Here is a 135,258-nt window from a genome sequence, read left to right on the forward strand (position 1 = left end):
CATTTTATTCCCAAAAACTGAATCCCCTGTGCAGGTCCCTTGACTTTGTTTTATGGCAAAACTGGATTTCAGAAGGATTTGGACTATTTACTCACTTTCTCAAAAAATTCTTCACCTGTATTGCCCCATACAATGATATCATCAATGTATTGCAGGTGTTCTCGAGCTCCACCCTGTTCTAGTGCAGCCTGGATCAGTCCATGGCACATGGTAGGGCTGTGTTTCCACCCCTGGGGCAGTCGATTCCAAGCGTATTGGACACCTCTCCAAGTGAAGGCAAACTGTGGCCTGCAGTCCGCAGCCAAAGGGGTTGAGAAAAACGCATTTGCAATATCAATAGTGGCATACCACTTGGCTGCCTTTGGTTCCAATTCATATTGAAGTTCTAGCATGTCTGGTACAGCAGCACTCAGTGGTGGTGTGATTTCATTCAGGGCATGATAGTCCACTGTTAGTCTCCATTCTCCATTAGACATTCGCATTGGCCATGTGGGGCTATTAAAGGGTGAATGGGTTCTGCTGATCACTCCTTGGCTCTCTAGTTAGCGAATAAGCTTATGGATGGGAATCAGGGTGTCTCGGTTGGTGCAGTATTGCTGCCGGTGCACCATGGTAGCAGCAATAGGCACCTACTATTCCTTGACTTTCAGTAACCCCACCAAATAAGGGTCTTCTAAAAGGCCAGGGAAAGTAGACAGCTGCTTAATTTCCTCTGTTTCCAAGGCAGCTATACCAAAAGCCCACCAATACCCTTTCGGATTCTTGAAATACCGTCTCCTAAGATAGTCTATGCCAAGGATACATGGAGCTTCTGGGCCAGTCACAATGGGATGCTTTTGCCACTCATTCCCAGTCAAGCTTATTTCAGCCTCCAATACAGTTAGCTGTTGTGATCCTCCCTGTTTCTCCAGAAATACTAATTGGTACTGCCCCTTCATAGCTTGATGGCATTAAAGTACACTGTGCACCTGCATCTACTAGAGCTTTATATTCCTGTGGGTCCAGTGTACCAGGCCATCAGATCCACATAGTCCAATATACCTGGTTATCCCTGTCCTCCACCTGGCTGGAGACAGGGTCCCTCTAATCCTGGTCTAGGGACTCCCCACTAGGATGGGTAGTGGTGTGAAGCGGATATAGCGTGGAGTGGTTCCGCTCACTCATGCCTTGCTAGAATAGGTTAGAATTCCTTTTCACAGGATCAAGAGTAAAGTCAGCCCTATCACTCTGTATGGGAAACTGTCCTCTGGAGAGTGGAGCAACAACCTTCCTGGAAGACTCCTTACTTGTGATTGTTTTTCCTTGTAGTTCACGCACTCGTGTCTCCAGAACTGAGGTAGGTTTTCAATCCCACCTCCTCATGTCCTCTCCGTGGTCTTGCAGGTAAAACCACAGAGTACCTCGTGGTGTGTATTTTCTGTATTCTCCCCTCCAAACAGAAGGGTGTCTACAGTTGATAGCTGAGATACAATCTGTATTGGTGGAGAGTAGGACATATTCTTGTTAAGCTGGTGGACCAGTTTCTCTACAGCTGAGATGATGGAGGTAGAGACAATATTTTCATATTCTCGGAGCTGATGAACCACTTCATCCACTGTTGGTGGTGCAGTATCTGACCAACCCATTACTGCCAATGAGTTGGCATATGCTGATGGTGCGCTCTGTACCAATTTCTGCCACATGGGTTGTGTGCATTGCACTTCATCAGGGTCCGTGTGTGACTGTGGGTCATCCAGGTTATAATAAATCATCTCTTTCACAGCTAATACCCTCAAGTACTGAATACCCTTATCTACTGCAGTCCACTTGGTTGGGTGACATGTAATATCCTCCTTGTAGGGATATCTTTCTTTAACACTTGACAGAAGTCGCCTCCAGAGGCTGATGATTTGCACTCCTTTTTCAATTGCCCTACCAATGGCCCCTTCTTCAGATAGTGATCCCAGCTGCTTGGCTTCCCCACCCTCCAAGTCTATACTATTAGCCCCATTATCCCAGCATCAAAGCAATCAGGTGATAATGTGTTCATCTGGTTGAGGGGCATAATCTTTCTGCATATCCCACAGCTCATTCAGAGATAGGGATGGAGATGTTACCTCGTTTGCTTTCTTCCTCTTGTTCCTGTGATGGGCCTGCTACTTCATCCCCCTTTACCAAAGGAGCTGCTTTCCATTTCCGTTTCTTCTTATCTACAGGGGCCACTGACACTGACACATGCTGGTCTTCTGCATCACTCATTTCAGGGGCCAAAGTAGCTGGAATGCCTTTCACAGGGACTAGAGTAGCTGCAGTGCTGACTGCAGGCATGGAGCGGCTGGAGCAGCCACAGCACCTGCCACAGGAGCTGTAGCAGCTGCAGAGGGTGGATTGGTGGCTGGAGTGGCTGCAGCAGCTGCTGCAGGGGCTGGAGTAGTAGTTACAGTTTGTCGTTTAAAATTCCACCAGTTCCAGGACATGAAAACTGCATTCAGTATTCCTATCACTAGGTTCAGGACTGACACTTTGGAGCTTCCAGCGGACCAGAGATACTGAGTCTTCTAAAATCCGAAATGTTTCAGTAATTAGCCCTGGGGAGAAGGGGGAGTTGTTAGACCCCACCCATAGGCCGCCTATCTTGGAAAACAAAGCCGAAGGTACAGTTGTTGGCATTCCCCCGCAGGGGCCACCAGACACACAGAGGTGACAACACCAAGTAAACAGACCAGATTAGTTTCAAAACCAATGAGTCCATCATATTATAGACTAGTACTATATAGTACAGCACTATAATAACTTTAGCCCAGGTCCCAATGTAAACAAACAACACAAAAGGGAACCCATACTGTAAATAAACAAGACAATTCAACCCTGGGATCATGGGCAGCAAATTTGAAAGCAGGGAAGCCAGCACTGTAGCCAATTACTATTAATTTAATACAACGGATACTGCAAACAATTAAATCTAACACAGTCTGATTAGACCTGTCGTTATCTCTACCCTTCGTGCCCCACTTGGGTGCCAAAAAAGACTGTCGTGGTTTAACCCCAGCTGGCAACCAAACACCATGCAGCCACTTGCTCATGCCCCCCCACCTGGAGGAGTGGGGTTGAGACTCAGAAAGGAATGTAAAACTCGAGGGTTGAGATAAGAACAATTTAATTATTTAAACAGAATAAAGAGGTAAGAACAACAATAATAACAATAACAACAATAATAAAAATAAAAATAATAAAAATAAAAATTATAATGGAAAGGTGGGGAAAAAGGGTAAAATCCAAAAGAAAAGGGAGAAAGAAAACAAGTACAATTGCTCACCACCAGCTGACTGATGCCCAGCCAGTCCCTGAGCAACGTTACCACCACACCACCCCCCCCCCAGCTAACCCCCCAAGTTTATATACCAAGCATGACGCCCCATGGTATGGAATACCTCTTTGGCTGGTTCAGGTCAGCTGACCTGGCTGTGTCCCTTCCCAGTCTGTTGTGCCCCTCCAGCCCTCTGGCTGGCAAGGCCCAAGAAACTGAAAAGTCCTTGACTTAGTATAAACATTACCCAGCAACAACTAAAAACATCAGTGCTGTTATCAACATTGTTCTCACATCATAGCCAAAACACAGTGCTATATTAGCTACTAAGAAGAAAATTAACTCCATCCCAGATGAAACCAGGACAGGGTACTTGATCTCCACTTTCAGTTTATATATGCAAAAGTCAGGATACTAACATTCCCTCTTTTATATGGTAATTCTTTTATTTACAGATGCAAAATTGCACATGCCAATATGGTTGTATACCTCTAGCAATCTGATGTTTTCAGCACTAAAGCCTCTGATTTCTATGTCTATGTGTACAATTAAATAATATTTTCTCCTTAAAATTCCATGAAATATCATCTGGACTTTCTTCATCATCTAAACTGAACTCCTGGACAGTGATAATTATGTGTATTAAAATACAGAATATTTACCATGAATTGAGTGAATTGTGTAATAAGTAAAGAATATGGTTGTATTTGTAGCTTTGAAGTGCTTTAAAAACAATAGAGAATAAAAGTACTAAATATAATGTTTTTCTCCATACGATTTGGCAATTGACTGCTGCTGTTCATGCTAATTCTGTCCAACAGACTTGCCCATGATAAACTTGAAAATGTCTGTGTTGTTTTTAAGAGTATATATATGTGTTGCTGTAAGGCTTTTCAAATGCAAACATTTTTGGTCTAAGAATGGAGCAATATATTGAAATCCAAATGATTAGATATATTTGACATATACTTAGCTACTACAGGTGTTTCAGGATTCTCAGAATTTTAGGAAAACTGACAATTATTGAGCAATGAAATACTTCAGTATCATTTTTCTTGGTGGAGTGGTATGTGCAAATTGGCTTAATAAATACACAGTGTAAAAACAGAAGTAAAAAAATACTTTGTCACTCCAACAACTTTGAGTATTTAGATACCAAGCTCACAGACAATTAATGGTCTCACTACATGTACCAAGCTTCCCAACTTTTTTTTTTTTATTTATTTGTGAGGCTTGCTTCAATTGAAAGAAGTTGTAGGCTTTAAGACAATACTTCAGTCAGTGACTTTGGATCCAAAATAATCCCTTTTCAGCATCTTATATAACACTGGATTATATAAAACACTGTAAAGAGTCAGGTGTGTCAGCACAGCTGTCTGCCCAGATTATTTAGCCTTGCTGAGAACTCTCAACTTTCTTAGAAGTTCAGGAAGATACTTCTTTGTCTTTAACCTGCCTGATGAGAAAAAAATGATTTGCATTTCTGATTTCAATCACATACATCATGTGTAATTTTTGCCTACAGATTTTCCATATGACGTATGATCTGGCAAGTGCTGTGGTGAGAATCTTTAATCTGATCGGAATGATGTTGCTGCTGTGCCACTGGGATGGTTGTCTGCAGTTTTTAGTACCGTTACTCCAGGATTTCCCACCAGATTGTTGGGTGTCCCTAAATGGTATGGTTGTAAGTATTATTCATTTTTCATTGTGCTTTCTAAACATTATTTTTCTAAACAGTTAATTTCAAACTTAAGTGTAAAAATACATGTCTAGTGATACATTGCCCTGCAATTTATTCAAGGTTACTGTCACATGAAAAGAGGGGGGGAAATCCTCTCAACCCCAGGTGTTTTATCTGTCTATTAGCACCCCAGGAAGCCGAGACCCTTGTGCCTGACCAGTCTGTCAGCGTCCCGTTACAGGGACCCTTCACTGAACAGTCCCACTGGATCAGAGGGCAATTCGACTACCTTGTTCAGGGAAACACGCCAACAGCATCAGGGGGACCCCTCAGCAGGTCTTCCCACTTTGTTTAAATGTGTTACCTGCTGCTGGCAACTTAGTGCCCACAAAGGACTCACACTAACAGTTTACGGCATAACACTATTATAAAATTGTGACAAGTTAAGATTCGTAATTGCCAGTGATAGGGACTGTCTGCAAAAAAAAGCTTGAAATGATACACAACCTAACTATATACAACCAAAACCTTAATTACTAATGACAGCTAGAATGAGTTAGCTATTTAGCATGCATAAGTCAAAGTGCTTACCCAATAGGCGTCCCTATGGGGGAGAAGACAGGTTCAGCCCGTCAACTGATCCCAGAAGTTATGATGGAATCTTCCCCCAACTTCTCCCCTCATCTGTCCACTTTTTATACTTCATCGTACATCGCATATTAATTCATCATACACAGGACTGGTTACAAGTTTCTCACTTTAATGCAAATCAGTACGCATCCTCAGATAGCACTACTGAAGTTCTCTGCTAACTATGCATGCTCCCCAGGTGGGGTTTGGCCCTCTTTTGGGGGGGCTATTTGAGTTGGAGGTTGTGATCTCCCACTACCACTATTATCTTTGTCCTACTTTAGACTAATTTTCTGTTGATGTCAGTGGATTGCAACACCTTATCATCCTGTTTCCTCTCATAGCCTGAACTTTCCTCAGTTGAAGGCTTCTTTCTGCATAACTTAGATAATGGTGTTCTTTTCACTGTCTGTTCTCATGCTCCCCAAGGCTGACTCCCTTGATTAAAGTCCCTTCATTCATAACAATTTTAGAGTGAGTCAGCTTGACCTAGCCTTGTGAACACTAAATCAGGGTTGGGTAATCCAGGAGTTTAGACAACAATTCCCCCTGCCATGGACTTATTTCAGTCCAGGACTAGTCCATTTCCATCACATTTAAGCAGAGCTTGAGTGACTCTAGTCATACATATTGTTGTTACTGATAGGTATCATGTGCCCAGTGAGGTGTGGTAGTACCTTGGAGGCAGGTAACTTTGGGATAGAGGTGTGTGTGAGTATTACAATGAGATTATTTCATCTGAATAAAGTCATTTTGCCACAACGGTTGGCTCAGCCATAGACATCTCATGGATTCTTCATGTAACAACTGGTATGCAGCTTGTCAGCTGCGTGATGCCATCAAGCTACAATTCCCACAGGGAACATGACAGAGCATGTCCACAGGGTCTCCACTCTGCTCCATCCTCTGTCACTCCTATCAGCATGTGCTGAGCTGGCAGGATGTGTAGCTTAGGGAACTGTGGTGATGTAGATTCCATGCATGCCAACCATCCTGAAGGCGATAGCTGTATTTTACCCTAAAAAGCTTTCTGTAATACTACGCTTCTATTAGGACCTAATTTTCCTCTAATTCCTCTCTTCAAGGTGATTTTACAACAGTTACTTTTGGTTTTTGTTGGTTGGCTTGCTAATGAACAAAAGTTTTATAGCCTTCATCACTGATAGCATTATGTTGACTCATTGTCAGTAAAGGAGACCATAAATATTTTTAGTTTTAAGGTAATTTTAATTTATTAATCTTCATTCCCTCAAAAAAAAAAAAACCACCAAAAGAAATTTGAAAACACTCAATTCACCAGTGCTTTCAATGTAGGCTCTAATTTCAGAATGCTTATGAATCTATATTATTTGTATTTTTTTCACCTAATGTTGCCAAAAAGGACTATCGTGGTTTAACCCCAGCCAGTAACTAAATACCACGCAGTTGTTCACTCACTCCCTCTCACCCAGAGGGATGGGGAGTGTCGCGACGGAGGGAAGACACAGTCACTCAATATGAGTGATCAGCAGACTTCGTTTATTGTACCTTACAGTCACCTTTTATGCCTTGTTATAATTAGCTCATACATATTACAAAAGTTAAGCTCATTATTGGTTAGTTGCCTAAATACCAAGCCCGCCCCTAGTTTCTCTTCTGTAGTTATCTGTTCCCACCTGCAACATTCTTTTCCCACCGCAATCTTCCTGTTATTGTGTAACTTTTGCTTTACTTCAGATAAGCTGAGAGCGATGTGCATTTTTGTCCAGCCAGCTGGACTATGTCTATGTGAACTTTTTCAGCTAGCCAGTTATCCACAGGGGAGGAGAATCAGAAAGGAATGTAAAAATCAAGGGTTGAGATAAAAATAATTTAATAAGTAGAGCACAAGCCATGCAAGCAAAGCAAAACAAGGAATTCATTCACTACTTCCCATTGGCAGGCAGGTGTTCAACCATCCCCAGGAAAGCAGGGCTCTATCATGTGTAACGGTTACTCGGGAAGACAAACACCATAATGCCAAATGTCCCCGCATAATGCCAGATGTCCCTCCCTTCCTTCTTCTCTCAGTTTATATACTCAGCATGATGTCATATGGTATGGAATACCTCTTTGGCTAGCTTGGGTCACCTGTCCTGGCTGTGTCCCCTCCCAATTTCCTGTGCCCCTCCAGCCCTCTTGCTGGCAGGGCACAAGGAACTGAAAAGTCCTTGACTTAGTATAAACATTACCCAGCAACAACTAAAAACATCAGTGTGCTATCAACACTGTTCTCACACCAGAGCCAGAACACAGCACTGCACCAGCTACTAAGAGGAAAATTAACTCTATCCCAGCCAAAATTGGGACAGTTTTATAAATATCTTCTGTGTCATCTCATAATGCCCTTTACCAAGTTGTTCCCAACTTAAATGTTAGTGTGAGGTTTTCTAATTAAAATATGGGAAATAAAGATTTACATCTGTGATACTTTTGTGTGTGTAAACAGAAAGTTCTCGGGTGGGATTTGGGCTGTGCCTTTATTTATAAGTAGTGGTAATGATGTTTGCTTGTTGGATATGTGCCTTAATATCAATGGCTGTGAAGAATTAGTTTTTATGAAGTCACATAATGAGGTAATACATAGAACATTTTTATTGAAATACACTGAAAAAGTTATTGAGATATGCCTATAGCAAAAAGAAAAAGCTCCAAGCAACTGTCTGATTGGCCATCTAAAAATGTGTGTCTCTCCAGTTTTTACAATTTTAGAATCCATAAAATTATAAATTTACTGTAGATGGGCAGCTTGCTCACTCCCATGTATTTCTGTTGTAGAAAAATAACAGTATTTGTTCCTTTAGAAATGTGATACTACACATTATTGTGGGAGCTCGTTGACTAAATTGTCAGTCATACAGAGAAGTATTTGCAGTCATCAAACAACTTCTTTAACGATAAGCAGCATGTTTGCTGACACCTCATTGTGCAGCTTTCCTAAAAAAAAATAATAGTGACATATCCTCAAAAATGGGATTGCTACAATAAAAATAGGTCATCAGGATGCTGACTGGCACGTCTTTGCATTCTGCTGCATTCTCAATTCTGCTTTGTAACATCTTTCATTCACATTTAGAAAGGGTACATTTACTACCAGCTTGTTAAAGATCTGGACGAAAACCATACCAGAGAGTGAAAGGAAGCTTTGGATTACAATTTTAGTGTAAAACTATTTAAGTTTTAAAGAACACTGAACTATTAAATTCCCTCTTTTCCATAAGAGCTACATTTAATCTAAGAAGGTTGTATACACTCTGCACATGCTTGGGGAGACCCTTCTTTCTGCCTGCCTACACATTTTTTTAATGGAAACTCTGTCCTTACAGGCCACATACACTTGGAGAGATCCTTTTTGAAAGTTGCATTTATTATTTTTTTCCTCTGGCAACTGAATCTGTTGCTATTAATGAACATTGTAGGGAAACTTGAAAATTGAGGAAGATTATGTTCATAGAATAGGCAGTCTTTTGGTCCTATGGCAAGAGAAAGAGTTGTGGACTGACAGCCTGGAATCAGGAGCATATCTAAGGCCACTGTTGTGGGAAATAACTAAACCTTTCTTCTGACCCTGTCATGATGTTATGAGACATTTCCTGATTGCTTTCCAGGCTCTGGAAATGAATTCTTTAGCACTAAATGCAGACAGAAAACCCAACATGGAACATTAGTCCTCTGAAATGATAGAGGAAATAGAAGGATGATGATGGTTATATGCTTTGCTGGTGCATTCAGAGTCTAACCAACTGCTAACTTTGGAATTTGGAAAGGCATCAGGTTCCTGATACTACAAGAGTTTTGGGAAGAGGAGTACCTTACTCTCCCTAGTATACTGTAGCATATAACAATTTAATCTGCTCTGAATTTAAACACTTGTTGCTGAAATGACTGTACCTAATACTGGGGTTTAGATTCAAATGCTGTCGAGGCCGAAAGTCAAATAAGAATCTTATTATTTCTTCTGGCCTTAAGTTCTTTATCTGTGAACTGGTAGCGAGGGCCATGGTGAAAGGCCAATACTGTCAGAAAGAGGAGGTCTTTCCTTAACCCCAGCTAATCCACATTTATGTCAAAGCATTCCCTTCTACTCAGATTTTAGTCAGATATTTTAGTAGATTAGTAGGTAAAGATAACTCCTCGCACCTGCATACATTTGGAGTTTTATTCAAATTTCTGAGTCAAAGAATTCTGAAATACAACTGCTCAAAGAAAGGCAAAATTACCCCTCTTTGAATTTCAATCTTTTTTTGAGGTGGGACAGGTTTGTCTGAGTATTTCCTAGGATTCACACTGTGGGTCCAATGTACTTTCCTCAAAAAGACATTGTTACAAGGGCTAACCTCAGGCTAATACACCAACTTTGAAGTAAAATTTTAATTCATGTTGATCATTGCCTTGAAGATTTATTCAAGCCAATGTATGCTCAGCCAGAAAAAGTTAGTTTTCCGATATGCAGCACAGCCAGTGGCCAGTTGCAAGCCAGAGAATTTGCAGATAATTTGTGTAGAGGAAGTGTAGAGGAATGAAGCTGGGTTAATTAACTAAGCAGAGAGAAGAAGGGGGCCTGGGTGAGGAGAGGCTGGCTGGAAGAGGAGCCCAGAGAAGGAAGACTCTGGATGCAGGAGAGGCAAGAAGCAGGGTGGTCTGGCCTGAAGAAACAGCATGGACAGTAGATGAACTTTTGAAATCTTGTGGGGGATTGGTGGCTGTGCTGGGGCAAGGTGTGGGAACTACTTATTGAAGTTAACCTAGTATGTGATGGTAAAAAGCCTTGTTGCAGCTGGCTAGTTTTGATAGTGCTGTGACAACTTGATGCTAAAGGGAGTAAGGATGCCATGAGGGTGGCAAGCTGTCTCCTCAATTGACACAGCCCAGCATACTCTTCCAGCCCATAGTTGTCTCTGTCTTGCATGTTAGTTGCTTCAGGCTGCAGAGTACAAGAACTTCTAAAAGCCTTCTCCTGAAAGCTGTTACTTCTGTACTATCTGATACGTGAAAGTACTCAAATTCCATGGGCATGTTCATGGTTAAGAAAAATAACATAGGTTAAATTTAATGTCACAAAGCAATAGGATAACAAAACCAAGCTACAATTTACTTACTACCTCTCTGAACAATGAGACCAAATGCAATTAAAGCAAAACAAATGGATTGGATTTTCATCTTTGAAAAGGATGATAAAAATGTCACAGTGGATCATGAAGAGACTATGAAATGAAATGGAAAGCCTCCTGTGTAAAAATGGAATAAGATCACAATTGGCTAATACTGCACCAACCTACAGCCTAAGTAGCTCAACAAAAATGTTCAGATCACACTAAGATATTATTAATATTAAACCCAGATTGTATTTGTACTATCAGATTGACCTTCTTGGCTAGTTCCTAACATTGGCCTTCATGTTGCTATGAAATAAAAGCCAGATCTGGTATGTATTTTCCTTTAATTTTTCTAAATGTGATCCTACTTGCCTGCTTTTATATCTTTACTGCCATTTGATTGCACTAACTTTATTAATGCTTAGTTACTACTGACAAGCAGGGTCTTATGCTCTTCAAGAATATCAATACACTTACTCAAAATAAGAAAATCAGTAAAAACAATATAAAAGTAAGAAGCATCTGGGCTTTTTTCTACTCACTTTAAGTCATGTTCCAACCAATCCATTACAGACAAAATAAGTCAATTACTTCTGCAAGGGTATATGGCGCTCTGATGCTGTTTCCAGGGTTTTTTTAACACTAGGATTGAGAGTGTCAATCCTAAAAAAGGTCTTTTCTGAAGAAGCTTCCCAGACTTTCCTAATGATACTGCCTCATTTCTCCTTGGCTCAGAAAGCCTATTATACACAGCTTCTTGTATGATTTGTCCTCAGCTATCTGATCTGCATTGCTTCAGACTAGTGTATTTCCATAATGACTCATACACCAAACATCTTTATCATACCTCAGAGTTTGAGCCAATAGTTCTTTAGAAAATTAGGAATAAAATTTTCAGCTGAAACCAGGGGAGGCACAAGAACAGAAAAAAACAGTGATCCTCTCCTATAGTCAGTCTGTGCAAACAGATTCTGCATTTTGCATTTGGTTTCAGCTGCAGTGAACAGGACACCTCTGTTTGCAAGTGTTGATTATAGCACTGCACTGCATTACTGATGTGATAATATGTGCTAAAGAGGATGACTTCTGTAATGAATTAGTTGTCTGCCTTGTGTGATTCTGTTTCTTTCAGATAGAAAGCTCATCTTTCTCATATGGGATAAGAATAATGAAATAATTAGTTGGAGGAAGCATGAAAAACAAATTGGTGTACCTAATATATACTAACTTATTTCCACACTATTTCTTCATTATCATAAGAGCTAGTAGAAAATTATCAAGATGTGGATGTAAGGAGGGATTTTCCCATTTATCATCAACATTTAATTTCCATTTCTGCCGTCCCCCTTCCCCCAATCAACTCAACTCATAAATTTTTATACTGCAGTATATTGTGAAAGCATTTCTGGTAAACTTTAAATTACAAAATATTTTATGTAAGCCCTAAACTTGAAAGAATACAAGTAACTGCATGTAATATGGTTAAGTCTAATGTTCTATTTGCTGGACATTCTAGAGAAAAATAATAAGCATCATAATACATGCCTTAAGCCATTTAATAAAAAAGCGAACAAAAGCAGAAACATAAATTGGACCTGTCATTTTAGAACCTTGTACTCCCCATTTGCCTTAGAATGAGTATTCAAGGGGAGAGTTTTATGCATCTCATAGCCAAATGCAACTTCACTGTTGTAAAAGAGTATTCCCTTTGTTTCATGGGAGCTGAATCAGGTTACTTTGCTCTGTCTCTATGAATTTTACACTAAGTGTTTATCTGCATGTTGTGGTATTCCAGGTTGAACTGGGATATTGGTGTGGAACAATTATCTGAAGTAGCTTTCCATGGATGGCCTTTTCTCCTGTGATTGGAATATCTGAATGCTGAACCCTTGGAATATTTATACCAGAGTAGGTTTCCCAGAATAAATCCAGGTGTAGATATATCCAAATGAATACCATTTGTATGCAGCTGCTCTTCAGCAAATCTTTCTCATTTTCATTGCAAACTGATACTAATATGCACAGTATAACTTCTTGATCTGTATGCTTTAAGACTGTATAAAGAGAATTGGCTTTGTATAAACTGTGTATTATTTCTAAGGGGTCATTATCAGCCATGTCACAATCAGGTTTTCTTAAGAGCATTGATTTTACTGCTTTTAACTGAGGGGTTTTGCCATACCATATTTGAACTTTCTATACATGGCTATTTAGCACCTGACTCATTCTAATATCTAAAGTACATCTGCAGAGAAGTCTCTATTGAGATGCAATTGGACACCTGAAATTGTGGCATTTAGAATGCTTACATTTCACATTAGAAAAAAATCAAAGCAAGATACTTTGTTCTGGGTCACGTCATTCTAAACTGAAACACTTTCATACAGCAGACACTTGAGATATTTTTGTTTCCATTGACCTGTGTCCACCAGACCTACATCAGCAGTCTATAGGGTCTGTAATCTGGATTCCCAAAATCCCAGAGGGATACAAGGGGGTATAATGCCAATGTTTTTTAATCTGGTTATTTATGAACTTCTCCTTCCATTAAATTTTTATTCTTTTATATTTTCATCCAATCGAATCATAGACTCATTTAGGTTGGAAAAGAACTTTGAGATCATTGGGCCCAACCATTCTCCTAACAATACCAAGTCTGCCACTAAACCATGTCCCTAAGCACCACATCTATATGTCTTTTAAATACCTCCAGGGATGGTGGCTCAATCACTTCCCTGGGTGGTCTGTTCCAATGCTTGACCACCCTTTCAGTGAAGAAATTTTTCCTAATATCCAATCTAAACTTCCCCTGGTGCAAGTTGAGGCTATTGCCTCATCTCATCCCTTGCTACTTGGGAAAAGAGACTGACACCCACCTGCCTACAACCTCCTTTCAGGTAGTTGTAGAGAGTGAGAAGGTCTCTCCTCAGCCTCCTTTTCTGCAGACTAAACAACCCCATTTACCTCAGCTGATCCTCATGAGATTTGTGCTCTAGACCCTTCACCAGCTTCCTTGCTCTTTTTTGGACATGCTCCAGTACCTCAATGTCTTTATTTAGTGAGGGGCCCAAAACTAAACACAATAATTGAGGTGCAGCCTCACCAGTGCCAAGTACAGGGGGAGGATCACTTCCCTTGTCCTGCTGGCCACACTATTTCTGAAACAGGCCAGGATGCTATTGGCCGCCTTGGCCACCTGGGCACACTGCTGGCTCCTATTCAGCCAGCTGTCGACCAACACTCCCAGGTCCTTTTCCACTTTTCATTTTATTTCAGAATGAAGCTAAAAGTGAAACTAGGAGAATTCCCTGTAAAACAGGAATTGTCAATTTGCATCCAGTTCTGCTGACTTAAACATGAGAAAAAGAGGAAATATATGGCACTATTATTTTCATTCATTTTTTTTAATCTACTGATTTTCATTCATGTCCCTAAGACTGGGATTCTCCTTAACATTTCTCCCTTCCCTTCCCTTCTATCCAATAAATATCCTTTAAGCACATACATTCATTTGGGCAGACTCAGCCTGAAGTAATTCAAGTAGTAGTATAAAACTTTCAGAAAATAATGTAATTTAATAGAAATGATGGAAAGGATTTTCTATTGGAGAAATACAGTAATATTCCACAAATTTTACAACATTATCTGAAATGTGCAGCATCTTATTTAACATTATTATTCATGAGTAAATTTTGAAGAATATCATCTAGATAGCCTGTGTACAGATGTCTACGTATTATCTGTATAAGCAAGCAGCAAGTACTTTCATGTATAAATTTCTTGCAAACTTTAAACATTTAATGCCTCTTAAATATGCTTCGCTTTCTTTCAGAATTTTTATGTCCATTTCATTTACTGCTTAGCCGATAATTTTGATAGGGAAAAGAAAGCCCTGTGGTGGGATATTATCTGGTCCGTATACCACTTGCAATAATTTGCAGTGGCTTTTTTCCTCATGTGGGAGGGATAACAATCAGCACTAAAAATTTTATGAGCATCTATTTTAAAAAACTGTTGATAAAACAGTTTCAAATTATTTAATCTAGCTGTTAAAAAAAAACCCCAAAATAGCCAAACAACAGTTTTCCCTAAATTTAAAAAAAAAATTATTGAAATTACCCTAACATTTTTTTCTCTTTCTTTTCAGTGCTGGGTTTTATTACAAAAAGTTCATGACAATCTCAGATGAATAGGACTGGAGGAGAGAAAGATGTAGAATATTAGGTATAGTGCAATAACACAATTTTAACTAGGTTTTGTACTACTGCTAATACAGTGAGAAAGATGCTTTGAAGCAATCTCTTTGAAAATCACCAAGCCTAAATATTCTTTGCTATTTGAATCAGAAAAGAAAATAATTCCCATAATGTTCACAGATGACTTATGTAACTTTTCCAGTTCATCTTATATCATTTAAGTTAGTCCAACATGCCTTAATCTGCAATAAAATAAGAGAATATAATTTCTCTTTCCATAACATATTTTCATCCTTTTGCAGTATTTTTTAGGCAAAAAAACATTAGAGTTTAGTAATTGTATTTGATCTTTTGTATTTGGAAGGGGTTGAAATTAGCTTCCTTTTGAGATAGCCTAGCATGTTGATAATAGTACATAAAAAAGGATTATCTAGACTGATATAGATAGGGAGGGATTTACATGACTGGTTCTGAACACCTTTCTACTTAGAAGGGGCATTTTCAAGCAGAGTCTGTAAAGAAATGTTTCCTAATGTCCAGTCTAAACCTCCCCTAACACAGCTTTGATGTATTCCCACACATCCTGTCACTGGATCCCAGAGAGAAGAGATCAGCACCTCCCTCTCCACTTCCCCTCCTCAGGAAGCCGTAGAGAGCAATGAGGTCACCCCTCAGCCTCCTTTCCTCCAAACTACACACACCCAGAGTCCTCAGCTGCTCCTCATAGGACATGCCTTCCAGCCCTGTCACCAGCTTTGTTGCCCTCCCCTGGACACATTAAAGAACCTTAACAGCCTTCTTCAATTGTGGGGCCCTGAACTGCACACAGTACTCGAGGTGAGGCTGCACCAACTCTAAATACAGCGGGATAATCACCTCCTTTAACAAGCTGGTTACATTGTGTTTAATGCACCCCAGAAAGCTGTTTGCCCTCTTGGCTGCCAGGGCACACTGCTGACTCCTATTGAGCCTGCTGTCGACCAGCACCCCAGATCCCTTTGTGCAGGGCTGCTCTCCAGCCACCCCTCTCTCAATTTATACTTGTGTCCAGCATTACTCTGTGCCAGGTGCAGAATCTGGCATTTGTTCATGTTAAGCTTCATGCCATTGATGATGGCCCAATGCTCCGATCTGTCTAGATCCCTCTGCAAGGCCTCTCATCCCTGAAGAGAGTCAACAGCACCTCCCAGTTTAATATCATCAGCAAACTTGCTAATGGCTCATTCAACTCCTTCATCCAGATCACTGATAAAAATATTAAAATGAACCAGCTCTTCTTGTAAATTGGAATAACATTGGCTAGCTTCCAGTCAGCAGGGACCTCCCCAGACTCCCAAGACCTTTGGTAGATGATTGAGAGGGGTCCTGTTGTATCATCTGCTAGCTCCTTCAGTACTCTGGGAGGAATCCCATCAGGCCCCACGGACTTCTGAACATTCAGCTGATCCCTTACAATTTCAGTTTCTACAAATGAAAGTCACTGCTCCCACAGTCATGGTCCTCTGACTCAGGGGACCGGGCAGCCCAAGGTCTATCAGCATTATTAAAGACTGAGGCAAAAAAGAAAACCCAAAAACATTGAATGCCTCTGCTTTTTCTTCACCCCTATTTGCCAGGTGACCATCTTCATCAAGTATCGGTCCTATGTTTTCTTTAGACCTCCTCTTGCTATTAACATACTTTTAAAAAGCCTTTCTTGTTGCCTGACACAACACTGGCCAGTTTCAACTCTAGTTGAGGTTTGTCCTTTTGTGTCTTCTCCCTGCACGGGCAAACCACAGCTCTGTGATCTTCCTGCGAAGCCTGACCTCGCTTCCAGAGATCATACCATTTCTTTTTCCTCTTGAGCTCCACGAGGAGTTCCCTGTTCGCCAAGTTGGTCTTCTGCCCCGCTTGCTTGAGTTATGACACAGTGGTATTGCCTGCTCCTGTGCTTTTACAAGGTGGTTCTTAAAAACTGACCAGCACTCATGGACCCCAAAGGCCCCAAAAGCAGATTCCTAGGGTACTCTGCTAAGTAGCTCTCTGACTAACTTAAAAGTTTGCTTTCTCAAAATCCAGGGTAGCAACTCTGCTCTCCTTTTTTCCTCATTACACTGAAAATTTTGAGCTCAACCATTTCGTGATCACTGTGGCCAAGACAGCCTCCTACAATCACATCTCACAAGAGTCCTTCTCTATTCACAAAGAGCAAGTCTAGGAGGGCATCTTTCCTAGTTGGCTCCCTGAGTACCTGTGGCAAGAAATTATCTCCCACAAGCTTCAGGAGCTTCCCAGACTTGCTCATCACAGCAGTATGGTATTCTCAGTTGATGTCTGGGAAGTTGAATTCTCCCATAAGAACAAGGGCTATTGATCCAGAGATTTCTCCTAATTGCCTATAGGATAACTCATCAGTGCTATCATCCTGACTGGGTGATCAATAGCAGACACCCACTACGACATCTGCTTTGTTTTCCAGCCCCCTAATCCTCACCAGAGGCTCTCAACCACATCATTGCTAACTCTAAGGGCTATGCAGTCAAACCTCTCCATTACATACTGGGAAACTCCTCCACCCCACCTGCTCTGCCTTTCCCTCCTGAACAGCCTATAGCCCTCCATCCCAGCATTTCAGTTTTAATGGAAATCTAACATCTGAAGCAGAAGTCCCTTTTATAAAAAAATCTATGAGCCAGCGCACTCATCCATCTCGCCATTATTTGAGGAAATATAAAGTTGGCATGTGTACAAATAAATAAAAGCTGAAGGATTTTAGAGTTTAACAAAGCTTGTTGGTAAATAGCTCAAAGGAATTAAGGGATGTTCCTCTAAGAAGGTGTTCCGGTCCAAGAAGACTCGAGCCGGGGAGAATCTTTGTTATATCCAGAGTGAGATTAAGACACAAATATGGTCAAATGCCGCTAATCAAGGACATTTATTGTGCGCTTATATAAATAAAAAACCCAAACATTTACATGTTGTAGTAAGAAAATAGTGATAGGAAAGGGAGGGAAAGGTAGGAAAGAAGGAAATCTAGTAAGCAGTCAGGATAGGGTTGCAAGAGACAGTCACCACCATGGATCCAGTAGCGTCCTGTTGGTCTGTAGTCTCCATTCACTTCAGTGGTGGGGGTCTCTGAATCGCCAGTTATTGTTTGGTTGCACAGTCTTTTATAGGGTGTTCAGGGGGATTGTTTCCCAGACAATTACATGTATCGCATTCCTCCATGGGGCACATGTGATTACTGCATAGGTACGGGTTATCGTCCATGTCCAGACACATCCCTCACAGCATTGTGGCCTTTCCTTGACCCTGGCTGAAAACTGATGTCAGGCACCTGTTGGCTCCTTATCTGTTCACAACTGTTAAGTCTTGCAGGATCTCAGAAAACAAGCTTTGAGACAGTCAGTTTGAGATATGGTCTCTCACAGAAGGTGACACGGCTAACAGCCCAGCTGAAGTGCCTCTACACCAACACACACAGCATGGGCAACAAACAGCAGGAGCTGGAAGCCACTGTGCTGCTAGAAAGCTATGACCTAGTTGCCATTACTGAAACTTGACAGGATGAATCCCATGACTGGAGTGCAGCTATTGATGGCTACAGGCTGTTCAGAAGGGACAGGCAAGGAAGGAGGGGCGGAGGGGTTGCCTTCTATGTCAAGAAATGGATAGATTGTGAAAAGCTGTCTCTGAAGAATAGCCATGAACAGGTTGAAAGCTTATGGGCAAGAATTAGAGACCGAGGAAACAAAGGGAACCTTGTGGTTGGTGTCTACTACAGGCCACCCGATCGAGGGGAGCCTATTGACAAAGCTTTCTTACTCCAGCTGCAGGAGGCATTGCGCTTGCAGGCTCTTGTCCTGCTAGGGGACTTCAGCCACCTCAACATCTGCTGGAAAAGTAGCACGGTGAGCTGTAGTCAATCCAGGAGACTCCTGGAATGCATTGAGGATAACTTCTTAAGTCAGGTAATAGACAGCCCTACCAGAGGGGATGAGATAGTGGACCTGATGGTCACCAACACAAGCGAGCTCATCAGAGACATCAAGACTGGAGGCAGCCTGCAGTGATCATGCACTGGTGGAGGTCGCAGTCCTGAGGGATATGGGACAGGCAAAGAGTAAAGTCAGGACCCTGAATTTTAGGAAAGCAAACTTCCAGCTGTTCAAGGAGTTAGTCAATAGGACCCCCTGGGAAACTGTCCTCAGGGACAAGGGAGCAGAACAGAGCTGGCACATCTTTAAGGATGTTTTCCATAGAGTGGAAGAGTTCTCGATCCCCAGGCGTAAGAAATCAGGAAAGGAAGGCAAGAGACCAACATGGATGAGTTGAGACTTGCTGGCCAAACTAAAGGGAAAAAAGGAAATGCACAGGCAGCGGAAGCAGGGTCAGGTATCCTGGGAAGAGTATAGGGACGCTGCCTGGTTGTGTAGGGATGGGGTCAGGAAGGCCAAGGCACAGCTGGAGCTGAACTTGACAAGGCATGCAAAGAACAATAAGAAGGGCTTCTACAGGTATGTCAGTGTGGTGTTGCATCTCATCCCCTCCCCTGGGCCGCACTATAGTCTCAGGAATCCTTGTTAGGCCTTATCCTCTGTGTAATGAATTAGGTTGTTCAGTGTCCCTTGACTGTACTAGCAACTTTTGCACAGCTGAGGTGGGAAATTGCACTGGCTGTACCAGATACATCCCTTATCTGAACAACAACACCTGCTAGACTTAAAAGCATTCCTTATCTGGACCATAAAATCCCTTAACAAGCTTGAGTACACTAATGTGGTGACGCAAGTCGAGGCGGACTTAAAAGAAACACTATGTCTGCGTGGCTGGGTTTGGACAAAATGCCCTTTATTGTTTATACAAACTATTTATATATCTTAGACAGTGCAGGTGTTAGACCCTGATAGGTTTTTGTGTCCTTCTTCTTGCTTGCTATTTGCTGTTGCTGTAGGTGCCCGTATGCTGTGGTTCTAAGTTCCGATTCTTCACATCCTGTTTACATACCTGACAATTTGTGGCTGTCTTAAAGGTACACGGCTAAGTCTTTGAGGTCAACTAACTTATCTGCAGACCCGCTGCAGACCCCAACACACTATTATGACTATGAGTGGTATAGTGCCACCGTCACTGGAATTTTGAGAAAAATTCCATTAATTACTGACTCAGATTGTGGCCAGGATGGAAAGTTACTGATGACTAAGGCCAATCTTCTCTGAACCTATAAACAGCAGTCCTAACTGAGGCCCTTTGAGCTCTCCTGCACTACAGTAGGCTGTGAACAGCATCTCCCTCTGGCTGGGACACCTCTCAGAGCTCACAGTCTCCCAAGCCTGTGATACTAGGGGGATTGTTGCCGAAAGCTGACAACAGGCCTTGGGCTGATTTTCCTGATTCTTGAGGCTCAACCCTTTGCCCACTGAGAAATGCAAAGTCATTTGGTGTATTTAACTGAATATGAGGGCAACTTTTAACAGGTATACCTTTGTACGTTTCTATATATATATATATATACATCTATCTATTTCTGTCTGTGTGCATGTGTGTGTGAACTGATTTAGGTACCTCATAATAAGTATAGTATAAGTATTACCATTCTGAATCCATAGTTAATCCACTTTATAATTTCAGTAAATCCCATTTGATTCACTTTGTAAATCATATATTAGTTAATCATTAAGTGCTGCTAACATCCTATGATCAACCTCAAACTGTAAATGTTCCTTATATCCTTTTGACATAAACCATTGACCAAGTCTGAGACTAGGATTGGATCTAGCCACACCTAAGCTCTATAAAGAGTTTAGAAAGCAAGGGGGTCCATTCTGAACCTCATGACTCAATGGGGAGGGTCTCCCTTACCCTTTTACGTTTTTAGTCTCTGTATAAATCATTCCAGCTTAATTTTAATTTTATTCTTCTTTGTGTGATTTATCTATGTAGTAATAGAGTGAACCTTGCCATCGAACTTTGTGAAGTCTCCTTTCACCAATTCTTATTAAAACTTTTTTGCTCATACCTTTGATGGTGATTCTTTAAGCAACTTAACCTAAACTACTCATTTGTGACAGTCAGCCAGAAAAGGTCAAAGATAGTCAACCCCCACTGATGAACATGACTGGCAAACCGGTAACAACAGACAAAGAGAAGGCCAGGCTACTCAACAACTTTTTTGCCTCAGTCTTCTCTGGAAACCTCTCTTCCCACAAGTCTCAAGCGGATGGACTGCAGGGTCTGGGGAAGCAAAGTCTCTCCCACTGTAAGAGATTAGTTTTGAAACCACCTGAGGAACCAGAACATACATAAGTCTATGGGACCTGACAAGATGCATCCCAGAGTCCTGAGGGAATTGGCTGATGTAGTTGCCAAGCCACTCTTCATAATATTTGAAAAGTCACGGTAATCAGGTGAAGTCCCCAGTGACTGGAAAAAGGGAAACATTGCACCCATTTTTAAAAAGGGTAGAAAGGAGGAACCTGGGAACTATCGACCTGTAAGCCTCACCTCTGTGCCTGGGAAGATCATGGAACAGACCCTCCTAAAAGTTGTGCTAAGGCACATGGAGGACAGGGAGGTGATTCGAGACAGCCAGCATGGCTTCACCAAAGGCAAGTCTTGCCTGACAAACTTAGTGGCCTTCTATGATGGAGTGACTACATTAGTGGACAAGGGAAGAGCTAAGGATGTCATCTATCTGGACTTTTATAAGGCCTTTCACACAGTCCCCCACAACATCCTTCTCTCCAAATTGGAGTGATATGGATTAGATGGGTGGACTGTTCGTTAGATGAGGAATTGGTTGGATGGTCACATCCTGAAGGGTAGTGGCCAACACCTCAGTGTCTGGATGGAGATCAGTAATGAGTAGAGTCCCTAAGAGATCCATATTGGGATCAGTACTGTTTAATATCTTCATTGATTACATGGACAGTGGGATTGAGTGGACCCTCAGCAAATTTGCAGATGACACCAAGATGAGTGGTGCAGTTGACATGCCCAAGGGACAGGATGCCATCCAGAAGGACCTGGACAAGCTTGAGAAGTGGGTCTGTTTGAACCTTATGAGGTTCAACAAGGCCATGTGCAAGGTTCTGCACCTGATTGTTTGGGGCAACCCCTGGTATCAATACAGGCTGGGGGATGAAGGGATTCAGAGCAGCCCTACGGAGAAGGACATGGGGGTACTGGTGCATGAAGCGCTAGACATGAGCTGGCAATGTGTGCTCACAGTCCGGAAAGCCAGCCTTATCATGGGTTGCATCAAAAGAAGCATGGCCAGCAGGTGATTCTGCCCCTCTACTCTGCTCTGGTGAGACCCCACCTGGAGTACTGCATCCAGCTCTGGAGTCCTCAGCTTGGGAAAGACATGGACTTGTTGGAGCAGGTCCAGAGGAGGGCCACAAAAATGATCACAAGGATGGAACACATCTCCTACGAGGACAGGTTAGGGTTGTCCAGCCTGGAGAAGAGAAGGCTCCAGGGAGACCTTATTGCAGCCTTTTAGTACTTAAAGGGGGGCTAAAAGAAAGCTGGAAAGAGACTTTAGTAGGGCCTGAACTGCTAAAAAACAGGGTAATGGTTTTAAACTAAAAGAGGATAGATTCAGACTAGATATAAGGAAGAAATTTTTCACAGTGAGGGTGATGAAACACTGTAACATGTTGCCCAGAGATGTTGTAGATGCCTCATCCCTGGCAACATTCAAGACCAGAGCCCCATCCAACTTGAGCAACCTGATTTAGTTGAAGATGTCATAGAATCATTCAGGTTGGGAAACAACTTTAATATCAAGTCCAACCGTTAACCCAGCACTGCCAAGTCCACCACTAAACCATATCCCTAAGCACCATATCTACATGTTTTTCCAGTACTTCCAGGGATGGTGATACTACCACTTCCCTGGGCAGCCTGTTCCAATGCTTCACCACCCTTTCAGTGAAGAAATTTTCCCTAATATCCAAACTAAACCTCCTCTGGCACAACTTGAGGTCGTTTCCTCTTTTCCTGTCACTTGTTATCTGGGAGAAGAGACCTACCCCCACCTACCTACAACCTCCTTTCAGGTAGCTGTAGAGAGCAACAAGATCCCCCCTGAATCTCTTCCTCTCCAGGCTAAACAACCCCAGTTCTCTCAGCTGCTCCTCATAAGACTTTTGCTCCAGACACTTCACCAGCTTCCTTGCCCTTCTCTGGACATGCTCCAGCATCTCAATGGCTTTCTTGTAGTGAGGAGCCCAAAAGTAAACACAGTATTTGAGATGCAGCCTCACCAGCGCCAAGAACAAATGGACAATCACTTCCCTTGTCCTGCTGGCCACACTATTTCTGATACAGGCCAGGATACTATTGGCCTTCTCGGCCACCTGGGCACGCTGCTGGCTCATGTTCAGCTGGCTGTCAACCAGCATTCCCAGGTCCTTTTCCTCCAGGTAGCTTTCCAGCCACTCTTCCCCAAGCCTATAGCATTGCATGGGGTTGTTGTGACCCAAGTGCAGGACCTGGCGCTTCGCCATGTTGAACCTCATACAATTGGCCTCTACCCATTGACCCAGCCTGTCCAGATCCCTTTGCAGAGTCTTCCTACCCTCAAGGAGATCAATACTCCCCCCACACTTGGCATCACCTTCAAACTTCCTGAGGGCGTACTCAATCCCCTCATCCAGATCATTGATAAAGATATTAAACAGGACTGGCCCCAATACTGAGCCCTGGGGAACAGTCATCAGCTGGATGCAACTCCATTCAACACCACCCTTTGGGCTAAGCCATCCAGCCAGCTTTTAATCCATCTTAGAGTACACTCATCCAAGCCATGCGCAGCCAGTTTCTCCTGGAGAATGCTGTGGGAGATTGTGTCAAAGGCTTTACTAAGGTCCAGGTAGACAACATCCACAGCCTTTCTCTAGGTGGGTCACCTTGTCATAGAAAAGATCAATTTCATCAATCAGGACCTGCCTTTCATAAACACATGCTGGCTGCACCTGGTCCCCAGGTTGTCTTGCACATGCTGTGTGATCACTCTCAGGATGATCTGCTCCATAACCTTCCCCAGCACCGAGGTCAGGCTGACAGGCCTGTAGTTTCCTGGATGCTCTTAATATCCCTCCTTAATGAAGGAGGTTGGACTAGATGACCTTTAAAGGTCCCTTCCAACCCAAACTATTCTACGATTCTATCATTCTGCTCAGCAGGTGGATGTTATAGTTGCTCTGGAAGATAATGTTGTGTATATTCCTGTAATCGAAGTGTAAAGGTTAATTGTTAAGTGCAGATAGAGGTTTTCTTCCTTTTTGTGTTATAGCTATGAAGGTATCACATATGCTTTACAAGCTTTTCTGTACAGTTAAATGGCATTACCATTGCTATCTGAATGGAACAGCAGTCTCGTGAATACTTACTCTAAAGTTGTGAGAAGGCAAGATGGCTAAAGAAAAGTTATAACCATGAAAATTTGTAATTTATGATTTAGTCCTCTTCTGTATTCACTAATCTGTGGAAACAACGTATAGAACAATGAAACCTATTTATGAATTGGCCATAGCCCTTTGAATAAGTCAAATTTGAAAAGTACATTTATTCTCTCTTCTTTAGATTATAAAAATCTTTGTGGAGCTAGATAATTTAGAACAAGGAATTAATATTTTTGAACTGTAGTTTCTTTCATCGGTAACAAAGAATCTATTTGTTTGAAAACTACATGTAACAGTAAAGGAAGTTATAACCCATGTGTTAATTAATCGGGTAAAATAATGCAATGAAACAGTCTATAGAAAAGACTGAACATAAAATTAGAATTATGCATCAATGGTTTTAGTGCATCTGACTTTCGGGTGAAGAGTAGAAGAGGTTTTGGGAAGAGGTCGGAAGGTTTGCAGAGAAAAGAGAAGAATAAGGAGAAGACAAAATAAATCTCCTTTTTCCTTTGCATCCCAGGACTAAAGAAGTATACACAAACTTGAGATGAACTTGTCTCTCTCAAGAGATACCAAAATCCTGGTGGAAATTTATGTCATGTTTGCTGTAGAGTTCATACAGCACAGTACTTTGCAGATATGCTTAACTGAGCCCTAAATGCAAGGTAGATATACCTGTATGGCTGCATTCAAGTTAATGATTCAACTGTTGAGAGTTCATTCACGTGGAAATACAGGACGACAGAGGGGCCACCTGAAGTCACTTTGATTCAAAGAGAATGGTGGTAGCACTCAGAAAGCTAAATGTCCACTGCCAAAACCATTTCAATTTGTCATTTTATTTGGGATCAGATGCTTCACATAATTTCCTATCTAGTCTGAGTTGTTCACAGAATACAGAGATGCAGTTCCTTTTGCTGAGTACCCTTTTCTAAATTGCTTTCAAATATTTTCTGTGATAATGGAGATTCTACCGAACAATTTGCATTAAAGCAGTACACTGTGGAGTCACCAGTCAGGTTTATATCACCTTCACTCCTTTACCTGTCTCCCAGAACTGTACTATATTAAGTACTGTTGTGGTTTAACCCCAGCTGGCAACCAAGCACCATGCAGCCTCTTGCTCACTCACCCCCACCTGGAGGGGTGAGGAAGAGAATCAGAAAGGAATGTAAAACTCGAGGGTTGAGATAAGAACAATTTAATTATTTAAACAGAATAAAAAGTTAAGTACAACAATAATAACAATAAGAACAACAATAATAATAACAATTAGGATGGAAAGGTGGGGAAAAAGGGTAAAATCCAAAGGAAAAGGGAAAAAAAACAAGTGATGCACAGTACAACTGCTCACCACCAGCTGACTGATGCCCAGCCAGTCCCTGAGCAACGTTACCACCACACCACCACCCCCCCAGCTAACCCCCCAAGTTTATATACCAAGCATGACGCCCCATGGTATGGAATACCTCTTTGGCTGGTTCAGGTCAGCTGACCTGGCTATGTCCCTTCACAGTCTCTTGTGCTCCTCCAGTCCTCTGGCTGGCAAGACATGAGAAACCAAAAAGGCCTTGACTTAGTATAAACATCACCCAGCAACAACTAAAAACATTAGTGCTGTTATCAACATTGTTCTCACATCATAGCCAAAACACAGCACTGTACTAGCTACTAAGAAGAAAGTTAACTCTATCCCAGCTGAAACCAGGACAAGTACACATTATCATCTGCATGTTCTTGACTACCAGATAACTACTGTTGAAAATTCAAAGCTTTTATTGGTGGTTGAATTATAAAAACATTTCATAAATGGTTTGAGCCAATGCTTGAGGCTTGTTAAATAAACAGTGTTTTGCATCATATCCAGCTCCTTTCACAAACTGAAAAGAGCAGAAAAAAGATATGGTGTCTTTAATGCACTCTGATTTTTTAGCTATCCTAAATAATATTATTTCATGAACTCCAGTTTCGCATTGGAAAAGATTTCCTGTGGGATTTATGTATTGTCTCAATAGACGTGCCATTGTTTTGACTCTTTTTTTCTTATAAGAAATTGTTTATCTCTGGGGTGCATTGTTTACCCTGAAAAATTATCTTTAATAAAAACCTGTAGATGTACTTATTTGTTATAATCACTTATTGTGACCACACAATACTTATTGTAATTACAACTTATTTTCCCCATGGCAGACAATGTATATCTGTTCCAGTCAGTCCCTTTAAAAAATGGCACTAGAGTTTATTTCATTATCAAAAACCAGTGGGATTTGAACTTCATCAAACTTGGAGTATGCTGTGAGAGGCGAAAAGTCAAATGTCTTCATCAGATTATTTGATAAATTTCAAAAAAAGTATCTCAAAGAACAAAGATCAGCATAGAATGGCATGGTAACATCTGCTGTTTCAATTACAAGATTTTTTTTTTTAATTTTGTATATATTTTGTGATAATGTAATTAATTTCAAAGGAGGGTAGAAGGAATGCTCTCCAGCGGTAGTAATTGTTAGTAAAGATGATGCCACCTACTAAGTTTGAAACCAGATATATACAAAACCAGTCACAACTGATAGGCAAAGCCTAGAGCTCCCAGTTGTCCTCCTTGCAGAAGCAGTTTGCATCCTAGGAGAGTGCTTAAAGGAACTGAAACACAAACCTTTTCAAAATGCCAGACTGTTTCACTGCATTCTGATCTCGCTTTTGCTGCAGATGAGCATGAGATGAAGTAACAGGTACTTTTTATAAAATTCCTTTATCAATATTTGTCCCTTAGTTTGTCACTGACTGATTAACATGCAAGCTGTATTAATACTGGTAGATTAAACATACCCAGGTCTGTTTTCTCTCCTGGAAGTCAATTGCCTCCACAGCCTGCTTCCATACGAGTGAATTTCTTAGTTACCAAGGCAAGGTGGCCTCAAGTGAACTGCTAGACAGGAGTCATCCGTGACCAGTGCCAATTCCAGGGCTGTGTTCAGGAGTTGATTTGGAGAGTATTAATTGGCCCTAGCCGAAACCACTGCATTCTGAAAAGTTACAAGTACAGACAATCAAACTCCATGGTGGGAGAATGTTTCCTAACACTATTAAATTTTTACATGGGAAAAATAGACAGTTTGTGCTTTTAAAATTTTGTTGTAAACTTTATAAAAGCTTTGTAAGCTGTAATTCCTTAAAAATTCTTATTAAAATAATCCTTTGGAATGGAATATTATTTTAAATGGGATTCATGCATTTCTTTAGTCTTCTGGGTTCAGTTAAGGGAGCACAGTGACCAGATAAAAGAACGAGTGAGTGGGCTGATTCATAGACCAGGCTGTGCGCATAAGCCAAATATTTGCACTTCTATAGCTGTTTATGAATTGCCACACTGATTCCACAAAGAAAATTATTCATCCTTACCACAAAAAGGTCATCACAGGGCAATATTCTTGCTGCTTCTTTTTAATAGGGGACCATTCAATTTCCCCTGCATCAGAAAAAACAATTAAAAAAAAGATGTTACGCTACTGTGTTTTTGTTTGATGGCTGGTGCCAAAGAATAGCACCAACATTAATAAACTGTAATGACAGCAAATTCACTGCACAACACTGAACAAAATATATAATATTTAGTCATTGTTCCCCCAGTTAAACCTCTTTTCCTGTGAAATGCAATGCCCAACACTTTCTAAAATCTTTTTGTTCATATTGGTCTCGAAAGTATATACTGAATCATTTGCACCATCTGTTATCTGTGCACATATCAGCAGAGAGAAATATTGAGAAGATTCTGAAGATATCTGCTTATTCCACTGAGCTTACATTCAGCTTTTTTTCCTTAAATCATATGTACTTACACACTTCCTAAAATACACTCTTCTTCCTTATGCTTCTTAAGATTTTTTTGAACAACAGAATTTTTAGTCTTCCAAGTCTGATCTCACCTTGCCTTTGTTTACTAGTTTTAGAAAACAACAAAAGATTCTTAGTAATAATAGCTGTGATAACAAGTAGAGGTTTTGCATGCACCATTGTATGAGTTTTGAAACAATAAACATTTCACAACTTTCCCATTGGCAATTTGGTTATTCACTGTGGTATTCAAACAACATTTTTTAAAGTTGAAGTGCTGAGATAGTATTTTACTGTAATTTTCTGTCTGAGATTTTAACTAATGCGTTGTTCTAAGGAATTGTATGAAGCCACGGGCAGTAAATTATGCAACTGACTGATGGATAAGTATGTAAGCTGTATATCCATATCAAAATGTATATATGGATTACTGTTGAAATGATAGATTTCGTACAGGAGCCCAATTCTAATCTGATGTCAGTATAATATGCACATAATTAATTGACACAGGGCAATTATATCTAACGGATATAACTTGTATTCTGAAATATGAAAGCAGAGCCAGAATTTGAAGATGTGTAGATGCCAAACCCAGAGCATGAGAAACTTTTTATGTCAATAAAACTTTTATGGAAATTTAAGTGTAATAGTTGGGAAGATTTGACTATTGAACTTAAATGACACAGGATTTGGTAAGAAATGTCCTTTTTTCTAGTTCTGTTTGACATCTATTAGAAGTGTTATAAGCATACAATATAGTCTTTTATTAGCATGCCTTTTTGATAAGTTAAATTATATTTTAAATATGGCTTGCAGATAAATATATACAAATAACTCATAGCTATATAAGACACAAATACCATATAATCAAATTGCCCTTGGAAAAGACTGTAATTTTTACAGTAACTTCAACCAGCAGTGGCCCATGTCCTCCAGATTTTAGGCAGCCATTTCCTTGGGGCCACCACTGCATTACGCTATGTGCTACCAAGCTAGCAAGGATGCTTTGCACTTTCTTCCACCTGTGAGTCCCCCACCCTGAACTTTACATTTGTTTTGTGCAATAACTTTCTGTGACAGTGCCAAAACCAGAGGGCTTATGCACTGTCTAGCTGCCTCCACACTCATAAAAGTGCCCACTTTTAATGGGTACTGGGAAAGAACTGGGATTTAAGCTACCTAGTGTGTCCATAGTATTAATCTTGTTTGTGTTTCAGCACAGGACAAGCTCATGCTGGCAGCCTAAAAGGAATGTTTCCTCACCTGCACCAGCTCCCAAGTAGAACTGGCATTGCTGGAAGAGTGCTATATGGCCAGTGCCATGCCAGGGGTGTTTTTAACAGTATACCCATATGAACCAAGCTCCAGAGCTTGGAAATTCTTTCCAATACTTTTTAATTTACTAGTATAGGCATAGACCATCTATATCCTGTCATGATTCATCTCCATCTTCCCTTCTTTAGATATCACTTCCTTTCAGGAGAATCTGAAGTCTATGGTGGGCATGAACAAATGTGTGTGACTGATTACAAGACAAGATCTTCAGGGTAGAGGCAGGCTACTCCCCAACTCCTACTGCAGTTTTGAAAGAGACAATCAGGAGTGTGAGTTCAAGATCCTTGTAGAAACAATTTCACTTAATTCCAAAGTCAGTCTTTGCTCCATGATTGTAAAGCATGCCCTTACAAACAGAGAGGAACATTTTTGTGACACATGCAGCAACCATGATGTAAAATGAAAAAAAGAGACTGAGTAAAAATTTTGGAAACCACTACTGTCTGTGCAATAGTCTGCTTGTTACAGGATTTCTAAATCAATTTCTATTTCAGTGCAAGGGTATAACTGAATGAAGATAAGTTGTGCCTGAGGGAATGACTAGAATATGAGTTGATTTGTCTGATGACAACAAGACCTCCTGGTAAAAAACCTCCATAGATTCCAGTAAAATAGAAACCCTTTCTTAATCCACTGAGAAAAATAATTTGCCTTTTACTGTTGGCCCTTAGAAGGTGCCATGTGACCTTTCTATGACCTATTTCTTATGAACTCTAAAGTTAATATTACAAAATTATCTTTGTGGCAATTTTATGTGAAATTATGAAACAAAGGATAGTTCATCCTGCAGTGAAGAAAGAGGCTTAGAGAAAGACCTTTAAAAATCAGAAGTACACTGTGATGAATGCATTTTTTAGGTTAACTGTTAAATTATGTATATATTTACAAAAATGCAAATGATCACTGATAATTACTTTCACAGTGTGAAGATTTCCTAATGTCATCAAGCTAGATTATGTAATCAGTCCTTGGATAAACAGCTTTGGTATTTCTCACAATTGCAGTCTTTAGGAGTTTTTCCAAAATAATGTTATTTAATTTAAAACACTTTAAACCAATTACTGCTAAACTGGAACCAGTGATCAACCCATCATCAACTAAGAAATTAAATGCCCTTTTTTACTGATTGGTAGGTATTTTTTTCAGCTTATAGAGGTTTGGAGTTTTTTAAAAAATATATACATTGAAAATAGAATATGATCATTCAGGGAAACAATATTTCTATAAATGTTAAATAATTAACAATTATATTAAAGAAAATCTATGTAAACACAGGACTGTTTCATAGGATGGGCTTTTATTAACCTAGAAATATTATCTGTGAATGCGTTATGTAAAAATTGCCTTATGATGAAAGTGCAAAAAAGCTTCTTTAAAAAAAAAAAAAGTCTCTGTAGGCTAGTAGCAGAGGAATGGCTACCACTCACTTTTGTAGAGCAAAGAGTAGCACATCGGAATCAGGTTGTGGAAAATTCCAACCTCTCACGTTGAAACTGAGTTAGGGTTGCTCCTACCAAACCCTTAGGTTATACAAGGCAAGTAGAAAATAATTAAATAATAATAATAATTTCATATAGGAATTTTGGTAGTAGAATACATGATTTATAGAAATTTATATTAGAACTAATGTCCTTTTTAAGTGATTTCTATATTTGGGATAAATCAGTGAACACCACAAGTAACTACTGAAATTTGCACCCTCCGCAATGGTATAAGTTCAGCATCATCTTAAAAAATCCCCATAGAAACTAAAAAGATCAACGTTTACAACTAATTTTACAAGAACTGATTGATTATTAAGGAAAAGAAAAAAAAAGTATTGGCACATTTTCAGCAACAAAATCCTCAGACAAATCCAAGTTGAATGTAAATGCTTTGTCAGGCCTTTTCACCAGGTCTTTTTCTCCTGCTAAACCCTTTCTACCCATCTGAGGGCCAGCTTCGCAGGACCATCCATTCATAAATGTCTGAAGCGCTCTTAGCCTATAACAAGTTATCTGGCAATCTGAATATTAATATCTAATGTCGCTGATATAATAAAATGGCCATTTCAGATGGCCTTGACCTCCAGTTTGGATTCAGATGTAATCATGACTGAGGTGTTGGACCCTACTTTGACATATATATAGTTAAATATATATTTTATACGTTTTTAGTTATTTCTCTTCTGTCAAAATGACTCACTTATTCCCTCATAGTACTACTTCTCAAGCAATATTTTATTTAGTTTTCACTCATGATGTTACATATTTAGTAGAAAGCCCTCTTAGTATTTTGTTTCTTCTTGCTTCTCCTCACTTCTGTTTTCTTATTCTTTCTTAAGGACAATGGTATTTTACTTAATGTTGTATTTCACACACTTGGAAAGAATCGCAACTGAGAAATAAAATCAACCAACTTTCGGATTAACTCAAAGATTTTGGTGTAAAAACATCATTTTATTGAAAGTTTTAATTGAGATTTATCATACCCAGAATATGATAGAAAAGGTTCATAGGCAAGATAAAGATCAGCTTTTATTTAATAGTTACGCTAAAAGGTACAGTTTAGGACCAAAATCCACTGTATGGAGTCCCACAAGAACTAAGGTTTTGATCTTACCACCTCCTGAATACTATTATTTCAGTAATACTACTTGTAGCCTTAAAGTTCAGTAGTTTTGGGTTTTTTTCTCCTGAAAGTAGTTTACAGCTTTATATAGACTACAGTGGGGAAAACACTAACTGCCAAAGAACTTGGTATGGTTCTCTAACAATTCCCTTATTAATTATTTCCACCCAAAGGAGATTGATACCAGCTGGAAGGAAAGCCCTTCAAAATACACTGAACCTAGACTGATGTAAATTGCTTTCTTCAGAGACAGGGAACTTGGATTAAAATACCTGCAATGACCCAGATGGAAAGGAGTTTCTGTGCTCCAGCTGAGCATTTGAACCCTGAAAAGGAGATTTTTGTAAGAAGCTTCTTCATTTCTTTCATCTTCTGAGATTTTTTTTTAAAGCCTCAAGTTAAAAGGAAGCTTATTTCTTTGATAATAAGTGAAATCCACCTGGTTTCCAGCACTGTAATTTTATTCTAAGATATTTTTTTTTAGTACAGACACTGAAAACCTATTCCTTAGCAGTATCTACAACACAAGTTTGATTTGTAAGGACAGAAACAGTTCACAGATCTGAAAAGTTTTTACTTAGAAAGTGAAACAACTGTAAATAAAGAGGAACCTTTAACTTGTAAATTCTTATGTTAGTGAGTAAATAGTAACTTTATCATATGCAGTCCAAAACCTGTTATCTTATTTTCTGTTGCCAGTTATTTTAGGTGATAGGGTCTAGAAAAAGTATTTGAATAGGTGAAAAGCACAAGAGTAGTTTGTAACTGTCATGGTTTAACCCCAGCCAGCAACCAAGTACCACACAGCTGCTTGCTCACTCCCCTCACCCAGAGGGATGAGGAGGAGAATTGGAAAGGAATGTAAAACTCAAGGGTTGAGATAAGAACAATTTAATAGGTAAAGCAAAAGCCACGCATGCAAACAAAGCAAAGCATTCATTCACCACTTCCCATGGGCAGGCAGATGTTCAGCCATCCCCAGGAAAGCAGGGCTTCATCACACCTAACGGTTCCTCACGAAGACAAATGCCATAATGCCAGATTCCACACCCCATACCCCCCTTCTTCCCCCAGTTTATATACTCAGCATGACATCATATGGTATGAAACACCTCTTTGGCTAGTTTGGGTCACCTGTCCTGGCTGTGTCCCCTCCCAATGCCCTATGCCCCTCTAGCCCTCTCGCTGGCAGGGCCCAAAGAACTTGACCTAGTATAAACATTACCCAGCAACAACTGAAAACACCAGCATGCTATTGTCACAGCACTCTTCAAACTATAAAGCTAAAACAAAGTCTTTTACCATCATACTCTTCATACCAGTCCTTCTACTACCTTCTCCTTGTCCCTCCCCACCTACAGTGCATGTTCTCCCTGCTTCTACCTCCTCACTATTGCTACTTCTTGCTCTCTCTTCCTTGGATACACAACCACTTAACACAAGCAACCACACCTGCAATTTATCTACATCAGCCAACCCCTGCCCCGAAGCCAGCCTACAGCTGTATATTATCAATGTTAATTAACCCAGCTTCATCCCTCTACACGCTATCAACACTGCTCTCAAATCATAGCCAAAAACCAGCACTGTATTAACGACTAAGAAAATTAACTCCATCCCAGCTGAAACCAGAACAGTATCCACCCCTTATTACATATCATTTATGTCATGCCACACTTTCCAATACAACCTTATTAACCAGCAGCAAACTTCCCATTCTTTGACATAATACACAGACATCATTCACCTAGTCTATGCACCACCCCTGTAAAAATGTCTATAAAATGTCCACAAATGTCCACAAAATGTCCAATGAGTTCATTTAGCCCATGAACACAAGCTCTTATGGTAGTCACTCAGGAGAAGAGAGGTTGTGTGTGGTATGGGGTTATCGGGCATCAAAGCCAGCACAGGTCAGGTCACTGCTGCACTTGCACCGCTTCTTGTAAGGCTTGTCCTCCAATGGTCCAGGTGGTTGCTGCTATAGTCATTCCTATAACATGAAACTCAAATCATGGATTACAACCATTTAAAGTTATATCCATTACAATCTCCACCCCTGGACCCTTCGGACCAGCCCATAGGGTTTAACATTGCAATGAACTCCTCCCCTTGCCCCTGCTCCAGCTTGGACTTATCCACAGACTGCAACCTGCTTCAAGTGGAGCCTCAGATATGAGCCACAGTCTCTCCAAGGGTGTACCTGCTGTGGCATAGACTCATCCACAGCCACAGTCACTTCAAGGTGCACCTGTTCCAACATGGCCTTATCCATAGGCCATGACCATAGATCTGCTCAAATGTGGACTTACCCACAGCCACAGTCCCTTCAGAAGTAAATCAGCTCCAGCATGGCCTTATCCCTGGCTACAATCCCTTCAGGGCTGTACCTGCTCTGTCATGGGTTTATCCAGCCTGATCTCACGCGCAGCCACTGGTGCTTCAAGGTGTACCTACTGCAGCACGGACATAACCACAGCCACAGATGCTTTGAGGTGTACCTTCTCCAACATGGACTTGTCCTTGGGCCACAATTCCTTCAGAAGCATACCTGCTGCAGCACAGACACAACCATGGCCACAGACACTCTGAGATATACCTGCTCAGGCAGCTTTGGAGTGTCCTGCTTCCACATGGACTCATGCACGGGTCACAGTCCCTTTGACTCGAGTTCACACGGGAGCTCCAGCCTGTCCACTACAGCAGCACAGAAACAGCAGCAATACCCTGGCAACCTGCTAGCCCCAGCGCATCACCATTGCTGTTATCAAAATATTCCCAGGCACAGCACAGTAAGATGATAAGCAGTACAGCAAGCAGTGAAAGGAAGAAGCAGCCACTAACAAGCACTAGACTAATATACAGTAAGACAATCAAGCCCCATGGTAAGCAAAGGAACCTGCCCCTTAATAGCTAAACAGCAATAACAGCTATAAATTCAAACTAGCATATTCCAATCAAATCTGTTCTTATCTCAAACCCTTCGTGCCCCACGTTGGGCGCCAAAAAGGACTGTCGTGGTTTAACCTGGCTGGCAAGCAAGTACCACGCAGCCGCTCACTCACACCTCCCTCACCCAGAGGGATGGGGAGGAGAATCAGAAAGGAATGTAAAACTCAAGGGTTGAGATAAGAACAATTTAATAGGTAATACAAAAGCCGCACATGCAAGCAAAGCAAAGCAAAGCATTCATTCACCACTTCCTATGGGCAGGCAGGTGTTCGGCCATCCCCAGGAAAGCAGGGCTCCATCACATATAATGGTTACTTGGGAAGACAAACGCCATAATGCCGGATGTCCCCCCCTTCCTTCTTCTTCCCCCAGTTTATATACTCAGCATGACGTCATATTGCATGGAATACCTCTTTGGCTAGCTTGGGTCACCTGTCCTGGCTGTGTCCCCTCCCAATTTCCTGTGCCTCCCCAGCCCTCTCACTGGCAAGACATGAGAAACCAAAAAGTCCTTGACTTATTATAAACATCACCCAGCAACAACTAAAAACATCAGTGTGCTATCAACATTGTTCTCACATCATAGCCAAAACACAGCACTGTACTAACTCCTAAGAAGAAAATTAACTCTAGCCGTGCTGAAACCAGGATAGTAACCTTGGCATTTAAATGGCAAGATAGCAAGCCTGAAGCTCTTTTGAGAAAAAAGAACATTTGAGCAAAGCTTGTATGGGTGGAAGAGAGACACAAATATTGATATTTCATATGTAAATTTTATATATAAATGGTACAAACAATTTGGATATTTGTTTATATTAACAGTATTATTACTTTTTGGTTCTGTATATTAGATACTATACTGGATAACTGCTTAATCTTACTAATGTCATTCTTCCTTCTTCATTTCTGAATTTATTCTCTGTTGTAATAACTACTAGGTTTTGTCATGTACACTGCATGCCTCCAAGCGGTTTGTTTTCCTGGGCACTGGATGATCAACAGCTATAAAACTGTTCTTGTTTCATTCCTTTGACAAGGAAAATAGAAAAATCTGACAAAAATTACTAAGGCTTTTTCGAATGACTTAAAGTGTCTGCTTTTCTCTGGGAACACCCCTTTGACTGTCTCTATGTAAAGATAAAGGAAGGATGCTGACAATACCTTTGCAATTTTAAAAGCTTGTGAGTGAGCTGTCAGGTCCTTCTAATCTCCCAGAGAGAATGGGAATGGGTAGCTGCATATCAGAAATGCATGACCCAGGTATTCACCTTTTATTCTGGGCTGTTTCACAGATTGTGGCTATGAACATAGGTTTGCTATAATTGCAGAATAAACAGACTTCTTTTGAATTGAGATGCTTCTGGTATAAACAATATTACAAGAAAAAGAGGATAAGCATACATTACAACAAATAAGACTTTTTCTCTCCTTGGGAAGTGAAACATCTGATAAGATGAAATGTGGTTGTGTGTTAAAATGGACAACTGAAAAGAATGAAATGGGGCCATAGGAGTATGTTCATGCATATTAAAACAAAATACTACCTTCTTGCGCTTGATAAGTCTGCGTGCTCATCTCTTTTTAATCCGTCTGCCATGGACTGTAAAATAAAATTGACTTTTAGTCTCCTTGTAATTAGGTTAACACCCACATTTAAGAATACAATCATGTATTAAATATAATCAATTTTATTTAATCTCACTGTGCCAAGTACTATCTGGCAGAATCTCTGATGCTTTATCTAACAACTAATTTAGATGGAATATCTCTCATCATGCACAGAGGATACATTACCAGACTGCTCTTTCAAAACCAGTAATCTATGATCCCACTATACAGGTAGAAACATATTTTTCCCTTCAGCTGCTTGCTGGCTCAGTCACCTGTCTCTTTTCTTGCAGAATGATTCCTGGGGAAAGCAGTACTCATACGCACTCTTCAAAGCCATGAGCCATATGCTCTGCATTGGTTATGGAGCCCGTGCCCCTGTCAGCATGTCTGACCTCTGGATAACCATGTTGAGTATGATTGTGGGGGCTACGTGTTATGCCATGTTTGTTGGTCACGCCACTGCCCTCATTCAGTCTCTGGATTCCTCACGGCGACAATATCAAGAAAAGGTAACTCATTTTAATGTAACTTCTTAAGTTTTGAAATAATTGAGCTGTTTTAAATGTGAAAAGGCCTTACAAGTTTACATGAAATAATCTAGTAGCATCTGAATCCTGCAGCAAATTTCATTGAATTTAGAACATGCCATGGGCTAAATATGTTCCTCCATGAACCCACATTCTTTAGGGTGTACATGGTTGTGTGTGTCACATGTATTGAATGAAATCTTGGATGTGAAACTTGCTTTAAACTCTAAAGTCTTCTGTGAAAACACCATCCTCTGGTTCAGACTGTGCTTTATACTCCTGTGCTATACTCTGTATGTACTTGATCTAGGTAGCTTGAATAAGGGCCTTGAGCTCAGTACCTTGGGTATGTCTATATAATTTCCTGCTATTCCTTTGGATCCCAATTTAGGGAAAAACTTGAACATGTGAAAAGAATAGCATTTAAATGAGGACCAGGCCCAATCAATTTGTTTTGTTTGGAACTACCTCAGAGCAGTGCTCAGAAGAGGTCAGTCTTTGGTTTATAATGGTATTGTTTACACTATCCTCCATGACCTGTTAAGTCTTCTCCAAGGACAAAAGGAACGGTGGCCAAAGTACAGAAACGTAGAGAGAATTTAGTGGAAGAAAGACAGTTCTTTATGAAACAGGAAGAAAAAGTTTGTTCAATTCCTTATTAAATTATTTGTAGGTATAGTTAGAATTAAAAAGGCATAAATAGGTACAGGGTGGGAACTTTGAGCACAAAGATGCACTAATTAACACTGTCAGTTGTGTAATAAAAGGCAGAGTCAAGTATGGGTGAAGCTATGAAACGAGGTGATGAGGCAAGGAATGGTGGCATAAGGAAGAAGGGATCAGAATGAACCTCAGCAAGGGACAATAAGGTTATGCAGAGTTATTGAGGTGCTTAAAAGAAGCCAAATTTGGTTATTATAGTAAATGGGGAACTGGAGAGGCCCTGCCAGGAGAGAGGTCAGCTGAGCAAGGTAGTGAAATCAGAGAGTTCAAATCAGCAAATAAAAAACGTGGCCTGAGCAATAGTATTTGGCATATGTCCAGAAAGGCAAATTGGGCAGAAATCCCAGTGTGATGGAACATAAGCCTCGGGGAGAAACCTGGCAGACAGTAAGTAGAGGAGAGGGTGACCCTGGCATGTGCTGAAAATGAAAAGGAATGGCCTGAGTTTGCTGGGCAAGAAAAAGGGAAAAGTCAAAATAAAGGTCTGAGTAGAATGGATTGGAGCATTTTCTTTGCAGGCAGGCAAAGAGAGAGGAAGACAAGAGTGTGTGGGAGAAAAAGAGTTTAAATTCAGTTCTGTTAAGCTCAAGTTGCAACAAGACCATGGAGTCAATATATGAGACAGGGAAAGGTAAGGGATGAGCCATAAATCCAGCAATAGGAAAATTGGACAGTGGCTGACACATTAATCTCACAGCTATTTAAAACAGAAGTTTGCAAGCAAGAAAGCCCACACAATGTTATTTTAAAACATAAGTGAGGATGAAAGGTTTAGAAGGAGAGGATGAGTGAGCATTAAAACCTCTGAAAATTTGAGTTCTGTCAGTGACCATGTGAAACCACCTAATCCATCTCAGTATAAAGTCACAGGGCTAATCATGGTAGGTGATTTAACCCAAGCTAACCGGTTTGTTAGGTCTGTTCTGCTAGCTGAAAGGGAAGTAATTTTATTAAAATGGGACACTTATAGGAAGCTGTGGGGCAGAAACATCTTTACCATAGGTACAAAGGCAGGCATAGGGAAGAAAACTCTAAACCTAGTATAACTGAAGTTTCATTAGAGTCAACATATATACACACACATATACAGATGTATGAAATCAGCAGAAATGTCACCATCCACCTGAAATCTCATCTTAATCATTATCCTCAGACCTTCCTGGATGCAGCATGATATCACAATGTTTTGAGCATAAGAAATGTAGTGCACATGTAAAAATATTCATATATTTTAAACTGTGTTAAGTAAAGCCAGTTTTATTTGTGGTTTTGGTGTAAATTAAAACCTGGCAGCAGTCAAGTGGTATTGCATTTCTCATGTTTTCACATAACAGAAAACAAACCTTTTCTTGTTTTTTTCCCCATTTTTTATGCACACACTTTATTAAACATTACTATAGAAATGTCTGGCATTTTTCACTTCCTGCAGTTCTGAACATTTTCATTCCTCTTTTTGTTTTTACTTCTTATTTGTTTCCTGACATCAGAAGCAAGAGCATAACATGACATTGATAATCAGGAGTGAAAGAAATGAGCCAAAAATTGCATGTTTCTTGACTTTCTGGCAGCAGTTTGTATGCCAATTATTATGAGCTAGAGCTAAAGGATGTCTTAATTAAATAATTTTTTCTACTGATTTTTGAGACCCTGAAATCATATGTATCAGCTATAACAACTATACTGACATGTTTTTATATTCTTGTCCATTGATTTATCATAGTTTAATCATATATTTTGAAATAAATCTTTGATTATAGCCTAACAATTATAAACCATTACTATATACTGCTAATGAATATTGTATATTTTTCTTTACTCTGCAAACTAAATAAATAGGTATTTCAAAGACCAGTTTGTGCTATCAGTTTGTCAGCCTATTTTCTAAATTGTTGACAGATAAAAATAACTTATATTTCACTTAACTGAGACTTGAGAAAAAAGTAAATCAAATCTTCAGCCACAGGTTTCAGAGTTTTAATATATATACTGCATTATATATTTTGGCCTAGTGCATTGCTTTTTTTTTTTTTAACTTCTGAAATTAAAAAATTGGAAAAAACATGAGACTATGACTTGTTTAGGCTTTGGGGGCTTAAATGCTAGAATTAATTTTTTTTAGTCTTACGTATATAGGATTGTGTAGTTCTTGGCTCGATTGTTTTCTTTATGAGACACAAAAAATAGGCAACATAGAATGATAGCAGAGATGAAAAAAGATGCTGTTCTTAGGTTCTTCTATGAGTAAAATTATGCCAAAATCTTATCCTCCTTGTTTTCCAACTAATTTTTTTGCTGTACCTAAAATGATATTTCATAAATATATCTGTGGAATACAACTAATGGAAGGAGAGTTCTGGTCTTTCTCACACTGAAAGCACCTAGAAGTAACATATTTGCTGAAATCACCATATCTTCCTCATTCAGATCCTTCCAAAGCTCAGGGTATGCAAAATTAAACATGCATAATTCAAAATAGAAGAAATAAACACAGGAAGACAAGGAAGAGTTTTCATTAAGCCAAATATGTCAAACACCATCTAAGAACTTGACAAGCATTGCATGCTGAGAGAAATCAAAGAATGGTAAGAAAGAAAATATTGTTCCATGAGTTTACTGTTGTGGGCGGGCCAAAGACATAATTTATCAGAGGAAATTAACAGTGATTATTAGATGCCAAATGTAGAAGGGGGACAATAAAATCACATACCAATAATTGCTACAAAAAAGGACGCATTGATACATTCTGGTCACTTTGAGGAACGCTTCAGAGATTTTTCTGTTGAAGTGAATGGAACTGTTCTCAGAGAAAAAATACCTCTCAGAGTGAATACATACATCAGAACTTGTCTTCAGTGAGTGAAGTGCCAGTGCCTGACAGAGGAGAAAGATGTGTTCAAGCCAGATATACTCAATCCATATTTCCTTTTCAATAAGTAAGTCTGACAGACCATTCTACCTTATAAAAGGACAGAAGAAGTCAACAAATCAATGGCATCTCTCCCGCCTCAGTCTTTGGTATAAATCCAAGATGAACATATCAGTAAATAGAAGTCATATTTTAAGTGATAACTCCTTGGAAATTTTCCAATATCTGGAAAGTCAACATATCTCAAAGACATTTGCCTTTGCTAAGGCAACATTTATTTGAAACAACCAGAAATACATATGCTGAATTTGTTAAAAAACTGGTGTGAAACAGCAGTCAAATGAAGAGTCACTTGACAAGAAGCTAAAGATCATTAGTAAAATACTTCTTTAGATGTTGGCAGTTTTTAATGGGAAGATGTTCACCTAATGCTCTGGATATCATTGAATAATCCTGACTGAAGACTGGTTAGTATTTCCTGTGTTCCAGTCTGTTGTGGGCATAAAATATCCAGAAACAAAGTCACAACAAGCTAATAGAGGCAAGATTTGTGATAGCATACAGATTGTCTCATGTTCATAAAGATTTTTAAATTGCTTTGATAAAATGAAAGCTATTAGATCCATTTTCATTATGCTATAATTTTGTATATTTTGATTTTCCTCTATTGGTAAACAACTCAAAAAAACATGCAAGATTTCAAAAATAGGAAAACCAGACAAGGCAATTTTACTAGTTGCAAGTATTAGAGAGGCATAAATGATATGTAATTCAACCATATGCATATCATAGGAAATGGAAAAAATTACAACTATCTCCGTATAGTGGATGCTGTCCTAGTCTTGGAAAGATATGTTAAATCATTATTAAAGACATGAAAGAATTCTGGGCTTGACATGAGCTTCGAATGTCCCAAAGGACATATCTTAGCCCTATATTCTCCTTTTATCTAATCTCTTAATTTATGGTCTTTTAGCACATTTTCAGTTAAATCAGTCTAGTTCAAAGGGAGAAAAGGATCTAAAAGTACTTTTCTACAAATGAAAAGCAATATTTACATATAAAGATTATTTAAAAGCAATTTACTAATTGGTTTGGGGTATTTTTACATAGACAGCATTGTGATTTGAAGCACAGACTGCTCATTTTTCATTTTCTTTTTAAGCACCAAAAAAAAAATAATGTTTAAAAATGAATAACAGGTTTAGGGCAGGAAGATGGCTTTAGATTTTGCAGCATGATGCCTTGCACTGGCTTTTTAAGTCTGCCTCTCACAGCTCCAGTTTGGATATCTAAATTGTCTGTGAAGTGCATGGGGACATGCTCAACACACACTTTGCAAGAGGCAGCAATCTCTCAGGGTGCTTTGGGGCAGAATTGGCTGAAGCATGTTTCCATTTCCCTTCCCCTCCATGAAGCTGTGGCACATACTTGAGCACCTCATGCAGTGAGACATTGGAGCTCCTTCCTTTGAAAACAGGGAAGAGAAACCACCTTTCTCTTCAGAGGTGGCCAGAAGAGCAGGTGGAAATGCCTCCCCTGCCCAAGACACACCTGGGGCAGAGGACAGTCCTGGAAACAGCAGAGGCAGGTTCAGAGCCAACCTGCAATTGAAGCAGGAGTATGTCCCTGCCACTCATTCTGGAGTCCTTGTGCTGGTGTGAGATGAAACAGATGGAAAGGAAAGTGCAAAGGAGACTCCTCACCTCAGCAGCTCAAACCACATTGCTGAGAGGAATGGAAAATGTGCTGTGCCTGAGAAGGTTAAGGTGAATGACAGTGACTCCCTGGGGGACAACACACTCTGCTCTGCTCCCCTACCTCTCCCCAGGGGCATTTATAACTGGTTTCCAGAAAACTCACAAGAGGTGCTGGCAGCAGGGACAAAACCTTTTCTCAGATGAGTGTCTTAAATGCTGGGGTGAAAAGTTGTGCTTCTTTCTCTGAGTGGTTATTTTAGAGTGCAGTGGAGAGGCTCTGCCGTAGAGTAAAATCAAGACTTTGTAACCACTCATTCAGCCAGTGATGCCTCTGCATTTTTTAATGAGCAGCTCTTCCATGTTTTCCTAAGTTTTAAGCACTTTGTGGTTAAATTCAAGGTAGAACAATGCAGATACCCAGTTCTCAATATGCTCATTAGTAGAGCTTTGGTGCCTAGCAGACTTTTCTGGAAAATCTTAGACATCTGTATCTCATCTGTAAGTATCAGGGACAAGCTGACTTTTGGTCAGCTCGCCCTTGCTGGAGACCAGTCAGATGAGACAGAGTGAAACAGATAAAGCAGAGTTTCTGTTGCCTATGTATTATATATCGTTCATAAAAATCTTTGAATTTCTAGTTCTGCTTTTTTTTTTGCTTAAACTGGACAGATATACAGAATACAAAGAGCAGAACTTGAATTTTACATACCCAGCTCACCTTGCAATCTGGAGTTTTAGCATGTAATTCCTGGATTGGATCTGATCAGCAAAGTTTCTCATGAAATATTGATTTGCAAGTTGAGTAGCTTTTCATAGCATTCTTTTTTTTTAATTTATTTTATTTTTAAATGGAGCTCCTGCTTTTCTGATGCTGCTAGTGGCTTTTAGAAAGCATGAGAATAGTGTAACACAAAAATGTTCTGTGATTGGTTTCAACTCCTTCTCTTTACTTAACAATAACCCATTTTCATTTATCCAGCATAATTTTAACAATGCGTCATGTCATGTTCAGGTTGCTGGAGCAGGTGAGCCATTTTCCATTTTGCCGATATATCTTACCTTTTCTGTGCAGTTGTGCTACAGTATACATGCCACCCCAAAGGAATTACATCATTGAATTGGTACTTCATTATTGTATTTCATCTTCTCATTACAGTCAGTCTTGCTGGGGTAATAGGCCTGGTTATTTTTGCCTTGTATCCCTAAAAAGGCAATTGGTTCCTCCCAGTAGCAGGTACTGTGCAAGCCAAGTGCTATCTACCCAGCTTCATCATATCTGTGCCAAACTGTGAAAAACAAACAAACAAACAAAAATCCTTTAGAACACATTTTTCTAAACATTAAATATTTATTAAAAGCATAATGAAAGCAGATCTTTTCATAAAAATCCACAATGCCATGAGTTAGCATTGAACAGTATGGGGTTACGAAAAGGTCATTTTCACATAAGCATCTATACAATTGCCTTCTAGAAAAAATATTTGTTTATCAGCTGCTTTTTATTATGGGCAGTGCTGGATGCCTATATATATTCAGGCAGAGCTGGCCGAACATATTTCTTTATTGCAGAATTTGATGTAAATGTAAAAATAATTTTATAAAGTTTTGAATAAAAAGTTGAGCAATTCTTAAATGAAAAGTGAAGGCAAATCTTTGGGTGTTCCTTATACATTTTATAGGAGCTGGTAACCTGAGTTTAATGGAGTTAATTCCCTTAATTAAGATGCCTCCCTATCCTTTTTCATCATTATTTTTCCTGGCGCAGGTCTGTCTTTTCTCCTGGCTTTGTAGTGAATTTAAGCAAGTAAAAGGAGAGAGCGATCACCTGGCAGAAGAGTAGCTCTCTTTGTTGCTGATTCACTCCTGCACAGCATCAGGAGTCTTTCAGTCCTCATTTGTGCAGTGTCAGGGCAGCATCAGAAGATGGACATGGGCCTCACCTCAGCCAGGAGTACCATTGACACCAGAGGCAGCCCAAAAGGCTAACACAAAGAAAAATTGAGGCAGAGAGCCCAAAGGGATGATTGATCAGTGTAACAGTGGAAGGCATCTGTGACTTTCCTATGGTAGGCCTGCGAAGAAAAAAGCATCTGGAAGTAGTAGGAGCCAAAGAAAATGTGAAGTAGGAGGTAGGGAGGGATGAAGAGGGGAAAGAACCATGTCCTGGTTTCAGGTGGGATACAGTTAGTTTTCTTCTTAGTAGCTGGTACAGTGCTGTGTTTTAGATTTGGTGTGAGAACAATGTTGATAGGACAGGGATGCTTTTAGTTGTTGCTGGGTAATGTTTATACTAAGTCAAGGACTGTTCAGGTTTTTGGACCCTGCCAGCAAGAGGGCTGGAGGGGCACAGGAAATTGGGAGGGGACACAGCCAGGACAGGTGACCCAAGCTAGCCAAAGAGGTATTTCATGCAATATGACGTCATGCTGAGTATATAAACTGGGGGAAGAAGAACGAATGTGTGGACAACCAGCATTATGGCGTTTGTCTTCCCAAGTAACCATTATATGTGATGGAGCCCTGCTTTCCTGGGGATGGCTGAGAACCTGCCTGCTGATGGAAAGTGGTGAATGAATTCCTTGTTTTGCTTTGTTTGCATGCGTGGCTTTTGCTTTACCTATTAAATTGTTCTTATCTCAACCCTTGAGTTTTACATTCCTTTCCATTTTTCCTCCCCATCCCTCTGGGTGAGGGGGAGTGAGTGAGCGGCTGTGTGGTGCTTGGTTGCCGGCTGGGGTTAAACCACAACAAACCAGGTCTGTACTGGAATGAGAGACTATTGGCTTCTTTGAAATAGAACTGTGATAGAGATAGGAGCTTATAATGGAGGATTTGTTGATGGCCCTTGAATTCATCTGCTGAGAAAAGCCTCTGATTGGGCTCATCTGGAAGAAATCCAGAAATTATTTGCTGTGTCTAGACCACATATCTCTTGAAGACTGAAAAATGGCCTGGTGATCTGTTATTTATCTATATCATCCTTAAAATCAATTCCCCCAAAACAAGAAAAATGTTCTTTTAAACAAAAACAACCATTTTGCATTGCTGAACTGGAACAACCCTCCTCAGCAGGGCTGTGCAGGTGCCAGGTTGGCTTCACCTGTGTTCCTGCACTGGAGCCCTTTGACAGGATGCCACTGTCAGTGCTGGTAATCGTGTTTAGAGTACTAGTTGTACTGGGTTTATGTGTCAAGGTTTTGTTAGAAGGGGGAGCTACAGGGGTGGCATATGCAAGAAACTGCTAGAATCTTCTTGTGTCCAATGGAACAAATGCCAGCTGGCTCCAAGATGAACCCGCTACTGGCCAAGGCTGAGACAATCAACAATGGTGGTAGTGCCTCTGTGATAATATGTTTAAGAAGGGAGAAAGAAACCTGTGCAACACCAGCAGCAGCCAGAAGAGAGGAGTGAGAATATGTGAGAGCAACAACTCTGCAGACACCAAGGTCAGTGCAGAAAGAGGGGTAGGAGGTGCTTCAGGCACCAGAGCAGATTCCCCTGCAGCCTGTGGTGAAGACCATGGTGAGGCAGGCTGTACTCCTGCAGCCCTTGGAGGTTAATGGTGGAGCAGACATCCACCTGCAGCCCATGGAGATCCCCATACTGGAGCAGGTGGATGTACCTGAAGGAGGCTGTGACCTTGTGGGAGGCCTATGCTGGAGCAGGCTCCTGGCAGGACCTGCGGCCCCATGGAGAGAGGAGCTCATGCTGGATCAGGTTTGCTGGCAGGACTTGTGACCCTGCAGGGGACTCACACTGGATCAGGGGAAGAGTGTGAGGAACTTTCCCTCTGAAGAGTGGCAAAGACAAGGTGTGATGAACTGACCCCATCCCCCTGTGCCACTTGGGGGGAGGAGGTAGAGAAATTGAGAGTGAAGTTGAGCCCAGGAAGAAGGGAGGGGTGGGGGGAAGGTGTTTTTAAAATTTGGGTTTATTTCTCATCATCCTACTCTGATTTGATTGGCAATAAATTAAACTAATTTCCCCAAGATGAGTCTGTTTTGCCCATGATGGTAATTGGTGAATGATGTCTCCCTGTACTTATCTTGACCCATGAGCCTTTCATTATATTTTCTCTCCCCTGTCCAGATGAGGAGGGGAGTGATAGAGTGGCTTTGGTGGGCACCTGGCATTCAGCCAGGGTCAACCCACCATGCTAGTTTAGAATATAAGTGGACTTGGATTATCAGTTACACATGTGAAACAATAGCCGTTGGAGTCCATCATATTTACAGTACTATAGTGCAAATTGCTTCTCTTGCCATGGAAACAAAGTGTCCTTTATTCTACTCCAAAACTAAGATAAATTTTGCTAAAATTTCAGATGCTGAACAAAATTCTCCTAAAAATTCATAAGTTAAGAAAGAGATAGGTATTTTATAAATCTGATTTCTGTAAAATCAAACAAAATGTAAATGATCCTTAGGTCTTTTTACTTTAGATTTTTTAATAGAATTTTTTAGGATCCCTTTCCTAGCCTTTCACTACTTTCATAGTTTTTCATACCCTTTTTATGTTTTTCTCACTTCTTCAAAGCTCTTTATATTTCTCCTTCATGTTATGGAAGAAGGTAAAAAAAAGAAAATAAAGGTATTATTTGACAGAAGTTCCATTATTTCTCTAGGAGTTACAGCTTTTGTGACTTTACTTTTGGATAAACCCAGCTATATTGAATAAAACACTTTCCCTGAGCGTTTCTCCTAAAATGATCAGCACAGAAACATAATGTCATAGTTTGAATTAAATCTCCATAGACATGTGGGAAGTAATCCACTACTACGAAGAACTTTTTCTGTCTTTTTGGAGACAGATTTCCTCTGGTTGATGCATTGAACTATTTCTTCACAACCAGAAATAAGAATTGATAGTTTATTTGAAGAAAAGTATAAATTACCTTAAAATATGTTCTTTGCAGAATGCACTCCACTGGCTTTTCTATCTCTGATAGGCTCTATAGCTGTCCTAATTCTCATTTTTACTCTACTTCAAGAATTATCCTTAAGTCTTATTAAACCTTATTATTTTTTTCCTGTACCAGGTGAATACATTCCATAATTCTGGAATACAAGGGGAAACATCCTGTCACTTACAGACATCCCTTTGGAACTCTCAGGTCTATAGTGACTGCTTTTCATTGGAGTACAAATGGTTGCTTGGAGTTTTACTTTACTGCTATGACTCTAGGATTAAGCCTCCAGGTGCCATAAATTCATTTCTATAAGGATGTCTCTGAAGTGTTTATACTTAAAGACTAGAAAAAGAGAAGGTAAGGAGAAAAAGAAGATAGGACGATTGTAGATATTTTGTAAGAATGAATAAAACAAAATGCCTGGGAACGTGAAGGGGAGCAGTTTGTCAGACTGTTGGAGGCTGTTGCAGTTGGTGTAGAAGGCTCAGAATCGTGAATGCCAGGTTATGTTTTGTGTTAACCTCAGTGATTCAGGTGAAGCTGGAGACATGAACAGTGTCTGACAAACAATTTTAGATTATTTTAAAAATTAATTATAATCTCCAAGTCACCTTTATAAATGAAAGGGCTCTTTGCATCATGCAGTGAAAAGCTATATGCTCAAATAACATGCAATGTTTCAGACTGTATATGCTAAGCAGTAAATCATAAATTAATAAGTTATTATTAATGAGGTTACCTGCTGAGAGCAGAGGGGTTTTGATCTCTAAGCTCCTGCAGTTTAAAAAAAAAAAAAATAATAAAAATAATCTCAGTGCTGCAGCTGTCTGACACTGACTCAGTTGTTTGCATGTTAAATGTCTGTGACGAGGTGGATTAATTGCAGCCAATGGCCCTGTGCAGACCCTTTCCCACAAGTAGCATCTGCATGGGATGAGTGTTTTTCAGTGTTTCCCACCACCTCGATTCTGTGTAAGTGATTATACTTTATTGGAAAAGCAAGGTGAAATGTGATCATCTACACTGCTATTTCTATCCCTATGAAGAACATATTTTTTTTCTCTCTCTCTTTAATTTGATGCATGCTTATACAAAGCAGAAAATACACTGAGAGATGCCCAGCCTAGAACAACCATTTCCTCATCATTAGGACACTGCTGTGAAATGAGGGAAGGCCAGTTTTCAGGTCTCTGATCAGAAGTCAAGAAAGGCAATGCATCCAATAACTGAGCAACTAGACCATATTTATTTACTGAAGAAACTTTGTCTCTCCCTTTGGCTTTGGACAGACCTTCCCATGCATGATAAACTTATTGCCATGCAAATTTCTTTGAAATGGATCAATTTAAAAAGCAAGTTCTTTTTGGTAAATTGACATTTCCCATTAATTAATAATAAAAAAAAGGCAAGCTATAATTAGGTCTTATCAGAGCCAGAATTTCCAGGATCAGCAGCTGTATCATACCAGTGTTTCTATCTTATTACTTTTTTTTTAGTGACACAGGGAAATTGAAAAGAAAAAAAAATCAAAAAAATCCAAAAGATACAGAAAATTGTACAAGATGACTGGATAGGTATTAAATTTCGCTTTGAAACTGGCAACTTTAAGGATACCATTACAACATATATGATATTTTTAAATAAGCTGTCATCTATATAGTATTTTTCTCATAAAAGCAGGATGATTTTCTTTTTTAGACTTGATACAGTTTCACCTATAAGAGCATGGAGAAGAGATGCTTTTCATTCCTCATGGCTTTGGTAGTTGTTTCATTAAATCAGAGTTCCGTTATTGCATCTGTGAAGAGGGGAACTGAGCTTGCTTTTCATGCTCGTTCTCTCCCCTACCCTTTTTAAAACAGTAAAAAGCAAATTTGTGCAATATAAATAACAGGCTAAGAAAACATATCCTATTCAGAAAAATTCCGTATAACTTAATTTCTCAATTACACTAATTGTAAAGAGCAATAATAAGAGATAGTGTATTTTGTGGCAATTGAAAGGAAGTGTTTAATTACTGTGTATAAGTAAAATGACAGCTTAAAGCATTCTTGCAAGCAACAGTATTCTTTGGGGGGTAATTAGTGAAAAATAGATAGTAAACAAATGATAGGTTTTTAGGCTAAACAAATCACTTAGGCTAAACTTTATCACTGATAAAGACCTATAAAAGTGAACCTATCACACCATTCAACAGAAAACTTAGGTTTTATTTTGAGACGAGTTTGATTATAAACTGTTGGAGTTTTTTCTGTGAAAAGATCTGTAAGCTAAGTAGAGTAGCAGTGAAGAAAGCAGATTGTAGAAATATCTCTGGATTCATAGTGAATTCACCATTCAGTGACTGTGGGGTGGACAGGTAAGCTTATTACTTTACTAATATCAAAAGAAGGTAACCAAATGGATGATTGGCAGGTTCACTATCTGTTAACTTTTCTGAACAAAACCAGATCTCTGGTCATTTGATAACCATTAGTGCATACCATTTGTGCTTATTCATGTATAGTTATCATCACAGGTAATCATCCTATAAGTAGATGTTAAAGGTTAGTGCTAACTTCAAGTTTGACCAAGTATTCAGTTAGAGACAGTCCTTCGGTGCCTTGACAGCTAGATCTAAACTTCAGCTGGTTCATGAAATAACCTGCTATCAGTCCAGAGGACTACGCATAAATGAGAGGTGTTTGTAAGGTGGAAGTCATTCCTTTTTCAAATTAGCTTGGGGGAAGTCATACAAGAGGGGGACAGGGATTTGAGTCTTTTCCCCATGTCCTGGTTTAACCCTGGGTGGCAACCAAGCACCACGCAGCCACTCGCTCATTCCCTCCACAGTGGGATGGAGGAGAGGATCAGAAGAGTAAAAGTAATGTAAAACTCAAGGGTTGAGATACAGTTTAATAGGTAAAGCAAAAGCTGCACACACAAGCAAAGCAAAACAAGGAATTCATTCACCACTTCCCATGGGCAGGCAGGTGTTCAGCCATCCCCAGGAAAGCAGGGCTCCATCACACGTAACAGTTACTTGGGAAGACAAATGCCATAATGCCAGATGTCCCTCCCTTCCTTCTTTCCCCAGTTTATATACTCAGCATGATGTCATACAGTATGGAATACCTCTTTGGCTAGCTTGGGTCACCTGTCCTGGCTGTGTCCCCTCACAATTTCCTGTGCCCCTCCAGTCCTCTCCCTGGCAAGACCTGAGAAGCTAAAAAATCCTTGACTTGGTATAAATATTACCTAGAAACAACTAAAAACATCAGTGTGCTATCAACATTGTTCTCACACCAAATCCAAAACACATCACTGTACCAGCTACTAAGAAGAAAACTAAGTCTATCCCAGCTGAAACCAGGACACCCCATTTGAAACACGGAGGTATTTCAACATTCAAAACATTTCTTTTCCTAATAATCCCAGTCAAGGATAGGATGAAAAGAATTTTAAAAGTATCTACTGTACAAATATGAGACATACAGTAACCTTTGCAAGTGTCACAACAATATTTCTTCATTCCTGGTTGAATTTCCTGTGGAGGGCGAGAGTCACTTTTGACCAAGAGCATGGAAACCAGCTGCAGCCCTCTACTGAATATGAAGCAGGAGCCTAAAGAGATTATTTTTAACATTAGGACAGAATCAATGAGTCTACTCCTATACAGATGAAAAAATTGTTGTCATATGGAAAACAATGATCACTGCAAATAGCAAATATGTAGTAGCAGCTACTGAAGATAATGCTTTTAAATGTTGGGTGAGACTGAATAGAGGCTGAGCTTAATCACTTTAGGAATTTTTATCCAAAATTCTTTGTAACTTGGGAAAATGTTTTTGACTTTTCTCTCATTTCTGTCCTCCGGTAATCTAAAAACCATTCAGGTGCTCAACCAAGGGCAGTAGGTAAATGCTTACCCCTACGTTGTGTTTGCATAACATGAGGGCCTTGCAGTAATGAGGAATACTTGTTGGCTAGGTAGGATTCCCTTACTGTAGAAGAGAGCTGATTGGTGATCATGTTTTCCACTTTATTCTAGCTGCTGGTAGCTGAAGCTCCAGGCTAGAGGCATCAGCACAGCTAATACAGTGCAGCACACCCAGTATATTATTGTTTGATTCTGTAATTGTGAATTGAGGCATACAAACAGTTGATGAATGGATTGTATGACTGACAGTGGTTGCAGACAGGAGACAATAACTTTGGAGACCTTATATCACCCAGCTGACAGGTTCATTAAATAGTAGTTTGCAGTCTGAGATGGAAAAGATGCATGTAATAGTATTCTGCAGTATCTACATGCCCTGGCCAGACTCCTATAATCAAAAATAGGGGTTCCTCATCTTTTGTAATAAGGAATACTGGTTTTACCTCATTTACACCACTGTGTATCAGGAGTAATGCTTGCAGTTGAATCTACTCTGGTGCTTCTCATGTGAAATAAGAAAAGCCAAAGGAAAAAAATAATAAAGTCAGTTTTGAGGGAACTTGCGGTGACTTGGAAATTTACTTGACAAAGATGTAATAAAAGCACCCGAGTTGCTTTTGTGAATGTGGAATTAAGACATCTATTTTCTGAATAAACCAAACCAACCAACCAACCAAAAAAACCCACCCCAAGTCAACCACAATTTTAAATCTAGAAGGAAAAAGATACAGTTTGATGAGAAGAATCATTAGAGACAAATTCCACACATGTATGATGATGCAGGTTGAAGTATCAAGTCTGATGGATGACTCTAGGATCAGTTACAGCTCTTCTATGTACAATTTAAATACAAAGTTTTGACAAAATTTAACTTTGCTGACATTTTTATCAACCTCAGATGTAAAGTCGCACTTAGAAAAAACAGGGGAAGCTATAGAATTTTCATATTTATTCAAGGATTTGTTGTGATTTAACCCTAACGTGGAGCACAAAGGATTGAGATAATGACAGGTCAAATCAGACTGTGTTAGAACAAAATTGCTGTCGGTATTCATTGTCTTGGGTTAATAATCATTAACCACAATGCTGATTTCTCTGCTTTAGAAGTTGCTGCCCATGATCCCAGGGTTGAATTGTCTTGTTTATTTACAGTATGAGTTCCCTTTTGTGTTGTTTGTTTACATTGGGACCTGGGGTAAAGTTATTATAGTGTTGTACTACATAGTGCTAGTCTATAATATGATGGACTTGTTGGTTATGAAACTAATCTGGTCTGTGTACTTGGGTGTTGTCGCCTCTGTGTGTCTGGTGGCCCCTGTGGGGGAATGCCAACAACTGTACCTTTGGCTTTGTTTTCCCAGAGAGTCGACCTATGGGTGGGGCCCACACCTCCCCCTTCTCCCCAGGACTAATTACTGAAACATTTAGGATTTTTGGAAATTCTGAATATCTTTGGTCATGAGAAGCACCATAGCGCAGGTCCTGACACTATTGCTAGGATTACTGAATGTGGTTTTCACCTCCTGGACCTGGTGGAGATTTGCATGACCAGCTGTAGCTACTCTAGCCTCCATGGCAGAAACAACAGCTGCTGCAGCCCCTGTGGCTGCTCCAGCCTGTGGCAGGCACTGCAGCTACCTCAGCCCCTGAAATGAGTCTTGCAGAAGACCAACCTGTATCAGTGGCTCCTATAAGAAGAAATGGAAAGCAACTCGTTTGGTAAAGGAAGAGGATGAAACAGGCCCATCATGAACAAGATGAAGAAGGTAAGCAAGAGGTAACCTCTCAATTCCTATCTCTGAGTGAACGGCAGGATATGCAGAAAGATATGCCTGTCAATCAGGTGAACACATGATCGCCTGGTTGCTTTGATGCTGGGATAATGGGGCTAATAGTATAGACTTGGAGGGTGGGGAAGCCAAGCAGCTGGGATCACTTGCTAAAGAAAGGGGCATTAACAGGGCAATTGGAAAAGGAGTGCAAATCATCAGCCTCTGGAGGTGACTTCTGTCAAGTGTTAAAGATATCCCTACAAGGAGGATATTACATGTCACCCAACCAAGTGGACTGCAATAGATAAGGGTATGCAGTCCTCGAGGGAATTAGCTGTGAAAGAGATGATTTATTATAACCTGAATGATCCACAGTCACCCACAGATCCTGATGAAGTGCAATGCACACAACCCATGTGGCAGAAATTGGTACAGAGCGCACCATCAGCATATGCCAACTCATTGGCAGTAATGGGTTGGTCAGACACTGCACCACCAACAGTGGATGAAGTGGTTCATCAGTTCCAAGACTATGAAGATAGTGTCTCTACCTCCATCATCTCAGCTGTAGAGAGACTGTTCCAGTGGCTTGACAAGCATATATCCTACTCTCCACCTGTACGGACCTGCATTTCAGTTATCAACCACAGATGCCCTTCTGTTTGGGAGGGAGAATACAACAGATACATACCATGAGGTACCCTGTGGTCTTACCTGTGGGGCCACAGAGGAGACGTGAGGAGGTGGGATGCATTACCTACCTCTACCCTGAAGGAATGAGTGCATGAATTACAAGGAAGAACAATCACAAATGGGGAGTCTTCCAGGAAGGTTGCTGCTCCAGTCATCCAGACAGAGTGATAGGGCCAACTTTACACTTGATTCTGTGAAAAGGGATTCTAATCCACTCTGACAAGACATAAGAGAGCAGAACTACTGTCTACTTTGCCTGGCCTTTCAGAAGACCCGTCTGTGGTGTGGTTACTCAAAATTGAAGAACCACAGGTGCCGATTGCTACCACAGCAGTGCACTGGCAGCAATACTGCACCAACCAAGACTACCAGATCCATAAGCTGATTCGCTGACTAGAGAGCCAAGGAGTGATCAGCAGAACCCATTCATCTTTTAATAGCCCCATATAGCCAGTACAAAAGCCTAATGGAGAATGGAGACTAACAGTGGAATATCATCGCCTGAATGAAGTCACGCTGCCATTGAGCGCTGCTGTGCCAGACATGCTAGAACTTCAATATGAACTGGAATCAAAGGCAGCTAAGTAGTATGCAAATATTGATATTGCAAATGTGTTTTTCTCGATCCCTTTGGCTGTGGAGTGCAGGCCACAGTTTGCCTTCACTTGGAGGGGTGTCCAATACACCTGGAATTGACTGCCCCAGGGGTGGAAACACAGCCCTACCATCTGTCATGGACTGATCCAGGCTGCACTAGAACAGGGTGAAGCTCCAGAACATCTGCAGTACATTGATGACATCATCGTATGGGGCAATACAGCAGAAGTTTTTGAGAAAGGGGAAAAAATAATCCAAATACTTCTGAAAGCTGGTTTTGCAATAAAACAAAGTAAAGTCAAGGGACCTGCACAGGAGATCCTATATTTGGGAATAAAATGGCAAAATAGATGTTGTGAGATCCCAATGGATGCGATCAACAAAACAGCAGCTATGTCTCCACCAACTAATAAGAAACTCAGGCTTTCTTAGGCATTGTGGACTTTTGTGTGGGAGAGGATAGAGAATGTCTGAAGAGATGTATGAGAGGAGGATGGAGAATGTCTGATCTGGCAGGAGATGAGAGAACAGCTGGGTATTGTGAAGGAAAGTAAGTAAGATAAACATGGTTATCTAGTAGTCAAAAGGTGTCTGTGTGCTTGTAGTGATATATAGCTATGTAACTGCATGAATGGTTTCTGCCCTGAGCCTGGTGGTACATACAGCTGGAATTTATATCCAGGCTCAGAGATATAAATATGAGCTTCTCTGTACAATAAGGTGTTTCTGGTTGCACCAACAACTGGAGCCTGTGCCTTCATACGCCACAAATGGCACCTAATGTGGGGCTTAAGTAGGAGGCTCATGGAGCCCAAACCAGTGGTGTTGCCCAACTGAACCAGGATCCGTGGAAATTTTGTGCACCCATCACCTACAATACAGGTGAGCAGTCGGGAACAATGGGAGGGAATTTATTTCAAGATCAACAGCACAGCTTGGATGTATTGCGACAGCTGCTTGCAGCTCAGCAACGAGCTGTGACAGGTCTACAGCTAGGGACTCTGTTAGAATGGATCCATGACAAAGTGCCAGACTTTCCACCTGATGGCACTTTGCAAATTCCTGCCTGGCAAGCGGTCAGCAGAAGATTGTATGATGCTGCTGCGGAGGGGGACTCTGCAGCAGGAATACATTTAGCAACTTGGTGGCAAATTCTGACTACTCTCCGCCAAGTGTGGACTAATTCTACTAACAGTGCTAAACCAGGGGAAGCTGTAAATTCCATCGACAGCATGATTCTTCTCAACACACTGTCAACGATGGTGACTCCATCCACACCTCCTCTGCCCCACAAGCTCCTGTTGCCAGTTGCAGCGACCCTCACAGCACAGGACCAAGTGTAGGCAAAGGAACAATGATTCCATTGACAATGAGAATCCTTTTGATCCAGGTCCTATGGATCCAGAAAAGGAACCAGACCTTTCCCCCCCCTCCCCATGCGTTGACTGTATTTTTGGGGAAGGTGAAAGGGAGTCTGGGGGATCCATGGCAGGAATGCAAGCGGGAAGTGCTTAAGCAAGGGGATTTGGGTGTCGCTATGGCATGTCCAGGATTTTATCGGCCAAATCAACCTCCAGAGTGGCAGCCTGTGCAATATGAGGCTATTAAAGAGTTAAGAGTAGCAGTGCGAGAATGGGGGATTCATAGTACATTCCCTATGTCCCTTCTTGAAGCGATGGCAGAGTCTTATACACTCGCACTGCATGATTGGAGGTCATTGCTTTGCATGGTACTAACTCCGATGCCGTATATGATGTGGCTATCTGATTTTTGTGAGCTATGTGTAGTGGCCTCACTTGAAAACTTTAATTGGGGAATTGCTTTTAGCTATGAGTAGTTACCTGGGAAAAAATAATTATGCCGCTTCCACGACTCAGGCAGGGTATCCCAGGGATGCCTATTTGCAAATTAAGGAGATAGCTATTAAGGCAGTCCAGAAGATACCTCTGGGCGAGCCTCTAGTGCAGGGGTCCTCAAAATTTTTAAACAGGGGGCCAGCGCGGATGAAGTGGCAGGCAGTCATCTGCGGCTGCTTGGTTTCCCCCCCAACCCCCGGCAGGGTGTGTGTGTGTGGGGGTTCTGTAAATACCGGGGGCCGGATTGAGGACCCTGGGGGGGCCATATCCAGCCCCCAGGCCGTAGTTTGAGGACCCCTGCTCTAGTGAGTTGTTCACCAAAGTCTTGCAGGGTCCTAGAGGGTCATATACTACCTTTACTGATCAGCTTCAGAACACTTTGCAACAAGTTGAGCATGAGGAAGCTCGAGGGTTGCTTTTAAAGCAACTAGCTATGATAATGCCAGTGAAGATTGCAAACGGGCATTGCAGCCCTTTTGCAATCGCAACCCCACCATGTGTCAAATGTTTATAATTCAGACCTCACAGCAGACTATAACTCTCAAGTTAACTTCTGGAATGCAGCACATCACATTTTTGCTTCTCTAATCCCTTCTGTAGGAACAGCACATACCCTTAAAACAATAAATTAGGCTACTGGCTTGCTAAAGAAAGTATTGCTACGAACACTGCTCTTTCTGGCTTATTAGCAGATGTTGATTCTGTCTGTCATGCATTGCTATAGAACCGAGATGCTATTGATTTTTTATTGTTGGCACAGGGACATGGGTGTGAAGACTTTGGTGGGATGTGTTGCATGAATCTGAGTGACCACTCTGAATCAATTCACAAAAGCATACAAAATTTAAGAGCCTTAAAGATCTGCAGCAGAGCCAGGGGCGGGATGCCTTTGGTCTCTTCTCACGGCTGGGAAACTTTGGGACATGCATCAAAAGTATTGCAGGATTTATTATAATTGCCTTAACTGCCATATTTATGTTTGCCTTATGTCTCCCATGCCTTTTTTCCTGTATTCAGCATTTAGTTGACCGTAACATAAATCACGTCATGGTCACCCAGCTACACACAACCTTTGCCTTGTTGCATTTAAGAAGGAAAAAGGGGGAGATGTGGGAGAGGAGGACAGAGAATGTCTGAAGAGAGATGTATGAGAGGAGGATGGAGAATGTCTGGTCATTACTGAAAGGAGATAAGAGAGAGGAGGATAGAGAATGTCTGAAGAGAGATGTATGAGAGGAGGATGGAGAATGTCTGATCTGGCAGGAGATGAGAGAACAGCTGGGTATTTTGAAGGAAAGTAAGAAAGATAAACATGGTTATCTAGTAGTCAAAAGGTGTCTGCATGCTTGTAGTGATATATGGCTATGAGACTGCATGAATGGTTTCTACCCTGAGCCCGGTGGTACATACAGCTGGAATTTGTATCCAGGCTCAGAGATATAAATATGAGCTTCTCTGTACAATAAAGTGTCTCTGGTTGCACCAAGCCTTCATACGCCACACTTTGGAGAATGCACATTCCAAACTACAGTATGATTATAATCCCTCATTATCATGTGACCCAAAAGAAGAATGATTTTAAATGGGGCACTGAGCAATAACAAGTCTTTGAAAAAATTAAATGGGAGATAGTTCAAGCAGTAGGCCTTGGGCCAATGTGGACTAGGCAAGATGTAAATAGTGTGCTGTACACCACAGCCAGGGAGAATGGCCCTACCTGGAGCCTCTGGCAGAAAGTACCAGGGGAAATGGGAGGTCGACCCTTGCGCTTTTGGAGCAGAGGATACAGAGGATCTGAGGCCTGCTATACTCCAACTGAAAAAGAGATATTGGCAGCTTATGAAGGTGTTCGAGCCGCTTCAGAGGTGATTGGTAATGAAGCATAGACCCTTCTCCTGGTGCCCTGGTTACCAGGGCTGGACTGGATGCAACTGATGCTACATGGAGCAAGTGCGTTGTGCTGATTACACAATGAGCTTGGATAGGAAATCCCAATCATCCAGGAATCTTGGAAATTATTATGGACTGCCCAGAAGGTAAAGATTTTGGAATGTCATCAGTGGAGGAGGTGACACATGCTGAAGCTCCACTGCATAATGAACTGCCAGAACATGAGAAGCAGTATGCCTTGTGTTGTCGCGACGGAGGGAAGACACAGTCACTCAATATGAGTGATCAGCAGACTTCGTTTATTGTCCCTTACAGTCACCTTTTATGCCTTCTTATAATTAGCTCATACATATTACAAAAGTTAAGCTCATTATTGGTTAGTTGCCTAAATACCAAGCCCGCCCCTTGTTTGTCTTCTGTAGTTATCTGTTCCCACCTGCAACATTCTTTTCCCACCAAAATCTTCCTGTTATTGTGTAACAAGGACAGCCAAAGACAGTGTATTTTGCTTTACTTCAGATAAGCTGAGAGCGATGTGCATTTTTGTCCAGCCAGCTGGACTATGTCTATGTGAACTTTTTCAGCTAGCCAGTTATCCACAATTCCCCCGTTTTTATTTTGGGCGACATAGGCCTGGTTGACCATTTTCAATAACAGCGTTTTAACACAGGAAAATACACAGCCAACTTATAAAATCTCAGTTCAGAAGTATAATTCCTGAAATACTTGAAAAATAAAGTTAGCTTGAAGCTTTAATTTAGATGCTCTTTCTGTTCCAGTGATATAAAAAGTTTAAAAAATTCAAAGGTAGTTTTAAAGTTCTGAACATGGACTAATGCAAGCTCAAAACCCAAAAAGAAACCAAAATGATGTTTGACTAGGAATATTTGCAAATATTTTGGTGGAAAATCCCTGACCATTAACAATTTTCTGTCCAAATAACAACTGCCCTTATGCAACCAACCAGTCCATACATTTTCTGAAGAATACCTCATTGATATCAAAGAATTAACAAAGGGGAAAAATTAGTTCTAAGCTATATACATTCATAGGGGGATTTTTCAATAGTTACATACAGATTTACACACTAAGCCATAATGGCTTGTAGGTGATACACACAAGAAGAGTACGTTGCTTATCTGTCTGAATGTCTATGCTAAATTTGACAACTATGCCACAAGCCAAGCCTACATGGGTGCTGTGTGTTATGCACGTTCCTTAACAAACAGAAGTATAATAGACAAATTCCCAAGATCTAGTCCCCAACCTAATTATATTATTTTGTAGCCAATTAAGGAAAATAACACAAATGTGCATATCTACATGTGCACACACCTTTTAGTTCAGAACCAATCTGTGATAAAAGGCCTTAGCCTTATGGCATCATCGAATCTTAACGAGTACGGTAATTAAAAATGCAGTCTTACTGTAAGTGCGATTTATGCTGACATTCCCTCAAATGCTACACGTGAGTATTTCTCACTCAACTGCCTCAAGTTAAAATAGTAGTATTTGTTAATATGTATTAAAAAATCATTAATTCTCTACAATAGCAGTTGACTTCCATAACACTATGTAAGCAAAAGAGGCTTAAGATGGGTTTTCTGAATACTAACAATTTATTTTAGACTGTCTAAACTCAGGTCTTGAAAGATTTCACTCTGCCAGACGTAGAAACACTGTTGCACTCCAGCTGTGATATCCCTTTCCCAAGTTGTCACATGCACATCTCGCTCAAGCAACATTATTGTTAAAGTTTCTCTCTGCTACATAAAAGTATATTGCACTTGTAGACATAAAAGACAGCACCCTTACTTAGATTATTACCTTATTACCTCATAACTCTTAGTATACCTTGTATCTCTGATTTCATCACTTCAAAAATTCACCAGAAGCAGATAAAACCACAGCATCAGACTAAACTACACCTTAACTGCTGATTCAAATAAAGGCATTCTCTTCAGATATGCCTAATGCTTACAAATAATTTTGGCTGGTTTTGATCAAAAAACTATTATTACAATAATGATCAAAAATAATAATCCCGTTTGCAAAATGCCTTTAAGCCAGCCTCCTAGTCCCAACCAATTTCCACATTCAGAATACAGCATAAATACAGAATACAGAATAAATTATCTCCATCAAGGCAAAAAGACTTCTTTTTAAACACAGAGATGTTTGCTAGTTCAAGGCAGAAACCCGTTTCTTGTAGGGGACATCTGAAGCACCTTTTTTTTTTTTTTTTTTTTTTTTTTGGTGGGTTTGTAATCAATTCCGTATTTTCCCTTGAGAAGCTTAAGCTGTTCCACTTGTTTCAGGAGTGTTTCCAACTCTGATTTGTCGAATAGGTCCGTATTTCCCAAAAATATCATACATTTCCTCCGCTGTGATTTTATACGGCAGGTTCCGAATATAAAGGATCCGATTGACCTCTGGGGGCAGCCAGATGTTAGCTCGCTTGGCCGCTTGCATCGCCATGGCGCCGATCGGAGGCGGGGGGGTGCCGCCTTGGAGAGAAACCGCGGCCGGGAAGGGGCCTGCCGGGCTGCGCGCCGCCGCTCGCCGCTGCCGCGGGGGACCCAGATGCTATCCCATACGCTAATAACCCGAGTAATTCCTTTTTACAATCTATGTCCTGAACGCTCCGCTTTTCTAAAAAGCATATGAGCGAATCGTACGCTGCTTGTCTTTCCATACCTTCGTCAGCGCTGTTGCAGCCTTTGCGAGACTTCGGCGATGCGTGGCCGGCGGGACCCTCTGTAGGTGCTCCCGGGCGCGGGGACTGTGCCCTTCCGCCTCCTGCGCTGCTTTCAGGACCGGTACCCGAATCTCCGTCGAACCGTGGCTCGCAGGTTCAGCCCTCTCTAGGGTCCCTGTTCGGGCGCCATTTGTTGCGACGGAGGGAAGACACAGTCGCTCAATATGAGTGATCAGCAGACTTCATTTATTGTCTCTTACAGTCACCTTTTATGCCTTCTTATAATTAGCTCATACATATTACAAAAGTTAAGCTCATTATTGGTTAGTTGCCTAAATACCAAGCCCGCCCCTTGTTTGTCTTCTGTAGTTATCTGTTCCCACCTGCAACATTCTTTTCCCACCAAAATCTTCCTGTTATTGTGTAACAAGGACAGCCAAAGACAGTGTATTTTGCTTTACTTCAGATAAGCTGAGAGCGATGTGCATTTTTGTCCAGCCAGCTGGACTATGTCTATGTGACCCTTTTCAGCTAGCCAGTTATCCACATTGTGTACTGATGGGTCCTTCCATATTGTAGGAAAGCATCGGAGGTGGAAGGTGGCTGTATGAGGTCCCCTACAACAAGTTGCAGAAACTGCTGAAGGAGAAGGTGAATCAAGTCAGTTTGCAGAAGTGAAAGCTATCCAGCTGGCTTTAGATGTTGCTGAATGAGAAAGGTGGCCAACACTTTACCTCTGTACTGATTCATGGATGTCCTGTGGGGGTGGTTGAAGCAACGGATGCAAAGTAATTGGCAATACAGAGGTAAACCACACTGCTTGGGTGGAGAACCTGGTTGTGAAGGTACGTCATGTAGATGCTCATGTACCCAAGAGTTGGGCCACTGAAGAACATTTAAACAACCAGCAGGTAGATCAGGCTTCTAAGACTGAATTGGCTCAGGAAGATTTGGATTGGCAACATAAAGGTGAATTATTTATAGCTCGGTGGGCCCATGACACTTCAGGCCATCAAGGGACAAGATGCAACATATAGATGGGCCTGAGATCAAGGTGTGGACTTAAACATGGACAGGTAATCCATGAATGTGAAACATGCGCTGCAGTTAAGCAAGCCAAACAGTTAAAGCCTCTTTGGTATGGAGAAAAATGGCTGAAATATAAATATGGTGAGGCTTGGAGATTGATTATATTATACTTCAAGAGATCTGCCAAGTCAAGTGACATGTGCTTACAATGGTGGAAGCAAGCATCAGATGGCTGGAAACATATCCTGTGCCCCATGCTGCAGGCCAGAACACTATCCTAGGCCTTGAAAGACAGGTCATGTAGTGACATGGCACCCCAGAAAGAATTGAATCAGACAACGGAACTCATTTCTGAAACAGTCTCATAGACACTTGGGCCAAACAGCATGGCATTGAGTGGGTATATCACATTCCCTATCATGCATCAGCCCCTGGGAAAATTGAACGGTGTAACGGACTGTTAAAGACTATGCTGAAAGCAATGGGTGGTGAAACTTTCAAACATTGGGATACACATTTAGCAAAGGCTACCTGGTTGGTTAATACCAGAGGATCTGCTACTCGAGCTGGTATTGCGCAGTCAAAGCTTTTACGTACTGTAGAGGGGGATAAAGTTCTGTAGTGCACCTTAAAAATATGCTTGGGAAAACAGTCTGGGTCATTCCTGCCTCAGGCAAAGGCAAATCCATTTGTTGGGACTGCTTTTGCTCAGGAACCTGGGAGCACTTGGTGGGTGATGGGGGAATATGGGGAAAATGGGGAAGTTCAATGTGTGCTTCAAGGGGATTTGATTTTGGGTGAAAACAGCCAATGAATTGAGTTGTGTGATGTTAACTGTTACACAGTATTGTACATTGTCACTTCTATGTGCCTGTTAGTACTGGGTATCCTGTGACGCCCATTTCTACCACTTTGGATTTGAAGATTTGAACCTGCCTCCTCTTTAACTGCCTCACCAACGAAGATTGACTGGTGAAACCAGATTAGAGCAGCCATAATAGAATCAGAACTGGCTTCAACATGCAACAATCCAACACCTCATACCATCTTCCCTGCCCAGAAAGACTGTTACAACAGATGGAGCCCGACATCATGGACTAAATAAACTCAATGGACTTTAGAGGGATGGTCCATAGACTAAGGGAATGATATCTATGTATTTATGTTAAAGGACAGGAGAGGTGATGATGATGTATTGGAAAATGTAGCATGATGTAAATGGTATGGAATAAGGGGTGGATACTCTCCTGGTTTTGGCTGGGATAGACTTGGTTTTCTTCTTCGTAGGTAGTGCAGTGCTGTGGTTTGACTCTGGTGTGAGAACAGTGTTGATAACACACTGATGTTTTTAGTTGTTGCTGGGTAATGTTTATACTAAGTCAAGGACCTTTCTATTTTCTCATGCCTTGCCAGCAAGAAGGCTGGAGGGGCACAAGAAATTGGGAGGGGACACAGCCAGGTCAGCTTACCTGAACCAGCCAAAGAGATATTCCATACCATGGGACATCATGCTCAGTGTATAAGCTTGGCGGGGTGTGTGTGTGTGTGTGTGTGTTGGCTGGGGCCTGCTGATCATTGCTCAGTGACTGGCAGGGCATCAGTCAACGGGTGGTGAGCAATTGTGTTGTGTATCACTTGTTTTCTTTCCTCCCTTCCCTTTAGATTTCATTCCTTCCCTGCTCCCTCCTTTTCATTATAACTGTTATTGTTGTCATTACTATTGTTCTTTTGGTGTTTTTTTTTTTCTTTTCACTTATTAAATTGCTCTTATATCAACCCTTGAATTTTGTATTCCTTTCCAATTCTCCTCCCCATCCCTCTGGGTGAGGGGGGAGTGAGCAAGTGGCTGTGTAGTGTTTAATTACTAGCCGAGGTTAAACCATGACAGGATTTATAGTGGTAGTGAGAATTTTTAAACCTCTTAAAATGTAATTTTTTTCCCAGAAAGTAATTAATTTCTCCTGAATTTATTTGCATTGTTTTCATGAGGGAAAAACAACTAACAAATAACAGTAAATTATGTAAAAGTAAAAAATGCCTCCATTTCTAACCACTACTGATAAATGTCGTATGCAAAGAGAAGCTATTCTTCAAAATTAACTTGGAAAAAATAGTGTTTTTTACACAAAATGAACAAGACCATATTAATTTTTCTCTCTGTATCTTTGTTTTAGCATTCTTTTTTGCAGCTGGCATGTGACACACCACAGTAACAACTAATCTGGCAAACCTTCAATATTTTCAGTAACATATAGCAAGCTGAAAAAAACAAACATGCTTTTCTGATCTGGAACAATATTATAGAAATAAAAAAGCCATCATGACTTAGACTGAATTAGTGAAAGATATCAGTTGCTGAAGAAAATAAGTTAAAAAGTTTTGAGGGAACACTTCACATGAATGTTATGACAGAATTTCAAGAAGGGAGTAGTAGTATCATGAATAACATGGAATGTAAGTCAAAATCACACTGAGAAAGATTAGGAAAAGATTTATTACAGAGTGATAGTGATAGTATACTGTGCACTCATATGATCAGATATTTTTATATGGAAAGAGACCTTGGTGGTATTTAAGATGGTTAAATATTTCTGGGAATTGTGGGAGACACTAACTTCCTAGATGTTGTGTTTTTTTTAAAAATGTTGATAATATGCAGCTGTCCCTGTTATTCTATGTTATTAATTTGGAAACATTTTGCAATACACCAGTGATAAACACTAGTTTCCTACTAGTTTTATTTTTCTGTTTCCCTAAAATTCTAATGTGTACGCATAATTCTTGGTAGAGAAAAGAACTAGCTTGTGTGGGAGAAAGCACCTATTAAAATAATAGCATTAATGAAAGGGAGCAGTGTAAATTGCTGGCAAAACAAATTTCTTTTAGCATAAATGTTCTCTTCAAGGTTATTCTGGTATAAAAGTCCTTTGCAACTCTCTTCCATTATACCCTACATATCTCAAATTAATATACATTTTTTTTTATTAGCAAGGATTATTCTATATTAGTGATGCTCAAGCACATTTGTATGCAAATAAGATTGAGTGGAGGAGTGCAGCCCCTGTGCTAGGGAGCATAGTGAAGTCCTTTTCCTGTTCATGTGTGCTATGACAACATGTTTTACATGTCCTTCTTACATGAGACCACAGTGATGGAGGGCTGGACACAAACACAAAGAGGAAATTGCATAGTGCAGCATCTTTTCTTTGGCTTTGCTACAGAAAAGCTAGAGCACTGCACAGCAGCTTGGACTGTGACCACCTTGGTGAGATACATAGAGCACTGGGCAATCTCATATCCCTTGCCTCCAAGTAAATCCATGCCTAGATTAGCTGCAACTGATTAGTAGGGTAATTTTAGAAGCGATACCTTGTTTATGCTAGAGCATGTCTGTCTTCTAGTGACCCAGAGCTCTGATTCATACCTAGAATATATGGACACATTTCTTCTCTGAGCAGAAACCAATGATGAGCATGCAAATTTAAATCTCACTTCTAAAGGATGGAGGTAAAGAATTCTTGCTTCAGATGTGCAAAATAGCTGTACAGAGGTTAAATTAGACCTACATATTCATCATACATTGTTAAAGTCCCATGCAAAATTACTTTCTTCTTATTTAGGGAATGCATGTTGTACACATGGCCTCATCTAAACTTTTTCCACTTTGGAAAGCAAAAACTAATTTAAGTTCCAGAGGATGGAGCAGCCTTCAATTATACAAGTTAAAAGATATGTGCTACAGTTCATAAGGAGTACATGTACATTATAAATTAATTTAATTGCTCTACAGAGATGTTGATCCTAATTAAGACTTCATTGGCTTTTTTCATTGAAAACAGTTAAAATCGCCTAATTCAGCATGAAAAAAATGAAGAAAAAATAAATGAGGAGTCTTTGTATAAGGAAACTGAATTTCTGCCAAGTTTTAACTCACCTGTAAGCCTGGGAGGGGTTTTCTCCTTCTTTGTCTCAGTACCTTACCCTTTTCAACTGAGACATAGCTGGGGGGGTCAGAGAGGCAAAAGTCTTGGTCAGGTGGTACTTGTCCATTTGTGGTTTAGGCAACTCCATTTTGTGGGTCTCAGATGTATCATACAGTTTCATACAATACAACTCTGTTAGTTCAGGATGTTCTTTTCTGAAAATTATGCTATCCAAAACAGCTTCTGAAGAAGGAAAGCAAAAGAAGATGGGGCAAAAGACTAGTAGAAACAAGGAAACTAAATGCACAAGGTAAATTGAGTGAGGTCCTCTGAGTCTCCTGGGTCCTGGCATCTATGATGCCATGCCTATTTTTCCAGTTCACTTCTCTCTTCTCTTTATTCCTCCTGAGGAATGTTTTCTACATCATTATCTCCACAGATTTTAACTTTTTTCTTCAGTCGCCATATAAGTGTACACATTAATATGTTGCATATTAATACAGCATATCCAGTTTCTGAAATTCCACACCTTAAACTCTCTCCAAATGCAGCACTAGAGAAGTAGATATACACTGTATACAGTATCCCTGTCTGCTGCATGGAATGAGCTAAAAATGGTGTTGATGTAGTTTCACAAGTTCTATATAGCTGGGAATTTAGGGAACACGTGACAAGTGTGTGAGGGCTTGGCTTCTAAAACTTATAAAGTAATGTGGATATTAGCATCACCACTAAAGGCAGTTTCCATAATTTTCAGTTGTTGTGCTGTTATGTGAGCAACAGTAATACTAAATTAACTAATATTTCTGTGAAGGTCCTCTGACATGTATAAAATGCTATCTTTATAAAATATATAAAGCTTAAGTGGATACATGAATGAATTTTCATTTTGTAGGTGCCTTTAGATAGTAAAAAAGTGGATGTTTTTTTTCTGACTCTTCCTTTTATTGTCCTGACAGTACAAACAAGTGGAACAGTATATGTCATTCCACAAGTTACCTGCTGAAATGCGCCAGAAGATCCATGATTACTATGAGCACCGCTACCAAGGCAAGATCTTTGATGAAGAAAACATTCTCAATGAGCTCAATGATCCCCTTAGGGAGGTAAGTGTTCAAGTATTTCTTCATAATATGGAAAACTTTAATGTCTCTGATCTTTCTGTGTTGAAATGCTCTTTCTGATTCTTTTCTGTAACATTTAATCTCATTTGACCATCTACCTAGTCAATAAACAACCAGGAGAATAAATTTTGTATTAGATCAATACAAAGAAATAAACACACTATTCTGAGCCAGTCTGTCGGAGTCACTGCCACACAAGGATGTCAAAGAATAAAATCCTGTCCTTAAGTGTTAAGAGAAACTCATGGTCTTCTGCCATTCTTTAAAATAGAGTGGCTAGACTAGAACGGTCCTGGGTGAAAGGTTTTTTCTGTTCTCCCTACATGTTAACCAGATATCTGTGTGGATGAAACCACTGAAAGCCATCAATGAAGGGAGAGCTCCTCTGTTTCATTCTGTGAAGTAGCATCCTTGATTAAGATGGTCTTTACAAGTGAGGAAGCTGGAATATGACATACAAACCATTAAAAAATATCTTTTGTTAAAACTCTACTTTTGTACTCCAGTTTTGTTTTTTTAAAATGTTATGTTTTGTGTGGAAGCAGTTGGAATTTTTTTTGGCAAGATGCTTGGTGTGGAAGAAAGGCAGCATTCATCTTACTCTAACAGAGGTAGCTGCTTATTCAGAATATAAATCTGACTGTTTTCAGTTGGCATATTCAAGTTAAAAGAAACGATGCTATGCCTTTTCATGGGCTCTGAGGCCACATCTGTGTTATTATAGTCTGAAAGTGGTCTCTCTCCTTACAAAATGCCAACTGGTAATGGGGAACGGTACCCAAAATTACATGGTCTGACAATTTAACAGTACAGATGACTGAATTCCAATGCCTGGACCCATTTAATACCCTAACATAGATGTAGGTTGAGTCTTTTCATTATATTGTGGATTTGTAAGTGTTTTGGAGGGCAGGTGGAAGGCTCTGGCTTCTGCGCTGCCTCTGCCAATTTACCCTGCAGCTCCCTTTGGTATATTTTGAAATGTCAAGAGGAGAATGCATTATAAAAATATATCATATAGGACAGGAAAAGTGTGGAACATATTCCTAGAGTACAGTGACAGTCAAACCATGAATCTTGACCAGTATGGAGCTTTTGTTTTGTTAAAAAAACAGGTGCATATACAGACTCATCAGTCACAGACAACAGAAACAGTTTCATCTACTTCTGCTTTCAAGTAAAGCATTTCTCCATAAATGAAGCCTAATACCCTTCCACTGCAAACAAACAAACAAACAAATAAATAAATTATCTGTCTTTTCCTTCCTCCTCCCTCCTTTTTTCCTTCTTTCTTCCCCTCCCTTTTTTCTCATTGCTTAAGAGCAAGAAGGCAAATTTGGTTAAGCATAAAAATCAGAAAGCACTTCAGGGGAGAGATCAAGCATGGAAAATTTTAAAAAATTAATGAGGCACTAAAACCATGAAGTAAGACTAGAATTTCACTGAAGGAGCGGCTTCTGATTTTGCTATGATCATGCTGTATTTAGTGTGTTTTCTTTGTTTTCTGTTTTATATTTTTTAAAAATAATTTACTCAGTAGAGTGCATTCCTCAGGAGCTACAGTCAGCTTGTACACTGCCCTGATGACAACACAGTAGTTGTTCCAGAAAAAGTTGGGTTTTTTTTTAAAAAAAGGTAAGAACTGGACAGTGGCAATGCCAGAACAGGTTTCCCAATTAATCTGTTCAAATTCTGGCTGCAACTCACGCACTGTACCCTGAAAACATGACTTGGATGTTTGCTTAGTTTAAGTTTTAAATTATATTTTAGCTACTGCTTCAGTATGAGCAGTTTGGTAGGGTATGTAATATATATTTGGTCAGTGTGGGTCAGCTTTCCCAACTGTGTCCCCTTCCAAATTTTTGTGCACCTCCAACCTAGTTGCTGGTGGGATGGTGTGAGGAGCAGAAAAGGCCTTGACTGTGTGTAAGCACTGCTCAGCAGTAGCTAAAACATCCCTGTATTATCAACACTGTTTCCAGCACAAATCCAAACCATAGCCCCATACAGGCTACTATGTAGAAAATTAACTCTACCCCAGCCAAAACTGGCACAACCTGCCACATACACACTCTCTCTCACTGTAAAGAAAGCCTAGCTGACTAGCTTAGAAAAAAGGCTACATCTTCAAACAGCAGTTGACATGTGAGTTAAATTCTGCCTTTCATAGTATTTGCAGTTAACTATATCTCCCTCATTTCTTGAGGTAGTAATTAGCAATTGGTAGCAATTAGATACATAAATATCGTCTTTGGTTCTTTGGCAGACAGAGATTCTTGTGAAGTTTTCCAGAGTTTACATTTTTTAATTCAAAGTTCTTGCCACCTATGTGCTTGAACATCATCTGGCATCAGAAGGCCCTAATCCCAAAATTGTTTTTTGTAACTGTCATGACACGAAGAGGAGATGGTACAGACAAGAAAAAAACCCCCAAAAACAATGAACACAGCTAAGAGAAAACTCTTCTAAAAGGACACCTGAATTACAAAAGTTAAAAGACATATACATAAGCAGTTTCATCTAAGAACAGAGTGTAAGAAATGTCAAACTGGCTCAGCTCTGTCATTCATCTAAGCCACTAGCCTCCCCTGCAATGCCTGCAGGTGGACACCCAGAGAAGAACAGGGTAAGTATGGTATTTCTTTCTTCCTAGACTCCAACTACTTTCAGTTCAAGGAATCCTCTGAGACTGATTTGATTTGTCTATTGAGTAATCCTTAATACAAATCTCTTACAATTACTTATTTACACTCCTCTTGGATCCACATAATCTTTCTGCAATCACAACATACTTTGGCAAGGAGCACAGACCTGTACCCCACTTCGTGAAGTACCACCTCCTTGTCTTGGGCCTGAACCTGGCTCCCAGTTTTTTGGTTTTGATGGCCATTAATTCTTGTGGCAAATGTGATCGTACAGTCAATTCCTACCTACCCTTTACATGCTGGTTATGATTTTTATAGACTTCTATGAGAACATTCTTAAATTGTATCTTTTGAGGGTAGAAAGACCTATTCTACTTAATTCTTCCTTACATGGAAGCCAGCTCACCTCCATGATCATCCTTCTTTCCATTCTCAATTTTTTTTCCTGACTCTACTATAGCCTTTTAGAGATGAGAGTACCAGATCTGCACCCAGTATAATGATGTTATAATAATATGAATAATTCCTTTCCTAATAATTCCTAACATTAATTTGGTTTTTTAATAGCTGCCAACCACTAAGCTTACTTTTTTGTTTTTATTATAACTGTAAGAGCTAACTCTAAGAGGTAATGGATACATTACTTTATTTGCATTTGCCTATGTGTATCACTTAACATTGCTCTCCATCCGTAATTTCCAACCAGCCCATAAGAAGTCCCTTTTAATTTCTTTTTAACAAGCTGCTTCATCTTTACACAGTGCCATTTATGAAATTGAGCAGAACTGTATGAAGTTCTTGGCCCTTTTTGTTCCCATACCTATTACAGTCTAATGAGTCAGGTGTAAGATTCTGAAAAAGATCCTGCACAGTGCTTAGTGTTTCTTTGAGTTGCATTTTGTGACAGTTCTTGCAAGGGAGGTAACTCTCATACAAAATAATGGAAATCTTCTGTTACTGGATATATAATTTTATAATAGTAATTGTATATAAGTGAAAACAAGACTAAAACCAGATCAGTTTGGTACATGTAGACAAATTGAGTATATTTTTAGAGAAAGTATTTGGTCCTTTCAAAATCAATTTTAATTATCATCAATTTGGTAACTTCACTATTCTTCCCAGTTGTTAATATTCTCCTTTTTCTCATTAAAACTTACTTCCTTTTGTAATATCTTTCCTTCTATTTCATATTTATCTTTATATATCACAAAACATTAGATTATGATTTAGACTATGCTATAATCCCATGAGCAAAGGATGAAATATCTCTGGAGTTAATAGTATGAGGCCAAAATGTGGTGTGGTTAGAGCATAGTAAGCTTCAATCCTTTTCAATAGTGTAATCATTCTGATTTTTGGATACAGGCCATCAGGCCATCAAACATTAAAATTATAGTAGAAAATAAAATGTTTTTATTAAAAAAACAATAAAGTATCAGAGTCAATATTAAATTATTGGAGATTTCAAACATTTTGCTTCCATAACAACTTATGTCCATAAATTTAGATTCATAAAAGACAGAGGTAATTGTTTCATTATAATCCACTGTGCATTTTTATATGCAGTGAACCTTGGTATGAAGCTTAAATGGCAGAACTAGGGAAAATGCATCAGAATTATAAATGTAGTCATGCAGGAACTCATTTAAGTATCTCTTTATATAGCTATATGGACAGAGTGAATACCTCTTCAGTGCATTAAATGTTTTTTTCACACAGACATAGATAAAACATTACTTTAGTTCATACTTTGGAGTACTGAAGTCATGAATTAATTATGCAGCACATCAGTCTTGCAAAATAAATACTGATATACCACAGCATTATTTATTGGACAAATGCAAAAAAAAAAAAAAAGTATTGCTATTTTTCAAAGATCTGTGTAAGGTATGTCCAAATAATTGTCTAAGTATACAAGGCTTGAGCAAATCCCTGAAAACTTCTTAGAAAGGACTATAATTAAGTTTTAAAGATTAAAAATAGCAATGAATGGGACATTTTAATGTTAGAAATGGGCAGACAATCACCAGATGATTGGATTATTGTGTTTTAAGATGCTCAACCCCACCAGCTGTGTGACATGGTAACTGTGCACACTCAAATCTGTTTCCCAGGGACCTAAGACAATGTAGTTTAATTTCCTGAACTATGGGGAGTGTGTTTTCTCCTCAGTTTTTGAGACACAGCTTTTGAATTGCCAACCACTTTCATCACTGTTGCACATATTCTAGAAACTTTTATCAGAGTCCCTTCTCTGTTTGACATGCTTTGTTAGCAAATCTGTCCTGAGCTGAGACATGCTTTGTCAAGTCCAAGATCTAACTGCTTCCAATCATACAGATAATAATGCACCAGCAGTTCTTAGTAATTATGAACAGGCTTGCACCTACAAAATTCCTTTTTCATAATTGTTTAATAAATATTTCAGACATGACAGTTCTTTCGTGAGCTCTTCAAATAACTAATCCAAATCAAATCCCCACATCTTAGCACAGTAGTTTTCTTTCATAAAACAGTAGATTGTTTGAGAAAAGTACTAGACTATTTAGATGCATACTATATGCTGTGAGAGATGTCAAAGCCCATTATAGAAAAATAAGTCCAGTCTGTGCCTGCTCCAGTCTGAACTGCTGTTCTGAAGAGCCGAAGCAGAAAGGTTTTCTTGGGCACCAGGTCCAGTGTATTGAGACAATAGCAGCTAATGTAACGAGTGCTGTCCTGCAGAGGAGAATTTCTCACCTTTGCCTCATTCAGTCCATTCAGACCATGCTTCCAAGTGTCTGTCATGTCTCAGTTTTTAATGGAGTGAAGGATTGTTCAGCTAGCTGATACCCAGGTACTTTAGGAGCAGCAGATGAAGCGACAGGCATTTTTTACTTTTTTTTCATGTAGCTTCTGCTGAAAGCCAGGAAAAGTTACTACATATTAGACGATGCTTACCACAGCATGATCATTCTTATTAGGTCTGAATATGCTATTGCAATTTTAAATGGAGTTGCAGATTTTTAGGAGGTTTAAAGTAATAACAAATTACTTCAGAAGACTTCTGAGTTAATTTTCCTTATGAAATCACATTCTTTTAACACTGTGCTTGCTTTGGTTTGGCTAGTGTTCTCTCTAGTAGGATTTGGAAAGTTTTAGTTTACTCAGCTAAAACCAAATTATGTGTCCTTTACATTAAAACAGTAAAAGTTAACACATGTTCCTCTGAACCCTTTAGAGAACAATTGAAGATAAATTAAAAATAAATGAAAATTCTTGATGCAAGGCTGGAAACTGCATGCTCTGTTTTAACTCAAGATTAGGAGATGCAGGATTTGGCTACAAGAAAGCACTCTGCTACCTGTCATTGTTCTCCATTTTCCACTTGTGGGCTTCTGCAGTAAAGAGTTATTGCATAAGGGGAGCATGGGAAAGGGAAGAGGGGAAGCAGAGAGCAGGATGCAGTCCTGATCCCAGTAGAAACACCAGTGCAGACAAGACAGGAATACGTGGTATGGATATGCCCATGTCTCTTTCCTGTAAATCTCATCCTTGGAGGTGGTGAGAAGGAACTTCTTTTCCTTCAGTTTCCAATGTGGAATTTAAATTCTGGATCCAGAAACAGGATAAAGTCTTTTGAAGCATATTTGGAATTGGTAAAAGTGCTTTGGGGGTCATGTAATACACAAGTTTCTGTGTTGAGTGGGCACCCTTTAAATGTGCCAGCATCCATGAAAGTCAACACAAATAAAGATTAGTGTTGTGACTTACCACCAGCAAGAGATAAATATGTCATGAACTGTTTGATGTAGAAGCAAATGCATGTGCATATTTTTATGCACTCAGCTATACACTAGGAATAGTAGTAACAGCATACAGAAGGGTACACAGTTTTTCCCATGCATAAATTTGGAGTTTCCTTTTAAAAGCATGTGATCCTAAAGGCAAGACAAGGAGAATGAAAAACAACAAAGCATAAAATGCTTTCTGAATGCACAGTTATGGACTTATTTTCCAGTTGGTAAACTGGTGATTTAAGAAGGTAAATCTTGTTAAAGCTGTGGGAGATACTCTGCACATCATAGCAATGCTAGATCTTTGTTTTGCTTTTTTCCTAGTGCCACTTGAACAAGAAAAAAAAGTGCCTTTTTTTGAAAGCAAAGTGCCTTTTTTTGAAAGCAGCACAAAAATCTGTCTAAACTAGTTTTGGACTATTGGTGTTATCTAGCAAATACAGTAAGCAAATGCTAATAATATTTTCTTCAAAAATTGTCTTGCAAGCTAGCCAAATGTGGAATAATTTTTCTGATGTCTTACTACCTGAAAAATTGGGGGTGTCCTCCTCAGTTGCAAAATAATCTTTTGAAAATGTAATATCCATATAAAGCCCTCTTTTGATGAAGAGTCTTTATGCAAGAGATTAAATGGAAATGGGAAATTGCAAAAAATATTTTTGTTTATTCATAAGCTGTTCTTCTAATATTTCAGTGGGCTTGTCTGTGTCCTATATTAGTGCTTGAAATGACTTATAGATGGAGAGATAATGAAATATAGCATGATTTGGATGCACAGGGTGTTGTTTAATTTAGAGATGTGTCTAACACTGGAGGAACATAGTGTTTGATATTTATAGTGATTAACAAGAATCTTCACCTTGGGAACTAAACTACTGTTGTGCAAGACTGTTAGAGATGAATGGAGTTAAAAGCTAGTGCAAAATGTAGATTATGACACTGTGAGTACAGTTACAGACTTCCCGGTAGCTCCTGGACTGAGTTCAAGGTAATTGTTTTTATCTGTTGGCTCTGTCTATTTTGTGATACCTTGACAGTCTTGCTCGGTGGTAGCACTGGATCCTTAGCCAGTTTCAGTAGGAGTAGAGCACTGACTTGGAAGGAGTTTCCCCAAGAGGATTTTCATCTCCCAGATTGTTCTGCAGAGTCTATGTTTGTTAATTTTCTTGTGAATAAATCCATTTTTCCCTCCTTTGCAAAAAAGCAAAAAAACCCCTGTGACTGGTAGAGAGGATACTAAAAAGGTGTCTAAAGCACATACAATTGCAAGTTTTATGAGCTGATCAGTGCACCTTTGTGTGCTCTGATCACTGTAGTACATTTGAAGCAATGGATGGTGCCTTGCTAGAAGGCTAAACTATTTTGTAGATAAAATAAATACTTATGTGATTATATATACTGTAAAAAAAAAAAAGTCACATTCTTTGTAATTAACAGTTTTAATTTTAGCCTGGGTTGTTTCAGCTAGTCATTAGATAACTGCGTAACTGAAAACTATTTAATATTTATTTCTGAGATCTTGTGAATGTCACTTACATGTATTTAAAAAGTTCATTTCATAGTGAGAAATTTTTTCTTGCACTAAATTGAGAATCAGGAAGCAAAGATAGATCTGTATGTACTAAAAAAACTAAGAAAATAGTAGAACTGTCACAGCACTCTCAATACTAGCTGGCTGTAACAAGGTCTTTTACCATCTCATACCAGCATACACTTCATACAGTCCCTCTACTACCTTCTCCTCACCTCATTCAGGTTGTGTGTTCTCTCTTCTCTTACTTTTTCCTCGGCTGCTCTCTCTTCACTGGTTCTCAACCACTTAACCAGCCACAGCTGCACCTTATCTACATCAACCAACCCACCACCCCTGAAGCCAACCCACAGTTGTATATTATCAATGCTAATTAACCCAGCTTCATTCCACTACCTATAACTACTTAGAATCATTTGAAAAACATACCTGATGAGAGCATTATGCTGTGGGAGTTGGACAAGAGATTATTTGGGAAATACATTGGTTAGTACAGGCATACACAGTCCTTGAAACAAAAATCTAGCAACTTGTATCACTCATTGCTAGATATTGTATTAACACTTGGATATTTATGAAAGCTGGTGTTTTCTTAATCATCCACATTTCATCAAGAGTAGAAAGTCTCTTATCAGTAGAGGCTGGAAATAAAATAGTTCACGCTTTTTAGCATCTGGCACAAAATAGATTTGCTACAGAGAGATAGAGAAATGCTGCCAATATTATGTGTGGATGGCTTAATATATAACAGACCTTGAATGGAATTAAGAGGCAATGACATCTGTAGACCTGCTGAGCAGAACTGGAGGTGTATGTAGCTTGCTTTGCCATTCTCTAACACCATACACATTCTTCATAATATCAATACTTACAACAGTGGAACAAACTTAGAATGCGAGAAAGAGGTTAATACCCTTCCTGAGACATTATTTAAAGTTCATGACTGGCCTATATTTAGGCCACCATGTGAGAAGTTGTTTGCTGAAAATAGATACAAATCATGTGTCCTTGCAGAATACATAACATCAGGACATTTCATTTCCAAAGAACATAATTAGAACTGGGAGCAGAATCTTCTGTCCTCTCTCCTTTTTGCTTGTAGATTATAACTTCAGTTATACAAGCACACACTCTTACATAAGTTATATTAATGTCTAAATATTTAACTGAAATGAATTTGAAATATAATGGAGCACATTAATTAGTTCAACTTTTATATTTTTAAATATATTTAATGTACAAAGTCTTGACAATGATTTGCCTCCTAGTTGTAATGTGACTCCTTCTTTGTTACTCTGATACCATGTGCACTTGTTTACATTATACACTAATGGCTCAAATACTGGCCTAAAATTCCTTCAAGTTGTATTCCCTAAAGGCCTTATTTTTTTAACTTCTGATTGGTACCTGTTCTACAGCAGATGTTATCCCCAAATTAAATATCTTTTTTTCAGGGCTAATTGGCCATCCCAAGATCTGCCATTATTAAACATGTCTGCCTACTGGATATTTAAAGAGTCTGATGCATTACTTTTACTCCAGCTTTTATTACTATTCCACATAGGCTTAGTCTATTCCTGCCAGTTTGCCTTCTTTTTCCTCCACATGATCTGCTATCGAGACTGTTCTTGCTGTCACCATGCCTCCTCAGAATTTCTTACCCTTTTTATACCTCCCATGGCATTTATGCATCTCTTTCCCCTGCAGCTAACAATTAGTCAGTGGTACTCTCAAGCAAATTCTATCTTTGGGGCTGTATGGTTGTCACTCTACTAAGTTATTTCCAGAGACTTCATCTTCATTTTTACTATCTGATATCTCTTCTAGAGCCAACTTTCCATGTCTCACCCTTTCATTTGTAACTGAGCAGCATCCTCATGTTTCACTGTAAAACTGGGCTTCAGAATCTGTGCGTTCAGTATTTTTCTACATCTATATGCTTGTGCTCCAGCACAGCAGACTGAATGTGGGACATGAGTTCCTTACACTCATGTTGCAAGTTGCTACTCACAACACAGCATCACTGAGCCCTTGCTCCTGATCTTACTCCAGCAGCCTTTTCAGTAGTTTCATTTAGAGGGCAAATTCAAATGGTCTCATAATTAGCTTGTCCCAGTCACATAGTAAAGCAGTGATGAAGGCTGATTCAGAATTAGAAAAGGGATTGTGCATCCTCCTTTCTTTTATATTCTTCTGTTATATATAGATATGTACATATATAGCTGACGTATATATTCTAATACACGCACACACAGAGGCATTCAGGGTTCTGTCACACATTTGTCTAAGAAATCTAAATAAATCTTTTCATTTTTTATAAATGCATAATGCAGCAATGTTTAGATTTTGTGTGTTAGATTAAGTTAGGAGTTTGCTGTTTATCTGTATCATAATATAGAGTAGGCCTTCATTGAGTAGTTACAAAGCAAATTAGATGCAAACAGAAATGTAATTAAAACCTCTAAACATAACTTCAGTGTGGATATTTCAAACTCAGCTAATTGGGATTTATCCAGTATAATCAGTAAGATTTAATTTAAGTCATTTAATAATTTTAGAGAGAGAGGCTTTGAACCAACGGGCTTTTAATTCATAATAAGAAGTGTTAACCTAGCAATTAACAAGATGACAGTATTTCTGATCCAGAACTCTTCGAGAGCTTTAAAATAACTCAGTGAACAAAACACCACTGTTTTTTAAATAACTGTTTTCCTGGTTGTTGTTGTTATTGTTTCAGCTAAACCCTATACATAGAGTGTAGATAAAGCACATTCTCTTGAGAACTACCTCCTTGCTGACTCAGTTGTTTTGGCCATTTGGGTTGCAGTACACAGGGGACTGGAGAAAGGAGGAGGGGACAAAGAGGGAGGGATAAGATGGCAGAAGGAATATCTTGCCTGTTGCAGAGCTCATAATAAACTCTCCATTGAAGCATTCCTAGCTTCAAGTTCTGCTTTTGATCAAACAAGTGCAAATCAGAAATAAGTCAACACAAAAATTTATATCCAAGTCACAGCTTTCTATTTCTCCTAAGGCATGTTGATTTTTCTCTGCCACTTAGTACTTTGCTTCATACTTTCTTTTAGCACCCTGCTAGCTTCAAACAGTTTTTTTTCCTCCTTGCCTTCATCTACAAGTCATAGCCTTCCTTTTTTTCAGTGAGACAAACTGTATTGTTCAGGCATCACATGCTTTTCTGCATTGACTGGCATATTTTACACAACAAAGCACCCAAATCGTTATATTTTACCTAATAAGTCACAGTAACTCAGGCTGCCTTTGTGAAACTCCACTCTCTTGCTCTTTTTCTTTGTGACTTGCTTTCACTCAGACACAACTACTCTTCCTTGCCATCATGTGAATCAAGCACTGTTCTGAGAACAGCAGCACTCTTTCCTGCACTATTCTAAAACAAAACCATTTTTTTCTGGCAATCAGGTAAAATCTCACTGACTTTGGTGTATATAAGAAGTAGTCTTCATTCAGAAAAGCAATAAGTAGCATTTGAGATTTTTTTTTTTTTAAGGATATAGTAGAAAAATATAGTAGCTGCCACACAGATCACATACTAGGTCAACCACAGATTGATTGGTGTTAGCAAGTGGTATCACTGGAGTTTCAGTACAAATGCACAAGAATTTATATAGTTTCCAGAATCATCAGATTACCAGATAGAGGAGGTGACTGGAAGCTCCAAATACAGTGGAAAAGCAATACTACAGTAGATATTAACCTGTGAGCAAGCAGATTAGACAAAGTTTTGTAATTATTAGTAAAACCAACTTTCTTCTGTTCTGTAATCACTGTTTTAGAAAAACATGGGTTGTGCTTCATTCATTTGTACAACAAACATGACTAATTCATGCCACCCTTCCATGTACTAATACAAGTTTCTGATAGAGATACCAATAGGATTTTGTAAACTTCACATCTCTTAGGATTCACCTTTCTGCCACAATTTGACAATATATGTGTTTAGATCTGTAATCTCGTTGGCATAATAGGACAAATTCAATATTTAAAATCCCTCCCTAAACCAAGACTTTAGCCTTAAGTGCCCCCTGCCCAAGATAGTATTTAGTAAATAGAATCATAGAATGGTTTAGGTTGGAAGGGACCTTAAAGACCATCTAGTTCTAACCCCCCTGCCATGGGCAGGGACACCTTCCACTAGACCAGATTGCTCAAAGCCCCATCCAACCTGGCCTTGAACACTTCCAGGGATGGGGCATCCAGAACTTCTCTGGGCAACCTGTTCCAGTGTCTCACCACCCTCACAGTAAAGAATTTCTTCCTAATATCTAATCTAAGTCTACCCTCTAGAATATGCTAGTATTAGTGAGTATCACACACACAAATAGGAATAAAGATATTTGAATATTTGGGGACAGAAAACTGAAATAGTGTTTGTTAAATTAATTTTCAAATTGAAGTTTATTTAATTAATAAAAGGGAACAGTATAGCACTAATTCCATATTACCTTCTGTAATAAACTGTGTGGGTTTTCTATGAGCATTCAGGAAATTTCTTCGGCAGTACAGTTCAGAAGGAAAACCTACAAGAAATAGAGGTTGGTCATCTGGCCCAAACTTTAAGTACTTATCTGAGTAATCAGGACTTCAGGGTTTTTGAAATTAGACTGGCTATCTCACAAACATTGCCTGTATCTCTATGCTCATTTTGATGCTTCTCATCCCTTTTCCAGCTGGAAACCAAAATTAAGAAATATAGAACATTTCAGAACATTAAAGATTAAAGCTAAATTCCCTTAAAAAAATAGCCCAGTTTAGGCATGTATGGACAGTCGGGTGAATGAAAGGGTAGTTAGTGTCTGTTTTCTGTCTTCTTTCTTTTGCTCTTGTTAAATCTTCTAAATATAATGGAAGATCCAGAGAAGAGAAGCATGAAAGGCACAAAACTGCTCTCCCTTAAGCTCAATTAAAGAAATTAACAAGCTGGGAAAAGATGGATATCCTTCATCAGACATCATTGGAAGTTTGGTTGAACCATATATTCTTAAAAGGATTATCCTGTCTGCATTTAAATGTAATGCAGTAATAATTCTGAAGCCTAAAAAATGCATATAAGGAGTTGAATAGAAAATTCTAACCAACTAGGGAATAATAGAAAAGTATGCAGAAGGCCAACATTTAATCAACAAAGACAAGAAAACATAATTGGTCAAATCTATATCCCTTCTGCTTGCAAATGCATAAAAAAAATTGCTTTCTCTTAGGAGACAGCAATATTAGCTAGCATATGCACTCTTTAAGACTGACTTGTCTTAAAATGAAGTGAACAAAATAAGATGGGGAAAAAAAGAAGAAAAAAAAAAGAAGAACCTGCTTCCACTCAGTCTTGGCAGAATCCAAGAGAGGATTTCATTCAATATTTGGCTGGAAAGCATTTTTATTCCTCTCTTCCTTTTGCCTACCTCCTTTTGCCTGTCTCATCTCACAGCTGGCTGGAATATTTTCTGCATCTGGGTAACCTCTCTGCAGATGTGCTGGAGGTCTTGGGGACCTGAGGGCTTTGAAAGTGTAAATACACAGGCTGTCCATTGGTTTTCAAGGCAACTAAGATCATATGGACTGTCTTTGCCCTAGAGATCAGAGGTTTTTCAGTTTTTGTGCTTTGTCTTTAAGTCAGATGTATAGCCACAGGGGCTAGAGAGCAAGGTTTTCTAAAGCCTACACACCCGCAATATCCAGCTATGTTAACAGAATGGCAAAATATCAAAGTTCTAATGAAAAGAGAATTGTGTTTCCCATTGTAGCTCTAGGCATAAATGATGTTATCCACAAGTTACCCTATTTGTAAGTAAAATTTAAGCAGGATCTCTGTGTTAAAAGTGATCAATGTTATTGAAAAATGGAAATCCTATTGAAAGAGAAAAATGTAGTCATTATTATTTATATGAAAGCCTCTGAGAAAAATGTTTTTTTTTAAGTGATATACTCTGTATAGATGATTAAACACGATGTGTCAAAGCAATTTGAACAATTTCAGGTGCACCAGAAATAAAGAATATTGCATCCCATTATTGCATGTAGATTTTCTGGCATTAAACAAGTTGTGAGCTAATGATGTAGTCATTCATTCAGTGAAGTTATAGTCCTAGTCCTCCAGATTGCCTGCTGTCATAAAACCTGTGAGAACTTAATATCTGTAAGATGCTTCCTTTCTGCCAAAGTTGACTATAATTGACAAATGGGTTAGAAAATTACAGGATATCATGGACACATACAGAATATGACTCCTTAAAACCCAGTTTAAATATATTTAAGCTGCTCATATAACCCCAAATCCCTAAATATCATGCTTTTTCCTGTAGTTCACTCTTAATCACCTGCTCAGTAATTTTCTTTTTGTAAGTTGTTTCTAAGAGAAAAAATATCTTTCTTAATGAGGTGATTTCTTCTTTCAATAGTCAGGAAATTAAGACTGATTTATTTTTTCATCTTTTGAAAGCAGGGTGTAAAGGAGAGACACTCAGAAAAAAAATTGCATTGTTAAAGTTATGCACAAGATTTTTACAATAGTATGTAGAAGTCACCTAATGAAATTAAGCAGTTGTTTGATGTAGCCATAAACAGGCTTCGGTGGCCTACACCAAAGTACGCAATTTGTAGATGGAAGTAGTACCTTTTATTAGCTCAATTGGTTTAGTGGGAAAAAGTAATCAAACCTCTCAATAACTTTGTCTGCTTTTTTCTAGTAAAAGCTTTTTCTAGTTAAACTAAAAGCACCACCTTTATCTAAAAATCTTCTCCTGGGAAAAAGGTCCTAAAAACTCTTATAGATGCCATCATAGAACTAACACAGTGAATCACTGTCATGCCCTGGTCACAGCTAGGACAGCCTTGCTGCCTCTATAAATGTGACATCTTGAGATGCATCAGAACAGTCATCCAGAAATACTGAACCCATGCAGAATTATAATACATAATGATTTAATATCAGTTTGAAAAAATAGCCAGGAAGGCCAAGATGAGTGATAAAATTGGTACAATATAAAGGAATAGGAGCCAGTGTAATTACCTAACCAATCTTATATTGACTGTTGCACCTCTGACTTAGTTCTTGTGCAACAGAGACCAACACTTGAATTAGATCAACACTTGTTCCATGTAGGTCTGAATCACTCGTGCCCTTTAACTACTTTAGCTATATAATACACTCCTAATCCTTTCCTAAGGCTTGTCATGATTTAACCCCAGCCAGCAACCAAACACTGCCAGCAACCAAACACCATGCAGCCACTTGCTCACTCCCCCCCCCTTCCCCCCCTTCCCAGAGGGGTGGGGAGGAGAATCAGAAAGGAATGTAAAACTCGAGGGTCGAGATAAGAACAATTTAATAATTTAAACAGAATAAAGAGATAAGAATAACAGTAATAATAACAATAACAAGAATAATAGCAATTAGAATGGAAAGGTGGGGGGAAAAGGGTAAAATCCAAAGGAAAAGGGAAAAGGGAAAAAAACCAAGTGATGCACAGTACAACTGCTCACCACCAGCTGACCGATGCCCAGCCAGTCCCTGAGCAACGATCCCCCCCAGCTAACTCTCCAAGTTTATATACCAAGCATGACGTCCCATGGTATGGAATACCTCTTTGGCTGGTTCAGGTCAGCTGACCTGTCTGTGTCCCTTCCCAGTCTGTTGTGCCCCTCCAGCCCTCTGGCTGGCAAGGCCCAAGGAACTGAAAAGTCCTTGACTTCAGTATAAACATTACCCAGCAACAACTAAAAACATCAGTGCTGTTATCAACATTGTTCTCACATCATAGCCAAAACACAGCACTGTACTAGCTACTAAGAATAAAATTAACTCCATCCCAGCTGAAACCAGGACAGGCTTGGTATTTTCTTGGTTTAGAGGTGACACAAAATCACTATTTCTTCTAATTAAGTTATCATATTAGGCAGCATAATCTGGTTCCAGTCTGGCTCCAAAGAATTAACTCAAAGAAAATATGAGTGGAAGATTTTTCTTTGCACAAAATGTAAACTTTTAATTTGTCAGTTTGTTCTTTTGTTACTTTTGTTTTAAAATACAGAACTATTTCTCCTAGTACTTTCTGAGTTACATAAAACAACATGAAGCACATTCATAATATTTAATGTTTCTTTCTCCCTAAGATAATATGAAATTGCAGTGCTGCTTATGATTAAGACTCAGGGAAATGTATTTTATTGCTCTGAATAATCTCTTATTTAAATAAAAATACTTTAAAGAAAAACAAAGAACATTTATTTCTCCCTTAGTAATTTTCCACCTTCTAACATATTAAATAAGGAAGGTTTGTACTTTAGCATAAACTTTCACAGAAAACTAATAAACTAATCAACAAATTGAGTGCATTACTAGGATATAACGGCTGAAAATACCATATGTATTAGGTTTACGTGGTTTTGGTAGCAGGGGGGCTACAAGGGTGGCTTCTGTGAGAAGATGCCAGAAGCTTCCCCCCATGTCTGACAGAGCCAGTGTCAGCTGGCTCCAAGATGATCTGCTGACGAGATGAATCCCTTTCTGCTTGGGCTGGGCTGGCTAGGTGCAGTGGAGTCATGCAGGCCTGAATTCTCTATCTATATCATGTTCACCTATGAAGCTATTAAGATACGTTACTGATCACTTTTTTTTTTTTTCCCCAATTTCCTTGTTTTTTCTTCATCTGCCCCACTTCTCAGCTTTCACTCCAGACACCTTTTCTCCAGGTACTGTGCTCCCATGCTCTCACTTTTTCAGGAATTTAAATTTCTCAATTTGTTTTTGAAAGTCAACCTTCCTGCCTCCTTTTTTCCCTTTCTTCTAGTTCCTTTGTGTATTTTCTTTTGATTTTCCTCCCACTCTCTTTCTTAATACTCTACCTAGGTCTATTTTTCTCTTTCTTCCTGATCATGACTGGAGCTGAACTTTTCACTCTCCCAGCCTTTTCTGTGCTTCCCCATCATTGTCTATATAATTTCTAGTCAATTTTTGCTTTCTTTAGTAATCTTCTTTCTCTGCCTCCTGGACACACCAGACAATTATTTAACTCTCAGAAACAGAAAACAAGCAGCAAGTCTACTAAAAAGTCCCTGAGCAAGGCAAGACACGTAACAGTTGTTCCCACCTTTCTAGCATCAGCCGAGACTGCAGTAACAAAGTCTCATATGGAGCTGAGAATGTAGTCTGGGACTCCTTGCTTGATGCCACCATACTGCAAGCAGTGAGAGAAGAGAATAACTTTCCCTTGGAAGGGAAGCAGGGTGGCTGAAGCTTTACTGAGAAATTAAGTTCCTTGTTACCTATTTAGACAAGAAGGAAAAAAGGCTTTTCCTCATCCTTTAGAAAGGTGGTCAGATGTAATCTCTTTTTTAAATATTTATTCTCTCATACAGAATGTACCAGGGTAGCCTGGGATTACTCCTCTTGACTTAATGACTCAGCAGGATTCACTGATCCTTAATGCCAGTGACACTCCTCTGGTAGTTCACATCTTGCAGTGCTGTTGCTTGAGATAATTTTTGGATTCAGGCAAACAGCACCACATCTTGCATCAAATTTTCCATGTGTTTTTACAAGGAAGACTAGTTTGTGGGGGCTTTTAAGCTCTAATTCTGATGTCGTGTGAGGAGATAGTGTTGTCCCATAGTATTGCACCAGTAGCACCCATGCCTTTGTCTGCACTGGGTGGGAGTCATAGCTAGATTGCTTCTCCTTTCTGAAAGTAGAAATCTCCCAGTCATTACAAATCTCTGTGCTCTTTTCCTTCCATCTTTTCTGGTTTCCATTCCTGCCATGTATTCCTGTACATTTCAAGTTTCATGCAACCATGAAAAAGTCTGTTCTTGATCTCAGATCAGTCTCCTCCTGTCTTAATCCAGCCCATTTATGTTTAGCCATGGAGTCCATACATGGTGCAGTGTTTCAGGCATGCTAAAACACTCATAAAACAAAGAAGTATGGCAATCAGAGAGGGTGAGGGAGAGTGAGGCAGTACAGTGAAAAGTGATGGAATGGTAGTGTTGTTCTATTTCCATCACTTATAAATAATTATCAGGTAAAATGTTCTTGATGGAATCATATCCCCGCTGAATTCAATTGGAGTTTAGTGTTTGACTTCAAACATGTAGCATCTCTTCATTCACTCCATCTTTAACCCAATAATTCTGAAATTAAATCTGCATTAAGATATAATTATATAAAATTATATGGTTTTGTATCTCCTTAGTTCATTCATAGGAAAAAAGATATTATACTTATCTAAGTATAGAGATGATGCTATTGAGACCAAGGTTAAAGAGAACCACTGTATTGCTCTTTGTTAAGGCTCAATGTTCATTTCTGCTTACAGACACTTCTGTTTTCACCTTGCCATTATATGACACTTTCTTGTGGGATTCTCAGAAGATATCATAAGTCTATCTTAGGAGTAGCACAAGAAAGCAATTTTGCTCTGGCTTTTCTTTTTTTTTTTTTAATGGAAAATAAGACGTTGCTAGAGATAACAGCTTTCTGCTTCCCAGGTGCCTGGTGAGACATTTTGCTTCACATTATTTTTCCAAGTTCCACTGGATTTATTTTGAAAGGGTGCAATTTCTCTGGGAAAGGCGGTTGTTTCTTCATGCTTAGATCATTGCCCATGCCTCTTAATTGCCTCAGTAGCCAATGGCTTCCCTTCAAGGGGAGATTCCCACCTCCTTCCCACATGCAAGGGGACTGATTTGAAGAACCCATTACAGCTTTGATGCTTATACTGTGGAATTAGCTGAACTTTCCCATCATGTCTGCAAGTAGGATATCAGACGGTGGGAGTGGGAGGAGAAAGAAGGAATTTGTCTGAACTGTGGACAAGCATATCTCAACTTGCTGCCCAGAGAGCAGGCTGCATGTGATATATGAGATAAGTAAGTATGAGGCAGCAGATGCATGGAAGGCTGAAAGAGCAACATCCAGCAGGAGTGCAAGGAACCTTAGTCAAGGAGGTAAGAGCACTGGTAGGTGGGATATCTCCTTTACATCAGTCATGAAGGGTTGTCTTGGTGTCAGAAATACTAGGGATGCTCCTCTGACACTGAAATAATATTTAGCTCTCCAAAGCAGTTAGGTGACTGCTGGTTGTATTTTTCTTTTATTTCTTCTCTGTGCATTTATACACAGATGATCATATATCCTTTTCCTGTCATGTTTGGGTTGCTAACTCAGCACATTGCCTGCCTAAGCCCCTCTTCATGTGTAATACTGATTAGTCCCAGTTGTTCAGTACACTGTTAAATATGAATAACTGAACATGTTCATTTTCCTAAGACAAAGTAAGGTCTGCAAGAATTAGCTTGAAACAATTTGAAATTCATGAAATGCTTTCAGTCGTTCATTTTTTAATTTAAAGCAAGTAGGACATTTACAGCTTTTTGGTACTAATGCTTTCATATAGATGTGCTCATAGTTGGCTCTGTAAATATAAATATTCTTGGTGGGAGATGTGGTGTATGAAGGCACAGACTCAGGTTGTGGTGCAACCAGAGACACTTTATTGTACAGAGAAGCTCATATTTATATCTCTGAGCCTGGATACGAATTCCAGCTGTATGTACCACCAGGCTCAGGGCAGAAACCATTCATGCAGTTACATAGCTATATATCACTACAAGCATGCAGACACCTTTTGACTACTAGATAACCATGTTTATCTTTCTTACTTTCCTTCACAATACCCAGCTGTTCTCTCATCTCCTGCCAGATCAGACGTTCTCCATCCTCCTCTCATACATTTCTCTTCAGACATTCTCTATCCTCCTCTCATATATCTCTCATCTCCTGCCAGATCAGACGTTCTCCATCCTCCTCTCATACATTTCTCTTCAGACATTCTCTATCCTCCTCTCATACATCTCTCATCTCCTTTCAGTAATGACCAGACATTCTCCATACTCCTCTCCCCCAGGAGACACCCTTAAGGTCTGTAGCAGTCTTAGGAAAATAGTACTGCTTTCTGCATATAAGGGTCTACTGTGTATGCATTTCTTTGAAGAGCAGGAATGTATGCCTCAGTGTTTAAAAGATGAATTAAATTCTGGAAAGGAAATTTTCCTGTTGATTTCAGCTAGCCCTGCAGCTAACTATAATGTGCATTTATATTACCACTGCAGTTGTTCCATCAGAAAGATTACTGGTGTAATATTTGAAAACACAGTGCTAAACTTTCTGCTTGCATAACTTTTATCACTTAATACAGTTACTGCAGCAACTAATCTTGTTGTCAGCCAGTGTAATTCCTATTTTATTTTTATTTTTCTGTCATCTTTTTTCCCTTAAAAGCCAAGGGAAATAATAAATAACATGAAAATCACCTGAAGAAGACAACCTTTGACCTCAGTAATACAAATCAGTATTGCACTCTTGTTTTAATCACTTAAGTAGAAACATGAAAATGTAATGAAAAGATTAAAAAAATTAGACACAGAAAGAAACACAGAAAAGTACAATAAGAGCATAAATAACTTATTTGTGAACAAAGCAGAAAGTCTTTTCTCAATGCCCATCATAATATATGTATTTGATAACCATTATTATTATTATGTTTCCTTCCCATTTAGGAGATTGTCAACTTCAACTGTCGGAAGCTGGTTGCTACAATGCCTCTTTTTGCTAATGCAGACCCAAATTTTGTGACTGCTATGCTAAGCAAACTGCGATTTGAAGTGTTCCAGCCTGGAGATTATATTATCCGAGAAGGGGCTGTGGGTAAAAAGATGTATTTCATTCAGCATGGTGTTGCTGGTGTCATCACCAAATCCAGCAAGGAGCTGAAGTTGACAGATGGCTCTTACTTTGGGGGTGAGTAGGAAAAAATTAATTGTAACATTGGACTGAATGCACTAGAATAAAAAATGTTCAGATATCAGAAATATAAAGACATCATAATAAGTCTACTGAGTTTCTTTTGCCTAGACAATTCGAATTGCAGTGAAGAGTGCACAAAATATTTCTGAATAAGACATTCAGAGTCTGCTTACTGTTGCAAGGATTGCTATTGAAAATACAAAATGACCTTCCTGAATTTTCAAGTTATTTTGAATTGAGCACTGTTATTTAACAGACAGTATTTCAATAAAAATATAATAATTTGCATAGCAATTTTATAGGTATTTGAAGATAAAATAATCAGGATTCTTCTTCTTTAAAAAGGGATACAAATTTTGAGTCATAAATGTAAAGCACTTCTAAAAGGTAAAAATCACTGCAAGAATTACAAAATTAGACAGTGGATAAAAGACTATATGGGATATTTTGGTATTCTTCAAAAATATTTCAGTCTGGTTTTAGTGCTTTTTTACTGATGTTTAGCACACATCAATGTTTATCCTTCCAGCATATACTATGGAAAACTGGACTCCCTATTTGAATAGATAGCTCTCTAACAGATGTATATTAATAAAAATCAGACATGAATTTTAATCCAAATTAAAATAATCTGGCAATCCTAATGAAAAATAGGTTTTTTATTTAGATGAATGCATCTGGATTTTTATATTTGGATTAAAAAATTCTTTTTCTTTTTTTTTTTTTACATTTAATAATTTACTGGTATGAAGATGTTGTTACTTGTGACTGTAAATTGTCTTTGTTCAGTAGAATAGGTGTCTGCTTCTGTGGGTAGCAGCAAGGCTGGTTTCCAGGACCTGATTGATCATTTGCATGTACCACTGCTGCCCATGGGAGTTACAATTAGTTGGTTATTGTATTAATTTTCTGTTGAGTCCCATGAATTATTCCAGAACTGAGTCAAAAGCCTTTCACAAATTGTTCAATTGAAATCCTAATCGGTGGCATTTAGCTGTTATACAGAAGTGGGAAGCTTAGAAAACTGAATTGGGCTCAGTGTTTGAATTGGGCCATAGTTACTTAACTAATCCTGTTTTAGAATAATACGCTAAAGCAACTCCTACTGATCTGGCCACCAGGCCTTGTCACTCTGCAGTAGCCTCTGGAAGGTGATTTGTACCAGTATTTGTTGAAGCACTTTAGTAAAGAAGTCTTTTGCTTATCCCATGGGCTTAAACTGTAGATGCTGAAGACAGGAGATTAAGGAGAAAGAAAAGGTAAATGCTGAGGATGAAGAAACAAAGCAACCTTGGTCTTGGTCTTCTCTATGCTTAGCAGTGCCCTAGTTTATGAAAATGAGTTTGCAAGAGCCTGTGTGCTGAATCTGGCCATAATACTCCTCTGAACTAGCAGAGGATCAGAGGACATTGCACATGAAAGTATTTTACATAACTGTTAGCCTGTTGTTGCAGTGCAAGTACTTAGCTTATCCTGTTCACCCAATACCCTTCTTAGCAGGAATGCAGACAAAAAATAAGCTATTTGCAATATCCAGAAACCACAAGAACTTATTACATTGCATACCAAAGCAGTTTTTTTCATCCAAACTACAGCTGGGATGAGACAAGGGGTGCAAAAATTGGGGCAAATGCATCCAAACCAAACAGCTGCTCAGGCAAATGGGAGATAATAGCTGCTTGGAGAGGGAGAGGGAGAGGGGAGGAGAGGAGAGGATGCAGGGAGAAAGAACCTGAGAAAGGAAGTGCCCTGAGATCCAAAGTGTTGTGATTCAGATCTGTTTTAACAGAATACCATATAGCATTGTGAATTCCCAGAAGTAGGTTTCAGACCCTGGAGAAGAAATACCTATTTGACTGCAGTTGAAAAGAGAGGAAACAAGCTGCACATCAGATAACTGTGAATTGAAAAGGTTTGATTTGTCAAAGCAAAAACCCTAAAAATAATCTAATATTCTCTTCTCTCTGGAAAAGATGTTCTTTCCCTGAAATGTGTATCATAATCTGAGTAAAGCTTCCTGACCAAAGCATAAGAAGTGCTGCACAGTAGAATAATACCAAGCTGGAAGAATAAGCCTGTGTTCAAATCCTAAGGCAAATAACCCTTTTGTTTTGCCTAATGGAGACATGCAAAATCTGAGGCTGAGATACCATTTAAGAAGCTGCAGTTTATAATTTCAACTGTATAGCTCCCAGTTGTGACCCAATAAATCAATATCAACACTTGTGCTCTCACAAGCATGGGAAGGACACAGGTGGAAGGGATGTGCCATACCTAAACAGATCTTTTTTTCAAATGTCTTATGAATTGGAAGTTCACAATCCCAGCTCAGAGATACTAACCGTTGGATGTCAGGTATGTCCTAGATTTTGGGTTTCACAGAGGCCCTTGGCTCTGGGGAGATTCAGGAGTCGTCCCTGGAGATGCAGGCTTGCCTTGAGAACTTGTGGAGGGTTTTCACTGACATCCCACCTTGGATTTGGAAAATGTTTATCAAACTTACAATATTTAAAATGTTTGGGTATTGACAACATTGTATTAATAGAAAAATTCTGACACCCCAGAGTTGTTGGAGAACTGGAGTTTAGTGTGAAAGCCATGATTTAACAAGAGCTGAAGCTGTGTGGCCAGTATTTGGGAGAGGCTTGAATGGAGACTGTTGGGAGAGTGAGAGCCTGGAAAACCAAAAGTTGCAGTAATAAAGAGAGGTAATAGCTGGAGGTTTGAAGACTGAGATGCTACTGAACAATTAAATCCTCATGCCTGATCTTTGTTCTTAATTAAAAAACAGGCTTCCCTATGGATCTGGGTGTTATAAGTTGCACATGTAACTAGATAAACCTTACAATTGCTTAGAAATTCTCAAAAAGAATGTGCCTGGATAATCATCAATGGAATTGATTGATCAGGCTACATTTCACCTCTGCTTTACATTGATTTTTGAGGGAGGTGCAGAATGGTGACTCTAGAGAGTACTCCATAGATCTGGGCTTGATTACTGCCTGCCTCTTTCCTCATCTGTGCTCACTGGTTTCTCATTTCTGGAGGGAAGGACTAAGTACAAGACAGTGGCCACAGAAATACTGTGGTTTGTTCATTGGTATTCCTGTGGCAAGAGCATTCTATCCCTTAACCTTTATGCGTGTTCATTAATCTATTTTTCTTGAACTTTGCGTGCAGGAGCATTACTTAGCCCAGCAACATGTAGGATGCTAATTTAGATCCCAACAAGTTTTTTGTCCTTCAGTATCCTAATTGAAGGATATTATCACCCTACATATCTACTCCAAGTACTAATGTGAATTTGAAAGTAATTTCTGGTACTATCCTTTTCCCTAGGCCGTGTACCCCTCCACCCTTGCCCCCGCTTCCCCTTCGACAGAATATACAAAACATGTAAGGGAAGAAGTGAGAAATACTGACCAGTCTACACTCCCTCAGATCTGCAGTCAACATATCAAAAACCAATGTCCTCCAATTATTGGAATAACAAAACAGATAAATAAATATGTTCAGAAAACAGACCAAAGAGGATATGTTTTAGAGAGTGCCATAAATTGTCTTGAACAGACATGGATCAGTAGAAGAACTGTTTCATAAAGATTCAGGACAATCCATTTTTCTTTTCTTTCTACTGACATTTAAAGAAAACAGTAACTTTTTATTGCCCTAACTTAGAATTCCTGTCCTTACATGATGTGCTTGTGTGAGTTTTTATAGAAGGGAAAGGAATTAGATAATGAATGCTGATTTTGATGCTAATTTTCACTATATTGCTCAGTTATATATTCATTTCTACATCAGTAAAATTTTGTAATCCACAGTTACCGGTGGATAATTCCAGGGTTTTAATACTCTATAGCTGCTTTTAGAGGATTCTTCAGGACCATATCTTATAATTTTTGTGGAAATTTTGCAATACTCATTTTTCCTAAACATCTATGGATTTTTGATGTCTTCCTTCACTTTTCTTTTCCCTCCTGTTTTCTAAAATATCTTCACTTCCCCATTATCAGGAACTGAAAATTCAATTATAGCAAAGCAGTGAATAGGTCTTTTCTCTTTACAAAAAAAAAAGAGAATGGAACTTCTCCCACTGAGACCGATACATGTTTCATACAAGGAAACAAGGTTGCTCTCAATTAAAATTATAACCTTCTCCCAGCTGCTTCTGTAGGATGGGCAGAGTACAATGTGAATGAAGAATGTCAGGAGAGAGTGGATGGTCAGGAGAAGGTAGATTATATTAAGACATAGGACATAAACATAGGGGAGGTCAGAAGAGTGTGGAGGGTGAAATGGAGGTCAACAGAGAGAGGACTGTGTGGGTAGGAGTTAGGTTGTGAGTGGTGCAAAGAAATGACATAGAGGAACTGTGAGTTCAGCACAATGTCATGGGCATGAGACTGATGAGAAAGGGAAGAAAATGCAAGGAGGAAGAGAATGTGTGAACATGCCTAAAGCAACCTTCAGAAGCTGGAAAGTGAGGGAGAAGGTGCTTACACCTATCCCTTTTGAATAGCAAGTAGGGAAACCTGACTGCATGTGTTTACAGCTAAGTTGAATTATAAGATTGATATGCACACACTTGAATTCAGCCTTCCTGGGACAGACAAGAATCGCGAGGCAGGTAAAAAATGTAAGCAATTATATTTTGAGGATCATAGAATCATTTAGGCTGGAAAAGACCTTTGAGATCATCTAGTCCAACCGTTAACCCAGGACTGCCAAGTCCATCAATAAATCATGTCGCTAACCATTGCATCTATGTGTATTTAAATACCTCCAGGGATGGAGATTCCACCCTCCCTGGGAAGCCTGTTCCAATGCTTCACCACCCTTTCATGAAATTTTTTTTTCCTAATATCCAGTCTAAACCTCCTCTGGCATAACTTGAGGCCATTTCCTCCTGTCCTGTCACTTGTTGCCTGGGAGAAGAGATCTACCCCCACCTACCTACAACCTCCTTTCAGGTAGCTGTAGAGAACAATAAGATCCCCCCTGAATCTCCTCCTCTTCTGCAGAATAAAAAACTCCAGTTCCCTCAGCCGCTCCTCATAAGACTTGTGCTCCAGACCCTTCACCAGCTTTGTTGCCCTCCTCTGGACATGCTCCAGCACCTCTACATCCCTCTTGAAGTGAGGAGCCAAAACTTGAACAGAGTATTCGAGGTGTGGCCTCACCAGTGCTGAGTACAGGGGGAGGATCACTTCCCTTGTCCTTCTGGCCACACTATTTCTGATGCAAGCCAGGATGCTATTGGCCTTTTGGGCCACCTGGGCCCACTGCTGGCTCATGTTCAGCAAGCCTTCAACCAGCATCCCCAGGTCCTTTTCTACCAGGCAGCTTTCCAGCCACTCTTCCCCAAGCCTGTAGCATTGCATGGGGTTGTTGTGACCCAAGTGCAGGACCCAGAACTTCTCCTTGTTGAACCTCATACAATTGGCCTCGGCCCATCAATCCAGCCTGTCCATATCCATCTGCAGAGCCTTCCTACTCTCAAGGAGATCAACACTCTCCCCCCACACTTGGTGTCATCTGCAAACTTACTGAGGGTGCACTCGATCCGCTTGTCCAGATCACTGATAAAGATATTAAACAGGACTGGCCCCAATACTGAGCCCTGAGGAACACCACTTGTGACCGGCTGCCACCTGGATGTAACTCCATTTACTATCACTCTTTAGGCTCAGCCAGCCAGCCAGCTTTTAACCCAGCATAAAGTACACCCATCCAAGCCATGAGCAGCCAGTTTCTCCTGGAGAATGCTGTGGGAGATGGTGTCAAAGGCTTTACTAAGGTCCAGGTAGACAAGGTCCACAGCCTTTGCCTTGTCTACTAGGTGGGTCATCTTGTTGTAGAAGGAGATCAGGTTTGTCAAGCAGGACCTGCCTTTCATAAACCCATGCTAGCTGGGCCTGGTCCCCAGGTTTTCCAGCATGTGCCATGTGATAGTGCTCAGGATGATCTGCTCCATAACCTTTCCCAGCACTGAGGTCAGGCTGACAGGCCTGTAGTTCCCCAGATCCTCCTTCCTACCTTTCTTGTAGACAGGCATCACATTTGCTAACCTCCAGTCTTCTGGGACCTCTCCACTTTGCCAAGACTGTTGATGAATGATGGAGAGTGGTTTGGTGAGCTCATTCGCCAGCTCCCTCAGTATACTCAGGTGGATGCCATCCTGCTCCATAGACTTGTGCATGTCTAAGTGGAGCAGCAGGTCACTAACCATTTCCTCCTGGACTGTGGGGACTTCATTCTGTTCCTCCTCATCCCTGTCTTCCAGCTCAGGGGGATGAGTACCCTGAGGGTAACTGGTCTTGCTATTAAAGACTGAGGCAAGAAAGCATTAAGTACCTCAGCCTTTTCCTCATCCTTTTTGGCAATGTTCCCCACTACATCCAATAAAGGATGGAGATTATCCTTGGCCCTCCTTTTGTTTCTAATGTATTTGTAGAAACTTTTTTTTTTTTTTTAATCTTTTGAGGCAGTGGCCAGCCTGAGTTCTAGCTGGGCTTTCATCTCTCTGATCTTTGCCTTGCATAACCTTGTGACATCCTCATAGTTCTCCAGAGCTGCCTGCCCCTTCTTCCAAAGGTGGTAAACTCTCCTTTTTTCCATGAGTTCCATCTAAGCTCTCTGTTCAGCAGGATGTTGTGATGGCTAAATTAATTTTTTTGTCATCTGGTCCATGGTTTTGAGTATTTGCAATTTCTAATACTGAAAATTTAAAGTCATTGTTAAGTATATAGCAGTGGAGAATGAGACATCCCCAATTTTTTTGTCTGTCTCAGTACATATTTTTGTTTCTCTTCTTTAATACCTCTATATTTCAAACTCATTTATGCTATAATCCCAGTAGTAAATGGTAAGGAGGAAATTGCCAGGTTTCAGTCCTACTGAACCTTTTCCTCTGAGTACCAGATAATTGTTTTAGATAGACTTCTTGTGATAAGAGGAATTACTGAACAGATTGCATATTTCTTCCTCACTAGACACATAAAATTGGTAAAAAGCAAATATTTTGAAGTCTTTATAGATGAAGCACAAAAATATGGGTCTTTTGCTTATAGAGAAGCATAGTTCATAATTTACTGAGATTTTACAAAGCAGAAATAATGTGTGTAATGAACTTAATACTAATGTTATCTACATTATAACAATATACATTGATATAAACTGGTGTAATACCACTGATACGAGGCAATTCTGATTTTTGCTGGAGTTAATGATATCAGAATCATTCCATAATAATATTATATATGTTGGTGATTCAAATGTCTTATGATTAATAACAAATATGCAGGAGTTTAATAAACTAAAGAGAAGTTGGTTTTAGTAAAAGAACTCCTTTCCAAGAATTCCATTCCTCTTACTCAGTTGGTTCCATGTGTGGCTTTTAGAGCTCCTTTAATCATCATCATAAGCTCTGGCTCTGCAAGTTCTCCTTCCCTTCTGGAAAGTCCTTTTCCTCCCTTTATTTTTATAACATTTAGTTCATGGAATACTTTAGATTTTAAAATATTTTATTTTGTCTAAATTATTTAGTACTGTTTTCACAACCCAAAAGGAATTGTTTAGGATGACCTCCTTCCCCTTGGAGCCAATGACTAAGTTCGTGATACCCTTGGACTGAATTAAGATGAAATGACACCAACCAACCAGTTTTATAATTAATAAATACAAAATACAAGATGTGGTTAGATACGATAGCTCAATAGTGATTACTTTAACTGGATAAGCAAGTCCCGTGCCACGCGCTGTCACTATTCAATAAAGAGAGGAGAGGAGAAGAAGGGGGGGGGGGGAGGGGAGAGAAAAGAGAGATCACCACCCATGGATCCAGCAGCATCCCGTTGGTCCTCTTCACCCTAGGCATCTTGGTGGGGAGGTCCCACCCAAGCTTTCATCAATTCGGGTTTATGCTCTCAAGAGGATGCCTCCTCATTTACATACAAAGTGAGGGTGGGTGTGGTCTGTGCCTGCACAAGTTCAACATGTGAGCAGTGGTGGTCGCAAGTTGTCCTCATCAGCAGTCGTGAGGGGTGAGCGCCCCCAAAAGCTTTCAGCAACCCCTGCTGTGCACATGAGCAGTTGCCTTATGTTACCACAGAAGTCTCTTCCAGGAAGCGCTAGCTAGATCTCACCTTCATGAGACCTAAAGCCATTCCATCCTGTACCACCTTGGGGTTACCAAATTAGGCAACAGCAACTCACTTTGCAGCAACAGCTCATTTTAATTCCTCTCCAATTTGAGCAGAACCGCTTTTTTCACCAGTTCCACTTGAATATGTGCACCAAGAAATGTTTAGGGCAATTATTAATATATTGGTTCCTTACAACTGTTTTAACAGCTATCCTTACACACTTGAAATTGTATCTTGCATTGCTTCAGTTTGTAGAAGGCCAGTTAGAACTACTTTGACCTACCTATTATTGATGGAGCTTTTCCCCATTTCTGAACAGCAACTGTCAGTATATTTTAGACCAGTGTATTGGAAAATAACACCATGTGAAATGTTGAGTCACTTCAGATTACATTTTGCCACTTTGTTTTTTTTTCTGGGTACACTCTAGGTACTTCCTTTTGATGGTCTACTTTTAAGAATTTGCAGTATAATATTGATGATAAATAGAGAAAATGCTGTTAAAGTGCCTGACCACTCACTGCTTTACACCTCGTAATTTTGTTGTGGTTTAACCTTAGCTGGCAACCAAGTACCACACAGCCACTCGCTCACTCCTCCCCTCCCCTGGTGAGATGGGGAGGAGAATTGGAAAAAAGGTAAAACCCATGAGTTAAGACCAGTTTAATAATTGTAATACAGTAAAATATAACAATAATATTAGTAATAATAGTAATGAAAAGGGAGATAACAAAAAGAGAGAGAGAAATAAAACCCACGAGAAACAAATTATGCACAATACAACTGCTCACCACCCACTGACTGATGCCCAGACAGTCCCCAAGCAGTGATCGGCACCTCCTGGCCAACTCCCCCAGTTTATATACTGAGCATGATGTTCTATGGTATGGAATATCCCTTTGACTAATTTAGATCAGCTGTCCTGGTTGTGCTTGCTCCCAGCTTTTTGTGTACCTGCTCACTGGCAGAGCGTGGGAAACTGAAAAGTCCTTGATTTAGAGTAAGCACTACTTAGCAAGAACTAAAAACATCAGTGTGTTATCAACATTATTCTCATACTAAATCCAAAACACAGCACTGCACCAGCTACTAAGAAGAAAATTAACTCTGTCACAGCCAAAACCAGGACAAATTTATACCTGGACAATATTATATGATACAGTTTTACATTTTGCAAAAACACTGCATATGGCTACTTCTTATTCAAGGTAGTGGTGAATTAAGTCTCTCAGTATTCATACTCCAATTCAGTACTGCACTGAAATACATAATTAATTATAACTAGCCTCCCTGAGGTGTGATCATTCACATTCTTAATCGCAAGCACACTGCTTTAAAGGAGCAGAATCTCCCCATCTCCTTACCAACTCATTAATAAAATACTTTTAAGGTGAACAGTAAAAAACATTTCTCTAAAAGTATTGTCTGCAAGAGGTCCTAAAATTGGAATTTTTTTGGCACAGACTAGTCTGCCATTTTGCGTATACAATTTCCTAATAGTATAGCACAACTCCTTGTTCTGCATTATGTTGTTCTTTTGACAACATATTTTATATAGAAAACACCATGCAGTCAGAAGAACTTGCTATTTATCCTTTTTAAAAGTCTAAGAGTCTTAAAGAAGTTAGAAAGAAAATAACTTACTCTGCAATGCTAGAAGGTATAAGTGGATATGGTTTTAGGAGTTTTATTAATTAGCAAAATCTAAAATGTATATTTACAATGTTAATAATAATGCTAATAATTTCTAGTATCTAAATAACAAAGTATTCAAACTAAATTCTAATTCTGATTTTGTGCATTCATGAATATTATAAATAGCTTTTAGTTTAGTTTTTATATCTAATAGTGTCAATACTAGACACAAGCAAAATGTCACATCAGTATAGCTTGGAAATCTGAAGTGACCAATACAGATAAACCAAAAGATTATTTTGCAAGTACCTTCACTTTTACACAGTAGAATTTAAACTAAATATTTGAGTATAGATTAAATATTTAATCTAAATATTTGATTCAGAACTGAGAGTCTCTGATAATTTCTTTAATAATTTAATGGAAAATAATGAAGTGCAATATTTTTACAGTCCATTTAAATTCAAGTTGAATAGTCTAATTTGTATCTGTTATTTTTTGCCAAACTCAGGGTGACAAGGGCATAACACTGAATACATAAGGAACTAAGTGGCTTTTTTTCAAAGGCAACAGGCATCCATCTGTCACGGTCCACTCAGTGGACTTGTGATGGTTCGTTTACTATGATCTTGAAGCACAAAAATCAAGGCTACCACGCCAAAGGGTTATGCTTCAATTAAACAGCACAATTTTATTGTTTGCCCGTAAAGTGGCGTGCAATAGGTAAAAAGACAGAAAGTGAAGGAAAAGATAAAGTAAAAAGAAAAAGGAAAGAGGATTATAGCTACCACCATGGGTCCAAGGCGTCCCTATGGTCCCAGGTCCAGGCAGCGTCCTGCCGGTTCTTCCGATTATCACGATCCTTGGTGGGGGAGATCTCCTAAAATTCGGTTGCTAAAGAGTCCTCTTTTATGCCGAGCAATACATGTTGCTCCTTCTCTGGCCCATAGATTGTTGTCGGTCTCTGCTTCTCGAGCAAGGTTATCACGCATGTTATGGTTTGTTGTAACGACAACAGTTGTTATGCGACCTTATCATAGTTGTTCCTTCCAGCGCTAGGTATCAGGGAGTGGCATAGTACTCCTCGTACCATGCAGTTCTTCTTCAGGGTCTCTGCGTCTCAGTGTCCATGAGGACCACATTCTATCTCCAGGTCTCTGTTAGCAATGTTGAGACGATATCGTTCTCTTTAGACCGACTCTTACACCATCTGAACAAAAGTAGGCATAAATGAATGGAACAAAGACACTTTTGGACTTTGACCCAGCCAGTATAAAAGCTGAATCTGTACTTAGGCATATTATCTCAAAATCTAAGGTTATTTTTTAATATGAAAATTAAATTAATATCATCCAAATTATGAGTTTTTAAAAGATAATAGACTATCCTAGTCTCTCTTGGTAGAAAGAACATTTCATCAAAGTAGAATAAAAATATATGGATGCTCTATTATAAATAGCATTGAAGATAAAATAAGGACTTTCTATTTTATATAATGATTCTAAGCTTCTCTTCTATCTGTTCTCTTCTATCAGATCTTTCTCAGGAGAATTTGAGTTAACAAGAGAAAATAGGCAGGATGTAAGAAATATTGCTGCCTCTGCTCTAGTCATGAAAACTTGGACACAGCTATTTGCAGTACCTTCAGATAGAAAAAAAGAAAAGACAGGTCAGGATGGAATGTAAAATCTCTCTGGGCAGATAATATGCCACTTTTTATAAAGGCAATTGTATTCTAACCATGTATATTTGGCTGCCTGTCTAGATGTAAGTGTAATTATGACTAACAACCTTTCTGAAAAGAATTAAATTCTACTGTCAATATATATAAAGCATAAAAATTTGAAATATGCTTAATAGTGTATCAGTATTAACTTTACAGGAAATATGAGGCCGTAAAAAAAATTGTTATATATCAGTCTTGTAAAAAATTGTAAGTCATTAGAGAATGGCTAAAATTGATTCACTTATTGTATCCAAGCCTGCCTTGAAAATTAATATATGCCTAAAATGTCTTTCTCTGTATTAACATTTACCTATACACAGTAGATAATATTTTAAAGGTCCTTCCAAATTGTTTTAATGAATTTCACATGGAAATGATGAGGCATGTTCTGAGTAAGTCTCAAAACATCCAAAATAGTAACATGTTATCACACTGCTTTTGTCAGTGCTGCTATCAAGTAGTGTATTAAGCCTTACTCAATGAAATGGCCTGATAAGAACACAAGTTTTTCCAAGAAATGGGTTTCTTATCAGTAGGTGGCATAAAAGACAAATTTGGATCAAAGAAAGGCACATACTTTTAGGCTTGTTGACAAACCCTAAATAAATATGAGAAGTTGCTCACCCATTAGCAGACTTTGTTTTAAAAAAATAAGTATTTATCTATAAATCCTATCAATGTTGGGGTCAATGAAAGTTAGGCAATTCTTGTAAAAAAAAAAAATATCCCCCCAGGAAATTTGTGAAATAAATGTACCTCTCTTCCAATTAGAATAAAATAAGAATAGAACCTCTTTAATTAGACCACTTACTCTACCAAACATTTGACATATATACACAAAGGTTAAACAAATGAAGGCTTTGGAGGGAGACCTTTAGGGAAAAGAGTAAGGGAAAGAAATATAGCAAAAGACCTAATAATCAGCTTTCACCTTTATTTTAGATCAGGAAAATGGTTATGAAATACTGATCACGGATAGCCATCTCCAGCTGCTTCCAATTCATCTGTTTTGAACATTCCTTCTTGTTTCAGAGAGGCTTTGGGGACAAAAATTCCTTTTTTCAAATGTGGTGATTGTGCCCAAATTATAACATTCTGAATGAAAGGGATTGGTGTAATACTGTTTGTGGGGGGTGCTGATATCCCTTATCATCTGCTTCTTTGTCCTACTGACCATTTCCTTCCTCAAGAAGATTAAAACCATCATTATTACTTATTGGCTATTATACCGTATCATTATGTCATCCTTAAACAGGGGTCCTCAAACTTTTTAAACAGGGGGCCGACGCGCGGATGAAGTGGCAGGAAGTCATCTGCGGCTGCTTGGTTCCCCCCCCAACCCCCGGCGGGGGGGGTGGGGGGGGTCCTGTAAATACCGGGGGCCGGATTGAGGACCCTGGGGGGGCTGTATCCGGCCCGCGGGCTGTAGTTTGAGGACCCCTGTCTTTAAACATAGAAGCAAATGTTCTCTTCAGTCCCCATTTAATTCTCTTCCTGTCTTCAGATATATGACATATCTTCATGATGGAGAAATTATCTCATTCCGTAAGTGTGCTGGCAAGGAGGGACAGGTATTTGCAAACAAGAATCATGTTCCTAACATGCAATGACACAAGTCAGTAAGCATGAGTCTCTAGCTTACTGAATGAGATAAAATTTTACATTTTTAATTGCTATATTAATAGGGATGCAATTCACCTTTTTCAAATCTTTTTCTGTTTAAAAAGTTGACAATATTAACCTTGCTGGTTAGGGCACATGTTCTATTATTTCTTTTATTTGCCATCTTAAATTAAATAAAATTTGAAAAAATAAACAATGCTGAGAACTCATGTGTCAGGTTCTTCAGAGCCAGAAATCAAATGACTGGAAACAGGTAATTAAAATGTGAAAGAAACTGACCCAGTTTCTTTTATTTTTTTAAATAGGATGGATATATAAAGGCAACAGCTATCACAAATAGTTAAATTTACATTAACTTTAGGTAAAGAGTTCAAAAAGTGACAGGAGACTGAAACTGAGGGTTTAAGGAAGTTATTTTGGACCCTTAATTGTAATTGGACATTTTCAGTCCCTCTTCAAAATAGTAACTACTCAGCAGTGTATCCAGGCCTCCTTCATGAAGCCTCTCTCCAGTTTATGAGCCCAGATATCTGAAAGCAACTTTACAGACAATTGTTGGCAGGTTTTAAATGAAGAGGTAATGCAGGCACTATCTGCCTGCTCAGTCTGACAAACTGTCTTGTCTGCAATTACATATTTAGTGTAAATAAGGTAGGAAAAGATGTAGGTTTTGCATACTTTTCATTTGGACAGTCCAGATTACAGACCTGGCTGTAAAAGGCAGTTATTGCCTCCATTTCCCTTCCTCCTTAAATTCACTCCTTTGTTGCGGTTGTTAAAGAATTTCCACAAGCCAAATGGGTTTCTCTAGGTTTGCTTTTAATCGCAACTCAGAGTTGGGCCATCACCTCAGTGAGTGGCAACTCGAAATTTTTAATTTTACATTTTATATAGGTTTCTTTAAAGCAATTACATAATCCCTAAAGTGCAATCATAAGAGTCCACCTAAAGTTTCATCATCTTTTTGATTCTTCTGTTCTTCTTGGTCGGCTGGAAAGTACTTTGAATTCTCATCCATCAGCTGATTCTCATCGTTCAATCCAATTGTCGATCACGAAGATCATGCTGTTCTCTTCTTGACTCAAAATCATAAAAGTCATTTATATCTAATAACAATCATTTGACAGGCTTATTTGATTATTACTTACTGTTTAACATATACATTTATTTTTATCTACTGATTAACTCAGTTGAAGGCTAAATCAGTCATGGAAAGAATCATACAATGGACTTGGTTATATTGTAATTGCTGCACCTGTGTTTTCACTGCTGCTAACAATTAATCTTACTACTTTAACCTACACAATACTGCTATTAATCTATGATTAACCTTTAAAAGCGGTAATGTTCTTGTTGAGGAGTGACTATATTTTAAAGTTTTATAAATATAGGACTAAATTCTGAGCTAAGTGTTACCTGAGCCTTTTAATTTCCATCCACTCCATAGATATGGATTTGTGGGATATGAATTACTTTTTCTTTTTTTTTTTCCCCTCCACAGTCTTGACTATTGTGAATGCAAATACTGTTTTGTGAAAAAAACCCTTATATAGCTATCTGGCATAGCATTTTATTATTATTGTAGAGAAAATAAATTACTGAAACTTATTTAATTTGTGTAAGTTACATTCTGGCTAATAATAAGACTTGGTGTTAGTAATTTTAGTGGCTATAACAAAAAGCAGCATATCCCTGGGTTTTCCATTTTATGCACTAATGATAATATATTAAAAGATAAAAATAATATTTTAAAAAGTTAAAAAAATAGTTACAGAAAGATGTATTTTATGCTTTCCAGAGTTTAATAAAGACAAAGGAGACATACATACAAATGTATCTATTAAAGCAATCACATTTTTATCATATGAAATAGCTTCTCTCTGTTTTCTGTATTAGAGATGGTTAAGTCAACACAGAGCTGGAAAATTATTCCATTTCTGAAGGATTATCCATTTCTCAAGAAGCCTATTGATTTTTTTTTAATTGCTTGAAGTTTATATAATCCTTTGCTAAAGAAAAAATCAAAGGGATTATCATCAGCAAGAATATGCTTCATGTTTCCCTGCAGTTGTGACAACTTCTTGTGCATCGATATGGAATGATCGGAAAGGTTCATACAACACATCCCTTCCAAATCCTTCACAACCGTGTCCATGTGCTAATAGCAAAAAAATCTACTGCAGCTTTATTTTGTAATGTAGCATGCCTAACACTATCTACATCAACACTATCTCTGTCCCCACATATCAGAAAGACTCCCGGTGGCAACTGATAACCCCCTGATACATCTTTATGGAAACCCCTCAGTTTTCAATTTACTCCAAATAGGTGAACCGGTTAGATTTTGAAACCCTGTATAAAACCCCTGTTCACCTTGACATGTTAGCCATAACTGCCACGGGTCACCAAACCAAATTACTTCAGTGCCATTCATGGGCTGAAGTGGTGATGACATGTGGGTACAGTCTGCCATACCAGTTGCAGTTACATTAACATATTCAACAGGTAAAACGCTAGCCAATAGGTCTAACTCCTGCAAAGGTAAATGATGTGGCTGATTTAAATCCTCAATAACTATCTTCTGCCACGCTGCATTACGCAGAGAAGGCCAAACATATTGCCCGTTTGGACTCATACATGTACCATTCTGATTGGAAGTCAGATCCACTGTTTTAACATTCCAAAAACCATCAACATTTGTTTCATTCTCTTGCAGGGGAATACCAATTAAACAAATTCTAAAGGGGTTGTCTGCCTGTTGCAGACTTAAAAGTCTGTTATTCCTGTGATATTTGCCCATGTCACCCATATGTTTGTCCTAGGCAAGGTGTCAAAAATACTTTGGCCAATGGGTATAAAATTCATCAAGACTGTAAACCAAGTCCACCAAACTTGTTTACTCCTAAAATTTATTTGTTTGGTTGTTTGTTTGGTTTTTTTTTTCACATTCCACCCCACAAAACTGTGCTTTCACAGATTCTGATGATGTATGCTGTCTCCAATCAGCATGGTATTACACTAGTCGTATGTTTTCTCTTGCTTCATGCCCGGTTATTAATCAAACACATACACTCTTTACACCATTTACATTTAAACTTTGGCTTACAGAACTGTTTTACCCCACATAGCATACATTGGCATAATATCCGCGGGTTACGTCCTTTACAACATAGACAGTTTGCTCGCTCTGAGTCTTCTCTTCTGTCTTCTGACCTTGACATGCAGGTCGCACAAACTTGCTAGGGATCCATGTAGGTCCTTTATCTGTGGAGATACAAAAATAACCTCTACCGATAAATAACACCGGATTAGGTCCTTCCCATACGCCTGAAGCCATATTTTTATACAGAACATTCAAACCAGGAACTGTAGTTGTTTGGTTCCCTCGCGCTGTTTGGTGATGTATAACAACAGGTGGTCCCTCTCTACCCTCCATAAGGGAGAGATAGTTTAAGGTAAACAACACCTTAGTCAACCTTAGATTTCGTGTTTCTCAGGGCTTGCTCTGCACCTGGCTTCTTGTTTGTGCATAGCTTGTTTTCTTTCTCCCACTGCTTGTTCCAAGGACAATTTAAAGCTGCTCTGCAGCTTCAACTAACAGGCCTGGGTTGTCCAACCCAGACAGTGGTAACATATGTCCTCGGTCCTTTAAAAATCCCTCTACACAGCCTCGTTAACAACATGGAGATTGATCATAGATTTGCTAGAACAATCAGAAGTGGATGGAGAGACAAACCCTGTATTAAAAATGCTAATAGACATATTTGAAAGTAGAGGCATAAGGTATGATGAGACTGCAATAAGAACTCTGCTGGGGTGGTGTAAAAAGAATGATTTGCCATTTATGGTGAAAAATGTCTCCAGCATTCAGATATGAAATGCTGGAAAGTTATTTTCTGGGGCTGCCACGAGAGGGGACAAAATTGCTACAGCATCATTGACAGCATGGAGATTGGTCTTAGATTTACTTGAACAATCAGAAGCGGACAGGGAGACAAAGGCTGCAGTTGAAATACCCACATCCCTGGTTGCAGAGATGATGCCCAATAAGGTACCTTCGGTGCCATCAGATTCTCTGCCATCGCCTGATTCACACAGTCAGGGCTGACAGGAGTAGCAGAGCGCTGCTGGGTTGAGCAGGCAGAGTTGCTTCCCTCTGGGGTGGCAGGGGAATCCAGTCATTGTCCTGTTGCCTGACTGTGATCCTGAGCCACCTGTGATAGGCTTATTGGAGGAGACCTCAGGTCATGTTCAACAACCAGTCCGAATTAATGCATCGGGACCAGATCCTGCCAAATTCTGGAAAAAGTTGTGGGAACAAGCACTTGTGGAAGGCGATATTGATGCCACAACTGCCATGGGGGGCAGGGTGTTAGCCTGCCCAGTGCTTTGAAGGGATGGTAATGCTCCCCCTGAGTGGTAACCTTTCAGCTGTGGAGTGATAAAAGAATTAAGATCAACCTGTATGCAGTGTGGAATAGGCTCACCCTACGCTCAATCATTGTTACGTAGTCTTTTCACAGCAGAGCTTACTGCTTATGATTGCTGTATGATTGTGCAAATTATATTGACCCCCTATACAAATGTTACTTTTTGAGTCAAATTGGAGGTGCTTGGCAAATGAGCAATCATTGATGAATTTAGAATACCCCCAGGATGATCCACGTTTTGGGGCAGGGATTCCACAATTGATGGGGGAGGCTCCAGTTAACTCTCCTCAGTTACAAGCTCGCTTACATCCTTTAGTCCTGCAGCAGGAAAAAGAGTTAGCTCTCCAAGCTTTATTGCAGGTCCCAGATCGTGGCGCTCCACAGCAATTGTGGACCACAATAAAACAAGGTCCAAATGAGGGGTATGTGTCATTCCTAGATAGGTTGAGAGACTCCTTGGATGAGCAAATACAGAATGGGGCAGCTAAGGAAGCATTGTTAGTTCAATTAGCTAAGGACAATGCGAATGAGGATTGCACAAAGGTGATTGCAGACATGCAAATTGTAATCTCGCTTTAATAGAATTAATGGATGTATGTGGGAAGGTAGGAACCGCTGCCTTCCAAATGGAGCATCTGGCAGAGACCTTTGCTGATGCAGTCAGGGTTGTCTGCCATTATTACACACGTGGGCAAGAAGGTCACTTAAAGGACTGTCCCAAGAGATCGAGGTCAGGAAGGAGTGATGGCTCTGGTTTGGTATGCTGTTGATGTAGCAAACTAGGGCATTTTGCAAAATACTGTAGTTCTAAGTTTAACACTCAAGGACAGTTACTTGCAGGTGGCAACAGAAAGCAGGGAAATGGAGGGAGGAATGCAGGGAGGAACCGTGTGATGATACAAATGAATCCTCCACAACAATTCCAGGCTTATGCAGCCAACTTGCAGCCCCAACTTCAGGGAGCGCTGGATTGGATGTTACCGCAGCAACTGCCATCACAATAGAGGATGATAAAGTACATAAGGTCCCACTGAATACTGTGGGACCCATTGGCAATAGATTGAGCTCACTGTTGCTTGCTCTAGTGTAACATTACAGGATTTGTTTGTCTTACCAGGAGTCATTGATGCTGATTATATGGGTCAGATTCAAGCAATGGTGTGGACCACCCCCCATGTCAATTCCTGAAGGTAGCTGGATTGCACAATTAATTTCTTTCTGGGTGCAAGTTAATTATGCCCATGACAAAGTCTGGGGCAAAAAGGGTTTGGTTCAACAGGAACACCACAAATTTTCTGGACTCGGGGCATACAAAACGCTCGACCAACTCTAACCTTTAAAATCACCTTAGCCAAAGGGACCCCTTCCACAATACAGGTGACCGGAATGATTGACATGGGAGCAGATGTAACTTTTATATCTGCACGCATTTGGCCTTGCTCTTGGCCTGTCTGTTCGGCAGGAGTGGGTGGTGTGACACAAAGTGTCCAAAGTCAGTAGTATACGGTGCAAGTTTGAAACCCTGAAGGCCAGACAGCAGCAATCAGTCCCTACGTGCTTGATGTCCCTCTGCACTTGTGGGGACGGGATGTTTTGGGACAATGGGGAGTTATCATTGGTACCCAGAAGGATTTTTAATAGGGGCCGCTGTGATGGAGGGTGTACAAAGACCTGTTCTGCCTTTGACTTGGAAGACAGATACCCCTGTTTGGGTGGAACAGTGACCCCTTCCTGAGGAAAAGTGTGTAGCCCTCCAACAGTTAGTAGAAGAACAATTAGCACAAGGTCACCTAGAACCTTCCCATAGTCCTTGGAATACCCCTGTGTTTGTGATAAAAAAGAAATCGGGCAAATGGTGCCTGTTACAAGATTTAAGGAAAGTAAATGATGTAATGGAGGGAATGGGAGCCCTGCAATCGGGCATGCCTTCCCCAATGATGATCCCATGAAACTGGGACATTTTGGTAATTGATTTAAAAGATTGTTTTTTCAGTATTCCTTTACATGAAGCTGATAATGTAAATTTGCTTTTTCAATACCTAGCAGAAACAGTATGACTCCTTGTAAGTGATACCAATGGACGGTGTTGCCGCAGGGTATAAAAAACAGTCCTACTATATGTCAGTGGTATGTAGCAAAGGCATTGTCACCTGTACAGGAACAATTTCCACAAGTGCATTGCTATCATATGGATGATATTCTTGTATCGGCTGCAAATAAGGCTGAACTTCAACAAGTGTATCTAGTTTTGCAGCAGTTGTTGGCCACCTTTGGGCTACGTATAGCACCAGAAAAGATTCCACAACAAGCCCCGTGGAAATACTTGGGAGATAAAGTGCTATATCAAACACTTAAGCCACAGTCTATCCAGCTCCGAGTAAATGTCAGAACCCTAAATGATTTGCAAAAATTATTAGGGACCATAAATTGGGTAAGGCCATATTTGGGCCTTACAACAGACCAATTGAAACCACTCTTTGATCTATTGAAGGGTGACACTGATTTAATGTCTCCCCGATCACTAATTAAAGAAGCCACCTCAGCCCTAGAGAGGGTGGCTGATGGTCTGCAACAAAAAAGGGTACTCTGTGTAGACTTAGAAACTCCAATAAGTTTATATATTGTCATTGCTAGCTATCATCCCATGGGATTGTTGGGCCAATGGAATGAGTGCTAGCAGGATCCGCTACATGTCTTAGAATAGTTATTTTTATCTGTACAACCACGGAAGACAGTGAGCACTCAGATTGAACTAGTATCAAAAATCATCACCAAAGGACATACACCGTGTGTTCAACTCATGGGCCAGTATCCTAATTACTTGATAATTCCTATTGAACACTATTACATAAGCTGGTATTTGGCAAACAGTTTACTGTTTCAGTTAGCTCTGGAAGGATTTAAGGTACATATATCCTATCATCTTCCCAGTCATAAATTGTTGCAAACTTATTCGGACATACAAATACTTCAAAAGCTGCTGGCAGCAGATGGCCCAGTGCAAGGCCCTATGGTCTTTACGGATGCTTCTGGGAAACTGGGAAAGGCAGTGGTCATTTGGCATGATGGGAAGCAATGGCGAGAACTGATACACTTAACACAGGGATCACCTCAATTGGTTGAACTTAGTGCTGTCATTGTTGTCTTTAAAATGTTTTCTCTATGTGCTGTAAACATTGTTACAGACTCTGCTTATGTTGTAGATGTCACGTGATGTATTGACTGCACACTGCTTAAGGAGGTAAATTCAGAACAACTATTTTTTTTGTTAAAGCATTATGGGTAATAGTGAGCCAACATACACATAGATATTACATTCCGCACGTCCGCAGTCACACTGGATTGCCAGGATTCATCTGTGAAGGAAATGCCCATGCTGATGCTCTTGCAGCTCCCACTTGGACTCCTCCAGTGCCGGATCTGATACGACAGGCCCTCATGTCTCATCAATTTTTTCATCAGGGTGCTTGGGCACTTGTCTGTCAATTTAAAATATCTTTTGAGGGTGCAAAATCCATCATCGCTGCTTGTCCGGAGTGTCAGCGATTGGGTCCTGGGCTGATGTTTCCACAAGGGGTCAATCCACGTGGATATCAGAACTTGGATCAGTGGCAAACTGACGTCACACATGTGCCTTCTTTTGGTTGTTTACAGTACGTTCATGTCTCCATTGATACCTTCTCAAAAGTTGTGTGAGCATCTGCCTATACTGGGGAGAAGGCTCTGGATGCTATTTCACAACTTCAACAGGCTTGGGCTGCTCTGGGGGTTCCGAAGCATCTCAAGACAGTAACATGTAACATGTCTGAATATTGAAGCCTTCAGTTGGGAAACTTCCCTAAGATGGATTTATGTGTCTTTCTTATTCTGTCTTGTATGTTTTGCTGTTATAAGCCTCAGGCACTGGCTTTGGCCTTTATCCAGTAACCCTCTTCCTGTGGGTTCAGGAATTGGCTGTTGTAGGATTGGGGCTGTTTCTTGGGACTCTGCGTATGGCTTTGGTCTCTTCTGTTTGAGAATGGTGAATTCCTGCTTGAGGCACTTGCAGAGAAAGTCTACTAGACTATTCACATGGAGTAAGCGGAGGTTAAAAGAGTTCTAGTTTTTTAGCCCAATGAGGAAAAAAAGTCTAAAATCATAAGTTTACTCTCCCAAAATGCCTAGGACTTAAAACCTAAGATAACAGAAGGCATTTTCATGCCTGAAGCATTTTTTCTTAGAGCAGTTCTTATATTCAAATATCATGATATCATGTATTAAATAAGTTTAGTAAATCTAGTGAATGATTGTCAGTGGAGTATTTCCAAAAAAATCAATATAATCACTTGGGTTAACTGAGTCAGCAAGCTGTGTTTGACAGCGGATGGATCATTTCTTACAACTTAAAGAAGATATTTTTAAAAAGGCCTGATGAAATCAGTGTCTAGGCCAGGGGTCCTCAAACTTTTTAAACAGGGGGCTGGTGCGCGGATGAAGTGCCAGGAAGTCATCTGTGGCTGCTTGGTTTCCCCCCCCCAACACCCGCTGGGGGGCAGGGGGGTTCTGTAAATACCGGGGGACGGATTGAGGACCCTGGGGGGCCGTATCCGGCCTGTGGGCCATAGTTTGTGGTCCCCTCGTCTAGACTGAGAAAACTTATAAACATGGCTCTTAAAGGAGATTAGTTATTTTTTCAGAGTAGCAAAAATAGAATCAAACATCTTCAGAATTGCCTCTGCAACCTTGCGTAGACAGCAATAGAAAAATTGCTGCTGAGTACTGTTAGTGTTAAGTCACTTCCTAGCTTTTAAGTTTCACATGGTTCACTAACTTTGTTTCCTGTGTGTATTAAATTTTTCTCTTCCCAGAGATTTGCCTTTTGACCAAGGGCCGTCGAACTGCCAGTGTACGAGCAGACACGTACTGTCGCCTGTATTCCCTCTCAGTGGACAACTTCAACGAGGTTCTGGAAGAGTACCCCATGATGAGAAGGGCCTTTGAAACAGTGGCAATTGATAGACTTGACAGGATAGGTATTATTATTTTTTTTACATGTTTGGAATTCTTAAAACCTTTCTATCTTTTCTTTTCCTTGAGTTGAAGGATAAAATGTCCAGATGAAAGCTTTCTTAAAAATTTTGTATTGTATACAATCACAAGTTTATATATGTTATCAGAGGCCGCGCACTTTAAACAGATTGGTTCTTTAAACTACACATTACATACTAGGCAATCCCTAATCGGTTAACTACAAACAAAGAACACTTTAAGTAAGTTTCTACAGTCATCAATTAGCACAAACTTGTTTTTTCTCTTTTGGGCCATCTGTTCCTCATTCCCTTATCTTTTCTCGGCCTGACTCATCCTGTCGGTTGTTATCTATTCACATTCCTTGTCCTCCCGAGGTTTATGGCCAACAAGCTCCAGCACATCCCCGCTTATCAGCTGGACCGTACTGGGAGGCTTGCCTCTCAGGCCCTGTCCCACATCTCCCCCTACCTGTTGCACAAAAAGAACTTTCTTCATTGAGTGTGTTATCCACTTTTGTAGACACTGCAACAAACAGGGTAAAAAGTTTATCCAACCAATCCCAGCTGTTGTCTTGTGAAAGTTTAAAGACTCCAGCTTCACGTTGTTGAATGCTGGCATGAACTGATTCCGAGTGGTCAGAGAGATTCATGCAGCACATGCCATCAATATCCTCACAGCCGTGTCCTTGCGCTAAAAGCAAAAAATCTATAGCGGCCCTATTTTGCAGTGAAGCATGGCGAACACTGTCTGCATCTAATAAAAGACCCGACAATGCATTGCTAGTAGCATTCATTTGTTTAGCAAGCCAGCAGCCAAACTTATCTAAAGTCGCTAATGCTTTTCCAGTGGCCGCTCCAGGCATAAAAAGGGAGGCAGCAAAGCGTTGACTAAAAGACCAAAACTCCACGCAGTCATCACAATTGGGAGCATATGCATGAATGCCATGCTTTGCCCTATGAGACAGACGGTGCTGTAAAATCAGATGTATTAGGAGTCAGGACAGAAAGGCGTCCGAAGCTACATGGACCTAACAGTATTAATTCCATTAACAAGACAGCCTTCACACCATTGTTTGGCTAATACTACTCTACACCACCATTCCTTTTTACAGTTATAGCACACACATAAGACCCAAGGCTTACAGCGCCCGCATATAGTGACGTACGGAGTTAGACTCTATAACTCAAAAGTTATAAAGTAGGTATGTTTATTGCGCGCATGTGCACGGGGGATCGCTCCTCCACAAGCGTGCATACCCAAAGTGATGAACCATCTCACATTTATACAATAAAACAAATGAATATTCAATTAACGCCTATACATATTCGTTACCTAAACCCCGCTTCGTATGTTAATTAGCTTATCAGTCCTTTGCCTGGAATGTGGCGGTCTTGCAGGTTTGTAGGTGATTCATGTTCTTGTGACCATCCGATCTTCTTCAGCAAGGAAAGGTGATTCATGTCCTTGTGACCATCCAATCTTCTCCAGCAAGGAGACTTAGCACTCCCTTCCTCTAGATAGCCTTGGAATGTCTCTCACCCTTTTCTCATTCTTTTTTAAATAGCCCCTTTGTTAGAGGAAGAAGGGCAGGCGTGTCGTGTCCCGTCCAGTCCCGTGTCGTGTCCCCCCCACCCCACCCCCATCTCCCCTTTGTTAGAGGAAGAGGGGCAGGCGTCTCCTCAAAGCTGTGTGCCTATGTGACCAGACACCGCACCCATGACCAGTCACCATACCCACATTCCCGAGCAGACGTATACAATCACAGTCGGTGTCCATTGTCCCCATTTCACACTATTTCTCCATATCAATAGTACAATAAATTCCCACGACTGATACTTCTCTACATTGATTAGTCATTTTCAGTCCACAGGGTTCAGTTTATACTGCTTCAGTTATTTGTGATCCCAGAAGGTTCAGAAACTTGTTGATCGAGGGGATGATCCGGAGGATGATCGGAGTCCTCACTGGATGATTGTTGGTAGGGATTCACGGAAGGGTCGTATGTTCTTCGCCGGAATCCACCTGGGGCCTTTTTCTGTGGAAACACAAGCATAACCTCTTCCCCATGTCACAAGAGGATATGGTCCCATAATCTTACCTGTTTCTGGATCACGGACCAACACCAGAGGTTTAATTCGTGCCTCAAGTGAAGCATTCGCATTAAAATGCCGAACTATCAGAGGATTATTATCTATTAAAGAACAATTCAAAAAATTGAAAACATACAGAGCTTTCTTTAGTCGTTCCTCAGGGGTTGCAGTCCCCATTCCCCCTTTTTGTTGTTGTAGTAAGCGTTTCAAAGACTGATGAGAGTGTTCAATCAAAGATTGACCTGTAGGGGAATGAGGAGTACCGGTAATGTGGGTTATGCCCCATGAGTCAAGAAAGTCCTTTGTTGCAGCTGAGATATATGCGGGACCGTTGTCCGTTTTTATTTGGGAGGGTATGCCCAAGACGGCAAAAGCATGCATCAAATGCTTGCGGACATCACCAGCTTTCTCTCCTGTGTAACAAGAAGAAAACAGAGCACCTGAAAAGTTGTCAATAGAGGAATGGACATATTTTAATTTACCAAACTCTGGATAATGTGTAACGTCCATTTGCCATAGTTGTAAGCTCTGTAGTCCTCTAGGATTAACCCCTCCTGCTATGGATGGAAAAGAATGCCTTTGGCAGTCAGGACATACGGCGATAATATTAGACGCTTGATGGGAGGTAAGCCCAAACTGCCGTTTGAGACCTCCAGCATTCTGGTGAAAGAAAGAATGGCTTAGTTTAGCCTGTGCTAGACTATCTGGTAGGACTTGTACTGGTAAATTGAGCATATCAGCTCGTCGATTCCCTTCTGTAATAAAGCCAGGTAAAGAGGTATGTGCCCTGACATGCATAACAAAATAGGGGTGAGGGCGAGAGTCTAAGAGAAAGACAAGCTCTTGTAATAAGGCAAACAGTTCAGAATGTGAGACATCACGTAGTACAGATGCCTCAGCTCGTTCTACACACCAGCCCCGGATCAAAGGGGTCTTCCTTTGGGGGGTAACCCGTGGCACAAACCTTCAAGGGGTCAGGCGGTTTTGGGTCCTCCGGCGGTAATGGAGGTACTGTAGGAGAGTTTCCTTCTCCCCCCCCCCCGCTTTGTCTCTGTGACTTTTTTCCTGTGCTTTCAAAATCTTAAAAAAGCTTTTCCACCATGGGAGCATGCGCTGCGCTTCAGCATCCCCCGATGTAGCCGCATCCCATAGTTTTACCCCCACATCATCCCAAAGTTCTCACGTAAAAATATTAGATGCAGTTACAGCGGGTACTTTCACCTGTACCCATCTAAGGATTGCCTTGAGATCATGCCCCGGAATATTCTTTTCATGCTTATTAAGGAGAGCTTTCATAAGCTCATATATGTTTCTTTTGGGGGAAGACGCCTGATTCCCCGTGTTTCCCACAGCTCACCTCTAAATTCCAGAGGGACTTTTTTTCAATTCCTGCTTCCTTTCAGCAGCTCATTCAACGTTCTGTGGGACTCACGACCTGCCGCTCAGCCTGGTGGTTCATAAACCCATCATGTCGGGGTCACCAGTTTGCCACGATGAGAGACGGGACGCTGCTTGATGCAAGCAAATGTCGATTTATTGTGTACAATCACAAGTTTATACATGTTATCAGAGGCCGGGGCGCTTTAAACAGATTGGTTCTTTAAACTACACATTACATACTAGGCAATCCCTGATTGGTGGTTAACTACAAAGGCCACTTTAAGTAAGTTTTTACAGTCATCAATTAACAGCAACCTGTTACTTCTCCTTGGCGCCATCTGTTCCTCATTCCCTTATCTTTTCTCAGCATGACTCATCCTGTCGATTGTTATCTATTCACATTCCTTGTCCTCCCAGGGTTTGTGGCCTACAAACTCAAGTACATTCCTTTCAGCTAACTGGTTGTTACTTATGGTCCTGATTTCCAGGCCCCCTCCTGCAAGAAGTAACAAGTTTGTGCTAATTGATGACTGTAGAAACTTACTTAAAGTGTTCTTTGTTTGTAGTTAACCAATTAGGGATTGCCTAGTATGTAATGCTTAGCTTAAAGAACCAATCTGTTTAAAGCGCGCAGCTTCTGAAAACATATATAAACTCGTGATTGTGTACAATAAATCAACATCTTGCTTGTATCAAGCTATGTCCCGTCTCTTCATTCGCCCCAACTTCTCTTTTGGGCCATCTGTTCCTCATTCCCTTATCTTTTCTCGGCCTGACTCATCCTGTCGGTTGTTATCTATTCACATTCCTTGTCCTCCCGAGGTTAGTAGCAGTCCTCCCAAGGTTTTATGGCCATCCTCCCAAGGTTTATGGCCAACAAGCTCCAGCACATCCCTGCTTATCGGCTGGACCATACTTGGAGACTTGCCTCTCAGGCCCTGTCCCACAATTTTGTTTCTGTTATGCTGCAGTAAATGTTCTGCTGATCTATGAATAAAATGTGTCCAGACAAGAAATTCTGCAAGCTCACTTTTTAGTATTTAAAACTTTTGACTTTTGGAAAACTCTCATAGTCCTCTGAGGATTATTTTGTATACTTTAATTTTCATTAGTATTACTTATTAATCCCACATTTCTTTTGCTGCCCTCAGCACTCATAGGGTTTATTGCAGTTTCATAAGCAGTGGATGACATTTTCCTACATAAATACTTTACAGGTGACATCTATAATGCTGGGAAGAGCTGAAGTCTCTCAGCACTCACAAAACCCATGTTTGTTGAAGTGATTTTTTTTTTTTTTTTTTTGCAGCAGGGCTCTTGTTTTCCTCACAACATGGGTGCTGCTAGCATTGATGGCTGCACACTGGCATTACTGAGATCTACTTGAAATCAGGAAAGCAGGCCAATGATATCCAAGTGAAAGGCAGAATGATATGGCAGATTATCAAAACAGTGTGTGTGGAGTCTGCTGTTGTGCATCCAGACATTCTGGACTTCTCTAATAGGACATACTAGATAAAAATATATGGTCTTTGGTCAGGAGAAATGCACTCTGATCAGCATTATTGACGCTGGTTTCAAAATGCAGCTATGCCTAAAATATTTATCCCAATTAGGAAGAAAACTTGTTTAATATATTAAATGTTTAATAAATAAATACATGTATACAGGTTTCAAATATTTAATAGACTTGTTTTAGTATTTTGCAGATTGTGAACAGTCAGTGCATTAATTTATGTTTTCAAGACTTTTCAAAGCCTTATAATTTGTTTTTCAAGACTGTCTGGAAATGTAGTCCAACTCAAAGTAATATGTGCTTAAGTGATATTAGTAGTAAAGTCCAGTCTGCTCTTGGAGTAGTAATCCCATCTGAAGTGCTATCTACACAGGACAAAAGATAAAATATGAACCATTTTATTGAAAAATAAGAAACAATTGAGTGCAATTGTGTTCCTGTGCATCTGATGACACAGAATAGTGTCTACATCTTGCAGACACCAAGAGCCATCAAGCAAACATCAGGACACAGTGTATAGCATTCTTTATTGTGTAGGCAGTTTTAACATTAGCTGTGAGTTCATATTAATTCAAAAATATTTAAAAAGAAGATTTCTTGCAAGCTAGTGGTCACTGGTTACTAATGTCTAATAATTAGTTCCAGGCAATGTGCTAAATGGCAGATATATTTATAACTTGTGTAATAGTTTAGTGGAAATTAGGATCATTTTTCAATGGGAAAGACATACATGCAGAGCCTGGTGGTTTTTTTCACCCTGTTTTTCAGTAAATTACCATGGTTACACTTTCAGAATAATTGTAGTAATAGCAGTGCACTACAAGTGAAGAGGCACAGAAAGTTCAGGTGTCTGAGCACAATGGTGTTATGAAAACCTGCCATGTTGGTACAAAGAGAGGGGAAACTGGGTGTACATGGAGACCAGCTGTCAGGAGCTGCATGCCAGCATGACTTGCTGCAGCACTGGTACCTGGAGAGGCTCAGCACTGTTCTGCCTCAAGGGAGGAGGTCTTCAGTCCTTGGGTCCTGGGGAGATTGGTGCAGTGCAGCCTATCACAGTGGGCTCCCTGCTGAGCTGTGGCCAGGGCTCAACCCTGTGTTTGCTCAGGCTTTTACAATGCCAATGTGGCCCTCAGTGATGGGGGTTGAAATGCAAGGTCAGAGTGAGGGTCTGCCTCTGTGTGTCAGGCTTGCTAACTCTTCTGCCTCTCTGTAAAGGGAAGAAGAACTCTATCCTCCTGCAGAAGTTCCAGAAGGACCTCAACACTGGGGTTTTCAACAACCAGGAAAATGAGGTCTTAAAGCAGATTTTGAAGCATGACAGAGAGATGGTGCAGACCATTGCCCCAGTGAGCTTGCAGCAGATGCCTGTGCTGAACTCCAGCACCTCCACTGCCACCTCATCATTACACATCAGGATGCAGTCCCCTTCCATTTACACCACAAGCAGCCTTTCTCATGGAAACTTGCACTCCACCTCGCTCAGCACACAGATGTCCCAGCAAGCCATCATCCTCTCACCCTGCTCCTACACCACTGCAATCTGCAGCCCACCTGTACAGAGCCCTCTCGCTGGTCGAACTTTCCAGTATGTCTCATCAACCACCTCACAACTCTCTCTCATGCAGCAGCAACCGCAGGCACAGAAGAATGAGGTACACAAGAGCACCCAGGCCCTCTACCACACCAATCTGACCCAGGAGGTGCGGCCCCTCTCTGCCTCGCAGCCTTCCCTGCCCCATGAGATCTCTACCCTGATCACCAGGCCTCACCCCACTGTGGAAGAGTCCCTTGCCTCCCTCCCACAGCCCACCCCTGGTACAAGCATGCCCCCAGCCAGTCAGGCCACCGTCCCCCAGCGTGTCTCACTCTTCAGACAGATGTCCTCAGGAGCCATACCCCCAAACCGGGTGGCCACACCACCCACAGCCTGTCTGCAAAGGGATTTTTCCACAGTCTTAAGCACAGAGCCTGAGGGAGACAAACCACGGTTCGCATCAAACTTATGATTCCTGGTAACTGTGAGCAACAGACTTGTAATGAACTGAGAACCATCCATGGAACAGTTTTAGCTTATTTCCTAATGTACCCCAGCAGTCCACTATGAGAAAAATATTTTAGACAGCTTTTCCCTTGAATGTAAAAATTATATATATATATATATATATGAAAGAATTTTAAAAACTTGTTGGAATTCATCTTCTTTTCTTGCAACCATTAAAGAACTCTAAATTCAGCTGTAATATTATTTATTTTTAACATGTTGACTTTAAAATCAGTCTGACAGATTTCTCTGTTTATGAGGTTTTCTATTTTCATGCAAAAACTGTCAACACAGTAAAAAAGTTCAAACATATATATTAAAAAATCAATGCAACTATAATATAACACTGAGTGATATTCTGAAACCTTCATTATTTAATGTATTACATATATGTTGTTAATTTGTCAGGAAGAATTCAGTTGTTGTTTCCTATTGCATTTCATATTTTAGCACTTTCCATTCAGAATTAGATTTAAAACCAAATAATTGCCAACACCTGCAATCAAAATGCTGGCACTAGCACTCTTCTGGATAGATTGTAACCTCATGACATGTTGACTGTTCTGCTCTTTCAGAAAAATGGGCGGACTTCAGTCTTCACATTGCTAAAGACTTTTACAAAGACTATAAATATTGCCATTATAAATAACTTTTTAGACACCCCCCCAAAAAAAAAGCTGCTGTTGCTGTATCATTGCAAAGTCTTTGTTTAGGAATTTAGGTTCAGCTCTTCACTTTGAAATTTACAGTTTTAAAATTTATTGAACCTAAGTGCAACATAAGTGTTGAATTGTAATGCAGTGGCTTTAATGTTACTTTTACATGCAATGTTTTATGTAAAAATGTATGCTTGATCCTGCAAGCCACTTGTACTTCACCAGTGCCATCACTTTTCTTCTCCTTGCCCTCAATAGCATCTGAAAATTTTCCATGCATGCTTTGGAGAACCAAAAAAAAAAAAGACAATAAAAATAGGTTTGGTCGGCCATTTTAGGAAAAGGCTTTATGGTATCTTAGGAACTAATAACCATTCATTAATTGTGTCTACCTTAAAATTACTATAATTCTGACTTTGAATCTCTGGTTGAAGTCTAGAAGTGAGGTTTTTCATTTAAAGGATTATTTGTAAACCATAGCTTGATTTAGGCTTTCAGGTGCTTTCTGTGTCTTCACTGTAGTTTTGTATTCGATATATAAATATAATATAGCATCAAATCTATCTGGAAATGCACGATTTGCTCTGTGTATATTGTAATTAAATGGCTAGTATATCCTAAGGCATGTAGTGCCAAGCATAGCCCATAGGTATGAGGTTTATTTTTTATGTCTTCAAACAGTAAGGAAATGGTGACAGAAAGCAGGGTTAAAGCATACTGTTCTGTGAACGTTTTGTTGTTTGCTCAAACCTTCACATTATGTTATCCACAAAAAAGTTCTTTCGTAATCATTTGTGTCTGATTTGTCACATTAAATAGAGATTGAAACTAAATGTGTCATAATTTAACTCATTGAAAAATCAGCATTATGGATATGATACAAGCTATATTCTGTTCCTTAAAACCCAGCTGACTCATGAAGGAAGTGAATGCAAAGGACTGATTCTTTTCCCATTAATGCTGAGTTTAACAATGCATTGAAAAATTAAATAATATCACAAACTACATAATGCAATGAATCCAGATGTACTTGAGAGCCAAGTAAATATTATAAAGCTCCACAGAGCTTGAACCCATGCTGCCTGTTATGCCTGTTACACCTTTTAATAAAGTGGTACATCAAATACATTTTTTAAAAAAAACTTCCAGTTTTTGCTGACTCCCACTCACCATTAAAAATCAATGTAATTAACCCATTAACATGCTGCTGCCATTAATTCAAGTGGCCCAGAATAGTATACGAAGAAGCGATTGTTTAAAAGTGTTTGGAACATTATGGATACACTGCAAGACCATTTACTTCAGTTAATTAAGATCATATACTGATCTTTCACACTGTTTAAGGTTTACATTTGCTAGGAGAAATGGGGTTAGTAGTGAAATATTTTTATATATTTTTTTTTATTTTAAGCACTATGAAGAAATATTAATTCATATGGTCTTTCAGCAAAACCATAATAATTTTTAAATGAATTTGTAATAGAGTGGACAATATCTAGGATTTGTAACTTAATTTAAAAAATGGTACAGAGTATAAAATTATATATGTGTATATATATGTTTGTACGAATGTCTATGTACTTAGATTAAGAAACAAATTGCTAACATTCCTGTAATACAAAGGTTCATTGCTAGTTTCAGAAGTGACCTATTTTCTCTGTACATAAGTAAGCCCATAAGTATGAAATCTCACATCTGTACAGGATGAAACGTATTAATGAAAAATGTTGAATTTTACTGCTGCTGGGAAGACTATAAATCTGATTCTTATAATAACTGTATGGCCAGGGATGAGTTAGATATTTTTTCTTTTGTCTTTGCGCAAAGCCATAAATATAAATATAAATATAATATTATTAATAATTTGAAGAAAATATATACAATAAAACCATGAATATTTTTTGGTTCCAATATCTTTATAAGTGGGCAAGTTTTGCTTTACCATGAAAGAAGAGCTGTTTGCTTTTTTCTTTGTTCTGAGCCCCAGAAATTATATGCACTAAGTGTGGGGAGGTGGAGAAAAAAAAGTCTGAGTCATTATCTGAATAGTAGGAAAAAGAGGGCTTAGAAATTCAAGGATGCTACCTTATTTACTCAAGCATTTCCTAAGGAATAGTTCCTGTGTAGTTTAGAGGAATTCATTTTTTTAAAAAAAATTCTCACTAAACTCTCATTTAATCTATTACCACTAACTTGTAATATTTCTTGAGTACAAATATTTCAAACTTAAGTTTACTTATATATAAAATTTTAAATATCCTGGGGGAGAATCCCAAGTAGTTGTTAGTGTAACTTAAGAAAACTATATTCTTTGTTCACTTTATCTTACTATGTATGCCAATCCCAGATGATGTACCTCTGAAGTTGTGTATAATAGTTGAGATTTCAAGGGAATATTGATGTGGATGTAGTGTTCATTAATTACATTTTAAGTCACTGTAAATGAAAAAGCATAGTCCATTCAAACCAATAGTAGATTTTTTTGTGCTAACTTCAGTAGGATATATAATCCTTGACTGATAAACTATAATTTTAAGCAAGCATGAGTAGTTGTATTTTCAAATTGCATCCTAAAGTGTATTGTGATTTCTTTTAAGTGGCATTTAATTATTTTTTTTTATTTTGTATTGCTAAGATATAAATCCAGACCAATTGTAGTCAATGAAATGATTTCCAAAAGGAACAGCATTGTACTAGAAACTTCTGGTCTAGCAGCAAAATTCCATCCTCCTGTCTACATTTGACCATTGCACAGGGTATACTTTGCTGTTTTGGTCAAGTCTTATTATTTCATACATATTTGTGTACAGAACCAAAAGAAACAATATCTATGTGCACCTACACACTAATGTATATATTTTTAAAAGTCTGTCCATTTCTAATATCTATTTCTACCTCAGATTAATTTCTATCTTACCTTAATTTTAATTTAAAAAGCAGTAGTAGAGCTGGAATCAAAGTAAATTTTATTTTAAACAGCAAATTTTCATGTCTTGATGCATGTAATTAAGGTTTAAGCTTAATATTTATATTTTCAAAATTTACTCGTGTGAGTTCTCACACTGACTTTAGTATGTCTATCCATGTGAGTTCTTATCTACATTATAGCTGACATTGTCCAGTTAAGAAAAATGTTTTGTTTTAAAAATAAGATGTTGGACTTTTAAACAAGCCTGCAATTCAACTGCTCTGGGAATGTGCAGTGACATTAGTTATTTCTGCTTTTTCCACAGACCTCTGTTCACACAAAAAATGTTACAAGATAGGAACAGATAGTGTTTGTTTAGAAATCATAGGTCTGAGCTACAAGCATTATCTGGTACATTCTAAGACACATTATAAGAATTAGGTGTGCACAATTTATTTGTTTAGCAGATTTAGCCTTTCCCCCTCCCATCTTTTCTTTTGAGCAGGGAAGAGTAATAGCGTTAAAATTGTCGTAGGCCATGTCCTCTGAGAGATACATGTTGTGAATCTTGAATCTGTACATTTTTACAAACAATCAGTACCCAGTGCTCCTTTGCATACTTAGCAATTTGAATCACTTACTTGATTAGTGTGGTAGATCGTACAGCCAGATGGCATAATTTCTGGTCCATGATTACATTTCCCTCACCTCTGAACACATGCAATATCTTCAGAACTTAAAGCAGCACCAAATGTTTCAGGTCAAGATATGGGAACATTCAGAAAAAGAAACAGAGTAATAGTAGACAAGCAGAGTATCCAGCTAAATGAAATTATTTTAAATCTACCTGTGTACCCTTCATATATATTTCAAAATACTGCTACATGTATGTGCACCCAGTTAAAAAAATATATGTTGTGAGAATGAAAACTACATTTGCCATCTACATTAGATGATTTGAGATGTACACCATGGCTAAGGTGATCCTTGGCCTATGAACTGAGACTCAAGCACACATTTGAACCAAAACTAAATTTTGTCCCATCCTCAAAACTGTTCCAGATATGTGATGTTATTTCACCTGCTTGCAGAAGATACCATATTTCTTACTATTCTCCAGTTTTACATGTCAGATTTGTACTGTTTCCCCTTTTTCCCTACACTCTGCTTTGAAGACAATCTGCAGCACGTAGTTCTCACTGAAAGGCCAGTGGCAAATTTGGATCGAGCAGAACCACAGACCAAAAGAGAAGAAGATGCCAAATTCCAAGTCTACAACCAGTCCAAATTAGCCTGTGCATGAAAGGGAAGCAGGTACTTGACCCATGTCACGTGAAGGGGGGGGGGGGAAGAGATATTTTCCCGACCCCTAGTGTTTGATCTGTCTGTCAGCACTCCAGGAAAGCTGAGACCCTTGTGCCCAACTAGTCTGTCAGCGTTATAGAGATCCTTCACTGAACAGTCCTGCTGGGTCGGACAATGATTTGACTGACTTGTTCAGGGAAATGCGCCAACAGCATAAGGAGGACTCCTCAGCAGGTCTTCCCACTTTATTTGAATATGTTACCCACTGCTGGTGACTGCTAGCTTCCACGAAGAATTAATACTAACAGTTTATGGAATAACACTCTTTACTAATATGAAATCACAACAAATTAAGGTTTGTTATAAAGGTATGTGATAAAGACTGTCTGCAAAACACAAACTTGATGTGATATACAACCAAACTATATACAACTAAAATATAATCACTAATAGCAGCTAGAATGTGTTAGTTATTTAGCATGCATAAGTCAAAGTTCTTACCCAATAGGCGTCCCTATGGGGGAGAAGACAGGTTCAGCCTGTTGACTGATCCCAGAAGTTACAATGGAGTCTTTCCTAACTTCTCCCCTCATCTGTCCACTTTTTATACTTCATTGTACATTGCATATTAATTCATCATGCACAGGATTGGTTACAAGTTTCTCACTTTAATGCAAATCAGTACGCATCCTCAGATAGCACTATTGAAATTCTCTGCTAACTATGCATGCTCCTCAAGCAGGGTTTTGCCCTCTTTTGGGGGGGCTATTTGAGTTGGAGGTCGTGATCTCCCACTACCACTATTATCTTTGTCCTACTTTAGACTAATTTTCTGTTGATGTCAGCGGATTGCAACACCTTATCATCCTGTTTCCTCTTATAGCCTGAACTTTCCTCAGTTGAAGGCTTCTTTCTGCATAACTTAGATAATGGTGTTCTTTTCACTGTCTGTTCTCATGCTCCCCAAGGCTGACTCCCTTGATTAAAGTCCCTTCATTCATAACAATTTTAGAGTGAGTCAGCTTGACCTAGCCTTGTGAACACTAAATCAGAGTTGGGTAATCCAGGAGTTTAGACAACAATTCCCCCTGCCATGGACTTATTTCAGTCCAGGACTAGTCCATTTCCATCACATTTAGGCAGAGCTTGAGTGACTCTAGTCATACATATTGTTGTTACTGATAGGTATCATGTGCCCAGTGAGGTGTGGTAGTACCTTGGAGGCAGGTAACTTTGGGATAGAGGTGTGTGTGAGTATTACAATGAGATTATTTCATCTGAGTAAAGTCATTTCTCCACAATGGTTGGCTCAGCCATGGACATCCCATGGATTCTTCATGTGACAACTGGTATGCAGCTTATCAGCTGTGTGGTACCATCAAGTTCCCATTCCTGCAGGGAGCATGACAGAGCGTGGCTGTGGTGTCCTCTGTCACTCCTATCATCATGTGCTGAGCTGGCAGGATGTGTTGTTTAGGGAACTGTGGTGATGTAGATTCCATGCATGCCAACCATCCTGAAAGCAATAGCTGTATTTTACCCTAAAAAAGCTTTCTGTAATACTATGCTTATATTAGGTCCCAATTTTCTCCAATTCCCCCAAGGTGGTTTTCCCACAACCAGTTTCTCTGGAAAATCTGCAGACATCTTCAGGGATATTGAACCATGGGTCTCAGCAAACCCAGGGTCCAATCTGAAAATGCATCTTCAATGTCAGCTACTTCTAGACTCTGCAGTTACTGAGAAGTTTACATAGATTTAGGCAATAGTTCCTATACCATTAGCAAACCATCTTATCTGTCTTCTATTTAATGACTGCTCTACTCTTTATAGTTTCTATATCACACTTGACATCACAAAATCAGAGATGTTCTCTGGGTGGTACACTGAGCGTGACCACTGCTCATGGATTTACTTTCATCTTTTCTTTTGGGAGCAAAATGTGTGCAGTCTGCGTCCTGTTTTGTCACTGCAGTGCAGGGGTTTTAGATGGAGAGACCTGGTTTTGAAGTAAGAGAAGCTCCTGTGTATCAGAGGGAAGCAACTGCAGATTTTAGTCTTCGTTGTGGACAGTTAGGCATTTTGTGGTTCTAGACCATGCTCTGTTTGAATTAGATTTTTTATTTCTCTGAAAAGTCAACATAAACTATGCTGTGCTTGTTACATCACAGGTGTAATCTGCATTGTTGAGGAGATGCCTGCAGACTTTTATATTAATTAGCTTTTCCTACATGCTGGAGGATTTACATCCAATTATATCAGTTTCTCTAGTCCAGCCAAGAGGCAGTGTGAGCAATAACTAATGCCTGGTCATCATCCACTGCAACAGGCAATCTTCTAGGTAAGGAAAGAAGATGGATAACAATATTAGAGGTGGTCTTACAAAGAACCGTAAGTATTTCTAAATATGACCTCGACTGTTCAATTCACATCCAAATTCTTTATGAAAGTAGATTATAAGGTAATTGCAAATTTTACTTTTTTTTTTTAATCGGTCAGTTGATACCCTTTCTGCCTCTGATTTGTCTTCATCTCGTGCTACGTCATCTTGGCAACAGAAATGTGTACTGATATTTAGAGGCCATGCTGTATATCAACTGTTTTTCAGTTTAGCTGATATCTGTATGTTGATATTTTAAAAAGATTAAGAAATATTTTTTTTAAACCTTATGAAGGAAGTGTATTGTGCACATTTTACCAATTGGCATAATGCTAATGTCTTCCTCCAGGAAGGGCTCAAGTAGTTTTAATGATCCATTTGGACCTTTGGTATTATCTCACAGATAATGATGCCCTGGGCAGAAATGGTGAATGCTGTGGAAAAATCCAAGAGAGTGGTTTGGACATCTCCTTTTCTCCAGTAGCAACTTCATCAGATCCATCAGATCAAGGCTTTTGTTTTTGTTCATGTCTGATTTGGACACAGTTCAGAACTCTACTCAAACTCTTGACTGAACTAATGATTAGCACATAGAGAAATAAACTTCCTTTCTAGAGCATATGATAATCTTATGTCATCTGGCACATAACATCAGAAAGCAAGCTATTAGACAGTGGGAAAAAAAATTGTTACCACTGTATGCATGATTGAAGATGGTATGTGCCACTAAACACTATGTAATCTACTGTATGTGTTAGATCAAAGATAAACTCTGAGCCAGAAAGTGAGAAACTGTCTTTGGGTTTTTAACTTCCTGTTTTATTTGCATATGTTTAAATCTCCCAGGATAACAAATCCAAATAAATAAAATAAAAGGATTGTGACTTTATGTTTATGAATCCCTTAGGTTTTGATCCTCTATAAGCAAGCATTAGAATTGTGTTTCTGGTTTCTATGGGAGCTGAATTAATTTGAATGAAAATGTCTCACATAAGACATCTCTCAGATTGGGAATTTGAGAAGTTGAATACTTTATAGCCTTTATTTTCTTGCTTGGGTCTATGACGGTCAAGTGTTCTGTGAAAGAGGAGACGTTTTTAATTTGTCTTTTGCCATTTTTTGGACAGCTTGCTAAGGATAGTCGGCATTGTTACAGCTGGCAAAAGCTGATGTATCTGGGGCAAACTATAGTGTCGGCAGTGTTATTACAGAAGATAGCACTGAGCACAGAGCATTATATATCATGGACCCAGTTACGCTGGCTATTTTAGGTCCATGGTTATCAATGAGGTCACGTGTTGTTTATTGCTGCACTCTTCTGGCTCACTTCTTGCTCTCTTGTCCTGTCCCTAACAATCCTGTGCAAGACAGAGATACTGGATATCTGGAACACAGAGAAATTCTTCTGTCTTCTAGAACAACTTTTTCATAATTTCAGATGTGATAGGTGATAAAATAAATTCTACTATGTGGAATGATTGTTCTATTTTATTTTTTTTTCTCAGAGTTTGGGGGTGACTTTTCAATAGTAATGGGACATACTGATGTCATTGCCAAAGAGCAGTGTAAAGAGCAAAAGTGACAATAACAATGAGTAGAAGAAAGGCAAAGAGAAGTGCCAGAGGCAGAAAAAAATTATTTCCTTGAAATAAGGCACTTGCACTGAGATTCCCTGAAAGACACAAAAGAGACAGAGGAGGAAAGATGACAATATGTCATGTCCTATTTAAGGCTGCCAAGCAGCTTTGTCATGGGGGTAATGATAAAGCAGGAGAAGCAGGACAAATCAATCTCTATTGCATTTCCATCACAAATGCATGGCTTCTTTTAGGTAATTTATTTCATTTCTTTTGAGAACTGAAAGCAGATAGATCCACATTGCTGGTTGCTTCTGTTGATATCAGAGCTGGGTCTGCTGGAAGGGTGTAAGGGAGAACGTCTGGAAAATCACAGACCTGGGCACTTCTTGTCCCTGATCCCATGCACCCTTTTAGCACTTGCATATTGAAAAATTCTGTAGTAAATTTTGTCATGTTATAATAGCATTGCTCTTTGTGTCTAACAATTACTTTTATGATCTTGAAAAATATGTACAAACTGTCAACAGAGTTAATAAAACTTCATGGTAGGCTGAAGTGAGCTAACTGTGAATAGGTCCAAATACCTTAGATGGAAACCACAAAAAATACTGCTGATCAGGACTTGGTGGAGGCTATGGCACAGCATAACCAGCATGTAAGATTCCCAAAGATGTTTCTTCTAAATATTTGTTCTAACAGACCAAATCTTACCCTCCCACACATTCCCTATCTTTCTAATTTGCTGGGGCTAGCTTATCTCCCATTTCTTTTTTCACTTCTGGGAGTGAAGCCAGAACATCACTGTACTGGTGGTGAAACACAACAAATCATGACAGTACCCCACAAAACTATGATAAGCCTGTCTTTGGCAGCCAGACATTATAATCAGAAAAGGTTACTTGTTTGCTTCATAGTATGTTCAGCAAATATTAGGGGTAAAAAAAGGAATGTATTATTTTGAAATCCATCTAGAAGAAAGTATCTAGAATATGATTGAATTCTACCTTGTGGGGAAAATTACATTGTGTGTGTGTGTGTGGGGAAATTAGGGAAAACTGATACCTAAGGGAAGTGTAGTATTACAGAAAGCTTTTTTAGGGTAAAATACAGCTATTGCCTTCAGGATGGTTGGCATGCATGGAATCTACTTTACCATGGTTCCCTAAGCAACACATCCTGCCAGCTCAGCACATGCTGATAGGAGTAATGCAGGATGGAGTGGAGTGGAGACACCACAGCCACGCTCTGTTGTGCTCCCTGCAGGAAGGGGAACTCGATGGCACCACACATCTGATAATCTACATACCAGTTGTCACATGAAGAATCCATGAGATGTCCATGGCTGAGCCAACCATTGTGGCGAAATGACTTTACTCACATGAAATAATCTCATTGTAATACTAACGCACACCTCTATCTCAAAATTACCTGCCTCCAAGGTACTACCACACCTTACTGGGTACGTAATACTAATCAGTAACAACAATATGTATGACTAGAGTCACTCAAGCTCTGCCTAAATGTGATGGAAATGGACTAGTCCTGGACTGAAACAAGACCAAAGGAGGGGAATTGTCTAAACTCCAGAATTACAACACTCTGTTTTAGTGTTGAACTATACACAAATCTGTGCACAAAGTTAGGTCAGGCTGACCCACTCTCTAAATGAAAAATTAAAGGTAAGGAGAGCTAATACCTGCAAACACTGATATTTGAGGAGACAAGTAAACAGCTGGTTGTGTGCTTCCTCCAGACATGCCTGGATTGTGTTTCAGCCATTGTTCTTCATTCAGGCAGTGACTTCAATTAGGCTTCAGAAAAGCTGGTGTATTGGGTCTGGCTGAGCCCCATAGCAGCCCTCATAGTGCTGTGCTTGTATTGGTAGCTAGGAAGGTGATGATAACACACCAGTGTTTTCACTACCGTTGAGCAGTGCTCACAGCATCAAGATTGTCTCTCCAACCTTCCTTCACCTGTTGCAATCTGGTCTGAGACTGGAGCTTGGTTCTGTTTGTACTCTTGGGAACAGAATTAAGACTCAAACCGGAGTCAAGAGCCAAGAAACTTTATTTGCCCAACAATAAATCTGCGAATGCAAAGGGAGAGCGAGAGATAGAGAGAGAGAGGAAGGAAAGAAAGAAGGAAAGAAGGAAAGAGTTCACAGCAATAGCTACCACCCCGGAGCTGCGGCGTCCCGACAGTCCGATTCATTTCCAAGTCCGGTGGGGGAACGTTCCGTCCGATGTTAGTTCATTCCATTTTTTTATAGAGTTTTTACAAGCTGTTCTGCTTAACCACACCTTCCACCCGGCAATGGTGTACGTGCCCAACATTCCTCAGGGGCCTCCAGGATCCTTGATCCCCCTGACCCCAAGTATGGGCACATGCACAGGAGTTTGGTTAAGTTTTGCAGGATCAGCCTCCCCCGTTGCTCCATGGCGTCAGTCAGTCTCCTAAATCTCTGTGGTGGTAGTGGTGTTATCTTCCTGCCTTAAATCTCTTCTGTGGCAGTGGTGTTATCTTCCTGCCTTAACAATGTATAGATAGATAATTCACTGTGGTGATGGCATGAGTTTCCTGCCATAGCTATGTTGAGACAACACATCTGCTGTGGCAATGGTGGGTCCCACCGGCACAGTCCCTTACACCACCCTGTGGCTCAACATTGCTAACTTATGAATTGCTCTCTGAGGTGGCATGAACGATAGAGAAAGAAGGAAGGAATCGAGATAGCACATATCACAATAATTAACATCTAATAACTAACAACATCTCTAGTAACTATATTATAAACTAACATTACAAACCAAAATTCATTACAACCCAATTTCATGGTCCCTGGTTTCAGGAGCAGAAGAAGAAGAAAGAAGGGCAATTACAAGGTATGCATTCACAAGGGCATGTAATAAGTATCATAATAAAAATTAAAGCAATAGTTAGCCCAACAAAGGTTGCAAATAAATTGATACAAGAACATACAGGTATCCATTATTTCCCGCGAATTCGACGACACAAAGTGAAGCCATTGCAGTCCTCGTGGTCCACGTGGTCTGCTGTCCTGCTCAGCCAAAGTCGGGGTCAGGATATGAAGTAGGAAAATAGATTTCCACGCTCCCTTAGCTTAATGCGCGTGTACCATCTGGGTCTAGAAACTTCTGTCACGAGTTTAGGTAAAAGAAAACAAACAATAACACTATACAATATGTATTACTGATGGTGTAGTTTGGTGCACAGCACAAATTTGTTTAACACTGTCAGTTGAGACAGTTGTTATAAATTGCATCTTAGCTACAACATGTTGAATCAAATGTATAAATATGGAATGATACATGGTAAAAACATCACCATGGCAAGACCACATAGCAAATAAAATAAGATTCGCTTAACCCATGGACCACCAGGGAGCCAGGAAACATGTCAATGTCCCAGCCTTTCCATGTCTGGACAGGAACATGGGCCAGCTTTTGTATTCCTGCAGTAATCTGTTTACGATTTTGCCGCTATCATCAATTTTTAAGCAACAATTAGAATAATTTAGTTTACCACAAGCACCTCCTTCTTCGGCTAGCAGGTAATCAAGAACCATGCGATGCTGCAATATTGCCGTTCGCATATGTGTAGCCTGATCTGCCAATAGGTCAAGGGCATGTGCTGTCTCATTAGTAATGATCTCCAGGACGGCTTGCAATCAAATAATGCGATTTAGATTATAGATAGGTTCTCGAGCATTGCTGAGCCATATATTGGGGTTCCAGGTGACAGGTCCATAGTGTTGTATGATATGTTGAGGGGTCCACTTCTCTTGGCCCCAGGTTTGATCACTACCACCTGTTATAGAAGTGTCAATGGACCACTGATATCGATTAAGGTCATCATATATCCTAACTCCCAAAATGTCTCCATTTTCCTCTGGTAGCAGGAAATAGAAGGGGTGTATATAACCCACATAACATGTTCCACTCCTATTATTTGGTAATTTTTTTATAAGCATGATGACAGCAAATCCAATAATGACCTTTAGGGCCCAAGTTCCATTTATAAATGGTCCATCCCCTTGCGCCTTAAATTGAAATTACATGGAGTTTCAAAATAAGTGGTATTTTTTAAGCCCAAAGGATGCTTAATTTGATTATTTGCCTTTTTCCCTTTAATCCAAAGATCGCATTTTCATGCTCCTATCGAACTACTATAGTTACACTTAATGGTTACTGTTTGGTTAGTTATGCCACTGATGGCACAAGTCAAAGGGTCAGATTCCCTTAATAACTTAGCTCCATTAAGATTGCTACTAGATCAAAAGTTATTAAATATTTTTTAATGTCCAGTTTCATTGACCCATGCCCAACTTAGACTGCGAGGGATAAGTTTTTCATTGGTGGTGTTGCTAAACAAACACCATAACATGTCGCCCTCGACATGAAGAGAGTGGTTATAAGTTGAACAATTAATTGGTCAACAGCCTGGAATAATTAATGATTTCCATATTTAAATGTCCAATTACACTCACTGTGACCCACAAAAACCCCATTGCTGTTGTTCCGATTAAGACAGTATTCTCCTTTTTCTGGAACTTGGATTTTCCATGGGTTTATTTCTTCATTCCAATAGAATGAGTTATTACCAATGGTTATGTCACTCAAATTGCTCACGAGCCATTTTGGGGATAGTGGTTTTGATGTCCATGGCCAATCTTTAAATCCTAAAGGACTCCCACATATCCAACAATTAGTCAGATTAAAAACATCAGCCACCTGCTGGCCTAAAGCTATAAATTCATTTTGCCACCCTCTGAGAGTGAGGGGGGGTACAGGAGTTTCCCTGGATATTAAACGTGGCGACAATGATCAACCAAAACAATGTCTGCAATGGCATGCCAAACATCCTAAAAATATTAACAAGGCAAATACTGATGAAGCCACACAATCAGCAGCTTCATATGGGTGTTTCTTTTTTCAGGTACGCTCCAGAGTCCTCACCTGGAAAAGAAAACAGACTCGGTTCGTTCAAAGGAACCAGAAGTAAATTGTTAGTAGAAGGATGGAGTAATCCACCTGGTGTTGATTTTATATTCTTTTCCATGAGCATCTTTGGCTTTACAAGCATATTTATTAAGAGGTTCAGTGAACACGAGAAGAACAGTTGCAATGGTTGGCATTTCTACCAACACAGGCTGTCCAGGAGAAAAAGCTAGTTCTCCGGGAGTACTGAGAGTCTGAGACTTTGGGGTCAAAGTCGGGGGTTTAGGACAAAAGGCATTCAGTTGGGGACATCCATTTATTCCCCAGCAATCATTAACATGGGTAACTGCATCCCAAAGGCGTTCCACCCAATGTGGCTTGTGAGGTTTCAGAAATCATTTTAAGAGTCCATTAATTCATTCTACTATCCTGTTAGCTTGGGGATAATATGGGGTGTGGAATACCCACTTGATTCCCTCTTCCCTTGCCCACTCCTGCACTTCGGCAGCAGTAAAATGACTGCCATTGTCTGATTGAATTAAATCAGGTTTTGGGAGGGAACTAAACCAAATTTTCCCCAGTCGCTCGTGGAAACGCTTCGGCTTGAACTAGGCCAGAAATCACTTCCACACCTACTAATACGTACTGCTTCCCTTCTGACCTTCGGAAAGGTCCAATGTAATCTATCTGCCAAGTTTCCCAGAGAGACTTTTTATGTCTCAAATGAAGGGGGGATTCTTCCATGGGGTGTCCCTCTAGTCGAAGTCTGCATTGTTCACAAGCTGAAATACAGGTTTTGCAAGATTCCCTAGTGACAGGCCAACTTCTAGCATGTGCCTCTTTGTATAAATCATTAGCCCCTGAGTGACCATGCTTAACATATAGCCATTCCAAAAGTCTGTCCCAATTTTCCCTGGTTTGATTTTCCTGCTGCAAAGGGGCAATTTTGGCCAGCTCATCTGCCCTGTTATTCCATTCACCTGCCAGAGTACCCCTTTCCTGGTGAGATGGCACCCATACTACTGCAAAATCCCCATGTTTGGCAATATCTAAGATTTTTTGCCACTTCTCCTTTTGCCACAAAGGCACTCGGTTTACTTCCCAGTTATTCTGTTCCCAAAAAGGGAGCCATTCTGTGCATCCTTTGAACACTGCAAACAAGTCAGTGTAAAAGTACACTGGAGTTTTAGCCCCTTCCTCGCTATTAAACACACTCCACACTGCCACTAACTCTCCCACTTGGGCACTGCCCTCACCTTCGGTAATTATTTCCCTCTTAGCATCTACATTAATATCTACAGCTCGGTATCTCCATTGTTTACCCTCTCTCTTAGCAGAGACATCTGTAAACCACACATTCCACAATTCCTCTGAAAAAGCAGGAGCTATTTTTACCACAGAAGGGGGAGGGGTATCCTCCTTCAGGAGGCTTGTTACTTCCTCTTGGATATTTAACTGTTTAGGGGTGCCTTCAGTGACAGTGATAGAAAGCTTAGAAATAACTAGATTAATAGGATATGGAAAACTTAGAATAATTAAAACTCTCATTGTATATATAAAGAGGAGCTTCACAGTATGACTTTGCAAATTAGGCCCGGTCCTGGGGCCCTTTGTACTGATAAGATTCACCTGGGATGCTTGTGTGCTAAGAAGACACTGGTATGGGAATACCTATGCCTTGAGATAGGAAAACTGGATCTGTCTTGTTCTTTCCTTTGTACTGATAAGATGGACCTGGGATGCTCCTGTGCTGATAAGAAGACACTGGTATGTGATATGGGAGAAGACTTATGTTAATGACTTCTCGATAGACTAATTATCCTAACACAACCTATTCTCGGGCATCTATTGAATATGTATGAATGTATACTTTAAAAAAGAAGTCGGGGCAGCAGGTGCTTTTGGAATTATCCACCCTGATGCTCGCCGGTGAATTAAACATACCTGCTTTATAACCTATCCTGAGTTATAAAGTTTAATTCCACACGTCAATTTGGCAACCCAGATGGGACACCTCTCTGCCTGACTGCAAAGTTGATTGAGAGGAGGACGTCCTAGGTGCACCCCGGGGATTCTCGAGGAACTTCCCCACTCCTCCGGCTGCTGCAGGGGTAGACAAGGGCCATCAGCAAGGGTATAAGGTATGTGAATTTAAAATACCTGCAGGGGGGGCAGGGGAAGAACCTACAAGTCGTGTAGAGACCTCCCATGTGAGGTGAGGATTAATATCACTCGCCAAGACCCTGTAAGACGTGAGGAGATATCCCACGCAGGGTGAGGGAGCAATATGGCTCGTCCCTTGTTTTTTTGGGGCCCAACGGAATTAGGACCACGTGGGGTGAGGGAGCACCCAAGATCCTGTAAGTCATGGTGGAATGGTAACTTGGGCACTCCTTGCTGGGATAGCTGGAGCGCTGTGTGCGATAGCTATCATTGTATACATCTAAGTGTTCGGTACCGTGTGTATTTTAACATCAGTGAGAACGCGTCTTAATATCATGTGTCTGGAAGCCAGCCCTTTGGGTTGCATATTAAAACACTAGAAAAAGATGGGGGGGGGGGGGCATGGAGGCTCAATGGGTAAGAGGACATTGATAAAATACTGTAATCAGTGGTGGCCCCTCTATAAATTAGAGGAGGAAGAAAAGTGGCTGATAAATGGTACTTTGAACTATAATACCCTTTTGCAATTAGCATTATTTTTAAGGAGGGGGTGAAAATGGGAACAGTATTCATATGCCAACCTATTCTTTACTCTCCATAATCACCCAGAGTATCAGAAAGTTTGTGGCATGAACCCCCACAGGACCCCATGGTGTTGGCATTAGAAAAGGAAAACCTAAAAGGAGGAAAAGGTAAATTGAAGAGGTGTTGTTCCTCATGTAATATTGGACAGAGATGTACGAACCCAGACAAGATTTGAAAGGCACAGAAAAAAAGTTTACCTGAATATGATAGGCCACTCCCTGTAACAGCATGGAAAAGCTGGGAAAGCTCTGGGGAGTCAGACTCTGATAGTGCCCCTGAAATGCCTGTGGCTTCCCGTACTCGGGCCAGGAAAGAGTTAAAATCTGAATCTAAACCCATCCAGGCACCCCTACAGAAGCAATTGGGCCAGATGGAGGTGCCATAATAATAAGGGTACCCTTTACCTCGCTGGATTTAGAGTCCTGGGAAAAAAAGGCAAGGGACTATAGGACGAATCCTACAGGGGTGGCAAAACATTTCCAGTACTTAGTCAGACAACATAACCCTGATTGGAAGGATATTCAATTAACGTTACATCATGTAACTGAAGCTGAGAAACAATTGATACTGAAGGCGGCCCAGGAGCTGGCTGAGGACCAACTTAAAGGGTCAGGGGAAGATATAAAAGATCATTTTCCCCTACAAGACCCCCCCTGGGATCCCAATAGAGCTGCACAGATGCAATTATTGGAACAATATCGAGATTGGGTAGCACAAGGAATAGAGAGAGCTATCAACCAAACAATAAATTGGTCAACATTATATATAATTAGACAGGGGCCAAAAGAATCTCCATCAGAGTTCCTGGAAAAACTTCGGGACACGATGAGGTGACAAACTCTTTTAGATCCCAAATCAGAAGTGGGAATTCAACAGTTAGTCTCGCTTTTTATAGGCCAATCAGCCAGAGTCATATGGAAAAAACTACAGAAACTGGGCATGCCCAAGGGGCAAAACTTAGAAAAATTTGTCGATGAGGCTTGGAAAGTATTTAATAATAGGGAAGAGGAAGAAAAAAAGAAAGACCATAAAGCCATGGAGGAGGACAGAAGAAGGGATAGGAGAGCCTTGATAGCAGACTTAAAACAAGGGGGGGTCTTGACAAGAGAGAAAACAGTGACGACCCTGGAAGGTGGAGACTCTTGGAGATCCCCATTGGGGATGAATCAGTGTGCATGGTGTAAACGAACAGGACACTGGAAGAGGGATTGTCCTCAAAGCAGACAAGGAGGCAGGAAAATCATGAACACCCCTAGAACCCAGGCCCCTGTGGCAGGAGACTCTGATGATTGATGGAAACCTAGGGAATCTACCCTAGTGGATCCACTGGTCATATTAACGCTAGGGAAACAACAACAGGGGGTAGAATTTTAGTGGATACTGGGGTGATGTTTTTGGTCTTAAACCAGGCTTTAACACCTACTGATAATGATTTTGTAACGGTAAAGGGAGCTACTGGTCA

General features: G+C 39.8%; 1 protein-coding gene across 1 annotated transcript; it reads left to right on the forward strand.

Annotated features, from left to right (window-relative positions):
* The first annotated feature begins 36,979 nt into the window (after nucleotides 1-36,979).
* LOC119140708 (potassium/sodium hyperpolarization-activated cyclic nucleotide-gated channel 1-like) lies at nucleotides 36,980-117,226 on the forward strand. Its single transcript, XM_037372243.1, has 5 exons — nucleotides 36,980-37,153; nucleotides 66,706-66,852; nucleotides 87,414-87,654; nucleotides 110,069-110,233; nucleotides 116,436-117,226. The coding sequence occupies exons 1-5, from the start codon at nucleotides 36,980-36,982 to the stop codon at nucleotides 117,224-117,226; spliced, it is 1,518 nt and encodes a 505-aa protein (XP_037228140.1).
* Nucleotides 117,227-135,258: the final 18,032 nt, after the last annotated feature.

Source organism: Falco rusticolus, chromosome W, assembly GCF_015220075.1.
Source record: "Falco rusticolus isolate bFalRus1 chromosome W, bFalRus1.pri, whole genome shotgun sequence".
Lineage (NCBI taxonomy): Eukaryota > Metazoa > Chordata > Aves > Falconiformes > Falconidae > Falco > Falco rusticolus.

Coding starts and splice junctions, on each gene's coding strand:
- LOC119140708 (XM_037372243.1), top strand. CDS start 36,980: ATGAGCCATATGCTCTGCATTGGTTATGGAGCCCGTGCCCCTGTCAGC. Junction 37,154..66,705: donor GGCGACAATATCAAGAAAAG/GTAACTCATTTT, acceptor TTGTCCTGACAG/TACAAACAAGTGGAACAGTA. Junction 66,853..87,413: donor TCAATGATCCCCTTAGGGAG/GTAAGTGTTCAA, acceptor CTTCCCATTTAG/GAGATTGTCAACTTCAACTG.